This window comes from Amblyomma maculatum, chromosome 10 (assembly GCF_055883805.1).
Source record: "Amblyomma maculatum isolate TAMU_Amacu chromosome 10, ASM5588380v1, whole genome shotgun sequence".
NCBI lineage: Eukaryota > Metazoa > Arthropoda > Arachnida > Ixodida > Ixodidae > Amblyomma > Amblyomma maculatum.
Window position 1 is genome coordinate 133,615,229 of NC_139353.1, and position 144,179 is coordinate 133,759,407.

At 48.9% G+C, this 144,179-nt stretch overlaps 2 protein-coding genes across 2 annotated transcripts; one reads left to right on the forward strand and one right to left on the reverse strand.

Annotated features, from left to right (window-relative positions):
* Positions 1 to 390: 390 nt before the first annotated feature.
* d4 (double PHD fingers d4) lies at positions 391 to 63,258 on the forward strand. The gene is made up of 9 exons (XM_084580480.1): positions 391 to 532; positions 4,483 to 4,781; positions 19,711 to 19,961; positions 28,039 to 28,105; positions 31,760 to 32,013; positions 35,856 to 36,231; positions 37,487 to 37,599; positions 48,702 to 48,783; positions 62,874 to 63,258. The coding sequence occupies exons 1-9, from the start codon at positions 480 to 482 to the stop codon at positions 62,951 to 62,953; spliced, it is 1,575 nt and encodes a 524-aa protein (XP_084436606.1). The 5' UTR covers positions 391 to 479; the 3' UTR covers positions 62,954 to 63,258.
* LOC146177497 (uncharacterized) lies at positions 53,131 to 54,751 on the reverse strand. Its single transcript, XM_084580753.1, has 3 exons — positions 54,721 to 54,751; positions 53,838 to 54,509; positions 53,131 to 53,602 (listed from the first exon to the last, which is right to left on the reverse strand). The coding sequence occupies exons 1-2, from the start codon at positions 54,749 to 54,751 to the stop codon at positions 53,989 to 53,991; spliced, it is 552 nt and encodes a 183-aa protein (XP_084436879.1). The 3' UTR covers positions 53,131 to 53,602; positions 53,838 to 53,988.
* Positions 63,259 to 144,179: the final 80,921 nt, after the last annotated feature.

Below are 144,179 nucleotides of genomic sequence, written 5' to 3' on the forward strand. Positions count from 1 at the left end.
CAACCGGGTCGCAGCAACGCCGGCCTTTCTCTAAAGGGCTACAGATCAAGGATAGATGCAATTTTTTTTGTGTACTGCAAATGCTTTCGAGAGCAAGGATCAAGGATCGGCTAAAATAAGCCAATAGCACCGCTTTTTGCTCATGCTAGCAGGGAAACTCCGCTTCAAAGAGTGACTAGCATGACTAGCTTCAGCTCAAATTCTTCAGGTCTTATGAAGTGCAGCGATCCAGAAGCGGTCAATAATTCGATTATTTTTTTTTTATTACTTCTACGAGTCTTACGCCTTCAGCTGATTTTCTGTGTCTGCTCTGAGCGAGAAAAATATTCTCCTCACCACTGCCTCCACCTGGCTCTCGCGCATGCGCAGTACACAAGATCGTGCGTCGGCTACCGTCAGGTTGGCAGTTCCTCAAAACTAGGGTCCTAGGTCTTCCAACCAACAAAACTGCTGCCTGCCTGCGGATCAAAGACGCTAATATGGCGCTCGGTCCCCTGAAGATAAATCAGGCGGCTTTAAACCGGCTAAAAGCGTGAGTACACAGCATTAATTGTCTTTCATATTCTGTTATGCTTGGCGCGTCTTGCGTGCTCGTCGATGATAGCCGGTTAAAGTGCGTACGCGGTGCCGGGCGCTCGCTGTTGTCACGGCTTGGTTGAATGCTGCAGATCGCCCATTTTGCCTTCGAAGGAGAAGCGCGTCACGTTATTGTCGCTTCATTGTAGTTTTTGGCGTATACGGCTGTGTTCGCGCACACCTCGATGCTACGTAAACACGACAGCTCGGACAGCAGGCGAATATCGAGCATGGCATGTGTTAACCACGACCTCCTCTATGGTCGTGGTGTTAACTGGCCGCCGCGTCGTCTCGTTAAGGAGACGCGTAACGGAGTTGGCAGTAGTACATTTTGTGGAGCAGCGCAAAATAGAGACAAAGGACCAAGGAAGGGACCCGTGACGTCTTTTTGCCTGTGACGTCTTTTTGCTTGGTCCTTTGTCACTTTTGCGTTTGCCCTCAAGTTGCATAGGCTTCCGCGAGCTTCATTTCCAAGTGCAGCGATGCCATGCCCTTGCCACCTCGTGTTTTTCTTCCCTTTCACTCGTCTTCTGGTGCAATAGTTACGGGCAGTCGATGCTCGCGCGATATTATTAAAATTCTGAAAACTGTGCGCACAGTCCTCCCACTCATCATTTTCTTCAAAATGAATAGTAGGTTAACTGGCAAGGGTGCGATAAAGGCTTGAAAAGTGAGCAACAAGCATGTTCATACTACTGCATGAGCTGTGCCTCTAATATTGAACTCAAAAAGTAATTTCCAAACTTGTAGTGTTCAGCCAGGAAGTATTGTTTGTATCTCCTCTCGTGTGGTTGTGTTTACAGCAATGTGACGACAGCATTGAAAAATACTTGGACATTTTTTCCTCCCAAGAGGCAATCTATGTGTCCTTTCAGTGAGCATGTGCTTACCTTGACCCCGTCACCACAAATCGCTCATTCTTACTCACCAGCTAAGGGTCATAGCAGTGCAACAATCCTATAGGACATTGGATTGTAGAGTGGATCAACTTCACAAACTGCATAATCTCTGATGGCAGGTCCCAAGTGGCCATTATTCCTTCATTCGTCACTGCTATACCCAACAGTGCCACGCTTAGAACAGGCTTCACTGTTAGTCATGACTTGTATGCAGTGGGTTATTGTGTGCCCATAGTTAGTGATGCAAACACATCTATGCTTGACTGTTGTCAGTGTGTGAAAGGAGGTACCTGTTTAACTTGGCACATTTGTGAGCATTCTCACTGTCATGAGAGAAACGCATCCACTGCAGGCAGGCTCGCCATCCTTTCCTTGCTATGTGGAAATTTGAAATGGAAATGTGTCATAGAACTGAGGTGAGAAAAGGAGAAAGAGAATTGCGTTGCGGGGGACTTAGTTGCATGCAGAGTTTGCCTTAACAAATACAGCCACAGTGGCTGGTATTGAACCCAGGTCATCCGGTAAGTAGTCAAGTACCTTGACCGCTATGCCACTGTGGCGAGTAGTAATGGATCAAAATCAGGAATGATCAAAATTGTTTAAAATTACGAAGCTAAACAGAATTAGCCGGGCTATAACCTCCTTCAACCAGTGTATAGATGTGAAAGCACTGTGGCGTCAACGGTTTCGCCATGGTTACAATGCGGCAAGAGAAGAGGCTTAGATGGGCACTTTTTTTAACGCAAAATCTTTACTTGGCACATGACGAAATTGGCATGGGTGAGATCTGTCCACGAGATGTGTCCACAAGATTGCACGAGGTATCGGTGGGGTTCTGTCTAACTTTAAAGGAGTATAGATACATACATTTACTGTTCTGGTATTTTTGCTTTAATCGATCCACAGTGGTCCAAAACGGGGCTGCAACCCAGAAAGCCCCAGCACGACTCAATTAATTTATTATCAGTGCATTTATCAGGGCCAGTTTCGGTTTCGATCTCTCCCAGCACCAGCGCGCGATGACGTCAAAGATACGAGAACGCCACACGAGCGCCCTCTACAGGCAAGGTTGATGATAGCGTAAACACGGAATCTGATGATGCATTCGGGTCGCGTTTTTCGTCTGCTTGCGGTCGCACGTGCAAGAAAATATTGTCGTCGAGGAGCACTTCAGCGTAGCATAATTAGTACTGCGACGTTGTTTCGCCCGATAGCGCAGACGTTACCGATATTGCCGAGCATTTTGATTCCGACCTGCTCACCTGCGACTCAAGCGACGAAACAGGAATCAACAGCAGCCACGAAAGCTTGGTGGTTTGACGCGCAGGAAATGCCAACTGGTAGGACATGTTGGACAAAGGAACTGATTCCGTGAAGATGCTGCTTTCTCATTCCGGTTGGCCAAGCTGGCCAAGTCAAGCTGGGGTTAAAAAAAAAAATGTTTTGACATAGAATTATAGAATGGCGCGATCAGCCACCGTAACCCGTAACCTCTCCCGATAGCTTCCGTGCTCACGCCTACTCACACGCTGATTGGTTTCGACACGGCAGGCCTGCGTGCCGCCGTCCAAGCATGTGGCGCCATCTGGCGCAGTCAAGGCAGTCTTGGTGCGTAAAGCTGTGGCCGCCGCGATCGGCTCCCAAGACATAGCGGCCTCATTCACAACCTCCGCTATCGGTAATATAGCTATCGCGGATAGCTCTTCATTCGCTTACATAACTATTTGTACAAAGGACTATCAATCATGATTAAATTGCGAGGATTGTTCAGCCAATACTAAGGTCTTGGTAGAAGTAATTACAGCGATACAAGCAAACTTTTTTCCTACAGCTGCTGTCCAGTGCGACGCTCCTGACGTCTGCTAGCTCTGCTGCTGAAGGCGTCGTGCAAAGCAAGAAAATATTTTACGAGATGGGCTTGCAAGTAAAGCGGCACTAAAGTTCGATGTTTATGCCAGTGTTAGCCCTTTCCGAAGCGCCGTTCGCTGGCGCATCGATGTGAAACCACCTAGGGCTAGAGACATCTAGGATAGGCGTTGAGTGGTGCAGTTCGTTCCCGGCGAGCCATCGAGAGGCACCGTTGCCGAAAGCCCTGCACTTGCAAAGGCATATATGCTGTTAGGGCCCAAGTATAGCAGGCAGTTTCCATATGTACACCGGTGAAGTAATTGTAACATGCATCAACAAAGAAGCCATTGAGTAAAGCGAGTAGAATCGTGGAACTTTCTCAGGGCACGGCCGGAACCGTTGGCAGCGCCGCCGCTTTTAGAGTCCGGCCATGTGTCGTCACTGCTCTTTGCTTTGCCGACTCCACGTCGCAGTTGTTTGATGACGTCATGTTGTTTACCTCTGTACATGTTTTCGTCACAGAGATGTCACTGTCAGTGGGTTTTGAAAAACGGAGTACTTGCCTGGCTTGTTTTTAAAATCAAATTAAAATATCTTCGCGGCAACGTGCGAGGTTGGGATTGCTTGGGGGGCATCTCTGTATAACACGGAAAGCAATCGTATTCCTTCCGACGCTTCAAAAATTGGTGCCTATACTCCTTTAAGAAAAATAGTCATAGTGATGATGATAGTGACAATTGATGATGACAGTGCGATTGTGTTCCGCAGTCTCTTTCCAGAGAGAGAGAGAAATTCTTTCTTTCTCTCTCAAGGAATCAGGGGTATTCCAAGGATTGCAGTAAGGCAACCAAAAGGCTTTCGCTTTGCTGCACGTAAGGTGACTTTAGTACTCCCCGTAACTTTTTTTTTTTTTTTTTTTACTTTTCAACATACATCTCACTATACTTATGTGGAGTGGTAAGTCTTTCTTTGTTGGACTCACCTACTGTCTGTCCCATTGTAGTAATGTAGTCTTGTAAAGGAATACTAGTGCATTTTGGGAGTCATCACCAAATATTAACTTCCACATGAAGCTGCTTGTGTGGCAAGTTCTTGCATTCCGGTGGGTAGCATTCACCACACCGTTTTTGTCCCCCACTGTGTGTGGCATGCTGTGCAGATTCCTGAGTGAGCCAGCATACAAGGATGCGACCGAGAGCTCATCAGTGTGCAACACGCGACTGGTGGTGGAGCGCCGGCTGCGGCTGCCCTTCCTGGATGCCCAGACGGGCGTGGCCCAGAGCGACTGTGCCCTTTGGATGGCACGCTGGCAGCGCATGCCAGGCCACACGGAAGGACAGCTCTACTCCTACCCAGCGCGGCGGTGGCGCAAGCGGCGGCGCCAGTACCTCATGAACGACCGCTACCTGGGCGCCACCCGTCTGCGGGAGCACCAGCCACCTGACTATGGGGATGCAGGTGGGTTAGCAGCCCAGTAGTTGATTTCCACTGGTCCTAGGTATTCGCCGCGAGATCGACCTAGAGGTGGCGCCACCGTCGCTCCGGTAGTGTGGATCGGCAGCCGGCGGCGCTCGCAGAAATGCACATGGCGTAGGTCTGCTTCTGAGTCTACGGCGGGTTTGTTGGCGGTGAAAACGTGTCTTCTGCAGTATTTCTGCAATGTTGCAGAAAAAAATCCAAGGATTTTGCCAATGCAGCAGAAGAAGCGCAGATTTTAGGAAAACAAGGCATGCAACCACAAGTCTTCTAGATTTACTTTGCACGCTTCTTGCGCTGTACCACGCTCACGCGCCTAATACTTGGGCCTGCTTAATGACAGCTTTGTTTTTCTTATCGACTTTTAAACAGTGTGCGCGTGTCTCATGCGAGTGAGACAGGCGAATTTAGTGTCAAGCCCACGCAGATACAAGATTCATGCTCTGACCTGCAGTACTTTAGAATGAATCGAGAAAGCCTGGTTCATTATATCGTGCTTGAGTCAAAGATTAAGCAGGTTAAATGTAGCACTGACAACGTACTGCATGGCGAGTTGCTTTAGACTGAGTGCACATCAACTCTGGCTAGACAACCACACACAAGTATTCCCCAAAAATAAGATCACGCCGACACTTTACAGGAAACCTCGCCGCACAGGAAAGCTGATTGTTCACATGTACAGCACTGAGTGTATTGAATTTGCCGAGCTCACAAAGACGTGGATGCTTTTTGCGGCCACTGTCATAGAATGTGATAGTGTATTACTGCATGCGCCACTAACTGTAAATGGTTTCCTGAAACCGAGGAAAATATAAGGGATTTCTTTTGTGTGTGATGTTGATATATAATGGTAAATTAGAGTGTAATTATTTTGTTTTGCAATGCCAATAAATTTCACCATGTGCGAGAACTTTTACACACTTTACAAAATTTACGATAATCAGCGATTAATTTTCAGTAACTTTAAAGTGCAAGCTACGAATCACTCGCTTCGAAGACATCATCGTAAACTGCGCATGGGCACTGTCATGTTCTGGCAAGCAACTTTAAATGCTGTAGATTTGTTTATCACTAATTGTTGAGCAGTGGCTAAATTGTATGCGAAGTAAAATATTAGGGTTAATTCCAAAACAGGTGCCGGATATAAAACTATTCCGAAAGAAATGGAGGTCATCTTATCATGCGACTATAAAGATGTATTTATTCCCAAACTAAACACTGATAATTAAGCCCGCATGAAGCTGTTTTACTCCCCTTGTCAGAAACGATGAGTTTGCTCGGAAGACAGCACTTAGACGAAAACGAATTATAATGGGCTACCAGTGAAGTACATTGATCTAGGTGTATTTTCTGATATTTAGTGGAACAATTAGGTGCAGGGAAGATGTTCCCAAACATTCGAACATTTCCCTAACGCAAGATGTGCTCACTACCACTGTTACGGATGCTCAGAAGCCTTCAACAGCAAAAAAACAAACAAACAAAAAAGCATATTGGCACGGGGTCGCATGAAAGCGCATCAGCTATGATGGATGATTGCAGATGCTGGTTTCGTTTTTTTTTCTTTTTTTTTTTTTTTCATTATTACCACCACATTCACCACGTGAGATTGTTTAATGTGCAGTCAAATCACACAGCAAAGGAGCGCTTTTCAAAACGGTTGTGATTGAATCCCCCGTTCTCAAAATCATCCGTCGAGCACCCTTACCACTGAGATACCGCGACAGAGGTTTAAAAGCAAAAAAAAAAAAGTACTCGCACAACTTTATCGTGCATACAGAAGGCATAGCAGGCATAGAGTGGCCTGTTCAAACTGCATTCTGCTATGAGGCAGTCTGTGGTGGCAAATGTTTCAGTATCTGCGGTATTCCAAACAGAAACGGGAATATGCGATTTCTGAGTGTTTGCATTAACTTTTGTTGACGGCAGCGCCCTGCATTGCTTTGATATGGCGCTAACGACAGTACCACTTCATTTGAGGCACCGCGTGTCAAAGGATCTCAAGCGCCGAAAACCCGGTGGTGCAGTGGTAAGACGCCCGACTACTGTGCCGGAGTTCCCGGGTTCGAACCCGACCGCGGCGGCGGCGTTTCGATGGAGGCGAAACGAAGTGCCGTCCGTGTGCTGTGCGATGTCAGCACACTTTAAAGATCCCCAGGTGGTCGAAATTACTCCGTAGCCCTCCACTACGGCTCCTCTTTCTCTCTTTCCACTTTCATTCCCACCTCCCTCCCTTCCCTTACGGCGCGGTTCTGGTGTCCACAGAGCAAGTGTGACAGTTACTGCGCCTTTCCCTTCCTGTGAACCAATTTAACTTTATGATGTCCTTATCCAGCATGACACTCGTTACGGACATGTATTTGTTTTCAATGGAGTGTGGGGTAATAGCCTGTTCATATTTCTTTTGCAAGAGGCATATAGGTAAGCAAAACCACACCGGAACCACGAAACAAACAAAATACTCATGTACACGCCGCATGCACGCGCCTAAATCACTGCGGGCTGGCACGGGACGGGAAAACGCATCCACACTGAGTAGGTTTGGCCGCTGAGCCGCAAGGTGGCGACTCTGCTCGATCTCGAGGCCAATAGTTACTATACAGTCGTGCCTCATTAATATGTACATTTTGGTTTCCGACCAACACTGTCCATGAAGCGAGTCATCCATAATAACGAGTCATGAATAAAAACAAAAAGGATTTTATTGAGAAAAGAGAACTGTAATTAACGACTGCTTTTGTACATAACGGTGCACATTGGACTCAAAATTTCACAGAACACTGGCAGTTTTGAGTGCATTATCCTTGTCATTGTTGTCTTCGAAAAATTGTAGTGCAGTCTGAAGTGACTCGCTTACCATGACACCCGTGATGTTGGGCTTTGTGTTGGTCGAACTTTCGAGCACGAACTCCTCACTGGCCGATGAATCAGCGTCTGATTCTCTACTCACCGCCACTTCCAAAATGGCCTCAGATTCTCCTGAGGCGAGGAAACAGCTGAGCTGTCGATACTAGTCCCTCGCAGCTTGGATTGACTGAGATGGCTTGCCGCTTATATTCACAGATTCCTTCGCGCCTGCATTCAGCTCTATTCTTTTGCATTTAACTCCCGCCATGCCAAAAGCCAGACTCAAGTTGAGGGTTACAGGCTCCTGATGCTGTGCACTTTTTTGCCTAGTTAACCTGTCTGCCTTTTCATTCTTCTGATTCTTTCTTTTTTTGCTTTGTACTGTTTCTGTAAGGAAGCAAGGGAGTCAAGTTGGCAAGCTGCTATGCAGAGGGCTATCGAACATCCCATCTTCTTGGCATCGTTTTTATGTGTTCCCATAAAACAAACACTGCAAGCTGAAGTACAGTGTAGAACGACGGATAGCCGACTACGAAGAGCTTAGGCCTTGTCAAGGCCGCATCGTTGACTCAAAGCGAAGTCGACATACGGGGACCACCTAGGGGGTGCATAGTTTGGCAGTTCGGCAGCGCAACAGGGATGAAAACCAGGAGCATGAGAGGGAAGCGCATCCAGGACGGGACACCCGGTCCCGGTTGCAAGTTCGTACGTCGCCTTTCTTTTGTCGCTCTACTTTGTGAGTGTGTCTTAGGTCTCATCGAAAAGCGTTAACGGCTTCATGGAACACACATTGAGCTTTGGGAAAGAAAACTTCAGTTCCCACCGCTACTGAAGGCACTTGTCTTTCTTCCTGTCATTTCTTTCTTACGCTTTTACTGGCCTGTCTGTTCACGTTCAGCAGAATTTATTGCAACCACATGTTGGCGTTTTCCCGACTGCGGCGGCACTTTCGCTGCACCCAGAAATCTGGTTCCCCCTTTCCGGTGTCATTCTTACGCTGACCCTCGGTTTGCTGTGTACGTTCTTCTCCGCTCTTGCGCTCCCCCTCCCTTAGAACGGTGACACGCCCGCTTTGGTTCTTTGCAACCCCACAGGACTCATTCAGGCATCCCGCCGTATCGGCTGTCGCGTAGGTTCACGGGCGGCGCACCCTTCTTTAACTTGCGTTCAGACTCCTCTGCTTTTTTTTCACGCACTGTCCATATTCATCATCATCATCAGCCTGATTATACCCACTGCAGGGCGAAGGCCTCTCCCATATTTCTCCACTTAACCCGGTTCTGTGCTAGCTGCATCCACTTGACCCCTGCGAACTTCTTAATCTCATCCGCCCACCTAACTTTCTGCCTCCCCCTGCTACGCTTTCCTTCCCTTGGAATCCAGTTTGTTACCCTCAGCGACCATCGGTTATCCTCTCTTCGCACTACATGTCCTGCCCATGTCCATTTCTTCTTCTTAATTTCTACTAGAATGTCGGTAACTTGAGTTATTTCTCTGACCCACTCTGCACGCTTTCTATCTCTTAATGTTACCCCTACCATTTTTCGTTCCATAGCCCTCTGGGTTGTCCTCAACTTAAGTAGAACTCTCTTGGTTAGCCTCCACGTTTCAGCCCCATAGGTGAGTACAGGCAAGAGGCAACTGTTGTATACTTTCCTCTTGAGCGATACCGGTAAGCTGCTAGTCATAATCTGCGAGTGCTTGCCAAATGCGCTCCATCCCAATCGTATTCTTCTTGTTATTTCCTTTTCGTGGTCCGGGTCTGCGGTTACTACCTGTCCTAAGTAGACCTATTCGCCTACTACTTCCAGTATTTCGCTACCTAATCTAAACTGCTGTTCCTTCCCGAGGCTGTTGAACATTACCTTAGTCTTCTGCATATTTTCAAGCCTACCTTTCTACTTTTCCTGTCTAGGTCATCAATCATTATTTGCAGTTCATCCCCCGAGTTGCTTAGCAAGGCAATGTCATCAGCAAATCGCAGATTACTGAGATATTCTCCATCTACCCTTATCCCTAACTGCTCCCATTCCAAGTCTCTGAATACTTCCTCTAAACAAGCTGTGAATAGTACTGGGGAGATTGTGTCTCCTTGCCTAACACCTCTCTTTATGGGAATTTTGTTACTTTCTTTATGCAGAACTATGGTTGCTGTGCAGCCGCTATATATATCTTCCAGCACTTTCACGTGTGGCTCGTCTACCCCCTGATTTCGCAATGCCTGCATCACCGCCGAGGTTTCAACTGAGTCAAATGCTTTTTCGTAATCAATGAATGCTATGTATAAGGGCTGGTTATATTCCGAGCATTTTTCTATCACCTGATTGATGGTATGGATATGATCGATAGTAGAGTACCGTTTCCGAAACCCTGCTTGATCCTTTGCTTGATTGCAGTCTAAGGTTGTCCTGATTCTATTAGCGATTACCTTAGTAAATACCTTATACGTAACAGACAGTAAGCTGATTGGTCTGTAATTTTTAAGGTCCTTAGAGTCCCCTTTCTTGTGAATGAGGGTAATGTTTGCATTCTTCCATGGTTCCGGTACCGTCGATGACACCAGGCACTGCGTATACAGGGTGGCCAGGTTTTCTAGCACGATATCCCCCCCGTCCTTCAGCAAATCTGTAGTTATCTGATCCTCTCCAGCTGATTTCCCCCTTTTCATAGTTTCTAGTGCTTTCTTGACCTCGTCCTTCGTCACTGGTGGAACGTCTGACTGTTTTTCCCTACCGCCTATCTCATTACGGTCCTGACTACTTTGGCAACTGTAGAGATCTGTATAGAACTCCTCGGCTACTTTGACTATCTTTTCCATATTAGTGATGACGTTGCCCGCCTTGTCCCTTATCGCATACATCTGGTTTTTGCCTATGCCCAATTTCTTCTTTACCGCTTTAAGGCTTCCCCCGTTCTTTACAGCATGCTCAATTTTCTCCATGTTATACTTCCTAATATCGGCCACCTTGCACTTATTGATTAGCTTCGATATCTCGGCCAATTCGATCTGGTCTGTTGGATTGGAAGCTTTCATACTCTGGCGTTTCTTAATCAAACCTTTCGTCTCCTTAGACAGCTTACCGGTATCCTCTCTAACTATCCTACCGCCTACTTCTACCGCGCACTCAGTAATGATATCTCTGAAATTATTGTTCCTTGCCTCTAGGGTAATGTCGCCATCCTCAGTTAGAGCTGAAAACCTATTCTGTAGCGAGATCCTGAGCTCTTCTGCCCTCCCCCTCACCGCTAATTCGTTGATGGGTTTCTTTCTTACTAATCTGTTGCGTTCCTTCTTCAGATTTAGGCTAATTCGGGACCTCACCATCCTGTGGTCACTGCATCGCACTTTCCCGATTACCTCTACATCTTGCATAATGGTGGGGGTTGAACACATTATGAAGTCGATTTCATTTTTAGTCTCTCCGTTAGGACTTTTCCATGTCCATTTCCGGTTCTTCCGTTTGCTGAAGAAGGTATTCATGATTCGTAAGTTATTGCGCTCTGCAAACTCAACTAGTAACTCCCCCCTGCTATTCCTAGAACCAATGCCATAGTCACCTACTACCTTGTCTCCTGCCTGTTTTTTCCCTACCTTGGCATTGAAATCGCCCATTAGTACAGTATACTGCGTCTTTACTTTTCGCATTGCCGATTCTACATCTTCGTAGAAGCTTTCAACTGCCTGGTCATCATAACTATATGTAGGTGCATAGGCCTGTACAACCTTCAGTTTATACCGCTTATTAAGCCGAATTACGATGCCTGCAACCCTCTCATTAATACTATAGAATTCATCTATATTACCCGCTACAGTCGTGCCCCGTTAATATGACCCCCGTTAATATGGACGACCCGAATTATGGACAGTTTTTCTGGGGACGAAACCTTTTCAATGTATTTATGCCTCGTTAATATGGAAACTCGCTGTCCGGACAATGGACAGGGGAAGAATGCACGCGCCCCACTTGGGCCCATGTATTTTTGTCTCGTTAATATGGACAGTGCTTGAAAAAAAGCAGAGTAGTCCGAACGCAAGTTAAAGAAGGGCGCGCCGCCCGCGAACCTACGCGACAGCCGATACGGCGGGATGCCTGAACGAGTCCTGTGGGGTTGGAAAGAACGGGGGGGGGGGGGGGGGGGGGGAAGGGGGGGCAAGAGCGGAGAGGAGTGTACACAGCAAACCGAGGGCCAGCGTAAGAAAGACCCCGAAAGGGGGAACCAAGAGGCCTCTGGGTGCAGCGAAGTGCCGCCGCAGTCGGGAAAACAGCAACATGTGGTTGCAATAAATTCTGCTGAACGTGCGAGGCCGGTAAAAGCGTAAAAAAGAAATGACAGGAAGAAAGACAAGTGCCTACAGTGGCGGTGGAAACTGAAGTTTTCTTTCCCAAAGCGCAATGTGGGCTCCATGAAGCCGTTAACGCTTTTCGGTGAGAGTTAAGACACGCTCACAAAGTACAGCGACAAAAGAGGCGACGTACGAACACGCAACCAGGACCGGGCGTCCCGTCCTGGACGCGCTTCCCTCTCATGCTCCTGGTTTTCGTCCTTGTTGCGCTGTCGAACGGCCAAACTATGCACACTAGGCGGTCCGTATGTCGGCTCCGCTTTGAGTCAACAATGCGGCCTTGACAAGGTCTGAGCTGAGCTCTTCGTAGTCGGCTAGCCGTCGCTCTAAACTGTACTTCAGCTTGCAGTGTTTGTTTTATGGGAACACATAAAAACGGCGCCAAGAAGATGGGATGTTCGATAGCCCTCTGCATAGCAGCTTGCCAGCTTGACTCCTTCTCTTTGTTACAGAAACAGTACAAGGCAAAAAAAGAAAGAATCAGAAAAACGGAAAGGCAGAAAGGTTAACTAGGCAAAAAAGTGCACAGCATCAGGAGCCTGTAGCCCTGAACTTGAGTCTGGCTTTTGGCATGGCGGGAGTTAAACGCAAAAGAACAGAGCTGAACGTAGTTGCGAAGAAATCTGTGAATACAAGCGGCAAAAGCCATCTCTATCTAGTATCGACAGCTCAGCTGTTTCCTCGCCTCAGGAGAATCTCAAGCAGCTACTTAGCGGCTACTTACCTCAGTGAAGAGCACATTTTGGAAGTGGCGGTGAGTAGAGAATCAGACGCTGATTCATCGCCCAGTGGGGAGTTCGTGCTCGAAAGTTCGACCAACACAAAGCCCAACATCATGGGTGTCATGGTAAGCGAGTCGCTTCAGGCCGCACTACAATTTTTCGAAGACAACAATGACAAGGATAATGCACTCAAATGTGCCGGTGTTCTGTGAAATTTTGAGTCCAGTGCACACCGTTATGTACAAAAGCAGTCGTTAATTACAATTCTCTTTTCTCAATAAAATACTTTTTGTTTTTATTCATGACTCGTTATTATGGATGACTCGCTTTATGGACAGTTTTGGTCGGGAACCAAAGTGTCCATATTAACGAGGCACGACTGTATATACTTATTGACAAGGAGACCTACTCCTAGTTGTCGCCTCTCTGGTAAGCCTCGATAACACAGTACATGCCCATCTTTCAGTACAGTATATGCCTCATTCGGCCTCCTAACCTCACTAAGCCCTATGACATCCCATGTCATGCCCTCTAGTTCCTCTAACAGCACTGCTAAGCTAGCTTCACTAGCTAGGGTTCTAGCATTAAACGTTGCCAGGGTCAGTTTCCAATGGCGGCCTGTCCAGCAGAGCCGGACTTTCTTAGCACCCCCTGCTGCGTCACAGGTCTGACCGCCGCCGTGGTCAGTTGTTCCGCAGCCGCTGGTGACTGAGGGCCGGGGTTTCATGGAGCTTATCATAGGAGGTTGTGGCCAATTACTGCACCAGGGTGGCCAACTCCTGTTCTGGTGAGGGAGTGCGTTGCCGGAGGTGTTCACCGGCATCAGGTCGCACCCCAAACCTGTTTATGCAATTCCATCAACACGCGGATTTTTTTTTTCTTTTATCCGGTGGAGAATTGCGCGGCACCGGGATTTGAACCCCGGTCCTCTTGCATGCGAGGCGGATGTTCTGCCGCTACGCCACCGCTGCACCCTCGTACTGTCCATATTAACGAGACAAAAATACATGGGCTCAAGTGGGGCGCGTGCATTCTTCCCCTGTCCATTGTCCAGACAGGGAGTTGCCATATTAACGAGGCATAAATACATTAAAAAGGTTTCGTCCCCAGAAAAACTGTCCATAATTCGGGTCGTCCATAATAACGGGGGTCAGATTAATAGGGCACGACTGTATATGCTTTGCCAGAGTTGCGCGCTCCTTTTCTTTCGCCGCCAAGTAACCATGTACTGGTATGAAGCCAACTCAATGGGCACTCCAGCTGAATCGTGTAATCTGTCATGGGGACGGCGTGCCATACTGTGCGCAAGCTGTAGCGACGGCGGGTTACATATTTTGATTAGGACAGACAAAGTATAATCACTTCTGAACTGCTTTCTATTCTCACTGCTCGACTCCTGCAAAGATGGCGAATGGCTTCGCTGCACATCTTGGTTGCTTATGTGGCACCTTCGCGCAACTCTAGCAAAGCCTATGTAGTGACTCTAGTGGTGGGAGCTGACGCATTGGGGGTAGTGACTCTCCCTCCCGACCCTCCCAATTTGTCTGGGAAGCTTCTGATGTTTTACCAGACTTTCCAATTGTGCGAACAGTGCTCTGTATCTTCTGATAAGTTTCCTCTGACCATGCAAGAATGGTTTTTACGAAACCGCCACTGTGGAATTGGGAGCTCTATCATACTGATTGCCGCCATCACCATTGGGGGCCGCACCCAAAGTAGCTGTGACTGGTTGCATTTCACGTTGGTGTAGCAGCTGCTTGTGTGTTTGGTTAGAGTTAGCTAGGCTGACTGTGGGGGGTGTTAAGTTAGGATTCTCGTGTGCTTGAAGTCACGGTGCTGTCAAAACGTATTGTCAGAATTTTTTGCAGTCTTATATTTTTCATTTCCATGCTTCGTGTCTTCGAGAATAGGGGAACAGTTTGCGTTTTTGCACATGTCTATGCGATGTCAGCATATCCACGACAACAAAGGAGGTTTGAAACCGAATTCCGCTCATCAGTGCGAAACACTCCGACATCTGTTGGTGAACGGCTGTCAGTCTGAACAATGCTTTGAGCAAGACTACTCCTTCAAATTTCTGAAGCTGGCGAAGTCTGCTAGACTGCTACTGCGAGTTCTGTGGAAAAGGACCCTTTGGACGCTGCAGAAACAAAAAAGACGAAGACACGGACAATGAACTTAACCACTTTATTCTAGAACTGCCGAAACGCTGCATATAATACCCATATGTTCTCTCCCTGCATCATCTTTGTTTTTTGTTTTTTCTTTAGTTTTGTTGTTTCCACTCTTGTTATCACTTCTCGTTGTTGTATGTTTAAAAATCGCAGCCTTTTGGCACCTGTTCTTGGGTATACAGTCGACGACCGATTTTTCTAACTCTCAACGGACTACGAAAATGTCCGAAAAATCGGGCAGTCCGAGAAAACAAATGTGCGCCAAAAAACCTAAATTTATTGCCTATTATTCACTTTGAGGCTGGAAAAAGTCATGAATGCTTTTCTGCACCACGCTCTGCTTTCGTGATAACAGGTCCACCTGAATTTCGCTTGCATCAGCTCAGCTTGCGTCGGCTGCGCTGCTGCAGTCATCGTCGTTGTCGCTCTCAGACTCCACAAGCACTTGGCAAATAATTCCTGCATCTACGAGCTCAGTGCACAGTTCCAACTGGTGATCCACGTCCGTGAACTCTGAAAACGAGACGGCCGATGAAATTTCGACACCAGCAGTGCGAAGGTCCTGAATGAACTGCTCACTGCCGGACAGCTGCTTGACGACGCTCTCCTTGTCCAAGGCAGCCGACTCGTCATTCATCAAAAATCCCACGTGGCGGAAGCAATTGTGCATTGTTGTGGGTGCTACAGACTTCCACGCACCGGTGAGGGTACTAAGTGCTCCAAGCAGATCGAGAGTAGGTTTTCCCACTGCCGAGGCACACCACAACCACCAACCACTGAATCACAACACAGACTCCGTTGAGTGCCTTCTCGCTGCTGCGTTGCACGAAAAAAAAAAGAACGTATAAAATCCGGAAACAGCTTCTTGAAGAACTGAAGTCGATTCAATTAAATGCGAGCCACAGTAGCGACACAACGTAGTTCTCGCATCGACCATGGCTAGGTCTACTCGCTACGCTCGGCAGCGCATGTGAAACGCACGGCAAACACACAGAGGAACAGGCAGTCGAAGCAATCACGCTAAAAGAAAAAGAAAAAAAAGCACTGCGGCGGCGAGCAGCGACATTGTCCCGGAAACAGAAGCTGCTAGGGAAATAATATGGCCTCGATTCAGCATGTTAGCTGAGGAGTGGCACTCAAGGCCTGCACCGGTTTCGAGGCTATCGAAGGAAAAAGTAAACAAACAAGATGGCGACGACACCGCTCAAAATGTGTGACAGTTGGCCGGCTGATGCTTAGAATGTCCAAAAAATCGAATAGTCCTCCTTAGAGTGTCCGAAATTTTGAGCAGCGCAATACATTGACTTTATAAGGTATGTCCTGGGGCCGGGAAGAAGTCCTAATAATCAAGCATGTCCGAAAAATTGGGTGTCCGAAAAATCAGTCGTTGACTGTATATTATACAGTGTTTGGTGGTTCTGGAGTAAAGCTGAAGTTCACTGCCTGTGTCTTTTCTACCTCCGTCCTCTGTCAGTGTGCCTAAGCGCTGTCAACCAGAATACCTGAGTGTATTTTTCCCCTCTTGGTGCGAGTAAAAAATCTCCAGATTTTCAAGTCTCACCAGGTTGGCAGGCATGCTATTAAAGACAGTGAAGAATTTCCATCTCCAGCCAAAGTCTGCCAAATACACGGTGACTGGTCAGCTTAGGAACATGATTGTTACTTTACACTTGGGGAAAGCTTTTCTTACTGAGCTTCGTGGTGAAGCTTGCTTATGCAAAACGCATATTTTTCTGCCACTACTGGTTTGTGTTTGCCTTTCTTTTAACGTTCCTTTACGGGAATGTAAGCACAGCCACCAGCAATCTAAACAGTTATTTTCGTATTTGAGAGAGAAGTTCACATGGGAAAAGGTTAAACACATTATCTTTTTGCGGTATCTTCCTAAGGTGCAGCGAAATAAACATGATTTCATTTCATTTGATGCTATGATGGTGACCCAAAAAGCTGCACAGTGCTTTCACACCCACCAATAGCGTTAAAATAAAACATACTTGCCTTCTGGCTGCATAAGTCGTGAGGTCTGGCTACTCTGTTAAATAGTTTATTGAAGACCTATTGCAAATAATAGCAAAACGATGTTGTGGCCCATAGCGGTGGCTCAGTGACTAAGGCCTTTGACTGCTGAGCACGAAGACGTGGGTTCGATCCTGGCGACAGCCACATTTCGATGAAGGTGAAGCGAAAGGCGTCCGTGTAGTGCGCGATGTCAGTGCAAGATAAAGAACCCCACCTGGTCGAAATTTCAGGAACACAGCGTACCTCTAGCAGATTCCACTTTGAGAAGCTGAACTCCATATACCAAATGAAAACAGAGTTGTTATGCTCAAGCTAGCATTCCTTTGCTGCTGTTTCTTTCTTTGGTGTCTACATCAAGGTTAGTGCAGGATTTAAAAGGATGCATCATGCGTGACATGCAGGGGCAACAGTTTGATGAGCCCTATAGGTTTTTCAGGCATAAAAAGAAACAATTGTAATGCGGCTGTGTTGATAAATTAAGCGCAGCATAACTTGCATGCTGTTAGCTCGGCAACTCAAATGAGTGAACAGCAATAATTTGATGTGACTAGCACACCACCACGCAGGCGACAAAGTAGCTTAATTGTTGAAGTTCGCTATGGCTGGCAGAAAGGAGGAAGAGCACATTGTAAGTGCAGTTATGTAGGAGTCGTACACAAGAGCAATGCTTGCAATTGTTCAAAAACGGTTTTTCGGCTGTAGTGTACAGTGAAAGCTCGTTAATTCGAACCTCGATAATTCGAATTTTCGGATAATTCGAACTACACTACTTTGATCCTGCCAAGCTCTATAGAGATGTGTATAAAAAAGCCTGTTAATTCGAACACGAGTCTGTTTAATTACGGATAATTCGAACTATGTGCCGACACGTCTGGGCGGCTTAGCGCACATCACGCGTCAAAAAAAAAAAGTAAAGAAACACCTCCGTGATCGGAAGGCATAATTAGAGGCTGCACACGTCCATAATGGGTACAGAAGATGGAACCAGGTAAAACTATGGAAAAGTGGGTAAAATTTAAATGGTGCCATGACCGGCGCAGCGGCCGGTGGCGTTGGAGGGAGGGGACGGTGGCCGCGGCGGCGGCTGCCTGCTCTCTCTTCTGTGCTCCCTCCGTAGCTCACAACAAAATACTCGTTATTTCCAACTCTGTTAATTTGGAAATAGAGATAAGTACTGTCGGCGTGGTCCTAGCCAACGCCCATGAAAGGCTATGGTCTCGGACGGGCACTATGGGTGATTTTTTTTTTTTTTTTTTTGACGATAGCATTCATTTTTCCACCCATCAGTTGGCAACGGAAGCATGCGGGCCAGCCGCGATCATGACGCCAGCTTTTAGCACCGTTCGCTTCAAAAGCCGCTTGTTGCTATCGCGCGTTCCGATTATTGGAGAGGCAGTAGACGGCGCCCGCCCCAGTGGCTCATAGCATGATAAAGCAAACGTAAGGAAAAGGAGGCTTGCACAACCGGACAAGCGCTGGCACTTTGCCAAGTTCGCTTCCCCCCCTCCCCTCTGCTGGAGCTAAAGTCAAAAGATGAACACGCTGTTATCACTGCACAGCATTTTGGCGCACTGGCAAGGAATGTTTGTGGACCGTGATGGCGCAAAATGGAAGGACGCACGAAAGAATGATGCTCTTTTTTTTTTTTTAGATCCGTAGGCACAAATCGGGGCTGGGGGGGTTCATTATGCAAGTGAGTTTGTTACGCGACTAAATACGGTACATTTACTGTAATACAAATGGTTCTTGTAGTTTTTTCGAAGCCATTCGATAATTCGAACTTCGGATTATTCAAACTTTTTTCCCGTGCCCGTGAAGTTCGAATTAACAAGCTTTTACTGCTTGTTAATCTGCAATAGCAGCAGTGTGGCCACATGCTAAGACCAAAATAATTAACGTGAATCCCATGAACAGCATGTCGATCTTAATTCTGCATTAACGCAAGCAAACTCTAGAACACAGGCGTGGGGTGAAGATGTCTTTGGCAATATTCCTTAGCGCCCGAAGCTACCTAATCCTGGCTACTGTGCAGGCACGAGCGCGAAGGTACCGCAGTCGTCGAGGAAACGACCGCGTGGTGGCACACCAGTTGGCAGAAAATGGCTGTGCTCGGGAATGGCTAAAAAATCTGGTTTCTAAAAAGCATGGCCAGAGCTCGTTAGTTCCGTGCGACAGTCGTTTCTATTTCACAGTAGAACTGGTGCATAATTTCAAGCCATTTTCTTGCTTTCGTGCGATCTTTTCATTCGTGGAATATATTTTGCATAGAAATTACCTTGACATTCTTTTGCTACTATGCAACACTGAATGCGTGAGCTTTGCTGCTGCAGCATAGGTCAATCACCTGAAGGTACTTGCAACTTTTCTCTAGCGTTTCAACACACAGTTACGCTGCCTAAGCTTTGACTTTTGACATGTACCGGGAGCATAGGAGCAACAGTTCGAATGGTTCTCTTCCAAAGATTAAGACTAGCATGTTTATGAAGATTTCATTGCATAAGCGTGATTGTTTGCACTGCAGAGAACCGCCTCGTTATTACATCGCATCGAGCAAACAGTCAGCATGGCAGTAGTTTGGCAAAACAGCATTGCAGCAGCAATCGTACAAGGCCGCCACAGGCTGCCGCATGTCCGCCCAGCATTCATAATTAAGGCCACCTTGGGCATCAGCATGTTCGTGTGAGGCTCTCCTCTAGTGCAGTACTCTAGGAGCGAGAGTAAGTCCACATCTTGTATTTTCTTCTGCGGTGTGAACTTGTGCCACTTGCAACGGTGCAGAGAATTGCTCTTTCTTCTCTGTCCAGACATGCACCAGATCAGCGTGGTGGAGAACGTGGCAGCTCGACCCGTGGCTGGAGAGGAGGACACTGGCGTGGAGAAGGCCGTTGTAGGAGAGGACTCCAACCAGTCGTGGTACTTAGATGAGACCCAGGAGTCGGCCGCAGCCGCCGCCCTGCTCGAGGTCACGGCTCCCCCAGATTTCCCCGATGACCCCGAGACAGATACGGAGGACTATGACGAGACATACACCAGGAAGAAGAAAAAGAAGCCCAAGGTAGGACACACTTCATACCTGCATGCCGCAGGTCTTGACCTCTCTTTGCCTCTGATAACACTAACATCTTTCTGAAGAGGCTGAAGAGCTCCACTTGTCTTGGCTTCCATCCCTTCTTGCCAGCCGTGCATTATAGAAAGGAGCATGACGGCATACAGCCTCTCGAAAAATTTCTGGGATATATGGATTTGGGGGGAGGGAGTGAAAGAGGCTCAGGCATGCATGGGTTCGGTGGCTTCGAGGTACCCATAAAGTATTGCAATGAACTAAAGGGTTCTGTAGTCCCAATTCGCAAACAGCAGGAACCAATCCTTTTCAGATGTGTGGGGAGTGCAGAACACTGCAATTGCAATTTTGCCTGCATGAAAGTGTACCTTCCTATTCAGCTTTTTATGCTGATTTCAATTGTTTGATCCATTTTTTGATATGTCAAATTATTCAAAATTTTTTTCCTTATCGCTCATTTGCCTATAGAAACAACAGAGAACAAACCACTAATCATAAATTTATTAGTAACTTATGGATGGATAGTATGCAGTACAAGGAATATAACGTAGGAACTATATTTTTCAATCTACGTGAGTCGAACCTGGTTATATCGAACCCGGATATATCGAATTTTGGTTATATCGAACTCACGAAATATCCCATTGAAAATCCCATGTAAAAGTATAGGAAATCCGCGTCATATATCGAACTCAATTTCACCGGTCGTTCGATGTGTTGAACTCCGCACCACGCACTGGAAAGTGTGCCTTTCCCAAAGATGATCGCATCACCCTTGGCCGTTTGCCGCGTGACGTTTTCAAGCCACGCGCGGAAGGAATGAGAGGGGACAGTTCGGTGATGGCTGGTCTGGGCAGCGCCACGCATCTGCAGTTGTCATTTCCCGCGCGCCAACACATGACATTTGCAAGCCATTTGCGTGGGTGTGCCCATTCTTTTGCCGTGCTATCTCTCTCCTTCAGCACGCGCAACGCATGCGCCAAGCCAGCTCAGCCCGTTTTCAGACAGACGTCGGATGCTTTCTCCAGCGTGTGTTGCGAACCCTCTGCGTGCGGCGGCAAGGCGGCGGATGCAGACGTGGCTATGACGCCTGCGGATGTTAAGCAGCAGCAGCTATCTGTTTTTTTTTTCTGTCTGTCTTTCTTTGTTTTTTTTTCGAGAGTCATCCTTTTTTATTGTTGTGCTGTACACGCGGTGCAGCGTAAGATATGGCGGCTGCGGACGTTAAGAAGCGGCAGGGTTCTTTTTTTTTTTTTTATTTTTTTTCGGGGATGTTTATTTTATTTCTTATCGTTTATGCTTGCATGTATGAATCAGCGAAAGCACGCGGTCAGCTGCTGCAATCATGACGCCCGCCCCAAGCGCGGCGTGATAAATCGAACCAGGCTTGTGCAATCAAGCCATCACGGGCACTCTGCCAAGTTCGCTCCCCGCCACCACAGAAGCTATCAAAAGATAAACGCGCCCTGACGTTATCGCTGCGCAGAATCTTGGCACGCTGCCAATGAGCTGTGGATGAGACGACCGAAACGGACTGACGCGCGCCATCGACATGCAAGCGAAAATGCTCGCGATTTCCGCCGCCGCGGCAACACAGAAACCTTGTTTTGAGCTGCCGCGGTGGCTCGAGCAGCGAGAGGGACGCAGTTCCAACAAGTTTGAAAATTTTCGCTCTGTCGCTGCCGCTCGTTGCTGAGATCGCTCAGTCGCTTGCATGTGGGCGAGCTGGCCTTTACGCATTTTTTTTTTTTCAAATTCTCGGGTGCAAAAGTGGAGGGTGGGCTCATTATGCAAGTGGGTTGATTACGCGACAAATACGGTATCGGTTTTTCGGATCGTAAGTGCCGTCACAAGCCGATTTCTGTATATCGAATTATCGATATATCGAACTATTTCGCGATCCCCTTCGAGTTCAATATATCCGGGTTCGACTGTATGTTATTTTACAACCTGTTGAAGTTCAATTTAAGCAGAAGGGGTTGACAGACCATTTTAATTAGACCAGGTGAAAAAAATTGGCTAGCTGAAAATAAGAAATATGTTCCCATCATTATATAGTTTTATCACTTGGAGCATGCTTCAACAAAAGTTATTTTTGTTTATCTGCTCTCTTGTAAACTAGCCAACTGGCAGAAATTTATGTTTTGTGAAAACCAGAAATAATTATCAAAGATGGGATCTACTCGGCTTGTTTGCACCTTATAAAGTGCAGTGAATGACCCTAGGAGTGAATAAATTAGTAGGTGTGCAGGAAATGGGGTCTTGATTTCCAAACTGTCAATTTCAAGAAGTAGCTTTTCTTTTCTCTTTTTGCAAATAGGGCCCCTCAAAAGTCCTGTTTGCCTTTTGTGCACTGAATGAGCCAACATGAAAGCATTAGCAGGAAGCATGCGCAGTGGCGCCGTGCGGAACCAGATCTCAATGGTGGATCACGCTATGATATAACTCTCTAATATATGTCGCGTGCATACTTGTCACAATAGCTCCATGTGCTGTGCGATGTCAGTGCACGACCCCAGGTGGTCGAAATTTCCGGCGTCCTCCACTACGGCATCTCTCATAGCCCGAGTCGCTTTGGGACATTAAACCCCACAAACCAACCAAACCAACCAACTTGTCACAATAGCAACGGAAGTAGAGGTGCGCTCTAAGGGCGTGGGGCGATATGGGAATATAGACACATATGATGTCATCATAACTCAATTTTTCAGCAACCTAGATAGAAGGGGAGAGAGACTCTAAAAGGAAGCTGGAAACCCGCTGGAATGAAACTAGGAATCTGACATAATTTTACCATTGGCATCTCACTACGAGTGAACAGAGAGAAGTACACAATGTTGCATTTACAAAGCAAACTGACTGGCACCATTGTAAATCTTCTCCGTGCATTTGCAGAGTCTAGAAATACATGGTGCTTCCCTCTCGCGGTCTTGCGCCCACCAGGTGTTTTTCTTGGAGTGGTTGCCAACTATACACTTCAGGGGGGACACAGGTCTTTCGGACCAAACAAATCGCGAAAAAATCACTTTTTGGAAAATGTGATTTTCAAAATCAGTAGCTCTTTATCTACCTTTCTGCTAAGTTTTACATTGCTAGGATCAGTATTTTAGTCACATGGCCAACTTATATAATCAGTGTTGCCCGAATTTGGATCGAAAATGGCCGCCGAAACGACCATGTTTCGTGAGGCGTAGCTCCCATTTCGTGCTCGGCACCGGAGCCATCTTGGTCTCAGTCGAAAGAGCCGCCTTTCATCTTCAAAATGCCACCTCTGCTGCATCCATTCGCCCATTGGTCGCATAAAAAATAGCGAAAAAGAAAATGTGGCATTCGCAATCCCATTGGTTCTCAGAGTGCACGTGACGGCAGGGCGTCACCGCATTGGTGGAGCTGGCTTGCGGCATCTGCTCAGCGCGCCTGAGCCGCGGGGAGGCGGTGGAGACGTGATGCCAGTCACGCTTGGTTCCGAACCGGGAGGTGAATTTACGGCAAGGTTTTGGGAAGCGAAAAAAAAATGATTAATCATCTCAAGTGATGCCCTACCCCAGCTGTGTGCACTCAGGGCGACGAAAGTTGTGCACTGAATGATCGAGCATACAAGCCTGCAGTAGGCCTAGCGTGTTCCCCAGCACGGGAAAGTCGCACCCGCCGCGACGCAATAACATCGCAGGCCGCAGATGGCCAGAAAGATATGCTTAAAACAGAAAAAACTTTAACTCGCGGCAGCTCCAGCAACGAAGCGGTAGTCGGATTGTTTTCATGACGATGACAGCAGCGCGGCGGACAGTCCGCTTGGCGAGGCAGAGTTCGCGATCGTCAGATGTAGACAGTTTGCCAAGACTGGCGAAGTGTAAAGCATACGGCTGCGATATTCACATTGAAAAAAGTGATCGTGAATAAGAAATCGCCGTAAAACTTATTCTCCAGTGCGTAAACTGTGGAGACACGTCATCGTCATAGAGCTCGCCGCGTGTTTGCGCTGATCAGATCGCGTTCATAAATGCGCTTGCTTCCTACGCAATGCAGAGCACTGGGAAGCAGCAAACAGCTCCAGATGACTTTTTCTTTTTTTTTTTTCTCAATTGACGTTCCTCACCGCGGTCTTGATGCGAGAACATGGCAAAATGATGTACGTAATAAAAAAAAAGTTGCTGCCTGCATGTGACTCACGCAGTTGAAAAAGAGACAACTGAACGTTCTGCAACTTCAAATCAAAATGAAAGAGGTGATACTTGGACGTTAGAAAGCAGAGACTACATCCCTGAAAGTTTTTCGCTATTTTAAATTGTAAATGTGTGCATTGCACCAGGAAATGCCTGTTAAATAATCCCCCGTTTCTTTTTTTGCTCTTTTCTCAAAACATGCATTGTCGACCACTTGCAGTTCTGTGGCCTCAATATCTCGGCACCCAAAGCACATAGAGCTGAAATTTATTTTGCAATGGGAAGCTGAATGTATGCCGTGTGAAATGTTTGAAGCAGATTTTTGTTTTTGAAAATTAAACTTAATTAATTTGAGTTCATTCCTACTTGGTACACACGCTTAGTATACAGAAATTTATAGGGCTGCAAAATGAGTGCTAATTAAATTAACATATTGGGACACTGCTCCCAACACTTCATCCTTTACTCTTCTGGCTACCTAACCATGCTTTAATTTTAAGTTAACTACCAATTATTTCAGAATTTAGTCCTTAAACAATGGAAGTTGATTGATAATTATCTTGCAGACTGGTTGGGTTATAGGAAAAATGATTGCATATTGAAATCAGCATTAAAAATTCAGTAAGGTTGTGAAATTTTATTACAATTTGCCAAAAAAAGACAAAAATACCTCTAAGACCCATGTCCCCCCTTAAATATGCATGACGCTGTACATGTGCACATGAGACACATAAAGACCTGCACACATGCCTTCTGGTTTGGGACAGCGCATGTTGCCAGGCTAGCTGGTGTTGCATTTTACTGTAAAAAGATTGGCGCGAAACCTTGGAGACAGGAGAAGCAAGCGTGCTTAGTACATTTTCTCTCACAGTGCACTGTCTTGTTCCGGAATTTTCAAAAAGTAACTGGCAAGATCCCCGTGGACCGTGCCAGTGGACCATGGAGTTGCTGAGCTAAGAGGGTGCAAGTTATGCTGTGCTTTATTTATCAACACCGCTGCATTAGGATTTTTTTTTTTTATGCCTGGAAAACCTATAGCACTTATCAAACTGTTGCCCCTACATGTCACGCATGATACATCCTTTTAAATCCTGCACGCATACCTTGTTGTAGATGCCAAAGAAAGAAACAGCAGCAAAGGAATGCTAGCTTGAGCATAACAACTCAGTTTTCATTTGGTATATGGAGTTCAGCTTCTCAAAATGGAATCTGCTAGAGGTACGCTGTGTTCCTGAAATTTCTACCAGGTGGGGTTCTTTATCTTGCACTGACATCGCGCACTACACGGACGCCTTTCGCTTCACCTTCATCGAAATGTGGCTGTCGTCAGGATCGAACCCACGTCTTCGTGCTCAGCAGTCAAAGGCCTTAGCCACTGAGCCACCGCTGTGGGCCACAACATCGTTTTGCTATTATTTGCAATAGGTCTTCAATAAACTATTTAACAGAGTAGCCAGTCCTCGCGACTTATGCAGTCAGAAGCCACCCATTGACTCACTGTACATAGTACCGTAAACAGAGGCCTTCAAGCAGGAAGAAAGGGACTTCTCTTACATACGGACACACTCATGCTTTTAAAATGGACTCGTAGGCAGGGGCAATAAAGCGATTCGTTTCCTATTCTTTTCGCTGCCGTTACAGGGTGCAGTGGCGACTATGCACACCATGCCAGCCCATTAACGGAATCTGTAACTCAACCCTGCAAACTATGCGAACGAAAAAGATAGAAGAAAAAGAAACGTTAAACTCATACTATTCCCAGAGTTGCTGGATTCCACAGAAAGTGCAGTCAGCGCTTGATTTGCAGGTTTTAGCGTGCTGGATGCAAGTTGCAGTTAGTGCACTGCGCCTCAAAGTATGTAGCGACAAAAATGACCAAGCTTCAGGGATAGAGAGAGAGGAGCTTTGCCAGTTGTAAACAAAACATGAAAATATAGCCACATTTTGCGGTTTAGCTGGCACGAGCAGAGAAGCCATAGCCAACATACAGGCCTACTATTTAAGCAGAGCCGTCAAATTGCAGCTGCAGCTTCAAACCAGCTTTGGGAGAAGCAAAATTGTGCTGCACAAATGTGCAAATGTGCTAGTAGCACGGTTTCTTTTGCATTTCATGGGCTTTCTTTGGGCCTGGGAAAAAAAATATACATAAAGCTTCCCTTATTGTAAAATAATGAAACGGGGTCGTTTATAACTTTTCAAATCTTATATATAGCAATTTATATATATATATAGCAACATTTAGCAATTTAGGCAATTAAACTTAATTAACTAAGAACAGCAACACAATGAATTGCCCGTGGTGTACAAAGGCGGGTAGAAGCAATGTGCAACTAGTTTCATCTGCATCTATTTTATTTTTTTAAAAGTTCTTGTGAGCCACGGTTGAACATCACCCTTGTGTGCAAAGAGGAACGTGGATCGAATCCCAGTGCCATGCAAATCTCCAACGGATAGAACAAAATATGCGTGTCGATAGAATTGCAAAAACAGGTTTGAGGTGCGACATGATGCCTGCGAACACTTACGAAAATGCACTTCCTCACCAGAACAGGATTTGGCCGCCCTGATGCAGTAATTGGGCACAATCTCGCATGAATAGTCTTATAAAAACTGTGACCCTCAGTCAAGGAAATAAGTAGTAGGATAAGATTGGGATGGGGGAGCACATTTTCAACATACTTGCACATTATGACTAGCAGCTTACCGGTATCGCTCAAGAGAAAAGTATACAACAGTTGCATCTTACCGGGTACTCACCTATGGGGCTGAAACGTGGAGGCTAATGAAAAGGGTTATACTTAATTTGAGAACAATGCAGAGAGCTATGGAACGGAAAATAGTCGATGTAATGCTAAGAGATTGGAAGCGTGGAGAGTGGGTCAGAGAAATAAGTCAAGTTACTGAATTCTAGTGCAAATCAAGAAGAAATGAGCATGGGCAAAACATGTAGTGAGAGGGGATAACTGATGATCGCTAAAAGTAACCAATTGGATTCCAAGGGAAGGAAAGCATGGAAGAGGGCGGTAGAAAATTAGATTGGCGGATGAGGTTACGTTCGCAGTGGTCAAGTGGATGCAGCTAACACAGGACTGGATTAATTGGATTAAAATGGGAGAGGCCTTTGCTTTGCAGTGGGTACAGAATGTCTGATGATGATGATGGCTCAGTTTAACTGGGGCACCTAGTATGCAGATTTTGAAAAATGCCTGAAAGGGCTAATAGCGTGGCCAACCATAACAGATGCGGTAGTCACATGACTGTAAAGTTGCCAGGGTCTGATGAGTAGCCTAATAGGGTGTTCTCAGAATTCCTTGCCGAGTTTCTGGTGCTTAGCAACGGGCACATGTGGAAGAAATGAGGTTGTTGTGAAGCAGGAGCCAGGGTAGAATTATGACATGGAAATGGAGGCACAGATGGACTCTGAGCTGGCAGGAAACTTGCATTTCCATTCTGTTCCCAATTTTCATGGTTACTCTCCACTTTTCGACCAAAACCAACCAGCAGAAAATTTAGGAGGATGCAGAAGGTGCCTTTAGATATTTTTGAAATTTTGTTTATTTACTTTCTAAATTCATTTTTTACTTATTTTCATGACTAATTCGACTAGTCATTTGCAATGTCATTAGTGCATTATAGCCAATTATGACTGGATTTGGCTGTGACTGACGCAGCTAGTCATTATGCATTATAGCCAAGTAATCATGGCTGGATTTGGTATTTTGTCTTATGGTGGATTTTGTTGGATTTGGCATTGAACAGTAACTTTCTGCGGACGTCACTGATGAGCCAAGAAATGCTTTCGCCTTAAAAACTAGCACCCCCTTTTTAAAGTTTTCGTTTACCGCTGATGTTTCCCTCTTTTCTGCTTAGGCTGTGCGGGGTACTCACTGACTGTTACTTTTATGCAGAATACCGGGCAGAAGAAGCGGACTCGAATAGAGTACACGGATGCGGAGAAGCCATACAGCTGCGAGAGTGAGTGTCACCCTCGTACACGGGTCGTCTACTGGCTGCTGAAACTGCTGTGCATACCTCCCTGTGCTTCATTGCTGAGTTTAGCAGTGGGATGTCAGGGAAATTTGAGTTTATCAGAACGCACTTGGAGACTGGTTTTCTGTTTACAGAACAGCCGCACATTCGAATTTCTGTGCCTCAGGGGCACCAATTAATCACAAATATTATGAAGCACCTTCGCCCTGCAGTGGGTATAATCAGGCTGATGATGATGATGATTATGAAGCACTCTGTTGTGGTTATCAGCGTTTTGGTTTTGTGTCCGAAAGCCCATCATACAGTGAGCTGTGGATACATGTTCATGCTGGAAACATGTTTATTTTTATAGTAAAAGCTTGTTAATCTGAAGTCATTGGGACTGCAAAGAAATGTTATTGATTTAATTAACCGAGTTTTTGAAAGAGTTGAGCAGAAAAATATCGGCCCGAAGCAAAAAAGTTTATTGTGAGAACACACGTGCATATGCGCTGTTTCGTTCCTCCGTTGCACTTTGTTTCATAGTTTTTAGCGGACTAGTATTGCAGTGCATATGTTGCTATGCGACATAAAGCAGTAAATTATAAGCACTCCATGGTGCCAGTAGAAATCAAAGCAAAACTATGGTCCACCCTGCTTTCCACGCTCGCGTTAAGCCGAAATGACTGGCGGCAAATATGCCTTGTCTACCCGGCCTTGTTTAATTTCACAGCACGCGCACTCACCCCAGAGATTATTGCATGAATTTGCTTTCTCACGACCTGTCGCTCATACATGGGAGCAACTGTCAGCGCAGATGAGCCAGGCAAATAGAGCATAATTTGAATTTCGTACAGCACAGTCAGTCTGAGTGTTAAATACCCGTTTTGATGCCTGCGGCCCCGTACACCCTACTAGGAATGGAAACCGTCCTGGGCGCATACTACCTGTCGCTTGTTTAAAGCTGCCTTACGTGCTGCTATTAGGTTGGCCAAATTTCGATGGTCGTTCTTCTGAAGGTCAAGTTTACTCGACTGTACTTAAAAAATAGCCTGCTAAGCCACAGCGTGCTATTAAAATAGGAGCTGCAGGCCAGCGTCGCAGGACAGGCACTGCAGTGGTAGCTGTGCTGGGAGCATCCACGGCTCTGTTGCAATGAAGCAGGTCTTCTCCTCTGCAGGCGTTTGGAAATTGTGCAAGTCAATACCAAAAGCTAGTTTTTGTGCGAGGGCCTGTGGCGTTGTGATTGGTAAAGCGAAAATATGCACGTGATTTCTCATCAAAATTGGGATGCAACCATTCTTAGTGTGGTGTTCAGGTTGGTGTCATACCATTTCGTTTGTCATTCATTTGCTAATTAAATTGGAGGCTAGCCAGAGAAACGATGTTTGTACCTCCAATTATATGCACTCGATGTAAGTGTCCACTGAGAAGAGAGACAGATGTGGACCTTTCCTTCCTTCCAAAAGCAACATCAGTGAAAAATATATAAAAATTTGCAGAACAAAAATGTTGTGTTCAAGGCACTGTCGCTTGGACTGAAGCTTGATGATCCCCCTGAATTTTTTTTTTCTGGTAGTACTGGAGTTGTGGCGCTGTGGCACGTGAAGCGTCGGCATTGCTTTGCGGCGCTGTTTCAATGACTCTGAGGAGACATCGTTTCGTTGGTTTGTGGCAAAATTAGGGTTGGGCATTTTTCAAATCTTTAAACGAGCTGGTTTTAAAACCAGTGCATGCTGCCGGATTGCAGAAATTTTCTAAATATCTGCGATTTCAAAATAACCAAGTTCAAGTTGTCAAATGTTTATGGCAGTTCTTTTTTATCCTTAATAACCCCACTCACAAAACGGTTTTAAAGAGCATGATTTTTGCAAGTGCAGCACCGCTGTCGATTTTAACCGTACACAGTTTGCCTACCATTGGTAGGCAATCTCCACTATAAGAGCAGTATATTCCGCTGCAGGGCAGTGTTGTGCAGCATTGATTGTGTACTTGGGACAAAATATTTTTTTCCAGCCTAGCCTGGTGTATTCTAGACTTGTGCAAAATGCAGTCTTGAACATTATCTGTGGTGGGTTTGCTAGAGGTAATGAGACTTAATTTCCTGATAGAGCTTGCACAAAAGTGATCGAGCAAGCTAAAGGTGGGCTCACTTCTTATGTGATGGCTAAGTGGTGGACATGTGATGTTTGCTAGCATAGATTTGTGGTTGCAAAATAAATATGAACTAGAAAACTGTTTGCAGTTCTGAATATTTTCGCACTCCTAATTAAAATTCAGCTGCAAAACCCGCTTAGTCGCTCTAAATTTTGATGTTGATGTGGCATGGGATAGTCTTTAGTTTTCAGTGTCACATTAGGAGATTGTATGTAGCTGATTGGAATTAACCTTAAATCTATGACCTGCACATGTGTGAGCCAAAACAAGCAGCATTTGCATGGATGACGGTGGTATCTTCTGGTGCCTATTCAAGGAAGTAATGTTTTACCTGTGAAGCGGCGATGAGAGTGTGGGGTTGGGTGAGCAGCTTGTTCCGAGATGGCATTTCCGCTTCTTTAGCTGTGTTGAGCACAGGCAACGCTTGTACAAATTTCTTCGTAGCAGCGGGTGCCTACCAAAATAACATGTCAGTAGTCTCTCCATCAGCCATGTAGTGTCTGGGCCAGTGGCAACAACATCATTGCCAGCATTCGTGCAGTGCTTTGCTTAGTTACTTGATCTCAGGTCTCAACTTAATTCCTCTTTGGAATGTCTTGAAATGGGCTGAAGCCGGCAATAAAGTGCTTCAGGAGCCTCCTTCATTCCAAATTGATCCCGCTAGTCTTCGCATGAAATGGGGTGCCTCTGATTTTGCTTTTAATACATTACCTTCATAGATATTTGCTTGTTCTAAAATGCATGGTTTGTGTAGTGAACAAAGAGTGTGTAGTCGAGGTTGTAATTTGTAGTAATGTTGTACTGAAGACCTTGAGGTTACCTGGTAAGGGCCTTAAAAGTCCTGAAATCCTTGAATTTTTGCCTTTATTGTTGCTATGAAACCTGGATTGTCGTGTGCCATCTCTATGTCAAAGTTTAGCATGAATAAGCGAGCTATTTAACTGAGAGAAGCATTTTCTTCTCTGGCACCAGCGTAGCAGTAGACAGTGTAGGTGACCAGTCTTTAGACAGTGTAAGTGACCAGTCTTGAGCAGCTAATTACCAACCAAACCTAATGGGCTTCAGCGTTTTCACAGCTGAAAGGTTATTTGCATTTTTAAATACCTTATATTTATTGCTGGCATAGCCAGCTGCTTTTCAATATTCTTTCCTCGGGGAGCTATTGAAGCTTTTCAATGGCACAGAGTATGATGGATCAGTGTCCAGCGGCTGGTAAAATTTAGCAGCTGTTAGCCATTTCAGCAGTACGCTATTGTAGGAAGATACGTGCTGGCACATTTTTTGTAGGGCTCAATTTAACTTGTGTTGTATACCATCCTTGTGTTTGTGGATGTTGCATTGTACGCCACCACCAAATATTGGTCGCTCTCTTACTAACAGTATCAGCAAATGGTGTGTAGTTCTGACCGTATTGGTCAAAGGTGGTTGCCACTGAGGCAAAAGGGTTATTGCATTTAGCAGTGCATAGCAGGTGGCATCTATGTGGTCTCTTGGTGTGCCCAGTTTGCGGTGTGCGGTACAAGACACGCCCCGGCCTGTCATACCACTACGCACACAGCCACATTCCTGGCAGCAGCAGCAGCAGTAGTGGCGGTGGCAGTGGTGGCGGCAGCGGTGGTGGAGGCAGTGGCAGTGGCGGTACTGGTGTTGGCAGCAGCGGCGGTGGTGGAGCCAGCGGCGGCGGCACCAGTGCTAGTAACAACGCTGCGGCTCCAAGCACGGCCGACCACCACCCACCCTCGGCCGCAACACACCAGGTGCACCCTCACACGCACATTAGCATAGGGAGCATAGCTGCGCTGTGCAAGTTGAAGTTCTCCTTTGGCGACAGTGCACTTCCCTTTTTAAACAAAAACAAAAGACAAGTGTACAGTAAAACCTCGTTAAGCCGCAGTTGGCCAGAACTTTGAAAAAGTACGTACTAAACAGTATTACGGCTTAACAGGAGTAGCGTAAAATTACCCACTTACCTAGGTTGAAAAAGGTTGAAAGGCAGTGGGTTGAAAAAAAATGCAGCCTTTATTTTGCACTGCAAAAGTCGGTAATCTTATTCTGACGCCGTGGTGCTCTAGCAGTGACAACAGCACCTTCAAATTCATTCAGGCCGTGAGCCAGCTTCTCGGCCAGTCCCTTTTTTTTCAGAGAACAGCCGCATAACGCCCACAGCGAGCGCAGCTTCTGCCACTGTTGGGCCCAGGTCTTCCACACTTTGTGTCGTCGTCGTCATCACTGTCAGTTGGAGCCACTTCCGCCACCACTAAGGCAACGATGGCTTCATCCGACATGTCTGGCGAAGTTTCCACTTCGTTGTCGACGTCCCTGAATTCAGAGAAGGTAATGCCTTCCGAAGAACCTTCCCTCTCAAGTACTTCGGTCAGCAGGCTCTCACATGTTTGGTCCGGGGCGCCGGTGATATCGCTTGCGTCATCTGCGTTACCCACGCACACTTCGCGAAAACCTGCGTGCTTAAAACAGTTCTGCATGGTAGCAGACTCGACCTGCCGCCATGAGTTTTCCAGCATGTGAATCGCACCCAGCAGGTCAATGGCGTACACCTTGCCGAATTCCAGTGCAAGCAGCAGCGCAGTAGGTTCTTCCTGTAGTGCTGCTTGACAGCTCTAATGATGACCTCGTCCAAGGGCTGGGCAATCGCTGTGGTTTTTGGTGGCAAAAACACCAGCTTCAGCGCCTTGAGGCCATCTACCGCAGCGTGCGCCGATGCGTTGTCAAGGATAACAACAGCATTTCTTCCTCTCGCCTCAAAACGGTGGTCAATGAAGCGCACATACTCTTCAAAAAGCTTCCCAGTCATCCATGCCTTGGTGTTATTCCTATAAAGGACTCCTGATGGCAGTGGGGCACCTTTAAAGCACCTTGCCTTGGCTGATTTGCCAATGACGAGAAGTGGCAACTTCTCGCTGCCAGACATATTGCATGCGAATGCAACTGAAATGCGGTCCTTGGCATTCTTGCCGCCAGTGCACGGTTCTCCCTTGAACGCAAGCATCCTATTCGGCAGCAGCTTGAAGAAAAGTGCGGACTCATCAAGGTTAAATATGTCGTCAGGCGCATAGTCTTCCAAAATTTGTCCAAGCTGGCCATTTCTTAAATCTTCTGCGCCTTCAGCGTCAGCCGCGGAGCTTTTTCCAGCTACAGTCTTCATGCTTATTCTGTGCCTTGTTTTGAATCTGGCTAGCCAGCCATTACTGACACGAAGTTGTCATGGTTGAGCTACGAGGCGAAAACCAGGGCTTTCTCAACAAGGAGAGGTCCGCTAAATGGTAGGTTTTTCGACCGAGCTGTTTTCAGCCATCGCACCAACTCCTCCTTCACATCCGAAATTGTTGATCCTCGTACTTGACATCTTTTCGCAGTTGCGGCAGCACTGCCAAGTAGCTTTTCTCATCAGCCGGCCTTTCTCATCATTAGCATCAGCCGGCCAATGTGTGGCAGTTGGCCGGCTGATGCTTGGAATATCCGAAAAATCGAATAGCCCTCCTTAGAGTGTCCGAAATTTTGAGCAGCTTAATACATTGACTTAGGTATGTCCTGTGGCCGGGAAAAAGTCCGAATAATCAAGCATGCCCAAAAATTGGTCGTCGACTGTACTAAGCACCCGATGTTTGTGTCCAAGCTTGGGCATGATGCAGATGGATGGAGAACTCACGATGCACACCGCTCAAAAAACCCTCGTCGTACGTGCGAAAGAAAGTGAACCAAGGCCTAGGCCTGTAAGGGGCACTGAGCAAGAAGGGGTGTTCGCTCCGACTGGTCCAAAATAGGGCCCGCTAGGGGGAGGACGGAGTATGTGGATGACTCCGTGATCGGCTCCAGCGGCACGGAGGCCATGGTTCGTTTATGGCTTGGACTGGTGCGCTCGCCGCAAGATGGCGCTAGTTGTATTATCATGATCGTCGCAGCTGCATTTGGTAAACTTGGCTCCGATTTGTCATTGGCTATGTAGCTTGCTATCGCATCGGTCGCGTTTATGGAGGTCTGTCACAACGCTAGTCAAACAGTCTTTTGTGAGACAGTACTACCGCCGTGAATTGTACGACGAAAAATGAAAATGGTACATGCTAACTATTACGTCCGCGATAAGCTGGTGCTGTTTATGCGGATGCGAAATGCATTAATTTAATAGGCACCGAGTCGGGGACTTGACTTTACTACTTTTAAAACGAAACTACTGTTAAAGCTGGTACTTTTTAACGAGGTTTTACTGTACAAGATTGTAATTTTGCAATTTTGTTTTAACCGGAAAAGTCATTTTATTCTTGGCGAGGGTATTGCAGCTAGTTGGCTATAAAATAGGTGTTACACTGGGTTGGTGAAAAAATAGATGTTAGTGTTGAGGGTATGGTGAGATGGTGTACTGTTGTTGCTTAAGTGGTGCATTAGTGGGTTTGAGATGTCACTTCTACCTCCTGAGATGTCACCCTTAAGGTGTAGAGGCTCTGTGGGGTCACCATGTGTAATTTTCTTGCCTCGTCATCCACAGCCACTTGATTAACACTTGAAACGCATAAGTATTCTAAAAAGGAGGTGTCGTGTTCTAGCTGTTGCACCTCACTTCCATCACTGTCGTCAGTGTGCAGAGCCCACCTTCTGATTTAAGTTAGTGCAATAACCCAGGTCACATGGCGGCATATGTTTTAGGATACCTAGTCGCAGTTTTGCTTGACAGTTCTATATTTATCTTTCGTTACTTCCTTGACTTGTGACACAGGATAGCACTCCCTTCTGCAAGCGCTGCTGCACTACCGTCAGCATCTTGTTAGTATATAGCAACCACTTGTTGTTTGCTACCATAGCTGACAAAAACCGAGGATAAATTCAGTTCTTTTTCAGCACAATTGAGTGCTGTATTATATCGCAAGTAAACAGTAATTAGCATGAGGAAAATATCTTCAAACTAAAATTGAAAACTGTGCTCTGAAATAAATGCTTGAAAAATAAAAAATATCGGCCAAATGTTTTCAAAATGAAGACTAGACTAGTGAGTCCTAACCGCTGCCTATAAGCAGCTTCCTCCAATGTCTGTTGGGGTGGAGGAGGACAAAGATCTCTGTGTTGCAGTGAAAGCGTGACGTGCAGTATGGCTGCCTACAGATGGAAATGGTAACTTGCAAGTAATTCGGCAAACCTGGAAATGTCTGGGAACACCAGTCTCGGTCACAGTCACATTGCCAGTTGGGGCAATTAAAAACTTGCCGCAAGGTCCCAGCTTGTTGTGTGCACAACTCTAAGCTGCAGCCATGGCAAAATCCGTGTCACTTTTGCTAGATCTGGAGGGCAGTTTCACATTTTGAACGGCAGTTGTTTAAGTAGTGTTATTAGGAAGCCAAGGAATTGGGCCCTGTTTCTTCTTCTTGTAGATCCATGGAGCGCTCTGGAGCTACTAGCGTGTGCCTCTAGCTTCTTGTGTCCACATGGAGACTACTCTAGAAGTTGGCAGCAGGGCTTCATAACTTCTACAGTACTGCACGTAATTAGTGATCGTCCTGCATGGTCATATCTTCGATGCTGCTAGCAAGCTTCGCATCGAGCACCAGGGTGATGAATCTTCTCCTGTCACTGCTGGCTTGCTCCCCCACAGGAGGACAGTGGCGGGTCGAGCAGTGCACCGTCAGGAGACGGGCCCTTTGGCGGAGGAGCCCGCGGGGGTAGCGGCGGTCCCTCGGGGGACAGTCCGCTAGCTGGCCTGCGCAAGTTCCAGGACTCATTCCTCTCCTTCCTGAAGACGCCTGGCGCATCAGAGGAGGGCGCTATGGCAGGACCCCCTCACCAGCAGCCGCCCATGGGTGGCCCTGGACCGCAGCAGCAGCAGCACCCGCACCAGCAACGCAGTGCCAGTGGGAAGCCCCTGGCCAATCCCAGTCCATACTGTGACTTCTGCCTGGGTGACAACGGCGAGAACAAGAAGACCCGGCAGCCAGAGGAGCTCGTCTCCTGCTCTGACTGCGGCCGCTCAGGTAATGACTGGGGCAGGGAAAAGCAGGGTCAGATGGTTTTGCATACACACAAAGTGACTGTCCGCAGAATGCGTGACCAAAAAACAGATCCAAACCAAACCAGCACAATTCGCGTAAGCCAAAAGACAAAATACTTAATCCATTCATAATTACTTAGCTGTAATGCCTTAACGACATTGCATAATGACTGGCCACATTAGTCAGTCCAAATGCAAGTCACAGCCAAGAATCCAATCCAGAATTCACATAACAAGCCAATGCCAAATTTAGCCATGATTAGTTGCAATAACAACTTAATGACAAGTCATGCATATGAAGCATGAGGGTGTTTTTGTGCTTCATTTGACCTGAGTATAAATATCGCAGAGCAGTGAGCAATTTCATATCCTTTGTAGTGATATGCGCTACACAGTGAGAATAAAGTTTTCTATCTATGTATACATTTTTTAAAGGTATAAAAAATATTACCCTTTAAGCTGCTTTATATTGGTGGAACTACAATGCTTTTAGAAATTTATATTTTGTATATACTAAAGAACGTCCGTGCCAACTTTCATAGTCATACAGCATTTGCAGCTTAAGGAGCCGCAAAGTACTGCGTTTCATTAGAATTCTGCTGCAGTGTATGCAGCTCCTTAGCCTGGCCTCTGAAAAGCGCCTCGGTGCAAGCTTTCTACACCGACTACAAATAATAATCACGTGGGTGTGTACGCATCATGGACTGCAAACTGTGCAGCTGTGCTGACTTGCCACAAACCATTCGGGCCACACTATAGTGTAGAAGGCAGGATGCAATGGTATCTGGCATTTGATTTTTGATGGCATCATAATGTATAATTTATTGAAGTTGTGCACGCGCTGCTATAGCATCACCCAGGGGACTACCAAAGGGTGTGTGGTGGAATGAAGGGGGCGGGACACACAGCTCATTCTCGCATTGAGATGCCTAGCCTGGGCTCATTTTTTAATATTTTTATTCATTTATTGCATTGTTTATTTGAACACTTTTCACATTCCAGGTGGTTTCAAATTAACATTTTACCTACTGTGCCTCAGGAGCCTTGTAAAGTAGACCTACTGTTTTGTGAGAATTACTTGAACACTCTCGGTGTTTGTCTTTTAGTGCATTGTATTAACCTTTCATACAGTGTATGTTTTTAGCAGCACCTAACTAAAAGCGCTAAAATACACGTGTAGACACGGATTGTCCTCGTGCGGTTCGCCTGTCTGAGTTTGTTTCACACTGTTCATGCAGCGCATCCCTCCTGCCTGCAGTTTACACCGAACATGACGGTGTCAGTGAAGAAGTATCGCTGGCAGTGCATAGAGTGCAAGTCCTGCGGCCTCTGTGGGACCTCGGACAATGACGTAAGTGCACTGCTTGCTCAGATGTGTTTTCGCTTGGGTTGTGTGAATGTCTAGATTTCGAATAGGAATCGAATTTGTATTTGAAAAACTGATATACAGTAAAACCTCGTTAATTCGACCCTCGTTAATTCGGAAAATCGGATAATTCGGACAGCCCATCCGGTCCCGTCAACCGCATTTACTTTTCTTTGGTGCAAAACTCTCGTTAATTGGGACAAATTTGGCCGCCCTTCGGTTAATTCGGACAGGCAGCGGGGCTTGAATGTATGTGTAAAAGGCGGCCATGAGGGCGGCTGACGATGATGATGATAGTGAATGAGGGATAAGCCTGGCCACTATAGCATGGGTGGCGCTGGTGTTCAACCGAAATGTAACAGCACCATACTCATTGCTATAAACATCAAATGGGAAAAGGCACGATGGGATACTTTTTTGTTTTCTGCTGCTGGCCGTACTTCGCCATTTTCCCTTTGTTTTCTTTGCGTGTGCATCATAGAGCGCGCTTTGTCTCAGCTGTTGCGAGCGTGTCGTACGCAAGGTGTGCGCTTTTTTTTTTCGCGAGGTGTGTGAGTCAAGCTGGTGCTGAAGTGTGGACAGCAGTCCCCTGTTTTTATTTTTTCCCGTGGAACAAGCCCGATAGCGCTGCGTTCTTAGGCCCCCGCGATGGCTACCGCGGCCCCAGCAAAGCGGGCGAAGTACTGCAAAGCGAAGGTCTTTGGAGAAAAAGTCGAGATATTGAAATCCGTAAAGGAAGGAATGCCTCGACAAGTCATCATGGCAAAGTTTAACGTGAAGAGGTCCACACTGAGCTCATACATAAAAAATGAAGCTCAGATTTTCGAAGCCTACGACGGACAGAAGTTCAGCGATAAGCGAAAAAGACTCCGGACAGCAGCGCACCCAAAGCTAGAAGAAGCACTACTTCAGTGGATTTCTGACACGCGAAATGCACAGCTGCCCTTGAGTAGACCCCTCATCTGTGCACAAGCAGAAAGGTACGCATTAATGATGGACATTGAAGCCTTCAGTGCATCAGAAGGATGGTTTGACCGATTTAAGAAAAGGCATAATCTAGTCTTTCGTAGTGTCTGCGGCGAAAAAGGCGCTGTGGATGAAAGCGTCGAGAACGATTGGAGGGCTCAGCTTCCGAGGCGCCTTGCTGCCTATGAGCCCTGCAATGTATTTAATGCAGGCGAAACGGCACTTTTTTACAAGGCTCTGCCTGATAAGACAATCACTTTTAAAGGGGACCCGTGTGTCGGCGGCAAGCGGAGTACGGACAGAGTGACAGTTTTGCTTGCTGCGAATATGACCGGCACGGAGCGGCTGCCACTGCTGGTTATTGGGAAATCTCAAAAGCCGCGGTGCTTCAAGAATATAAAGCAGCTGCCGGTAGAATACCGAGCGAACAAAAAGGCTTGGATGACGTCGGAGATATTTCAAGCATGGCTACGACAACTTGACCGCGGCTTTTCAGTCCAAAAATGCAAGGTGCTGCTTGTCGTTGACAACTGCAGTGCACACAGCAATATGTCCGGGCTCGAAAACATTGAGTTACTTTTCCTGCCACCCAACACCACTGCTTCCCTCCAACCGATGGATCAGGGAATTATTCAATACCTGGAGAGCCGGTACAGGAAGCAGGTGCTTCAACGTATGCTCTTATGCACGGAAGCTGGACGCAAGTATGACGTCACACTTCTAAGGGCACTACACATACTGGTGCATGTGTGGAGAGGCACACCACCTGCAGTGATCGCCAACTGCTTCCGACATAGTGGTTTCGGTGATAGCACCGACTCCATCGGTGTGGACGGCCTCGATGCCAATGAAGATGATGAAGACTACGAAAGCATTCTGCCATTGAATGTTCGGCTGAGTGATTACGTCGCTATCGACAGTGACGTTGTCGTTGCTGGCCACCTCTCCGACGGTGAAATCATCGCAGAAGCCTTAGGAAGCGAACAGCCCAGTTCCGAAGACGATGACGATGCATGCGATGAACTGCCGCATCACACTGTGACGGAGGCTGTTGACGCCCTGAGCATTCTGGAGGACATTTGTGCAGGCTCTGCAGACAGCATACGTGCACTGCACCATTTGGCAGAGGTGCGTAAGATAGTAGTTGCGATGCAAGTTTCTCGCACAAAGCAGACATCTATAACAGATTTTTTCAAAAAATAAAGGTATGTTGGTGTGGGACAGTTTGTTGCATTTTTTTTTGCCCCTCTCGATAATTCGACATTCGGTTAATTCGGACATTTTCTCCGGTTCCGCGAAATCCGAATTAACGGGGTTTTACTGTATTGGAATTTTCCGAATACAGTTGAACCCCTCTACAGTTGAATCCCGCCACAACGAATACCGCCACAACGAAATTTCCGCGACAACGAATAATTTTTTATTCCCCGCGAGTATCCTATAAGAATTAATGGCCTAAATTTCTCTGCACAACGAACCATTTTTGCAGAGCGTTTCCGCTTCAACGAAGTTTTCGCGTTCAAAATCGAAACCGAAACTAGTTTTATTGGCGAGAAGTCCAAGTCAAATCCAAAGCCACATTAAGCATGAAATCACGTGATTGCAGTTCCGCCATTTTGGCTTTGTGTCGTGGTCGCGTTGTTCACTCGCTGCCTTTCTCTTCGACAACGACGAGTTTTCATCCGCAGGACACGATGGCAACGCAAGTGAAAAAACGCAAAACTCTTTCCCTTGAGCAAAAAGCTCAAATAATCGCCCAAGCAGAAAGCGGAAGGAAGAAAGCGGCAATTGCTGAAGACTTCGGAATTCCTGCAAGTTCGCTGTCAACGATTCTAGGCAATAAGGACAGCGTGAGAATGGCACTTGCTTCAGGCACATCCTCGAAGCACAAAAAGGTGACGCGGCCCCTCCATGAAGAGTTGGACAAAGCAGTGCATGCGTGGTTTGTGGAAGCACGAGCCAGCAACGTCCCCCTGTCCGGAAGCATCGTCCAGCAGAAAGCCTTGAACTATGCATGCCTACTTGGCATTGATGATTTTAAAGCCAGCATTGGCTGGCTAAACCGTTTCAGGGCCCGCCATAACATCGTTGGAAAAGTGTTGTGCGGCGAGTCAATGTCAGCAGACGTGGACGGAGCAGCTGCTTGGAAGGCGAGTAACATGGCCGGAATTTTAAGCAACTTCGCGCCTGCAGACATTTACAACGCCGACGAGACCGGGCTATTCTACGAGATGTTGCCGGCTAGGACGCTCGACTTCAAGGGGCAGCGCTGTCACGGCGGCAAACACAGCAAAAAACGCATCACAGTGCTGCTTTGCACAAACATGGATGGCTCGGACAAGCGTCCGCCGTTAGTCATAGGCAAAAGTGCCAAGCCGCGCTGTTTTAAGGGAACTCGTAGCCTACCTGTGCAGTACAAGGCGAACAACAAGTCATGGATGACCCGCGCTATTTTCACCGAGTGGATGATGGCATTCGACCGCGACATGAAGCGGCAGGGCCGTAAAGTTTGCTTGCTTTTGGACAATTGTTCAGCGCATCACTCCGACGAAGTCAAGCTCACTAACACGGAGCTGAGGTTTTTCCCTCCCAATTGCACGTCTGTCTTACAGCCTCTCGATCAGGGCGTGATTCTTAGCCTGAAGCGCGCTTACCGCGGGAGGTTAATTCAGCGGCTGCTTTTTAACACTGAAACCGGCCGAGACACGAAGGTGGACTTGTACGTGGCACTGCAGATTATGTCTGCTGCCTGGAGCACACTGGGGCGCTCAGTAATTGTGAACTGTTTCAGGCACGCCGGATTTGCCGAAGGTCGACCCGTACACTCTGCTGGCCTAACACCAGGCGTTACAGACGACGTCGAAGAGGAGTCACCGGCTCCGGGGATCGCGGCCGCCTGGAAAACGCTGGGAGAAATAGGAACCGTGCCGCCTAATCTCGAGCTCGACGAATACATCGGCGCTGACGCTTGTGTTGTTGTTCTCGAAGATGTGAGTGATGAGCAGATCATAAAAGCTGCCCGGAATGATAAGGACTCTTCCGATGAAGAAGACGACGACGTACAGGAAGCGCCGGCTGCGGCAACCGCCGTACAGGTGATGGACGCTTTTGATGTCATCAGGAATTTCGTTGCTGTCCGAGACGACGATGTTGCAATGGGTTTGCTGACCGAGTGCGAAAATCGCGTGACGGCGTTGCTCGCCGTGAAGCGTAAGCAAACCAAGCTTACAGATTTTTGGCATTAAACGCCTTTGCTGCTGCTTGGGCAATTCTTTCTGCGTTTCACGTCAAATTTTTGCGATAACGAAGTTCCGCGAGAACGAATTTTTTTTCGTGCACCGTGAATTTCGTTATAGCGGGATTCAACTTATAACGAAAGCCCTCAAGAACGAAATTCTCGCGACAACGAAAAATTCTGGCGCCCCCGGCGAAGTCCCATAGGGTTCAATGCATTTGTCCCCTCTCAACAGCGAAGGGTTTTTAAAAAGCAGTCCCACATTAACGAAAGTTTGAGGTAGTGATCTGCAACATTTTTTCGGCACATCAGCCAGTCGGGAACATAGAATGGGCGAAACTGCAGCAGCACACTCATCCGACAAGTCGAGTCCGTTCATTTCACCTGCGAACAAGCACCGGCGCAGCCATTTTTGTTTACTTTCGGTTGGTTCGGTAATGATGATGATAGCAAAGCATATTTTTTTTTTTTTTGCCCGCTGAAAGCGGCTTTTTGCTAGCCTGTCTGTTGGCCACTACGCATGTATGTGACGTTTCACGCCACGTGACGACACCGCCGGCCAACCGGGGAAGAGCAAGGAACCTCCTTTTTTTTTCTTTTCGCTAGTGCGCCGACCACGCGACCACGCTATCTCGCCGATCTCGCCATCCGCCTTGTGCCGCTCGCGACTTGCCTGTGTACAGTGTTTTTTGTTGTTTTTTTTTTTTTACTGTCGGAAACATGCCGCCTCCTGTAAAGAAGCGCAAGTTTTTGACGCTGCAGGAAAAGGCTGCAATTATCGCCGAAGCTGAAAAAGGCAGGAAGAAGACTGATATTGCGGAGGAGTTCGGTATCCCGTGCAGCTCGCTTTCTACGATTCTGAAATCAAGGAATGGCATCATGGCGGCACTCCAGAACGGCGCGCGCGCTCAGAACAAGACTTTGGCAGCGCCGGTCTACGAAGACGTGGACAAAGCCGTATTTCAGTGGTTCCTGGACAAGAGAGCGAACGAGGTGCCTTTGTCCGGAAGCCTCCTGCAGCAAAGGGCGATTGACTACGCGTGCATACTGGGGCACGACAACTTTAAGGCGAGTGCCGGATGGCTAAGTCGATTTAAAGCGCGGCACTGCATCGTCGCCAAAGTGCTGTCGGGGGAGTGTGCGAGCGTAGACGCTGAAGCAGCATCTTCCTGGATGGAGAAAAGTTACGAAGGCATAATGGACGAGTACGAGCCCTCCGAAATTTATAATGCGGACGAAGCGGGCTTCTTCTATGAAATGTTGCCTTCAAAAACGCTAGACCTGAAAGGAAAAAAATGCCATGGCGGCAAGCTGAGCAAAAAGCGGGTCACCATTCTTTTATGCTCAAACATGGATGGATCTGACAAGCGTCCCCTCCTCGTGATCGGCCGGAGCAAGGCTCCACGGTGTTTTAAACGTAACCGAAAGCTTCCGGTCCAGTACACTGCAAACCAAAAAGCGTGGATGACGCGCGCAATATTCACAAGCTGGCTGGAAGCCTTTGATACGGACATGCGAAAGCAGGGCAGATCTGTCTGCCTTTTTTTGGACAACTGCAGTGCGCACCACATTGAAGACGTTGCCCTGACGAGCATCCGCTTGATTTTTTTCCCCGCGAACTGCACATCCGTTATCCAGCCTCTTGATCAGGGGGTTATCAAAAGTGTGAAGTCTGCGTACCGAAGAAGGCTCATACAGCGGATGTTGCTAAACATCGAAATGAAGCGACCGACGGAAATTGACCTCTTCATGGCGCTGGAGATGCTTGCCGGCGCGTGGATTGCTACTTCGGCCACGCTTGTCCAGAACTGCTTCAGGCACGCCGGTTTCGCAGCTGGTCAGCACGCCTTGGCAGAACCGGAAGCTGCAAGCGGTGACGATCTGCAGCCACTAACCGAAGCATGGAACGCGCTTCGCAGCGTAGATACAATGGTGCCAGAGGCTGTTGAACCGGAGGACTTTTTGTGTGCGGACGCCGACTTGATCGTGCATGAGGAATTCAGCGACGACGCTATTATTGACAGTGTGCGCAAAGGAAATGAGGCGAGTGACGACGAAGATAGCGAAAACCAAGAACAAGGTAAGCAAGTAAGCTCGCGTGATGTGCTTGATGCATTCGATGTGATCCGGACTTTTCTCGGCGACCACGACGTCGACGACGAAGCTATGCATAGCTTATCAAGCTGCGAAGCCAGAGTCGTCAAGCTCCTGCACAGCAATGTCAAGCAGAGCAAAATAAGCGACTTTTTTAATTAAATCTTGGTTCTGGAAGGTAATGGGAGTGCTTATTTGTCCATTTTCGCGACAGCGAAATTCTTGCGACAACGAAAAGGTTTTCCTTCCCCGGCGGTTTCGTTATTGCGGGGTTCGACTGTAGTCGATAAGTACAGAATAACGAAAGATTTCCGAATTCATCATTGCACTTCACAGCAATGCTTGACCGTGTGGGCTATGCAATGAGGCATTCTCAAAAAAATAAAGGGGGCAGGGCCATTTTGTCAATAGGGACCTTTAAGGGGGGACACGGGTCTTTCAGACCAAAAAATCGTGAAAAAATCACTTTTTCGAAAATGTGATTTGCGAAATCAGTACAGTAAAACCTCGTTTATCTGGATCTCGTTAACTCGGAAATTCGGTTAACTTGGACTCTCGGCGCGGTCCCGGCAAAACTGTGTATAGTTCAATGGTGTGAAATTCTCGTTAGCTTGGAGGCCTTTAGCTGCGCACCGGTTAACTCGGACAACTCCCGAAGGCTATAGCAACTTCCAGCTTTGAGCTGCGCGACACTCGGTGGTTCGGTGGGCGTGACTGCAGGAGAGTTGGAGAAACCGAAACCGAACAAGAGCTGCATCGGGAGCTGGAAAATGACGATAATAGTGAATGAGCGAGCAGTGGCTAGGTGGCGCCAGCCACCACCCGATGCATGGGTTTGGGGCTTTAGGCCGCTGAACCATCCAGCATCTACTGAAAGCTGCAAGGACGACGGGACGGTTTGTTCTGCCGCTGCAACGCCACGTGTGCTACGCTTATTCTACAGTGCCCCTACACTGCTTCATTCTTTGTTTTGTGGGTGCACGTTGCATTCGTCGACTGTGCTTGTGCGTTATGACGTCGCCATCATTCTTCATAGTGATGGTGACCGCCACCCCAGCCAAACGACCACAGCAGCCAGCAAATGATTTAGATAGAAAACTAAAGATATTGAAGGAGCTGAACGAAGGCATTTCTCGGCAAGAGGTAATGAAAAAGTATGGTGTAAAGAGAAGCACGTTAAGTGACTACGTGAAAAACAAAGAAAAAATTTTCGAACCGTTTGACAGTGGCAAATTCACTGGGAAGAGAAAAAGGCTAGGGACGGCTGCGCACCGGAAATTGGAAGAAGCACTGCTATGGTGGATTACAGATATTCGTAACGAACAGCTTCCTTTGAGCGGCTCGCTCATCTGTCAGCAAGCTGACAGGTACACAGAAAATGAACATTGAATCTTTCCAGGCACAGCGGGTTTGTCCGCCCTGATTACTGTGACGTTCCTCCAGGTACCCCAGAGCCCACTGAAAATATGGGCAACGAAGAGGTGGATGACAGGCGCTTTGAATTTCTCCTACCTAGTGGTGTCCAGCTTGCCGACTACGTAGCAATAGACGATGATGCCGCCATTGCTGGCCTGCTGACTGACGACGACATATTATCGGAAGTGCTCGACGGGGACGAAAATCATTCCCATGAAGACGATCGCGACCCATTGTCGCGACATCGCACCATGCAGGAGGTCGCGGAGGCCCTCACTGTACCAGAGGAGTTTTGTGTGGAGTGTCGCGACAGTGAGCGTGCGCACCACCACTTGATGGGGTTGAAGAAAATCGCAAAATCCGGCGACTAGGCAAACAAAAATGACGCAGTTTTTCATGCAATAAAGGTGTGTTCATGCCCCGTACATTTTTCTTGTTGTTTTCATGGTCCATTCGATAATCCGGAATTCGATTAACACGGACATTTTTTCCGGTCTTTTCTTTATCGACCTATCTGCCAAGCTTTTCATCTCTAGGCTCGGTATTTTAGTCACAGTGCCAATTTATATAATCGGTCGCCCAAATTTGGGCCGGAAACGACCCCCGAAACAACCATTTTCCGCGAGGCATAGCTCCCATTTTGTGTGCGGCACCGTAGCAATCTTGGTCTCATTCGAAAGAGCCGCCTTATGTCTTCATATTGCTGCCTCTGCTGTTTACATTCGCCAATTGGTCGCATAAAAAATAGCAAAAAAAAGAAAACGTGGCATTTTCAATTCTATTGGCTTTCGGGGTGCACGTGACGATAGGCATCACTGCATTGGTAGAGCTGGCTGACGGCGTCTGCTCGATGCGCTCGAGCCGCGGGGAGATGGCGGAGACGTAACGCCGGCCGCGCTTGGTTCCGAATCGCGAGGTGCGTGCACGGCAAGAATTTGTGAAAGAAGTGAAAGAAATAGTTGAATAATCATTTCAAGTGATGCTCTGCCCCGGCTGTGCGCACTTAGGCCGATAAAAGTCATACGCCGAACGATCGTGTGTACGAGCCTGAAGTAGGCCTAGCGTGTTCCCCAGCACGGGAGACTGCTACTGCCAGCGGTCACACCCTCCGAGATAACCTCAAAATAGAAAAAGCTTGAACTCGTGCCAACTCCAGCAACGAAGCACTACCACTTCGTTGTTTTCGTGACGATGACGACAGCGCGGCGCACAATCCGCTTGGCGAGGTGGAGTTCACGATCGTCAGATCTAAACAGTTTGCTGAGATTGGCGAAACGTAAAACTTACGGCGGCGATATTGGCATTTGAAAAAGTGAACGAGGATAAGAAATCGCCATCAAACTTATTCTCCAATGCGTAAACTGCTGGACACATTGTCTTCGTAGAGCTCGCCGCGCGTTTGCGCCGATCGGACCTCGTTCATAGTCCTTAGTGAATGCACTTGCTTCCAGTGCAATGCAGAGCACTGGGAAGCAGCAAACAGCTCCAAATTACATTTCTTTTTCGCAATAAACGTTCCTAACCACGGTCTTGATGCGAGGACTTAGCAAAACGACGTATGTAAAAAAAAAAGAAACAACGCTGCCTGCATGTGACTCGCGCAGCCGAAAAAGTGACAATTGATGTGCTGCAACTGCAAATCAAAATGCAAGAGGCGACACTTGGACGTTGGAAAGCAAAGAGACTACATTCCTGGAGGTTTCTGGCCATTTTAAATTGTAAATGTGTGCATTGCACCAGTGAATGTCTGTTAAATAATCCTGTTTCTTTTTTGCTCTTTTCTCAAAACATGCATTGTCGGCCACTTGCAGTTTTGCGTTCCTAATATCTCGGCACCTATTGCAGATAGAGTAAGAATTTTTTTTCAGCATGAAGCCAAATATGGGAAGCACACAGTGTTGCAAGTAGATTTTTAATTTCTTGTTCAAAATTTTTAAAATGGCTTTTTTTTTTTTTGTGACCATTATATGCTATATTTTGAACTTTGTTATTCAATAAAACAAGAAATAATTGCTTAATCAAAAAACTGCTTGCAACATTATGTTCCTCATTCTTTCTAGTGTCCAGCTATGTGTTCATCTGAAGTTTTTTTCAGTGGTCATTTTGTAATTGTTCTTGTAAGAATTAGACTAATTGGTGTAATTATCTCATGAAATAATTGGATCACAAAAGAAATAATTGCAGTTTTGGAATCTGCACAAAAAGCTACACAAACCCACCAAGCTGCATCAATTTTGATTGGTAAATAAGGAAAATAGTTTTAAGAGCAGTGTTCCCCTTTAAAAAGCGGCAAAGTCGTCCATCCTTACATCTATGAATAAACGAAAGCACGCGGTCAGCTGCAATCATGACAACGGCTTTTAGCATTGTTCACTTCAAATGGCATTTGCAACTGTATCACGCTTTCCAGTGATGGCAATGGACTCCGCCCGCCCAAGCACAGCGTGATAATTACGTCTCTCATAGCCTGAGTCGCTTTGGGACGTTAAACCCCACAAACCAACCAAAGCGTGATAATTCTAGCCAGGCTTGTGCAATCAAGCTATCACAGGCACTCCGCCAAGTTCGCTCCCCACCACTGCAGGAGCTAGCATCAAAAGTATAGTAGAAAAATAAACACACCGTGACGTTATGGCTGAGCAGCATCTTGACACGCTGCCAATAAATGAGCTGTGGATGCGACGGACGAAACAGAGTAAGGACGTGCCGCCGATTTTAAATTATTTTTTTTTTTAATTATTTATTATTTAAAATTATTTTAAATTAAATTTTTAAATTATTATTTTTAGGGACAGAAGGAGAAGGTAAGTTCATTATGTGAGTGGGTCGATTACACAACAAATATGGTATCACTTTTCACAATTGCAAGTGACGTCTCAAGCCGATTTCTGTATATCATATTATCAATATATCAAACTATTTCGTGATCCCCTTCAAGTTCGATATATCTAGGTTCGACAGTGTTAGCAGAGCTGTGTCCTTTTCCAGTTGGTTCACATTGCACGGTTGCACATGTGAACATTGCCTGTTCCCAATGGCTAACACCAGGCTGCCTTGTCTTGATGAGGGTAAAATAAAATGCAGCCTTTGCTTAAGAGTTGTGTCGTTCTATCCAATTCCCGAGGAGGTGCATAAGTATGGGATGGGGACTTGTGTTTGCCATTCCTCGTCATAACTGCTATGAGAATGATCGGCTTTTGAAACTTGGGTGTCCTTAGCTCGTACTAATGGGCACTAATGGTACGAGCGGACACTAATGGAACAACTCATGGAGGACTGGTTGTCCATGAGTTGCTGTGCACTGGGGTTTCGAGTGCATGTTCTTGTTTTGGAGGGAGACAGCCATGTAACACCATGCGTCTGTGGCACCATGCAGGACCAACTGCTATTTTGCGATGACTGTGACCGGGGCTACCACATGTATTGCCTCCAGCCGCCCCTGTCGGAACCACCAGAGGGTGAGTGGCATCACATGGTGTTCACCATAGGGGTTTGGGGTTGGGCTGACTGCATCTAGCGGCCGGCCCTGAGGCAGGTAGGAGAGAGTGCACATTTATAGTGTTAGCCTATGTTGTTGAAGAACTGGCCAAAAGTGAAGAAAATGAATGTACACATTAATAGAAATACGGACAAAAAATTTGCTGCAGGGGCGCGATACCTATATTCGGCATATTTTGCATTAATTTGAATGGAGCGCCCATTTCGGCTGCGCAAGGTGGTTAGTTCAAAATCCACCACCTGACACCCACAGGTAAAAATGGGTACAAGCGTCCCCTGGCCTGGCGCTCGGCTCTCAGAGATGCTGGTTTGCCGCGTCCGGTAGCTTGCAGCTCTGGAGGTTGTGTTCTCAAGTTGGTCAACTAGGTGAAACATTTCAGAAATTTCATTGTGGCACTCAACAAAACTGGATAACGCTCTGCGATCCGATAACTTCACTCAGCAGGTACCCAGGGAGGTTCATCGCTGTCATTGCATATGTTCGCAACAGCATTAACCCTTTGAGGGTTTTTGCGGCGGTGGTTTTCTGTCCCCCAAGGCTTTTGTTTCAACGCACCCTAATGACGATGCATGCTCACTGGGAGGTGCTGCCACCTCCTAGGGCTTACAAGGAGCGCTTGAAATTTATGGCGCTGCCTTCTTGCGAAGATAAACAAAATTGATTCCTAGCTGCAGCCTGGTCTGCCACTGCCCTATCTTGGTTTCGGTTGTGATCACGATGAAGGCCCAGAACTTGATTTCTATCTTTGTGGGCACTTCGGTGAAGGGGATAAACAGAACTAATTCCTAGCTGTAGCTTGTGGCCTGGTCTGCAGCAAGCCCCCCCCCTCCCCCCTCTGTGATCGCAATTGAAGAGTGTAAACCTTGATTTTTATCTTTATCTCTGTAGCCCTCCACTACGGCTCCTCTTTCTCTCTTTCCACTTTCACTCCCACCTTCCTTCCTTCCCATATGGCGCGGTTCAGGTATGGGCAGAAACAAGTGTGACAGATACTGCGCCTTTCCCTTCCTGTGAACCAACCAATTGCCGCATAGCACCTCAAATATTTTTAATTAAACGGGCTGGCGCAGGCTGCCGGTTCGAATTATCCGGTCAGATTTATATTAGAAAATACGGATCGCAGAAAACCTTCGATATATGCCGGATTTTGAATTAACAGAGTTTGAATTTTTGTAGTGCGAAGAGAGGATAACCGATGGTCGCTTAGGGTAACAAACTGGATTCCAAGGGTAGGAAAGCGTAGCAGGGAGCGGCTTTTCAAATTTCCTCCCTGAAAAACTTTAGCACAGTCCCAAAATCAGTTTTTAATTTGACCTGCATTTAAAAAATTTAATTGTTTGTAATTAATTCCAGACACAATATCTTGAACAAAGGGAAATTGTGTTGCCGTCAGAAAATAATTGAGGTATGTAATAAAAGAAACCTAATAAAAATCCGATAAGCAGTTCCCGAGATATGGCTGTCCTAAGCAGCCACACTAGGCCAACAAGTGATTCTGAGAAAATGGCCCTAGAAGGTTGAGAGAACACCAACTTTTTTTATTGTCAAGACATCTCAGTGAAATTCTTAGGGCTATTTCATAGCATGGACATTTGAATAACTATCAAGTTTCATAAAGCTGTGTACACTGCCTAAGAATCGAGTAAAACAGCGCTAGGGGAGACGAAGCACTTGAACGACAGACACATGCACTGCCGTGTTTCGTTCACGTGTTTCGTCTCCCCTAGCACTGTTTTACTCGATTCTTAGGCATGTACCAAGCAGCCCATATTTGCCCTCTTCTGTGTACACTGATTCTCAAGTTACAGAAGTATATAATATGGGTCACATGGGTCCAGGCCTGTAAAATTTGCGAAATGTGTTGGCATTGCGAAATTCATTGAGGCAATGTCTGGATAGGTATCACAGAGCAAGACTAGGCGCTTTATTTTATTTCCTTGTTTTCTAAGTTCCACTGTAACAGATGCTAGGGCACTGCAGACGTCGGTGCCGTCGTCATCGGCTCGCCTCACCTTGAGTATGGCCTTCGCTTCTGTGCACTGTTGCATCTCGAGGCATCGTAAGCGACCACGCAAAGTTTAACACGTTGCTTGAAACCGTCAGCAGGAAAGCGATCGGCGAGCTGAGCTACAGCTGAGGTCCTTTGTGACACTTCAGCGGTTGACCACTCACGTCTTCGTGATCTCGCCGCAGTTTCCGCAATTCGTGTGCGCGATAAAATTGCTTAACACTTTCATGTCCACAATCACAAACTCAGTACCGGCATCGCATTCTGCGCTAACGCTGAAGCGAAACTCGCATTGGGTCGAGGGCTTTCCTGACAGAACAATAGAGCGCCGGCTCCGCCATAGTAATACGCGGCGGCGGCGTCAACTCAAAGTGACCGTGATCCGGGTTGCAGTTCACGCTGTAATTTGAACCCGAGGTGTCGTCATCAGGCAGCGTTGATGTTCCCTGCACATCTAAGAAGTCTGGCACGGCTGTAACTCGGGTACCGACGGCATGCTTGTGGTCAGCGTCTTCTGGTTTTTCTTCCACGCCCGCTTCTTACGGCTTCCAAAGGCTCGTTGTGTGCACATTACAATCTATAGTTTTCCGGCATCTTGATCGTAAGGAAAATCTATGCACAGAGCAGGGCATCAAGAAACGAGCACAAACGGAGACGCGCATGAAACGGCGGCGAACACAAAACAGCAAGAAAAAAAGACGCGCCGATCACGCCAGCCAATGGGAGACGCGAAACGGCATGCTTTTTGAAAGCTAATCAAAGACCAGGGCATTTCGCATTTTGAAAGCTGATTTTATCTCATTTCCTGACCGAATTCAGCGTTAATAATTTGAGTGCAGGCGCTTGAAAGAATAAACGTTCCGAAAATGAGTGTCTAAAAGTCGATTTTTCGAACATTTTCGACCATTCTAAAACTCGCGTCTCCCCTTAATTACTCTACGGTTGTTATATTAAAAACATTTTCGGTACTGCAAGTCAACTAATTTTATTTTCCAGCCGATTACGCATTTATCAACAATCTTGAAAATTTTGAACTTAGACGCAGTTTCCATTAATGGCCGTGGGCGCCGCCACTATTATACACCTAGGCGCAGTCGGTTTCGAGGGAGAGCATGCTAAGAGAAGCGCGCTTTCCTTCAAGACCGGCCATGAGACCAATCAAACCTGCTGTTTTGTGATACATGGGGCCTATAGGACATTTCGCAATTGGTAGTGTTAAAGAGCTCTGCTGGTGTGCTTTTAATTTTCAGTAAACTTGCGACGTTTTCACCCGCCATTAACACTAATAATAACAGCCTTTTACTATTGTAAACTGCAGAATATGATTAATAAATAGCTTTTTGTTGAGAAATATTCGTCTCGGCTCATTATCATCATCGGCTACATTTTTGTGCCTATTCACTCGTCAAGGATTTTGATCTGAAATAGTCAAGGAAAACCTGGAAAAGTCGGGGATTTTGAAAAAAGTGGTTTGCTAGACACACTGACATATGTGAAATTCCGACTCTTGCAAAAAAAAGATATTATAATCTGTGAGTTTTTTTACTACATAATTAAACCCTCCCTTCAAGCTGATGTTCTGTAGTGAAAAAAAAAAAAAATTGGTTCATTATGCTAGTACATAGGGTGCAAGAACTTTACTTTCTGAAGGCAGTGCACCTGTGACCCACAGTTCTAATGCGAGACGGACAAGTTCTGTTGCATTCCTTGCATGCCAAGCAATCTACCTTACAGGTTGGACTAACTGCTGCTGCGATCTGTGGCCAAAATCCTCATTTAAGTTTTGAGCGCCATGAAGAGAGACAGAAGTCATGTTTTCTGGTTAGCTCTGGTGCATGTGTAAATATAAATTGGCTTATAGGAAAGATGCACAATATGTCACACTTGTTGCTGTGGACACCTGAACCGTGCCCTAAGAAAAGGTGAGTAAAAGCGGAAAAAGTGAAAGAAGAGTCGTAGTGGAGGACTATGAATAATGACGACCACCCGGTTATCTTTAACATGCACTGATATTGCGAACCGCACGGACACCTCTCCGTTTTGACTCCATCGAAATGTGACCTTTGGTACAAGATGCTTGGATTTTGTGAGACCATGTGACTTGTGCAGTGGCATGGAGCACTTGCCTTGCTTGGAAATTCACATAGTGCCACTGATCTTATGGGGGTTAATTCTCGCAAGAGAATGCGCCACGGGGGGACTAGATGCTACAGTTGCCTTCTAGCCCTGACGTGCCAGCCCTAGCAGACAGAGCTGTGACCCCCAACCCGCGGTGCGAGAAATCGCCACTGCGGCGGGTTCGGGCCAGAGGGGACAAACACCGAGTTGCGTACTCGAACAAGAGTTTATTGCACTGCTCGAGTACACGGCAAGAGAATAGCAATTAAGAACAACCGCCGTGTAGCGAGCGAAAGCCGCGTACGGGGGTGCAATAACAACCACCTAATAGGGAAGCGCGTCAAGTAGGTGAGAGGAAGTGTCTGCTCACCTGACACAGCTTCTCGCTCACATCCCGTTGCGGTGCCTACGGTCAGTGTGCGATTCTCGGTGACGGCGGTGGCCTCCTCGGCGGAAATCATGAACTGCGCGCGTGCGCGCCCATTCGCCGAAGAACCCTGAGCGAGCTGCTGCAGTCGCGCTCCTCGACACGGAACGGGAGAGGAGGTCTCCCGGTTACGCCGGCAGGAAAGAGGGAAGCCCGCGGCAGCGTCGCCGCAGTCCCGGGAGGCGGCGGGGGGTGGCCAGCGTGCCCTCTCCTCCGCCAACCTCTCTGCCAGCGCGCGTAATCACGCGTGTTAATTACGCGCGGGCGTTACAACGGAGGAAGGGGATCGTGAATCCCCACATCCCCCCCTCCTTAAAACCGCCGTACGGCTAAAAGTAGTCACGTTCACCGAGGGATATATCGAGGGGGCCGGCTAAACGCCGTTTAACTTTTAAACACAAAGAGAACCGTTTAAACCCAAAGAAAAGTGCCAATATACAAAAAGTTGCAGACAGCTCACAGCCACGGGTGTCGGAGGGGGAGGCAAGGCCGACGACCACAGGAGACGACCTTGGAGCTGGGGGCACACGTGCAGCGGCCGCAGGTCCCGCTTCTTCACCGTAACTCGGCCAGGCTTGGAAGTGTCGATGGCTGCAGGCCTGCTACTGCATTCATCGTCGGTCAGCCAGGGCAGCCTGCCGGGGAACGGTTAGGAACTGCGTCTTCGCGTTGCGTAGCATGCTGCAGGCCCCCCTCAGCAGGTCGTCCGCTCGCTCCCGGTCGGCCTCTTTTCCCTCCGTCGTTGACGCCGCCGATGGCGAGGGCAGCGGGGCGCCAAGCTGCTCCCGCTGGTGAAGCCACGGCCGCGAGCACCGAACGGCGCCGAGGCGGGCTCTTTGCTGCAGCTTTCGTCGTGCTGGACGCAGGGGCCTGTTCCACGAACTCCGGCTGGCTCGCTCCGTAGCCGACCGGAAACCGTTTGTCTTGGCCCGGTTGACGGTGACAGCAGGCTCTGGTTGCGGGAACGCCACTCCTTGGACGGCCTGCTCCTCGATGCTGCAACGGTCGTCGTGGCCTCCGCCGGCTCCCCTCCTTGCTGGCTGCAATGCTGTCTTTTCCCTAGTTACATTTTTGTTTTTGTTTTTAAATCTACCCCCACTCGATCTTTTCCGAGAGAAAGCGCGTGCTTGCTCTGGAAGCAAAATGCGCTGAATATTAACAGAGCGTCCCATCTATATTCAGTACAAGAAATTACTCCCTGCGCATTGGTCAGAGTTAGTCTGCCGTGGGCGCAAGTCGTAACGAGGCGCGATGCTCGAAATCCCAAGCCTTGCCTCTCGCTGCAGCTGCCTGCTGGTGGGGGAGTGCGTCCTCCTCGGGCCACGCAGCGGGGCTCGGATTACGGTGCGCTTTGTGAAAGTCTAGCTCCGCCATCTTCGCTTGCAGCTCTGTCGCGCGTCGGCGTGTGCCCAACGCAGCAACCGTGGCGTTGTTGCGAACTTATAGAGCAAGTTCTACCCATTCGACAACGTCACCATGCACATCACTAGGCAGCGAAATGACACAACCTGAAGAAAAGTCTTGGGGCCGTTCGCATGCTCAGCGATGCACATGTGCGATATAGCTCGTCTCAGCGTGACCAACCTCGAAGGACTCAGTGTATCCTTCGCGTGGGGAAAGGATTGCGCAAGGTGCTGTAGTACTGACGGCAGGGATCCAACGCGCTCACAGCAATACAAGCTGTGTAGCGCCCGCGCAGGCAGCAATACCAGCGTGCCCTTTGTGCGCCGCGGCCGCGCCGCTCGGCTCCCAGAGCCCGTCGAACACTGGTCGACAAAAATAAAAAGAGAAAAGGATCCTACCGCTTTCTTCAAGCTCCCTTAAGGCTGACTAGGCTCCCCACTGCACTGATGGAATTAAAACGGTCAGCACTTAAACTCAGAGAAGCCGGGTAGGCCGGCCCTTCTCTGAGGCTGCGAGCCATCGCGACGAACTGGCTAACGGGCGCGGCAGAAAGGATAGTAATAACACTTCTCATGCCTTCAACGTGCGCGTGCAAAAGTACATACGTTACAACGTTTCCAGTTCTCCCGTAGAGCATGGTAAGTCAAAACACTACGAGAGAATGCCCATCACACCAGCGTCCGCGCGTCACCCTGCTACAGAGCGGTGGAGTCGTGTGAGATGACATCCTGCCCTCGCAGAAAATTACAAGATCACAGTGGCTAGCGTCAGCTCCTGATCTCTCGCAATAATAACAGTTAAGGTGGTTTTGCTTGCTTGCGGTTGTGCAATCACCACTGCAGTATTAGAAGATACTGAAAAGTCAGTCCTGCTCACTGCCATGGCTAGTCTATGTGTGGCGTCGTACACACACAGACACTCGATTTGTCACACCTCTGGCCCCACGTTGGGCGCCAAGATATGGGGGTTAATTCTCGCAAGAGAATGCGCCACGGGGGGACTAGATGCTACAGTTGCCTTCTAGCCCCGACGTGCCAGCCCTAGCAGACAGAGCTGTGACCCCCAACCCGCGGTGCGAGAAATCGCCACTGCGGCGGGTTCGGGCCAGAGGGGACAAACACCGAGTTGCGTACTCGAACAAGAGTTTATTGCACTGCTCGAGTACACGGCAAGAGAATAGCAATTAAGAACAACCGCCGTGTAGCGAGCGAAAGCCGCGTACGGGGGTGCAATAACAACCACCTAATAGGGAAGCGCGTCAAGTAGGTGAGAGGAAGTGTCTGCTCACCTGACACAGCTTCTCGCTCACATCCCGTTGCGGTGCCTACGGTCAGTGTGCGATTCTCGGTGACGGCGGTGGTCTCCTCGGCAGAAATCATGAACTGCGCGCGTGCGCGCCCATTCGCCGAAGAACCCCGAGCGAGTTGCTGCAGTCGCGCTCCTCGACACGGAACGGGAGAGGAGGTCTCCCGGTTACGCCGGCAGGAAAGAGGGAAGCCCGCGGCAGCGTCGCCGCAGTCCCGGGAGGCGGCGGGGGGTGGCCAGCGTGCCCTCTCCTCCGCGAACCTCTCTGCCAGCGTGCGTAATCACGCGTGTTAATTACGCGCGGGCGTTACAATGGAGGAAGGGGATTGTGAATCCCCACAATCTACACTAAAATGTCTCTTAAGGAAAGCCACATTTCATTCACTTAGGCGAGCATTACCACCGTTTATGGGTGCGCATGTTGCTTGAGATCATGTAGGTACTGAACAACAGTAGTGCATCCTTGTAGCTTGTAAATGTGAGCTAGGCTGGGACTTCAGTGAGTACGTGAACTTCAATTTTATTAGCATGTGCCATACATGGTGCGTAGTAAAGGAGCATAGACACTAATTTTGGTTGTAATTGTCGTCTTGTTAATGATGCATAAGACATCACTATCTAGATGACTATGCGGTTTCCACCTATAAGTGCTAAGTAACTTATGATCGAATTTTATTTAAGAGCGTAAGCTTTACTACCTGGGGTGCAACTTTGGATTTTGCTTTGCTGGGTTCGAATGATCTTTGATCTTAAGTGAATACAGACACTGCACCTTCCTTCTCAGCAACATAAGCAAGAAATTTTTTAAAAATCGTGTAATGGAAAGGCGGTATGATCTTCATTTATGTAAGTGTAGGTGTCCACCGAAAAGTGAGACACATGCTACTCCTTCCCTTCCCTAAAAAGCAGCTTAAACAAAAGATACTAAAAAGTTGCGGAATTAAAAAATGATCTTAAAGGCACCATCACATCTACTCTTAGCATCAAGCTCGAGCATCTCAAACTGTCTAACTATGCTTAACAGGGTCCGTATTCCAAGTGTGCGGCATTATCCAAAGTGTTGTCCGACTACTGTGCCAGAGTACCCGGGTTCAGTCCTGACTGCCGGTGGCTGCGTTTCGACGGAGACGAAGCGGACGGGTGTTCGTGTGCTGTGCGATGTCAGTGCACGTTAAAGATCCCCAGGTGGTCCAAATAACTCCCCAACCCTTTTTACTATACTTCTTTCTATCTACTTTCACTCCCTCCTTCCTCCCTTCCCTGAGGGTGCAGCTCAGGTATTCACAGCAACAAGTGTGACAGATACTATGCCTTTCCCCTCCTGTGAACCAATTGTTTATATTTATTTGTTTATTTATTGAAAGTGTTGCTATCTCCCCAATCTCGAGTCGCCTGATTGGTGGAATCGTTGGAACCGGAAATGGTTGGAAGTGGTAGTGACATCTGGTTAAAAACACCAGCCAGATGACTCGATGTCAGGAAGATAGCAACACTTTCGATAATGGCGCAAGCTCGAAATATGGACCCCGAGTTTTCGTATTTATAACTAGTTCCAAGACATGCTTAAACACCCACCATTTTTCTCAGCAGTTTGTTTTGCTTTTGAACGGCCCAGCGAAAGCTACCGTAAAAACCCGCGTATAATACGAGTTTTTTTTCCAACTTTCAGCGTTCCAAATTTCCGCCTCGTATTATTTGCGGATCCCAACCAAAATGTCAAAGTTTTGCGAGAAGTTTTGGTTTCGTTGTTGCCGCGTGGCTACGGCTTGGCTTTGTTATCGATGTGCGGCTACGGCTTGGCTTCGTTGCCCTAACGTGGCCGCACCCCGCAGTGGCCACGACGTCGAGGTGTCGTCTCTTTGTTGTTGAGTCGTCGAGTGCGCACAGCATCAGCGCATGTGCTCTCGTGCAAACCACGGTTCGCGAAAAAGTGCACGCTTTTTTCTTTAAGTGAACGAGCAGGATGCCAGGGTCTCGGAAACAGTACTCGGCTGCTTTTAAGAGAAAGGTGATTTTAGTTGCTGAAAACATCGGCAACAGTGCGGCCGGGAGGCAGTTTGGCGTCACCGAGGGAAGCATTCGCGGATGGCGACGACAGAAAGAAGCCCTTTTCGCGTGCAAGGGAATGCGAAGAAGCTTTCGCGGGCCAAAGAATGGCGCATTCCCGGAAATTGAACTCGCTCTGACGGAGTTCGTACGAGAACAGCGAGCATCGCATCTAGCTGTGAGCGTAGAGCTTATGCAAGCAAAAGCTAGGGAGCTTGCAAGGGAAAAGGGAATTCCGAGCTCCGCCTTCAAAGCAAGCAAGCACTGGATACATCGCTATATGTGCCGTGCTGGATTCTCGCTACGCCGGCGAACCTCGATTTCACAAAAGCTGCCCGAATCCTTCGAAGAGCTGCTGGTGGCTTTTCAGCGCCACGTGATTTCTTTGCGAAAGACCAAAAACTTTCAGCTGGGGCAAATAGGCAATGCTGACCAGACGCCGGTTTACCTGGACATGCCATCGCCCCTCACCGTCCATGAGAAAGGCTCTAAACAAGTTTGTATCCGGTCTACTGGAAACGAGAAGACGCGGGTTACAGTCATGCTATCGTGCACGGCAGACGGCCGCAAGCTCCCGCCCTATGTCATCTTCAAGCGCAAGACAATGCCGAAAGGTGAGGAGCTGCCGAAGAATGTCATCGTGAGATGCCACGAAAAAGGTTGGATGAACGAGGATCTTGTCCTCGACTGGGTGAAGTCAGTGTGGTGCAAACGGCCCGGTGCACTGTTGTCCTTTCCATCCATCCTCGTGCTGGACGCGTTTCGTTGCCATTTGGCCGACTCGGTGAAAAGGCTGCTAAGCGACTGCCGCACAGAACTTGTTGTGATTCCGGGTGGGATGACCTCACAACTTCAGCCTCTCGACGTTTGTGTCAACAAACCCTTCAAGGACGCAGTCAAGCGATGCTACGCGGAATGGATGCGGTCAGGTGAGCCTGCAGTGACGCCGGCCGGGCGGCTGAAGCGAGCATCGCCAGCCACGCTGTGCAAATGGATTGTGGACGCGTGGGCAAGCATCCCAGAGGAGCTTGTGCGCCGTTCGTTTAAGAAGTGCGGCATCTCAAACGCCCTCGATGGCACAGAAGATGAGTACCTGTGGGATGATTTGTCCGACAAAGAAATTTCCGAGGAAAGCGCTGCTGAAGATGAAAGTGATTGAAGTGTGAGGTCCGATTTCAATAAATGTCTTGTTTTTTCTCTCTCGTATTATATGCGGTAAAAACTTTTTTTTTCCATTTCGCGTCTCCAGAATTTCACCTCGTATTATATTCGGGTTCGTATTATACGCGGGTTTTTACGGTATATCATCAAAGCTGACGAGTTTAAACTATTGCATGATGATGAAAAAACTGCGATTATAATCGCTGCTTCTTGCCTTCTTGTGATTCTTGTTTCGAGACAGGCTGGCTTTAATGTTTTAGTAAATTAATATTGCAAAGGGACAATGCAATTTTCTCACAGTTATTGCGTCACTCACACGACCTAACCTCCACTTTGGCGTCACAGCCACTTCTTGGCTGTTGAAATACAAAGATATAAAGAAAGGGATTTGATTATATATTGTTACGGGGTAGTACAGCTTGTAGCAGAGGGCGGACACCGAAGACAAGGCTTTCAAACAGACGTTTTCTGCAGGCACCAGCCGACGCTGTTGAACGTCGTCTTCTCTCAAAACTCACGAGAGTCTTCTTCTTCTTTCCTTATGTGTATGCACCGCCTAATGTGACACTACCCCGCCGGCTGAAAAGCACCGTCCCGGTGCGTACTAGCGTCCAAACCAGGGTCCATGTAGTACGGCTTTAGGCGTACAACATGGACCGTCTCGGTGCGTGGTGTAGAGGCATGGCGGGCTGGATGCAACGGCGCAATTTCATATGTCACTGGTGTCACTTGTCGTAAAATACGGTAGGGTCCTGTATAACGGGGCAAAAGTTTTTCCGAGAGGCCAACGCGGCGAGCTGGAGTCCAAAGTAGCACGAGAGAGCCGCAAGAATACTCGGTGTTGCGATGACAGGAATCATAGCGACGTTTCTGAGATGCTGAGAGGCTGCGAGTCGGTTGCGAGCAACAACGCGGGCAGCATCAGCTCGGGATATGGCGTCACGAGCATATGCGCTGGCAGTGGTGACAGACGGGAGCAGGCTGTCAAAAGGAAGCAGAGGTTCACGGCCGCATAGAAGATAGAAGGGGGAGTAGCAGGTAGTGTCGTGACGCGACGAATTGTAAGCGAATGTCACAAATGGCAACGTTATGTCCCAGTCACGGTGGTCATCAGAAACGTACATAGACAACATGTTAGTCAGTGTCCGGTTAAGGCGTTCGGTAAGCCTGTTCGTGTGTGGATGGTAGGCAGTCGTGAAAGAATGACGAACGTTGCACAGCCGTAGGATCTCGTCGACTATACGAGCCAGAAAGCAATGGCCACGGTCGGTGAGCAGTTGGCGGGGAGCTCCATGGACGAGTATAACGTCGTTGAGTAGGAAAGCAGCGACATCAGTTGCACAACTGGTTGGTATTGCTCGTGTGACCGCGTAGCGTGTGGTGTAATCAGTGGCCACCGCAATCCATTTGTTCCCCGATGCGGACAGTGGAAAAGGCCCTAGAAGATCCAGACCCACTCGAGAAAATGGGTCTATGGGGATCTCGATTGGCTGCAGAAGTCCAGAGGAACAGTCAATGAGAGCGGAATGGGCTGTTAAAAAGTCTAGGCCTGAAATCACGTCTTGAGGACAAGTAGTAAGGACGGCGAAGAGCACAGGGACGTGGTGGCCGGCGATCCTAACGCGTGCAGTGCACATTCCGATGATGGCAGCAGTGTTTCCATCAGCAACACGAACTGTAGAGGTGTTAGCGGGCGTAAGAACTTTTTTGAGGCGCTGGCGGAACGACGAACTAAGAACTGAAATATGGGCTCCAGTGTCAATGAGAGCGGGCACAGGGACTCGATCTACGAGAACATTGATCAGGTTGCGGCGTGGTTCGATGGTCGAAACACAGTTGGCTGTCCGGGTTGGTAACGCAGCGTCACGTCCGGGCGCTGCATTGCCTAGTTTCCCGAGTAGGTGCCTTGGTACGTTGGGGACAAGCTGCGGCGACGAGTAAGTGATCGGGAATGGTGGGCTTGAGGCGATGGAGAACGGCTAGGACGGTGGTCTTGCTCTATGTTCTCAGTACGAAGATGTGCTGGGGTGACAGAAACGCGTCGTGGTGCATAATAGTTATGGCGGACAGGGCTGTAATAGGGTTGAGAGGGGGGAGCCGGACGGCTGCAGCAATAGCGGGACATATGGCCAGCTCGACAGCAGACGAAGCAAATAGGCCTATCGTCAGATGTGCGCCACTCCGCAGGATTGCGGGTAGGGTAGCGCGGTGTGTAGGACGGGGTTGTGGCAGCAGTAGCAACCACTGGGATTGGTTGTGGTGCAGAGGGTGGTGGGGTAGGATTTGAAACGAGGCCCACATTAGCGAATTCTTGGCGGACAACAGCCTGTATCATAGCTATTGTTGCCTGTGCAGGAGGTGACGTATGTGTAACAGAAGTCAAGGCTTCGATTTCCCTGCGGACGATGGTAGTGAGGTTATTCTGACTTGAAGGCTGCTGTAACGTGGGCAAGTCATCACATGAGGATGTAGTCGCCGTGTTGGGAAGGCGCTAAAACCGATGGACGATGCGGCACTGCTTCGCCTGTTCGAAACGGCGACACACTTGCAGGACTGAGTGCACCGTAGAGCAGTCTTTGCAGAGAAGTATATTGAATGCGTCATCAGCGATACCCTTAAGTATATGGCCCACTTTATCATCTTCGGTCATGGAGGTATTCACCTTTCGACACAGTGCGAGAACGTCCTGTATGTAGGCCAGGTATGACTCTGTTGACGATTGAGCCTGAGTAGCCAGGTCTTTTTTGGCTGCCAGAGCTCACCCAATTGGTTTGCCGAATAAATCCTGCAGTTTTTGTTTGCAGATGTCCCACGTAGGCATCTCCTGTTCGTGATTGGTAAACCCATTCCCGCCAGATAGAAGATTATGTTTGCAAGCATTATGCTAGCATCCCACCGGTTATTCTTGCTGCACGTTTCATATTCATCGAGCCAATCTTCAACATCCTTGTTGTCTTCGCCGTTAAAGATAGGCGGATGACGGATTTTGGTTAAAACCATGGGGCCAGCTGGAGTTTTCGTAGCGGGTGATGCGTCCTGGGATGCCATGCTTACTGTGGTAGTCGGTGGGGTGAGCTCAGTGAGATGACGTCCACTGCGCAAATCCAGGTTTCTGGCGCGAAAGTCCTCCGAAACGGGCACCTGGTATGTTGGCTTTCTTTGATGCTTCCCCCTTCTGAACTTAAGCACTACAGGAGAGAGAATCCTTGGAGGGGTGAGCAACGCTGTTCAATTTTTTATGTCGCAAGCCCCCAGTCTGCCCCCTCGCATGTTAGACAATGTCCGGTTGATCGCCAAGCGTTACACGACGACCAGGCAGTCTTGTTATCCGAGAATGTATTAACCGGGAGAAAAATAGTAACCCTGTGGGAAATTTTTTTTTTTAACTGTCTGCGATTTTGTGTGTATGAAATGAGAAATTGTGTGAACCGGAAACATATCAATAAGGTTCTTTCGTACCTTGCGCTTCATTGCAAAGCATGAAACATGCAGCTGAAAATTGTGTCTATATCTCTTAAGGCCACATTCGCATGCCTGCTCGAGCTGGCACCAACGTGCAGGTGGTATTTGTATGTTTCAGGCCTGTGGAGTTGCCACCTGTGCGTGGAGGAGTACGGGCGAGTGGAACAACGGCCATCAGCAGCAGGAAGTTCGCCATGAGGTCACACCACATAGTGCTTGTGCTTGAGGCCAGTAGGCTGTGTTACGACCAAAGCAGAAATGCAGACAGCCGGGCAACAGCAGTCGTTACCACAGCCCAAGTGGCTGGTTTCATCCAAGCAAGCCTGGTGCCCAATGGTAATTGCACTGGTGCCCAATGGGGGACTAGGGTGCCAGCTGCTGTGGTGCTACAATCGTGGTAGCAGAGACGTTTATTTGCAGGCTAAACTTTCAATGTATGCATCCCCTCCATATGTCATCATTCATGTGGCTTCATGTGTGACAATAAACTTGGCTCACCTATCTCTCTCAGTGGCCACCTAAACATGCCTCCGTGGCTGTCATAATCTTCTCCCACCACTTGAAGAGGCTGCACCAGGATGCCAAGGTAAGAGTTCCTGCCAATTGCAAATGGTGTGTTTGATATGGCTGGAGTTTATAAAGTGCAACTCAATCCTGAATCGCTCTGCATAGCTCATCAGAAGGTGTGTAATCAAACCCGGATATATCAAACTCGAAGGGGATCGCGAAATAGTTCAATATAGCGATAATTCTATGTACAGAAATAGGCTTGATACGCCACTTGCGGTCGTGAAAAATGATACTGTATTTGTCGCGTAATCAACCCACTTACATAATGAAACCACACCCCACTTTTGCCCCCGAGCATTTGAAGAAAAAAAAAAACGTTCAGCGTCAACAGCCACCATAGCGACGCACGTTCGACACGATGACGCGAGTCCCGCATCGCACGTAAGCCGCCGCGCGCAGAGCGTTCAAAACACGCACGCACTGGAGCAACTAGAGGAGGAGGACAAAAAATCTTTATTTAGTCAGCGGGGGGGAGTGACCCTCCCTCAGTCCAGGGTCCCATTGGCCGTGGCTGCAGTAATAGCGCGTCGAGCCACTCATTGCTGGCGCTCCGGGCAGAGGTCCTGCAGGGGTGGTGTAGTGAGCTAGTGATTTGTGGGGTTTTAACGTCCCAAAGCTACTCGGGCTATGCGAGACGCCGTAGTGGACTCCGGAAATTTCGACCACCAGGTGTTCTTTAACGTGCACTGACATCGCACAGCACACGGACGCCTTGCTTCTCGCCTCCACCGAAAAGCGGCTGCCGGGGTCGGGATTCGATCCCGCATCTTTGGGAACAATAGCCGAGCGCCCTAACCATTGCGCCACCCCGGCGGGGGAGTGAGCTTAGAGAAGGGGTAACTTGGCACGCTCACCGCAATGTGGTCAGAGCTGGCTTGTTCGCGCTGCTGCGAACAAAGAGAGAGGAAAGGGAGAGATAACTCGGCAGAAGAATCCCTTTTCCCCTCTCCCGAACATCACAGCTGCATTGGTTCCCTCTCGTTCCATCACGCACATGGCTTGCAAACGACACGTGCTGGTGCGCGTCAGCGATCACCGCTAAAGCCAGATGCCCGTGCCTTTGGAGAAAGGGTGCGGAGCTGCCCTAGACCAGCCGTCGCCGAACTGTGCCCTCGTTGTTGTGGCTGTAGGAAGAAGGAAAATAAAATGCACGGCCCTGCTACTGGCTGTGTAGCTGAGCCACCTCCGCTGCCTCGTGCGAACAGAATAAAAAATCTCTATTTTTTATTCTGTTCGCACAGAGAATAAAAGGAAAAGAAGAGGGAGAGAAAGACGTGCGCCGCAACAACAACCGTCGTCCACCACCGAAGCAGTGGCGGATGCAATGACGGCCTACAATAAATAAAAATTCGGTGGCTGGCTAGGCCCTGCCGCAAGCGACGTTGACCTGTCCCAGCCCCGTAGGGCCTGGAACTGCCACCCTCTTTGTGCCCTCTCATTCCTTCCGCGCGTGGCTTGAAAACGCATGCGGCAAACGGCCGAGGATGATGCGATCGTCTTTGGGGAAGGCGCACCGTCCAATGCGTGGTGCGGAGTTCGATATATCGAACGACCGGTGAAATTGAGTTCGATATATAACGCAGTTTTTCTATATTTTAAATTGGATTTTTTTTGAAGAGTTTGCCACAAGGCATAAGTTGAGAAAGGGGAATTGGATGCAGGAGATAGAAAGTTCAAAGAAGGAGTGAAGTCCAGTTGCGCTTATGTGTTGGCAGTGTAGCGATTGTCCATTTCTCATAATCACAATCGCGATTCCACCGCAGGCCCACCTTCATGATTATCCGTCGCCTAATGTGAGTCGTTGATGGACACGTCCACAACAAGTGATGCACATTGCAGACGTCAGGTGGAGTGTCACAGTGAGGGCACCTGTACTGGTAGATCGTTTTCCCGCCATCGATGTCGAACAGATGGGGCTTTTAATTGGATTTTTAAGGGGATATTCCATGAGCTCGATATAACTAAAATTCGAATTATCCGGGCTCGACTGTATAGACAAGATACACCTGGAGCACATCATTATTACATTTGTCTCCAGCTGCCTCTGCTCTAGTGTTTTTTAAGTAAGGTATAATACAAAATGCATTCAGCACTATGAGCCTGCATGCAATGCTCGGCGGCTTTGTCAATTTTTCCAAACTAGATTTAAAGCTGCGATGACAAAATAGGTAGAACATCCTGTCAGTATCCAGGGCCCGTTAGCACTTGCATATAAGCTACCAAGCAAGTAAGGCCAAAACTTGTGTTATCTTCCCTAACTCAATGCTGCTTCACAGGAAGGGATACTAGAGAGTATGTCGATGCACCTACGGGTCAAAGATGGAAGTTCGTTTCTAAGGCTTGTAACAGGGCTCGTTGCTCATCTTGAACTTCCATATTCCGGGAGTCCTAGCAGCCCTCTCATAGCTAACTTCTTGAGCTGTGTGTTTATGACATCTTGTTCTCACTTTTGAGCACATTTATTGCAGAAATACTTCCTGAAGAGCTACTTTTTTTTAGTACTAACCAATAGAACGGCGCAAGGAGACGATCACAGGAAAAGAAGAGAGATAGAAAGATGCGCTCTTTCCATCCCTCTTCTTTTCCTGTCTTCTTGCGCCGTCCCATTGGTTTATATTTGTTGTACTTTCTGCACTGCCTAATGTGTTGATTGGTTGTTTGGTGCATTGTGCTTTTGCTTTGTTCAATCTCGCATCACAAACGAGTGGTAAGTGTGCGCCCTTTATGAGATTGTTTGGCGATTCAGCCATTTCTATCCTTATCAAGACTGGTAAGGTGATGGTACAGTGAACTAGAATATTCTAGTTCACTAGAAGAGAGTCGAAAAGTTGTTTTGACATGGTGCGTCATCTGTCGGGCAGCGAGGCAAGCGCGCCAACGGCCAGGATGGAGCTTGCCTCGCTGCTCGACAGATGACGCACCATGTCAAAACAGCGTTTCGACTCTCTTCTGCGAAAATTGTGCACGCCACCGAGAGCAGTTTTTCCTCGATTTCGGAAAATCTAGGCAAGTAACGATGTTGAATCACTTATCAGATAACGTAGACGATATTTTGATACTTTGTGAACGTTATTTCAGCTGGAATGGGGTAGTAGATTTTGCAGAGGAATTTTTCAAATCCCAGCCCCCAAATATTCAAAACCATGTAGATCCAATGCTACAGCCCAAAACGATGGTAAACGAGCGAGACTCTTCATTTCATAGTGCTGATATTTTTGAAGATTTTAAACATACTATAGAGTGTTCTGTAAATATCGGAACCATTTTTAAAATTTTCCTTGTATTTTGGCTGGTATTGTTTGAAGCTTGATGTGGGGTCATGTGGGCAAAAATAAGCGACGAAGACTTTGGGAGTTATTCACATTTTTGTCGTATCATAAACGTACGAGTAGAACTGCGTGGTGGTCGCCGGGCTAATTCAGCGCTAACGGTGTCGCTGAGTACGCTGCGACGCAGCGTCGATCGCTACTCTGAACATCGAGTGTCCCGGCGGGTGGTCAGCGTCGGGCGAGGTGGCCGTGGCGTTGTCAACGAGGTTACTGCGCAGATGTTTCCAGGTTCTGTGACCGAAGACCATCATGGCGAAGATGAAGGCCGCGAAAAGGCCAACAAGGAAGACGGCTACGATGACAGGCCATACGGTCCTGCAGGAAATGAGGCTCACTCGTGATTTTGCGCACCAGACTAAAAGACAGCGGTAAGACGCTCTGGCGGGCTAGTTGCTGCATTTGAAGCGAAAGAGTAAAACTGCGCAAAAAGAAGACGGGACGAAAAATACACACAAGCGCCTTGTGTGTGCTTGCGTATTTTTCACTATTTTCAAAATACAGCATTCAGTTGTGTAAAGCACGGCCATAAAATACTGATGCTATTGTAAGGAAATCGGAGTTGGTTGCGTTTGGAACGAATCAGGGTCTACATAGAGTAAATAGAATATATATATATATATATATATATATATATATATATATATATATATATATATATATATATATATATATATATATATATATATATATATATATATATAGTGAAAGGGGGTGTTTACTGTCCTTTAAAAGGGGTAATAGCCCTCTCCAAGTTTCACAGAGAACCACACAAGAGCACAGCCAGTCTAGGCCTCCACAAGCGAGCTCGAGCAGCGCAGCGGCACTTCGTCGTTCTTCTCCTTGTGATCGTGGTATCCTCGCCTGGTTCATCTTCGTCTTCATAATATTTTCGCAGAGTTCACTACAATTTCCCCCGGAGCGAAGAGGAGCCATCCTGGCGACTTAGGGTGAGGGCAAGAGGAGCGGATCGTAGTATGTTTTGAGGCGGCTCACGTGCACAGTTTCGCGGCCGCGATGACGCATGTCTGAAGAGGGAGTGAGTGGCTCCACGATGTAATTCACAGGGGAGGTTTGGCGAACAATGCGGTAGGGGCCGTGGTACTCGGTTCGAAATTTTGATGACAATCCCGGAGGGGTGGCAGGAACCCAGAGCCAAACAAGGGATCCTGTAGGGAAAACGTGTGGCGTCTGATCTTTGTCGTGACGATACTTTTGGCGGCCTTGCGATTCCGATGTTAAACTGCGGGCTAACTGGCGGCATTCTTCCGCATGTTTGGCAACGTCTGAAAGGAGTGTCCACTCGGAGGAGTCAGGACGATATGGTAAAATAGTGTCCATCGTGGACGATGCCTCATGCCCATAAAGCAGGAAGAAAGGGCTAAATCCAGTGGTTGACTGCGTGGCGGTATTGTATGCGTACGTCACGAAAGGAAGAACAGCGTCCCAGTTGGTCTGATCAGCGGCAACGTACATTGTGAGCATATCTCCAAGAGTACGATTGAAGCGCTCAGTCAGCCCGTTAGTTTGAGGGTGGTAGGCTGTTGTGGTCCGATGTATGATGCGACATTCGGCCAGTAGAGCTTCAACGACGTTGGAAAGGAAGACGCGTCCTCGGTCACTCAGCAGCTCTCGCGGCGCGCCGTGGCGAAGAACAAAATGATGTAGTAAGAATAGGGCAACTTCACGGGCAGTAGCGGCGGGTAAAGCGGCGGTCTCGGCATACCGGGTGAGGTGGTCGATGCCGACGATAATCCACCGGTTCCCAGAGACCGTGCAGGGAAGTGGCCCGTAAAGGTCAACGCCAATGCGGTCAAAAGGGCGGGCCGGGCATGGAAGTGGTTGTAAGGGGCCAGAAGCACGAGGCGTTGGTGACTTGCGGCGCTGACAGGCGATGCAGGAGCGGACGTATTTGCGAATATAACCGTACATGCCGCGCCAATAGTAGCGTTGAGAGATTCTTTGAAACGTCTTCACTACACCAGGATGGGCACACTGAGGTTCGGCATGGAAAGAGGCGCAAATTTCTTGTCGTAAATGGCGGGGAATGACGAGAAGCCACCGTCGACCATCAGGCATATAATTGCGGCGGTAGAGAAGACCGTCTCGTAGGGCAAAGTGTGGTGCTTGACGGCGTAAAGTCCGAGAAGGCGCAGCGTTTGGAGAAGCGGACACGATGCCGATAAGAGATGCGAGCCACGGGTCTTTTCGCTGCTCCGCAGGCATATCAGCGAGTGTTAGAGACGAGAGGACGGGATCAGCCGCCGAGGAGCAAATAGGTGCGATGGTTAGGGGAGAACGAGACAGAGCGTCGGCGTCCATGTGTTTACGGCCAGATCGATATATAACGCGGATGTCAAATTCCTGAAGGCGGAGAGCCCATCGTGCGAGGCGGCCGGACGGGTCTTTAAGAGAGGACAGCCAACATAACGCGTGGTGGTCCGTGACGACGTCAAACTGGCGACCATACAGGTAGGGTCGGAATTTGGTTAGTGCCCACACAATGGCCAAACACTCCTTCTCCGTAACTGAGTAGTTGCATTCAGCTTTGGAGAGGACGCGACTCGCGTACGCGACGACGTATTCTTGAAAGCCATTTTTCCGTTGAGCCAATACCGCTCCGAGGCCAACGCCACTCGCATCAGTATGGATCAGTATATATATATATATATATATATATATATATATATATATATATATATATATATATATATATATATATATATATATATATATACTTTTTGTTTTAACCAGCTAGATCTGCGTATCTGATTTAACAAAAGCAACGCAGGAGGAGCAGGCCACTGGCTTGCAACTCCAGCTGTGTTTCAAAAATGACCTGATGTTTACATACCTGGAAAGAGCAGTTCTGAACGTAAGAAAGAGCATTAGCTAAACTGAGCAACGGTCTTAGTGAACGGTCACCGTGAGCCGTCATTGGAGAATGTTGCTCTTCAATGGTTCTAGCGGCATATAGGAGGGTGGTGTGTTCAGGATGCGTCGTAGCAGTCAGCAGACAGAGAAAGCAGGCACGCACAGTTTAATGAGGCCTTTGGAGTAAAGCAACAGTCAGTAAGGAAGCTCACACTGTATATCTATAAGGTTCCAGGAAAAATGAGGAGGTCACTTACAACATGACCGGCAACTTGTGAAACGCGATTGTTCCATCTAAACTCAAGCTACGTTTCATACATCACTTACTACATTTCACTTAACGCACGCACAAACCGCTATGCAAGGATTCAACAGAGAGTAGGATCACAATAATGATAAACACGCCATTCTGGTTGGTCAAGACCAGGCTTATCATTCGTAAACAGCTTGTGAAACGGGGTATAATTGCTTGTTTTCCTTGCCGCGAACGGAATCTCGGCTGAGCTTTCTTTCATGAGTATGCCCGCTTCCAAGCTTCAGAGGCTCTAGGTCAGAAATGCAGAACTGACATGGCGACCTCACACAACTGGCCTCCGGAGAGTTTTTTTATCTCTTTATACATCTCTCCAGGGCACATCGTGCGTCGCGCCGAAACGTGTTCTTATCGCGCACTGTCGCTAGAGTAGCATATGCGTCAAGTGGTCTCCATCACTCCGCATATGTTTCCAAGTGCAACCAAGTGTAACATCAAATAGGCCCAACATAGGATACAATTTAAATGAAAACGGCAGTTGCTAACCATAGGTAGTGGCTCCTGGCGTATTTATTATTTCGCTGAATAGCAAAGAGAATCGGTTTTTGATGTTTGAATACATCAAACAGGCCAGGAGCATTGATTGTGTTACAACCATCATCATTAAAATTAATAATGTATACAACATACATTCGTCAACAACTCAAATACGCCTCATCTCTTTGGGACCCCGGTCAAGCAACACTCATACACTCCGTGGAGGCAGTACAAAATCGCTCATCCCTGTTGATCTCAAATAACTATCAAAGGATAACCAGCGTTACTAATATGAAAGCATACTGACATCTCCCACTCTTATCGGCTCGAAGAAAACTATCCCGCCTCTCACTTTTTCATAAAATATACTACCATAACTCAACATTGCATTCCTTACGGGTTCAACCACCATCCTACATTTTATTTCACCGTAACCACAATCAAATGGTAAACATTTCGCACTCAAACACATTTGCCTATTCTAACTCGTTTCTTACCCACACCCGTAATCATTGGCTTCATCCTCTACTCACACGGATACCGCTGCATATTCCACTTCTGACCCCGATCCCCATCACATCCAGACTGCGACGCCGCCACATCCGACTGCAGACTACGCTTTCAAAGTTGCGAGACGATATAGTGACAAATTGTGCTACGCTTGAGGATTCTCGTTGGAATACCCTATGCAACAATCTTGACACGGCGCTCCATAAAAAATCAACCTGGATTCTTTTCTGAACCCTCCTTGGTGCCTTCCCTGCCCCTGCCCCGACTCTTGCTAAAGCCCTAGCCGCAAAGTCTCCCGATGAGGTTTTCAAAACCCTTGCAGATCTTTATCTCCCACCCCCTTTGTCCCCCTGTTACCCTGAATACACAAGCTGTGCAAGCAATAACCTTAATGCCCCTTTTACACTGCGCGAGCTTGAAGCTGCACTTGTTGCTAACGCCTCTCGGTCGACTCCCGGTGAAGATGGGATCACTTACTGCGCTCTTCGCAATCTTCCCGATAACGCAAAAGAGCACCTTCTCAACCTTTATAACACCGCCTGGGAAGAAGGCTCTCTGCCATCGTCCTGGACTTCCTCACTTATTTCTCTCATTCCTAAACCTGGTAAGTCTCCAGTCCTTTAAAAACTCCGGCCCATTTCTCGGACCTCCTGTGTCGGCTAGACAATGGAAAAAATGGCGCTTATTAGGCTTAATAGGCATTTGGAGGTTTCAAACTCGCTCCCTCATACCCTCATTGGTTTTCGTTCCCGCGTATCTGCACAGGACCTTTTCCTTATACTTCAATATACTTTCTTAGCCTGCGGTAGCTCTCAGCTTCACGCCCTGAATGGTCACAGTCGATGTCCACAAGGCATTCCATTGCGTCTCCCATGACCATATTCTTAACTGCCTTTCCAGCACCGGCTGCGGCTCCCGCATGTATAATTACATTCGAGTTTTTCTTTCTAATCGCGAGGCCCGTTTCCGAGCATTGGAGTTCACTTCTACACCCAACCGTCTCACCCGGGGTACCCCGCAGGGTGCCGTTATTTCATCCACCCTTTCTAATATCGCCATGGCTCCTCTCGCGGTTCAGTTATCTATTCCCGATCTTCAGCACTTTTTTTTACGCCGACGACATCACTCTGTGGTGCTCGCGCGGATCTCCTGGTCACGTTCAAGACACCATTCAGCAGGGATTTGATATCATTTCTTGCTTTCTTGACCATGCAGGCCTGTCTCCCACGCCCGAGAAGTCAGAGCTCCTACTTTTGACTCACTCTGTTTATCAACGAGCTCACAACTCACTGATATCCCTTACCTTGGGCGGCTCAACAATTCCCAAAGTTTCTCAATGCCGCGTTCTTGGCATGCCTCTGCATGCCTCCAAAAATGTCCGGGCTCTCCATGCGGCTGTTGCTACCTGTCAGTCGTCACCCATGTACTTCGCGAGTTGTGAGACTGTCCTCTGGCCTGAGGGAAGCTCACGCCTGTCGACTGGCTCAGATGCTGGCTCTTAACAAATTTCTTTATACCATATTTTTCCTTCACCCAGGGCCAGCTAGACACACTTGCAACAGCTCTTCACGGCCTTTATAAAGCTGCTCTTTGTCTTCCCATAACCACTTCCGCCGATAAGCTTTATGCCACCGGGCTTTTTCATCCTCTTCGCAGTCTCATTTCCCTTAATCATGACCGACAGATAGCTCGCCTCTCCGGCACAGTTCATGGACGCTGGCTTCTAAACCAGGCTAACATTTCCCCCATCCAATCAGTCCCTCTGCCAACGCCTTCCCCTCCAGAGGCCACAAACCTCCGTATACTTAATCTTCCAGCCAATATGTCGCCGGTCCTGCATGCTGGCCGCCGACATGCTGCTGCTTCTCATCATAGTCCGCCCTTCAATACCCTTGGAGTCGCTTACACGGATGCCTCTTATGTGGCTCCTCGCGGGTCCGGAAGCCAGGTTCTCTTTCATCCTCGTCTATCTACCCCTGTCACACACATTAGAGGCCCCTTGCTCCACCCTCCGGATATCATCTCGCTTGAGGTCCTCTCCACCATTCATGCAATTTAAAGTTTCTATTCTCTTCTTCCTGTGCCTCAGTATACTATATATACACCGACTCCCGGGCTACTATCCGTGCCATTCAATCTAAAAGTCTAACACGTCATCTATCCACGGAGCTCGCGGTTGCACTTGTTGCGCTGCAGCCCTGCTCCGTCTTCCTCCGATGGATCCCTGGACACTCGGTTATTGACGGCAATGAGCTGGCGAACCAGCTCGCCCGTGAAACTCGTAACCGGGCACCGTTCATCCCCTGGCCAAGATCCTTGGAGGGCGGGTCGAGACTGTCTCTTCGCGCTATCATCAGTAAATATTACAATGCTGCTCGCTTAGACCGCAAGCTCTACCCCGACCCTAATCCTAATCTTTCCATTCGGCAGGTTCATATCCTTCGGCAAATACAGTTGAACACACCCGTAACCCCTGCACGGCTATATCTCTACAAATTCCGTCGTGATTCATCATGCCCCAACTACCCTTCCCCTTATGCCAAACTTTCACACTGCCTATTTTCATGTCCGGTTGCATTGCAATCGGGATTCTTTCCCACCTCCACCCATACTATCTGGACCTGGCTGGACTGGATTGGTGCTGAGGGTGAAGAAGAACAGCGCCTGCTCCTCCAGCTGGCCATCGATGTATTAGGCGCCTAAGTGTTGCGCCTCAATAAAGCATTACTACTACCACTATCCTGTATGCACCCCTCCCGTCTTTAACATACATCTGTATCCTGAGGGTATTTTAAATAAATAAACGGGGGTTTATTGTCGGAGCGCTGGACAGATGGAGAAGGCAGAGGGCTCAGTTGGTCAATGACTGCGCGTCTGGTACGAGAGTTTTTCCCAACGTCTTCATCCTTTTCTTCCGCTCCTCTTACTGCTACAGTTGCCCCCTGGACAGCCAAACCCCTTTCCCCCCCCCCCAGGGGTGAGGCAGTCAGTCGTTTTCAAGGGAGTGACAACACTCAATCCAGGCGACTTTGGTTCTGGCTGAGCGACGACCACTTGTGGTCATCCACGCTATCCTGTATTTCACATCACTGACGCGGTCGACAACGACAACGACACGCTTCCGGAGAGGCCACCAAAGCTACACTAAATCTCCAGGGGCGTACCTGAACGGCCAGCGCCGATTACAGTAGCGGGAAATGTGACCAGCGACACACTGGTAGCACACGGGAATCCGTCGATCAAAAAGCAGGAGCGTAAGTGGGCTCCTGGCTGGTCACATGCGAAGCCTGAGGGCCGGGTAAGCTGCACACGTAGTGATATCTCATCCCGAACTATTTCGCGGATGGTGCACAGGAAACTTTGAGAGAGAGATTCTTGGACACTGGCCACCGTAGCAACATTTGTCAGCCGTCGAAACTTAGGTGCGATGCAGTGGGTCTTGGCGGTCTCAAATGCCAGGTAGTGTCAAATAACGTCGGAGACCGAACTCAAGTTGTCCTTGGCAATGAGCAATTATATTCTTGAACTTATTATTTGTTCTATTAGTTATTTTTTAGCGGACTACTTTCTGTGAGGGAGAGATTGTACGTGGCAGTTACTCCAGACTTAGGATGTAACCCTTCTTTGTCAGCTTGTAGCCGCTTTCACACTAAAATAGAACTGTCTCAAGCGGTTTGAACCTGAAAATCCTTTTCCAGCATGTTATCCCATGCACAGGTCTCTCGATGCCTGCTCCGCTTTGCTTCGACATGTGGGCGTCAGACCCAATGGCCTCTCCGAATAGTGGCGCCAAGTGTGCACAGCCCGGAACATTGCCAAGCACCAACTCTGATGCAACTGAAAAACAAAGAGATTCTACTGCTTCAAAAGTTACATATTGTATATTCGCAGAAAACAGCGAGCAATCCACCAGTGAACCGTTTTAGAGTGCGGTTCACTTACTGTGACTTTCAAGGATACTTACGATGTGACTCGCAATGTTGTATTGTTAGTAAACCTACGCCAGGTCATGAGGACGTCCTTTTTGGCGGGGCCGAAACCTTGTTCTTTATTTATGATAACGATGGTGATGAAGATGTTTGTGTCAGTCTACATGGTACTGTTTTGTCACGTCACGCTTTACACTACGGAGCATATGGAGTTGCCCGGTTGGCGTACATGATACAGCCACCGCGTGCCTCCATTTTAATCAGCTGCCAGCGTGCTCGCCCCGTCCGGCAAGGCACCTTTTGAGGTCTTGCAAGTCAAGGCGACTTCCCGGGTTATCCAAAAGTAATGTAATGATGGGTGTGTTTGCTACTAAATGCTTGCTTTATTCAGGCTCTTAATTTATTGTTCTCCTTCTGACATCCCATTTGAACACAAGAATTCCGTCCTCAGCCTACCACTCAAATACATCTAGGAAACGACCGGTTAGTCAATGGATACCATGAGGTCTCTGCTATGCGAACTCTGTGAACTCTACAGAAAGAGAGGTCGAAGACAGCAAAAGAAAACGAAGAGTGGGAAAGTAAAAAAAAAAGTAAAATAAAGGAGTATACGCCCCTGGGCTATGATGTGGCAGTGTATACATTTTAATCGTTTACTCTCCCATTTCCGCCTTCATCCTTTACTTGTTTATAACCTAAATTTGATTTCCCGAGTCCGATCAAGGCCATTGATATAGGTAGCCAATAAGGATAGAGAGAACGTATATGAGTGGTGGCGGGGGAAATGAAGTACAGAGGAGAATTTGAAAGGCCCTGTCACCAGTAGAGAAGACAAATTAAATCCTCAGCGCCATGGCTTCCCAATAATTATGATGAGCGAGATCAATAATTATTGTACTCGATCATCGCTATTGGCATTGGATAGGGCTCACGGCGGATGTTATCACTGACCGCAGAGGACAAGAAGTTTATTTCCCCGCGACCTTGGTATCCCACGAGAGTGTCAGTCTGTTCACACAGGAGAGTGGTTACAAACAAAAAAAATGAGGGACTTTAGCGACTAAGGTAGCGAAAGGCGAAAGCCTCAGAAGTCTTATCTTGTCTAGCGTTTGTGCGATCTGAAATCCCACACCTGAACGCGTGCCAAGGAACGCCACGCAACAGGAGCGGTGGTGTACCATCCAAAAGCACACTTGGAGAGTGGGTGATATATATACTGCGCCTTTCCTCCAGAAGTCCCATCTTGTCTAGCGTTCCTGTCATCTGGAACGCGCCTCAACTCTGCTCAAAGGAGCGATGATTGATTGATTTATAGGAAGGGAAAGGCGTGGGAACTGTCTCACTTGTTTTCTGTAGAAATCCCAACCGCGCCGTAAGAGAAGGGAGGAAGGCGGGAGTGAAAGTGGAAAGGGAGAAAGAGGAGTCATAGTGGAGGGCTGTGGAGTAATTTCGACCACCTGGGGATCTCTAACGTGCGCTGCCATAGCGCAACACACGGACGTCTCTTCGTTTCACCTCCATCGAAACGCATCCGCCGAGGTCGGGTTTGAACACGGGTGCGAGCGTCTTACCACTGTACCACCCCGGTGGGGCACAGGAGCGATGGTGTACCATCCACACGCACACTTGTCAGAGAGTATGTGAAATATACTGCGCCTTTCCTCTAGAAATCTTATCTTGTCTAGCATTCCGGTCATCTGAAATCTCACACTTGAACGCGCGCCAAGGAACACCATGGAACAGGAGCGATGGTGTACCATCCAAACGCACACTTGTCGGAGAGTGGGTGACAGATACTGCGCCTTTCCTGCGCTTTTGAGGCGTTCTGATTGGAGGAGGCAGGAGGCGTCCTTGCCATCTGTAATGCCACACGCGCTCTGTGAAAGGTGGCAGTTGCCTAGCCGGGATGGTGCCGTGGTAAGACGCCCAACTACTGTGCCTGAGTACCCGGGTTCGAACCCGACCTCGGCGGCTGCGTTTTGATGGAGGCGAAACGAAGAGGCGTCCGTGTGCTGCGCGATGTCAGCGTTGTTGTTGTTGTTGTGGCTGTAGGAAGAAGGAAAAGAAAATGCGCGGGCCTGCTACTGGCTCTGTAGCTGAGCCACCTCCGCTGCCTCGTGCAGATAGAAGAGAATATAGAGAAGGAAAAGCAAGAGGGAAAGAAAGACGCGCGCCGCAACAGCCGTCGTCCACCACCAGCGGTGGCGTTTGCAATGACGGCCTACAACAGATAAAAATTTGGTGCCAGGCCAGCCCCCGCCGCAAGCAGCGGTGACCCACCTGCACCAGCCCCATCTGGGCAGAGCCTGCGCACGTTAAAGATCCCCAGGTGGTCGAAATTACTCCTTAGCCCTCCACTACGGCTCCTCCTTCACTCTTTCCACTTTCCTCCCACCTGCCTCCCTTCTATTACGACGCGGTTGAGATGTCCACAGAAAACAAGTGAGACAGTTACCGCACCTTTCCCTTCCTATAAATCAATCAGTTTTTAAAGGTGGCAAGTCCTGGTTCGACGGCGCTGGACTGGTATGTCAACGCCGCTTGCGAGGGGGGCTAGCCTGCCACCGAATTTTGCGGCGGCTGTCGCGTGGCGCTCCTTGGCGCACGTTCAAATGTGGATGGCAGATTGCAGAACTCCAGAGAAGATATGTCTGGAGGAAAGGCGCAGTATGTCACACATTCTCCCACAAGTGCGCGTTTGGTTGATACGCCAGCGCTCCTGTCGCGTGGCGTTCCTTGGCGCGCGTTCAAGTGTGGGATTGCAGATGCCAGGAACGCTAGACAAGAAGAGACCTCAGGCTTTCGCCTTTCACTACTTTAGTCGCTAAAGTCCCTCGTAATTTTTTTGTTTTCACCGATACGAAGCCTGTCAGCGGCGCAGCTATTGATCTATGTGCAGCGGGCAACAACGCATACAGGACGGACCTAGAAACTGCCGTCTTCGACGAAGTCACTGCTCGAAGCGCCACGCTGAAGCAAAACGTAGGAAGCGTCAGCTCGAAGGAAGCATTGCCTCCGGCTCACTCCCAGTGTTTAACTAGCCCGTTGCTTAGCGAATATCGTTCCGTTTTTTCGTTTTCATTTCAGCGTGTTGCTGCCGTGGTGGAACGAGTAATTCATTATTAAGGGGCGCAAAATTGTAGTCGCTGTGCCGTCTGAGAGCTTCCTGCTTTTTTCACTGAAATAAAAATGATTTCTTTAGCAATAAACAAAGTACAATATTTACATCTGATCATGTCCTCGTACGTCATTGCATAATTACATCTCGTCTGCTGTTTTATTTTATTTTGATTTAAGGTTCTGGCTACCCTAGAACGGAAAACGGAAGTTGCTCAAGTGACGCCTGAAGTCCTCAAAATGTTCGGAGAAATTATAACAAAGGAGAAAAAAGTGCGCTTAATTATGTACGGCCACCTCAAATATTAGTGAGTCAGCTGGCGACATCTGACCACCTCAGGTGCATTTCTTATTCATGGGTCGCAAAACTCTTATACAGTTTCTTTTCTTTTTTACGTGACGACTTCAGAGAATAAACTTGCAAACGTCATATTCGTTGCTGGAAGTCATAAGGAAGTCATAAGCACAAAACAGTGGAGCAAATGAAGAAAGGTAATGTATACATTTTAAAGATTGTCTGGTAGAGCTTTTGAAAGTGTTTGTTTTTCAGATATGGCATAAGTTCATCACAACGGTCATTATGTACAGATTCTCCATCGGCAGGATTTTACAGTTTTGCTGCTATTGTTAAATGAAAACATATCCATTTTTTTGTATTATGGTCTTAATTAGTCATTGAGCGCGTTGGACAAGTTCGGAAGCAAGAATTTGCTAGCTGTTACATGCTTAGACAATTTCTCTGAATATGTCCATAAAATAATCTTTCTACGTTCTGGAGCTTTCAGTCTAACAAGCTTTAAAACGCTGTTTAACTGCTCAGTGCTGCGCATGAAAATTGTAGAGGTTTAACTATCCTTGAACCAAGTTTTACAAACGTTAACTGTAGGTGAAAACCGATCTGATAGTCCAAAAAAAAAACAGTTTTGCTTGAAAACAAAGGCATTAGAAGCGATGAATTGTATGAGGAAAGTGGTGTAGCCGAACTGTTACGAATTCATTGCTCACTGTAGGCTGGATAAACATGAAATCAGGTGTTGCTTACCCCGCCACACTTCTTCCTTCGTCAGCCGTCTTCATTGGACTCCCCGTGCCTGTTACCTGTAAAGAAAGGAAATAAAGAACCATGTAGTAAAGTGCTGTTCTTTTCAGGAAAGAAATACCAGGACGCAGACGAACTGCACCATATTTATTTAGGCTGCTCTGTGGCGGTGCGTCGTTCGCAGATAGGGGGAGAGAGGTGAGAATGAGTCCACGGAAGTGATATCCCCACCTTCTGGGAGAGGGTTCAAAGTTGCGCTCTGGCACAATGGCTAGAATTTCAGCCGTACTGAAATGTCGCAGACATCTGTGACCTTGGCCTTCGCTATTCTTGACGACGGTGAGAAGTATCGCAAAGGTAGCGCCGCTGGCGAATGAGCGGTATTGCGCAAGAAGGTTTTTGTATACACATGGTGGTGGACTAAGACCCATTTTCTGACTATTTCAGACCAGAGAACCCAAGCACCAGGTCGTGAGGAAGCTTGTTCCCGTTTCTAAGAGATGCTTATCCGGCAGCACTCAGGCACGACCCCCCCCCCCCCCCCTGTGTACTTGCATCATGTAAAGCATTACTGCACGTCCCTCTGACAGCTAGCTAGCTCACAGAACGTGCTCACCTAAAACAGCAAGGTTGTTTTGCGTGCTATGGAGCCTTGTTAACTTGAAGGATAAGCTTATGCTTCGATGGAAGACACTGGAGAAGGAGCAATACATATATACCGAATGCTATAGTTCAAATACGTTCTTTGAAACATTTTGTACGTAGGTTGCATTTATCATTGTGTATTGGATTTAAGGGGACGGAGTTTGTGTTGCATATGTCTCCTCCCATAGCCAGGCTCATGTCTGGCGCGGGCCCGTAAATCCAAGCTTCTGGGTGGCTGGAGCGGGACTACAACACGGGTGAGCAGACACCCGAGAGCCCTCCGCGGAAGCGGAGAGGACTCAGCTGTGACCTGATGAAGAGGGACAGGTCAGCCTGGTGGCATTAATTTGTCATCGAGCAAACTAAGGCAGTTTTCCCGATGATGGGTGGATTGACTTTTGGTTGGTCACTGGGAGGGGCTGCGTCCTCCTGTAACCGAGAGGGGTGCAACCATTGGCGATGAAGCTCTGAGGGATAAGGCTGGGAGCAATTTCGCGCTCCTGTAATCGAGAGAGGCCACGCCGGTGAATGCTCAGACGGCCGACTGGAACCTCGGAGCCTTGTGCACTCTGAGGAAGTCTACCCCGCTAAAGCGGGGTAGATTCTCGGGCTTAGGAACTGCTACGCTGGGGCCCACTGAAAATGACAGCCTTTACCGATGATGTACCCTATTGATAAACGGGACTAGGGATAAGGCTGGGGAGCTCCCAACTCCCTGTAATTCAAGGTGGAAGCCGCTGGAGTTGGAGGTGACCACTCCTCGTAGCGGGAAATAAGAGTCTGTTCCCCGCCGGTGCAGTCCAGGGATGGGCTGTGCCGGCTAAGTCTCTATGTATGGACGCTGCGGGGGAATCCCCGTTGACTAATGTCATCAGGGGTAGGGGCAACCCCGTGTAACCCAGCCCGCGAGGAGGCATGGGGGCGATGTTAGAGACTGTCTTCACTCCACCTCCGGCGTGCCAGGTCCGTCCTGGGAAACACTGAGGCCTTCGGGCGTCTCAGCAGGCTAAGAGAGTGAAGGCGAAGCGAAAGCAGAACTGGTGCTAGCACCCTCTGAGAGTCTGTCAGTAGTACCGCTGTGAGACCAGAGGGGTGGAGGATGAAGCCTCCACTCGCGCTTCCGGTACGTAGGCGGTAGGTCCCAAAGGTTTTGGAATACGGGGCCGGCGTCCAATCCAAGACGCTTAACAAAATTTGGTAGAATCGGGCTCTCGCGTGGAGCGCAGCACGAAGAGAGTTAGCGAAGTCGGGGGCGCGAAGGCGTCTGGCAGGGGTGCACGTCATGGGAGTGCACCACGGGTGTTGCGATCCCGCCTGCCCGAGCACGTGGGTGCGACCCACAACACGACCAACGCGGTGGCAGTAGTTGACAAGTCCGCCACGCGCGCTGGGAGAGCTGCAGGATTCGTTTTCAGCTCGACGATGACCAGACGTAAACTGGGACAAGAGCGGTCCCCGGCGTGGGTGTCCGCCATTTTGTGGGACTTAGCTCTTGGGAAGGGGCTCGGCCTGGGCGATCCCATGTAAGCCTGGGGGATACTTGTTGGCGAGCTAAAACTCTTCTTCCCCTTCACGGATCACTGCCTTGTCGTGGCGGAGGGGCTTGCGAAACTCGATGAAGTCGTGAGCTCTGCTGTGTAGGGCCACCCAAGATAGACAGGTCACGGCAGAGAGTTCTGACAAAATGTGATTCACTGGAGAAGGTAATGGCAACCCACTCCAGTATTTCCTGCCAAGAAAACCCTAGGGCCAGTCACAATACCATTATCGATATGGCGCCGGAAGATGAGCCCCCCAGGTTGGAAGGCGTCCCACATGTTACTGGGGATGAACAAAGGGCGATTCCTAGTAGCTCCAGGACGAATGAAGCGGCTGGGCTAAAGCCAAAAGGACGCTCAGTTGTGGATGTGTCGGGAAGCGACCGGAAAGTCCGATGTTGCAAGGAGATATATCACATAGCAACATGGAATGTAAGATCTATGACGCAAGGTAAACTGGATATCGTCAAGCGAGAAATGGACAGATTGAACATTGATATCTTGGGTATCAGCGAGCTCAAGTGGACCGGAATGGGAGAATTTAACTCCGGCGACCATTATGTCTTTTATTGTGGGCACGAATCCAAGAGAAGGAATGGGGTCGCTCTCATAGTAAACGGAAGAATGGGCAAAGCAGTGCTAGGGTACAACCCCAAAAACGACCGAATGATTTCACTTCGGATCCAAGGTCACCCTTTCAACATAACAGTTATCCAAGTCTATGCACCGACCACTGCTGCTGAAGAAGCTGACGTTGAGAGATTTTATGCGGACCTACAATGCCTTTTAGACCGCACCCCATCATCAGACGTCGTTTTTCTCATAGGAGACTGGAGTGCTAAGGTCGGGAGTGAAGAAATATCCGGAATTACAGGCAAGTTCGGTCTTGGTGAGCCAAATGAAGCTGGGCAGAGGCTAGTAGAGTTCTGTCAAGAAAACAACCTGACCATAGCGAATACTCATTTTCAACAGCACAAGAGGCGCCTGTACACATGGATTTCACCGGACGGTCTGTACAGGAATCAGATCGATTATATTATTTGCCGGCAGAGATGGAGAAGCGCTATACAAGCAGTAAAAACAAGGCCTGGGGCCGATTGTGGCACCGATCATCAGCTTCTTGTTGCCAAAATTAATCTTCGATTGAGGAAAACGCAGAAAACTAGAAGGCCTTTCAGGTATGATCTGGATCAGATTCCATTAGAATATGCTGTGGAAGTGAGGAATCGATTTCAAGAATTAGATCTAGAAGACAAAGAGCCCGAAGAGATGTGGACTGATGTTCGTGATATAATACAAGAAGTTGCTACTAAGGTAGTTCCAAAGCAAAAGAAATGCAAAAAAGCAAACTGGTTATCTGAAGAGGCTTTGCAAATAGCTGAGGAAAGGAGGATGGCAAAAGGTATGGGGGAAAGAGAAAGATACAAGGTTCTCAATGCGGATTTTCAGAAAATAGCAAGGAGAGATAAGAATGCCGTCCTGAACATACAGTGTCAAGCAGTTGAGGACAACAGCCAATTAAGGAACACAAGAGCTCTGTATAAGACAATCAAAGATATCAAAGGAAGCTTCTGTGCTAAGCTGGGTGTGATAAAGGACAAACGAGGCAAGGACCTCACTGAAGCCTCAGAGATAAAGAAGAGGTGGCAGGAATACACAGAAGAACTGTACAAGAAGGACCCGAATGTGCAAACCTAACATAAGACAGTTGTGATTACTGATCTCGAGCCGGGCATCCTGACGAGTGAAGTTGAATGGGCCTTAGCCAGCCTTGCTAAGAACAAAGCTAGCGAAATTGATGGTATTCCAGCTGAGTTGCTTCAAAACCTCAACCACGACGCTGTTAACACACTGCATACATTATGTCAAAAGATCTGGACAACCCTGCAGTGGCCACAGGATTGGAGGAGGTCAGTTTACATCCCCATTCCAAAGAAAGGCAGTACCAAAGATTGTTCCAACTACCGCACGATCGCGCTTATTTCGCATGCTAGCAAGGTGATGTTAAAAATCCTGCAAGGTAGGCTGCAGCAGTATGTGGATCGGGAGCTTCCGGACGTGCAAGCTGGGTTTCGCAAGGGCAGAGGAACTAGAGACCAAATTGCCAACCTTCGCTGGATCATGGAAAAAGCAAGAGAGTTCCAGAAACCCATTTACTTCTGCTTTATTGATTATGCGAAAGCGTTTGACTGCGTAGATCACAGCAGATTGTGGCAAGCTCTCCAAGAGATGGGAGTTCCAATTCACCTCATCTGTCTCCTCAGGAACCTTTATGAAGGGCAAGAGGCCACAGTCAGAACTGGGCATGGTCTTACTGATTGGTTTCCGATTGAGAAAGGGGTGAGGCAAGGCTGCATACTGTCGCCCTGCCTATTTAACCTATATGCAGAGTGCATCATGAGGAAGGCCGGTCTGGACGAGTCTTCAGCTGGAGTGAAGATTGCTGGAAATCGTATCAACAACCTTAGATATGCGGATGATACCACTTTAATGGCAGAAAGTGAAGTGGAACTCAAGAGACTTCTGATGCGCGTACAAGAAGAGAGTGAGATGTTTGGGCTTAAACTGAACATTAAAAAGACGAAGATCATGGCGTCTTGCCCTATCAAATCCTGGAGCATCAATGGACAAGAAGTGGAAGCTGTGACAGATTTTCTGTTCTTGGGCGCCAAGATTACCTCGGAAGGAGACTGCAGCCATGAAATTAGGAGACGCCTGCTTCTGGGAAAGAGAGCAATGGTTAGCCTTGACCGCCTAGTAAAGAGCAGAGACATTAGTCTGCCAACCAAGATCCGTATAACCCGTGCTATGGTCTTTCCAGTTGTGATGTATGGATGCGAGAGTTGGACTGTGAAAAAGGCTGACCGCCGAAGAATTGACGCGTTTGAATTGTGGTGCTGGCGAAGACTCTTAAGAGTTCCTTGGACTTCCAGAAGATCAAATCAGTCGATATTGTCGACCATAAACCCTGACTGCTCATTGGAGGGTCAAATTCTAAAGTTAAAGCTCAGCTACTTTGGTCATCTGATGAGAAGAGAGGAGTCGCTGGAGAAAGATTTGATGTTGGAAAAGGTTGAGGGTCGCCGGAGAAGGGGTAGGCAGCGAACGCGATGGTTAGATGGCATTCTCGAGGCATTGCAGATGAAGCTATGTGATGTTAAGAAGATAGTGAGAGACCGGAAAGCGTGGCGTGACATGGTCCATAGGGTCACGAAGAGTCGGACACGACTGAACGCCTGAACTGAACTGAACTGATTGGATTTAAGACAAGGGCATTATTACCGAAACTACTTTTCACAGTCGTACGAAATTGTATTGCTTGGTGCAGAGAGCAATACGACTGTCTATAGTGCGCACGAGGTGCGTGTTTCACGCTGCAAAGCGGCTGCCACACCCGCGGCGTCTAGTAAAACAGGAGAATATGACATCCCACTAGTGTGTTGTAATATGCTCACGTCCAGCTCGTTTCGAAAGATGTTATCTCGTAATAATGCATGCGAAGTCCGGCCTGCGTCCAGAGCGCGCAGCTCAGGTTTGCATTCTGTGCCTTCATACCTGCTAGTGCGGCCGATAAAATGACGAAGTTTGCTTTTCACTTTTGTGCGTTTTATCGAGTCGCCCCAAGGTTCGCTAATTGGCAGCCACCTGAAATTCAGTTGATTTTGTAAATATGCCGATTTCTTGTTTATTCCCTCTGTTAGAGAGTAGACATTTGAAGCCTTAACCTCATATGAAAGTGTTATCATGGGAAGCTTCAAGGAACTCGGAGGAAGAGGATCTCGGCTGAAACGAAATTTGAAAAGTCAACTCACACAACTGCGAAGTGTCAGTGCTTGGTGCAACTGGCTGTGTTCATAAAGTCAGATTTATATTATATAATACTGTTATAAAACATTAAGGGGACACTTAAGCTCCGCCATTAAGGGTATGACGCGATAGCATTTCTCTCTCTCTCTCTCACACACGTTTTATTTCTTTCTTGAATTTCTATCTTTTATTTATTTTATATTTCGATTATTTGTTTCTCTATTTTATTTAATGTTTTATATTTTTATAAACCAATACTCAGGGTCAGCAACAATAACCTTTCCATTCTGAGCTATGTGACACCTTTGAACACATTCAGTTATTTCAGTTAATCAATTAAACATTCTAAATTTACTTCATTAGCATCACCAAGTACTGGTTTTTCCTTCTGAGCATTTCGTCGTCTTTAGACCCTCAATTTCCATTTTTTCTTTTTTGTTGCTTTATTTCATCAATTGGTCAATTAATTACAAATATTTTATTATCTCATCATCGCCTTTTGCACACCAGTCAATCTTCACTCACTGGAAGCAAACATTACCATGACACATTTTTCTTTTTTCTTTTTACGCAGCCCCCGATTGTTTCCGAGACCCGTTCCAATAACTGCGTCGACGGCATAGGCAGGAAAGTGCTAAGCGCCATTCCGATTTACGTCAAATTACGCACGATTCTTTCATCTCGAAACGAATTGTATCCTCGCTCATTTCACCAACAAGTATCCCACTGGTAGCAGTGGGATGAGCGACGGTGATGCGTAAACCAAGCAAACTCGCGATCGTCTCTCATAGTCATTAACGTAAATAGGAAAGGCACACAGACAAAAAAATCTGTACATTACAAAACTCTAGATACTGTACCTGAATACGGATGAAGCTGCGCGGATCGACGAGGGGCCTATGCATGACTCGTAAAGCAGTTTGTAACCGCTACGCCTCGGCTGTCAAAATACGCTTCTTGGCTTCGCTAACAGACCCCGCCAGGGACAGAGGAGAGGTCCAAGCACAGCACACTAGTTTACAACATAAAAAGCGCGGACAGAATGGCGGGCGCTGACCGACGGACACGAAGCGAACCAAAGCTACCAAACCAAACGGATGGAGCGAACAAAATATGGCTGCCAGCGCCGGATCAGCGTGCCGCTCATGGTTGCCAGACTTACTTTTGTAAACCCTCTATTCACTTCTTGTTTACCTATTTTAGTCTTTGGTACTTTCAAATTGCGCGCCAATCCCTTCCTATGCCTTCTTTCGGGTCTACGTTCGATTTTGGGACGTAACATTCTCTACGCCACATTAATTAACTTCTTGTTTATTCATTTTAGTCTTTGCTACTTTCAAATTGCGCGCCAATTTCTTCCTATGCCCTTTATCGGCTGTACTTCAGGTTGCGTGAAGTCAAATCATTGCAGGACGCTCCCAGCCAACCATCGGCGCCCATCCCTGCCACTCCCGCCACCATCTTCTTTCCCGGCGCACAACGCCCCCATGACCCACCTTTCTTCAGTGGTACCGACGACCACGGCGTTGACGACTGGCTGGCCTCTTTCGAGCGCGTCAGCACTTACAACCGCTGGGACGATTCCATAAAACTGAGCAACGTCCTCTTCTACCTCACGGACGTGGCAAATCTGTGGTTTCGAAACCACGAAGCCGATTTTTCGACGTGGTCTGTCTTCAAGAAGAACTTCGCGGATGTCTTCGGTCGTCCTGCGGCACGCAAACTCAGCGCCGAACAACGCCTCCATGCACGACTTCAACTTCCCAAGGAAACGTTTACCAGCTACATTGATGACGTGGTTGACCTCTGCAAGCGGGTCAATCCGTCCATGCCCGAGCCCGAACGAGTCACGCATGTTCTAAAAGGTCTCACTGATGATGCGTACTATATCATGTCGGCCAGGGACCCTACTTCTGTATCCGACATTATAACCCTGTGCCAGACGTTTGACGAGCTACGAAAGCAACGCGCTTCTACGCGGCGGGCTGCCGCACCTGCCGGCATTGCTGGCTTGGAACTGGCTACGTCGTCTGCGGAACAGTCTCAATTTATGCAGAATATCCAAGACTTCATCCGCGAAGAGGTTGCACGCCAGCTGTCCCTCCTCCATACAGTTCAGCCGACCGTCTGCACTTCGCAATTAGCGCCGGCCAACGCGCCATCCATCTCGCTGGCTATACGCCAAGTTATCGAGGAGAAAGTCGCCGAAGCGCTGCCTTCTAGTGTTTCAATCGCTCCTGTGCAAGCCCCACTCACACTCAAGTAATCGCTGGAACGCGCTGTCCGCTTCCTACATCGTCGTACCAGAACGGCCCTACATTTTATGCTCCACCTCGTTTCATGGCCCCTTAGTCTCAGATCCCTCGACCGCACCGCCGTATTACGAACCCATGGCGAACCGCCGACAATCGCCCAATTGGCTATGCTTGCGGGCTCCCGGGTCACGTCGCTCGCCTTTGCCGTCAGCGCCCGCTTCATCCTGAGAACGCAGTCCGCCAGTACCACTACGATCCCGAGCCGTCCTTGAGCAACGTCTCTTCTGGATCGTCTCCACCTCGGGCTCAGTACTCGACACGCCGTTCGCCTTCGCCTCGCCGACGTTCCATTTCGCCGATGCTCCGGCTACCGGGCCCTACGCAAGGGGAAAACTAAATGCCACAGTTCCGGAGGCAAGAACTGCGCGTTTGCCGAAGTCCTCCGCCTTCTCCCGCCAACGTCATTGAAGTGTCCGTAGAAGGTTTTCCCGTTCTTGAGCTGGTGGATACAGGTGCTGCCGTTTCTGTAATTAGTGATGCCCTTCGCCGCAAAATTCGCTAGGTCACGACGCCGCTTTCTGCCTTTTCGCTTCGTACGGCCAGTTCAGAGCGCATCACCCCTGTGGCAGCGTGCGCGGTACGAGTTTGCATCAAAAACATCACGTATCTCGTCGAGATGGTGGTGCTTTACGCCTGCTCCCACGACATCATCCTCGGATACGACTTTATGTCGACTCACAGTGCTGTGATTGATTGTGCCCGTGCTGAAGTTCAGCTTTCCCCTGTGTGTAATGTTTCCCTGTGTGACCAGCCTGTGCGCCCTGCTAAACTCCTTGTAGCTGCAGACACCGACATTCCTCCCTTTTCTTCTGTTCTCGTTCCCCTTATTTCGACATCTGCCCTCCCTAGTTCTGTTCTCTTTATGCCCAAACTCGCCTCCGCCCACCATAACCGCCTCCTTCTTCCTTTCGCCGTTCTAACGATTTCTGATGGCAGCTGTGTCATCTATGCTTCCAACCCTTTTCCCTGCCCGACGGTTGTTCTTCGCGGGGAGTGCCTCGGCTACATTGAAGAGCAGGACCCTGATCCGAAACTGATGTTTTTCCTCACGTCGCTGCCCTGACGTCTTCTGCTGCTACGAGTGATGAGCTTCCTGTCGACGCCCTTCATCGAGCTATCGCGACCGACCTTCCGACCCCCCAACGGGACCAAATAGTCGCCCTCCTTCAGCGCTTCAGTGCATCTTTTGATGTGTCCCAGCCTTCCTTGGGCCGCGCCTTGACCGTTTCTCATGCAATCGACACTGGTCCTCATGCTCCCCTGCGGCAGCAACCATATCGCGTGTCGCCGCCGCGTCATTCCTGACAATGTCGTGACAATTCAAATGTGGCGCCAAGCCATTCGCTAATGGGACCATTTTTGCCGTTACTTTTTCATTTTTTGCCTCTAAATAATTACCTAAATAACCTATTGGAATTATTAGTTTTTCGTGCACAACATTACATCACCCCCTACCAAGTGACACTACTTATTAACCTCTACGACTTCTTAATTACTGAAAACTGCTGTGATTTTGTGTTTCACATCTAGTTAATTGCCTTATTACCTCATTGGCCTAATTATTATTTCGAACACAACATTACGTCACCCTCTATCGCCACTTCTACCACTTTTCAATTACAACTGCTGCGGACAACGTTTACAATTTTGCCTGTAATTAATTATAACTAATTACATTTTTGGCGTAATTATTTTTTCTGCAATAACAATACGTCAGCCTTTATCGATTGACACCATTCATTACCTCGACCACTTATGAATTATCCGCAACTGCTACGGACAGAAATCTGTGAACATAGCGAAGTACCGCTTTCGCGTTAAAAATCGATCAGTTGTCTGTTGTGGGCGAGGGCACATCGCATAAAAACCGATCCGTCACTGGCTTATTTTCGGCGCTAGCCACTAAAACTAGTAAACAGGGCTAACCTACTGCCGCTGTGTATGCAGGGTTTCGGCACCTCCGCTCTTAGTGATAGCGCAGGCAGGGAGTTTTACTATTAATACGCCATGCGTTAAAGGTTATTGGTCGCTTTATAATAGGGAATTCACAGAGGAACTATACTTTGGAGCTCACGTAGATACTAGTACACAACCCAGTTTGTCTGGAACACTTTTTCTGTCATGAAAAATATGTACTGCCGCAGTGAACCATTTGAAATCTATTTTTTTTTCATGCAGCGAAGTACTGAAATTGCTGTCAAGGCGCAAATTTGGCCCTCATTATCAAATGAAATTGGCGTGAGCGTTGAGAACTCTTAGAGTGCCCTTTTTCAACTCTTCCCTGCAGTGTATTGACACCAGGCAGCATTGTGTTGTCGCCCGTCTCCGTCCTGTGTTGCGGTTTTTACTCGTTTCGTCTCACCATGTGGCCTACGTCTATAGCCTTTTAATAGGCTCCTGAAACGATGCTTGCGATTTGCATTCTCAAATTTGAAAGCGTTACGAAGAGCCCTTAATTTACAAATAATTTTTAAAAAGTGCTCCTGGTGACCGCTCGCATCCGATTGGGGCCACATCATCCTACGCGCTGTCTCCCCGAAATCGTCAGGGCTTGTTGGGTAAGGTCACTCATTGTTCGCTCCCAATTGACTCGGGTGGGACGGGGCGTAGCGACCTGTTTCCTTCATGTTTTTTTCGCAAGTCGGACTGCGTTGAGCTGAGGAGAGAGAGGAGAAACATTTTTCGATCGCCGATGTTTTCGGCGCTAATAAAGCTGGGAATGAAGCTCTGAACGTAGATATGATTGATGGGATACCCATTGCTCATGAGCATTTTCTAGTTTTAATTAGGTACCTTTACGTGCACCCTTTAAATTTATGTTACTGCTGTCAAGTGCAAAGCGATTTTGGAGAGGCTTTTGCATTCGATATTTACTCCCAGGTATTTCACCGTGTCAAGGGCAAATGCGTTTCTTACGGATGGAGTTTCACGTGCGGTCATCATTGGACTGGCGTAGCCTTGAGCATTGTATTCGGCCTCTCCTGGTTCGGGAAGCACGCGTGGGATTTCCGCGGGGACAGAGGCAGGGTCTGGCCGAGGGGGGCCCTCCAATGCTGGAGTCGGGGCGGCACCCGTTGCCTGCCGAAGAGAGTCCGAAGTAGCCGAAGCCCTTCCTGCGCGGCCGCTACTTGTTTTTCGTGACCACTTGGTCTTCTTAGATCTGTGCGACGAGGAAGTTTTGCTGGTTTCTGCGGCGCTGTGTGCAGACAAGAAGGGACCAGAAAACGGGGAAACGCTTTTTAATAAAGATAGTGGAATCCCCTCCCGCATGTTAGCATCGTGATGAACACTCTAGGCAATGCGTGTAACCAAATAAAAAATAGACCCACTATTATTCGCCTTTCACGAGTGTTTAGCAACGAAAGGTTAACGCAATCTGTAGCAAACATTAGACGCGTAATGCGGAGCGTAATGTGGAACATGGCCAACCAGGAGCTGTGGGTGGGTATCCCAATCATAATCTGTTGGAAAATAAAGTTCTTTCAATCAACCTCTTCCTTCTAATGGAGGGAGAGAGAGAAATTGAAGAATGCATGCACGCGTGTGCTCGATTTGCTGCGCACCCAGTTGTTGGCCGCACATGCCAGGGATCATTGTGAGATCGAAGCACACTCACTGGCGTTTGTGCTCGCGTTCTTCGCAAGACTCGCACGTTCGGGCACGTGGTGATTTCGTGATCTGCGTATTCGTGAGACTGCAAACGAGGGCGCTCACATCACCGCCGCTTCCGTCTTCGTCGAACTACAGCGCCGAAACATGGGCATAGCCATAAGATCTTCCTCGCATAAATAATTGTGCATATTCTTGCGTGAAAGAAGCCGAACTGATATACCCCAAGCGTGATAGCAGACGAAAATAGCCGAAAAGGCGAAAGCCAGCTCTTTCAAATCTCGTTCGAAGAGAGGGGTGTTGTGAACCGAATGAACACTCGGAGTCGATCGGGTCTTGTGGAAACCCCTCCGCGAACAGGACTTGTATGAGCAGACGGGGCATTTTGGTCGCATGTTGCTGCGCGTAGTTTGTTGATCATGCGATGACGGACTGCCTTCAGCTTAAAGGCTTGTATCATTTGAGCGGTAGTATTTAAGAAGGAATCCACCCTCCACGGCAACATGTCGGATAACACGAGAAGCTGTCGGGATTGCGAGAATTATCCACCGTACAGTTTTTTTTTTCACGGGTATGTCGGTCTTTACCAAGGCACATTTATCGAAGCACTTTAAAAATGTTTCCCTTCAAAACAATGCAGCATACTTTGTCGCACTTTTTCTTTAAAACATTGGTTAACTTTTAACCATCTGCCGTATTTATTGATGCTCTCACAACCGGAAACCTAGTTTGGAAAGCTTTCCTTGAATGTGCTCTTATGAGCCGTGCTCCCGACGTGCATTCCCTACGTTTCATGGTTTTTTAAAAAATACTCCACCTCTGTAGTGAGTTTTGTATTTTCACAAAGTGCTCTACAATGTCCACACATACTCAGCACAGAATGACGGCATATTAGGCGCACTGTAAAATCAGGAAACAGCTTTGAAATCTTTTCGTTCCTTCCATCCTCAGTCGACCCAGATTTATAACACCAGCCTGACCGCACTTTCTTGCGTCACAGATAGGTGTAGCGCAAAGCGCGTTAGAAATAGCAAAATGAAAGAAACGAACATGCAACAGCATAATCAGCAGCAGTAAGAGAAATCCTTTCGCATTACTGTGGCTAAGTAGACTTAAATGCACCCCTGGAATGTTTTGTTTGTCATGGCAACGCTACTCACTTTTCGCACTCTGGAGACACGTCGCCCGAGAGGCTCTGGTGCTTCTTGGAAGCCTTCTTGTGATGCTTTCTGTGTCCGCTCTTCGAGGTCATCGGAGTGGCGCCGCCTTCGGCGACTGAGTCAGCCGAGGTGACGCCGTCTAAAATCTTTCCCACAGGTTCCATAGCCAGAGAGCTCCCGCGAGTAGGTCGATCAAAAAGTTAAGAACAAAATGCGGAATGCGTTTGGGTTCTGCGCCCGACGAAGGAATATGGCACCTCAGTCTGACTGTTTACTGACACTTCTTTTTCTTTCTCTCTTCGGAATAAAACACAGAGGACGATATTTTAGTTGGAGCAGCCAGGGAGCGGAGTTTTAAAAACAATCGAGTTAAAATGATGAGATTTAATATATACCGAAATGTTATGTTATTTCAAAACTCATCCAAAATACTCTTAGGTATTTACAGTGTTAATAAGTCAGAAGGGAATCCCCGTCATTAGCAAAGATTTCTTTTTGTTTTCTGCGTGTAGATACCGACGCCTCTTTGCTGCTGAGAAATTCCAGTTGAATGCTACAAAGCAGAAAATCGGCCAATGGTAATGTGAACCTGGCCTAGTCCAGTTCGCATGAACGGAAGGAAAAGGGGGGACAGTGGATAGATGACAAGGATGTTATAATGCAGTGAATTGCTTGGGGATACCTGTTCAGTCTAGTGAACTAGAAATTCTAGTTACCGTTAAGTAGAAATGTCCACTCACGCTAGCTGGCGGTCATCTGTCACGTAGATTAGAGACGTGGCATGCGTAATTCACGTAGACATATATGTAACTAGTACGCCCTCGAGGATCCGCCCTGTGTAGTACAAATGATGTCTCCCAACACCTTACTGGTTATGCATTGCAAGAGGTGATGTTATGATCGTGGTACCAACCGAGACTGGCGCGGCTCCTCCAGCGGTCGACGGCAGGGGTAGAGCAGGTGCCGGCGAGTGCCGGACGTGAAGCTTCTCTCGCTGACGCCTCGTGACAAGCCCCAGTGGTGTGCCGAATGGCAGCAGCGCACTGAAAGCAGTCCTCGGCGCCATACAAGTCTGAAGACTTTCTAGACAGAGGGTGCCTCTGCCCGGCGGCCCCTCTTCTCTCCACGCTTCGCGACAAATTTGAAGCGGGAGACCAGCGAGCTCGCCATTAGGCCTCTTGGGCCGCTGCCAGCTGCTCCCGCAAGATTGGACAATTCAAGTGACATCGGTTTCCTGGTTTATGAGAAGGAGCTCTGCCGCTCGTAGAGAGACCTTTTTGGGCGTCTGTCGAGTGCAGTACTGCTCGCCAGGAGGAGACGCGGTGAAATCTTGCTGGCCGTCACTGTGCGAAGACGGTTGCGTGTAGCCATAGGTTTCGGCCCCCGTAGCGATGTTTTGTTTTGTACTATGTCTAAGTAATGTTTAAAGGCACCTTTTGATGATCTCATCTCATGGATTTGGAGACTTGACACCAGGACCCGGACACGAATTGCGACAGCAGGCATATGTGAATTGTGAGTTTACCCTCTGCTCTGCCCATATTTCGACAGCCCTGACCTCTTTCCTGCATCCCTGGAGTTCGCTCTCTGAAGCTGATTTATGTCCAAGCGTTTAATGGTTGTACTCTGATAAATGAAACATAAGATATCCCTCTTCCCTCCTCCCAGAAATATAATAGGTGTCAGTGTTAGGCGAAGCATAGTAGAAGTAAAATCTTTATTAGAAAGGACGAGTTTGGGCCAATGATTCCGCTGGGCCTCCGCTCAGCCCCACTACACTCAAACGCTCTTGTTCCTATGGTTCATGAAGGCGGCAGCCCAGTCTATGGCGATATTCTGCCGGACCGAGTCCTCAGAGTGCAGCAGGGTTTCCCGGTGGTTAGGTGCTCCAGACCAGTGAGGGGGATCGCCTGGCATTGGAACATGATGTGGGCAAGGGTGGCATTGGTTGGTTGCAAGGGGTGCAGGAAGGATCAGTGAGGATTTGGTGGTAGCGAAACGTAGTATAAGGGGACGGGAGGGTGCGCTTCTAGGGTCGTCGTCAGAGCATCTGGTGGTAGCGATCTACAGATTGCTGAAGGGGGGGGGGGGTAGAGGAGTCGCTCGCCTCGATAGGCTTCGTTAGCTCACTCCGGAGTGCATGCGATCCCGTGTGATCACCGGATTGGAAGTCGCCGGCACCCGGTTTACAGGACCTCGTGCGAACGCATTGGCGGCCTCGTAAACAGCTCAATCGGTAGAAAATATGTTTACTGGAAAGGAAAGGTGCAGTAGCGGTCCTTCATTTTCTATGGACACCTGAACCGCACATTAAGGGAAGGGAGGAAGGGGAGAGTGAAATCGGAAAGAGCTGCTGTAGTGGAAGGCGGCGGAGTAATTTCGACTACCTACGTGGAGGTGAAACGAAGAGGCGTCCGAACTTTTTCTGTTGTAGGCCGTCATTGCACCCACCACTGCTTCGGTGGTGGACGACGGCTGTTGTTGCAGCGCGCGTCTTTCCCTCTTTTCGTTGTTGTTGTGGCTGAGGAAGAAGGAAATGAAAAATTTGGAGGACGCTTAAGCTTCGCCTTCAAGAGTGGAACGCGATAGCGTTATTGCACCTCGTCGAGTTGGTTGGTTCAGAGGAAGGGAAAGGCGCCGTATCTGTCACACTTGTTTCTGTGGACACCTGAACCGCGCCGTAAGGGAATTAATGAATGAATGCGGCGCTGCTCCGACACGTGGCGCGCCACTCACCCCTGACGTTTCGCCGTGCACCCTCACGTGTTGTAGAATCAAGTGTCTTTCCTTTTTTAGATCACTATCTTCGCTCACCAGCTTCTCCCCTTCGGGCCGCGCGGGTACCCGTACAAGGATGCCCCAACACTATAGTGAACTAGTATTTTAGTTCACTATACCCTACACCCTTGCGTTTAATAAGTTTTCTCGACGAGGTTGGAGACGAAACGAAGTGGCGTCCGTGTGCTGTGCGATGTCAGCGCACGTTAAAGATCCCCAGGTGGTCGAAATTACTCCGTAGCCCTCCACGAAGGCTCCTCCTCTCTTTCCACTTTGACTCCCACCTCTCTCCCTTCCCTTACGGCGCGGTTGCACTCTGCCTTCTGAGTGGACTTACCGAGACATCATCATCGTCATCATCAGCAGCCTGACTATACCCACTGCAGGGCGAAGGCCTCTCCGATATTTCTTCACTTAACCCGGTTCTGTGCTAGCTGCATCCACTTAAACCCCGCGAACTTCTTAACCTCATCCGCCCACCTAACGTTCTGCCGCCCCCTGCTACGCTTTCCTTCTCTTGGAATCCAGTTTGTTACCCTAAGCGGCCATCGGTTATCCTCTCTTCGCACTACATGTCCTGTCCATGCCCATTTCTTCTTCTTAATCTCCACTATAATGTCAGTAACTTGAGTTATTTCTCTGACCAACTCTGCCCGCTTCCTATCTCTTAATGTTACCCCTACCATTTTTCGTTCCATAGCCGAGACAGGAGGTGAGAGAAATAGGGAGCGAGTTTGGATGCCTATGGGTTTGTCGGGCTTGGGGATGAAGGTTACCTTAGCGTGGGTCCCCTCAGAAGGCAGGGCACGAAGGCACTCTGCATTCTGAGTGGAGCCACGCTAAGGTAACCTTCATCCTCAAGCCCGACAAACCCATAGGAATCCAAAATCGCTCCATATTTTTCTCACCTCTTATCTCGGTAAGCTCTTTGACCACCTCATTTTATATCGCCTGCAGAGCAGGACTGAGAGCAACCACCATCTGACACCTATGCGCCGTAAAGGAAGGCTATAAGATGGGAGTGAAAGCAAAAAGAGTGAAAGAGGTGTAGTAGTGGGGGTCTCCGGAGTAATTTCGACCCCCTGGAGACCTGCACTGACATCACACAGCACACGGACGCCGCTTCGTTTCATATCCATCAAAATCTAGAGCTATTTAGGTGGTTTACAGGAAAGAAAAGGCCCAATATCTGCTCTCGCGTAAGATTTAGTTGAAAAAAAAAATCTATACATAGCTTAGCTCTGCTATGCCTGGATATACGTAGCGAAAAGCAGTGAATACCTCTGGATAAGAAGTAGCTAGTTTCTCCAGTCTTCTGCTCCGTTCATCCGCAGCTAAACTCTCCTTGGCTGCCATGTCGAGCGCGTCAAGTTCACTGGCGTTCCATAATTCCTTTACAGGAAAGGAAAGGCACAGCATCTGTCACCCGGAAGGCAGGATGCGCCGCCCGGTGGCGTTGGAGCGCACTCATTCCCGCTTGGTTTTCATAGCTGACGGCAGATAGGTGATGCCACATCGTTGACATAGGGAGCCTACAGGCTGCGCCGCGACGACTTTTGCTGATTGCTTTATAGGAAAGGAAAGGGGCGGTAACTGTCTCACTTGCTTTCTGTGGACACCTTAACCGCGCCGTAAGGGAAGGGAGGAATGTGGGAGTGAAAGTGAAAAGAGAGAAATATTTATTGATTGATTTATAGGAAGGGAAAGGCGCGGTAACTGTCACTTGTTTCCTGTGGACACCGCAACCGCGCCGTAAGGGAAGGGAGGAAGGTCGGAGTTAAAGTGGAAAGAGAGAAATAGGAGCCGTAGTGGAGGGCTACGGAGTAATTTCAACCACCTGGGGATCTTTACCATGCGCTTACATCGCACAGCACACGGACGCCTCTTCGTTTAGCCTCCATCGAAACTCAGCCGCCGAGGTCGGGTTCGAACCTGGGTACTCCGCCACAGTAGTCGGGCGTCTTACCACTGTACCACCCCGGCGGGGCTCTCTCTAAGGATGGCACTACTCTAAGGGTAATGCCATCCTTAGAGAGAGAGAACAACTTTGTTTACACATTCGATGACGCCGGCGTCAATTACACTTTGCTAGAAATTTTCCCCAGGAAAAAAGGAGATAATCCTAAACTTGTACAGCTCAAAGATGCGGGCTCAGGAATACCGCGTTTACTAGAGAAAGTAGTGAAGCTCGCTGCCAGGGCGCAGTTAGTGGTGCTAGGTGATTTTAGCGCACGTCACATGGCATGGGGATACAACAAAACCGCGCCCAAAGGCACCAGAATCTGGTAAGCAGCCCAAGATTTTGGCTTCTGCATTTTAATGATCCACAGGAAGTCACCAGAATAGGCAACAGCATAAGTGCAGACACTTCTGATCTAACACTAAGAAAAAAAAACTCGGGACGTTCTCGGAACAACACGCAAAACTCGCTAGACAGTGACCACTACATCATTTCCGTCAAGTTCAACACAATGCCACATAAACGCCTAACCGCAAAAACCACAATTACGGAGTGGGACAAATTTAGACAACTGAGGGAACAAACTGCCCCCTCGAACATACGGACCTGAAAGAGTGGATCAGTGCATTTATTAATGACGTTCACAGCAGCACAGCCGAAACACAATCCGCAGGGAAGGACAACACAACCACGGATAGTGATGGTGATGGTGGAAAGCATTTATTACAAAAGGAGAGGTTGCTTGGAGAGCCACCCCTAGTGGGCTGCTCCCTTTACAATAGTAGATGGAGTCCCTTATTCCGGGACTTCATTGGTCTGGGCCGCTACACAAGCTCGCTGAACCAGCGCTTGTTGTGCTGCTAGATCCAGGCAACCGAGCATGCCCGCCTCCCCGTCCTCTCGGGTAGGGGAAGGGGTTATGGGTAAAAGAGAAGGATTTAGCTGGCATGTCCAGACCATGTGAAAGGTGTCCGCCACCTCTCCACAGAAAGGGCAGAGTCCAGAAACGGAAGGGTCGAAATCTTTGAGGACGGCCGGGCACAGTAGAGTGTTAGTAAAAAGTCTAAGAAGTATTATTTCGCCCGCTTTCCCTAGCGCCTTGAGAGGAGCCGGGTACTGACGGTGCGAGTACCGGTAATAGGACAGATTTCTTGAAAAGTTAAGAGAGTATAAGTGTCCTGGTCCAGATCGGCAGGGTCTACGCCGGGGTCTGGTTAGTGAGTGCGCGGGCGGCCGAGTTGGCGGCCTCATTCCCTGGTAAGCTCTGGCGGCCTGGAGTCCAAATGAGAAATAGGGTCTGGGGATCCTGATCCCAAGCTGCTCTCCGAAGTATTCTTTGTGTTGTAGGCGTTATCCAGCCCAGCTCATAATTCCGACAGGCCCCTCGCGAGTCGGATAGGATGAATTTAGATTGAGGGTGGGAGGCAGCCAAGGCGATTGCTACCTCCTCCGCGTTGGTTGCGCTAGGAGCCTTAAAAGTTAGGCCATCCACCGGTATTTCCTCGCGAACGACTGCAGCCGTGTACCATCCTCCCCTGGAATGGTGCGGGCCTGCAACATCCACATAAAAAACATTGTGTTTAGAGCCATAATGGCGATGCAGGGCATTTGCCCACGCCTGAAGCCGTCCATTGTGGTCTTCTCATGTCCATTTTGGTAGGAAGGGGTGGAACACGGAGGGCGCCTCTCCGTAGCTCTGGCACTCGTACCCTTTCCTCAATGTGATGGTTTTGTTGTATATGTAGCCGCTACAAAATGCGACGACCGAACACGGTCTGGGCAAGACGCGTGTAGTGATTAGTGAGGTGCGCCTCGCGTAGCTCCCGATAGGTGTTCACCACCCCCAATGCAAGGAGCCTCGCATTGGAGGTAGAGATCGGGAGGTCGAGCGCCGTCTTGGTCATCTTGCGGAGAGTGACCTCCAGGATGTCTTTACCATGCTTGCGCAAGTGCAGGTCACAAAAGCATTGGCGAGTCGCATTGCATCCCTGCTTCTGAGGCCCCCACGCTTGTTGGAAACGCGGCGGACCATGCGGCCCACTTGGTCGCCAACCTTGCGAAGCTTGGCTAGTGTTTTGTCAGCTCGACGATTTTGGTGAATAAAGAGTCCGAGGACTCTAATCTCTGTGGCTTCGGGTATGGGTCCACTAGCCAGAGAGAGAAGTATTGGTGTCTTGCATCTCGGCGAGGAGCGTAGATGCACGAATTCGGATTTTTGAGGAGAGCACTGGAGACCACAGTACGTAGCATAGCGATCCACTATGCCCGCCGCTGGTTGCAGGCAGTCCTCCACTTGACCAATGTTGCCCTCTGTAGCCCAAATAGTGATGTCGTTGGCATAAAGCGCATGCTGTATACCTTGAACCTCAACTAGCTGGGCAGGGAGCTGAAGCATTCCCAAATTAAAGGGTAGTGGGGACAGCACTGCGCATTGTGGCGTGCCCCGCGTACCCATAGTATAAGGACCGTGCTCATTGTCCTGAATGCGGATAAAGGCTTCACGGTCCGTTAAGAACAGCTTCACGTAATTAAACGTGTTGTGTCCGCATTGCGTCTAGCTTAGGTGAGCGAGGATGACACGGTGTTTCACGTTGTCGAAAGCACCCTTCAAATCTAAGGCGAGAACCACCTTGTCATTGTAAGGGTGCTCGACAGGCGTGAGCACCTCGTGGCTGAGTTGAAGCAGAATGTCCTGTGCTGACTTCTGAGGTCGGAATCCGAAAACCGTGTCTGCGAAAGTATTTCGGGCCTCCAGATATTCAGAGAGGTGATCTCGAACCATGGCCTCCATGAGCTCGGCTGCGTAAGACGTTAGGGAGATAGGTCGGAGGTGATCGGTATTGATCCGCTTACCCGGCTTAGGGATGAAGGTGACAAGCGCTGTTTTCTGTTCTAGGGAAAGGGGTGTTTCTTCTTTCCAGATTGCGTTCATATTGTCACGACTGAAGTCAGAGGGAGCCGTGAAAGTACACGTAGCCGAGGACCCGAGAATAAGGCCGGCTTGTAGTTCCGAACACAGAGTCCAGAACCAGAGCGCCGCTCGTGCCAACCACCGCTTCGTCGTCGTCGGCACTAAACACGGTTGTCGCGCGGCGCTAGGCACGTGGCATTATTCCGCCCCCCCCCCCCCCCCGTGAAAGAAAACATCGTCCCGATGACAAGGTGAGAGGAGAAAAAAAAATTAGGCGTGAGGTGAACTGTACAATAACGCAAGGTTTCGCTTGCTGGGAACGCTCAGTCACGCGAAAAGTACGGCTTTAAGCGCACAACATGCACAATTTCAGGCCGCTGGCGTCGAACACTGACGGTCACAGTTCCATCTGGAATGACTTCGTAATTAACGTTGTTTAAGCGGCGCAAGACTTTATAGGGTCCGAAATAGTGGTGGAGTAGTTTCTCGCTCAAGCCTTTGTGACGCACGAGGGTCCACACCCACACTTGGTCCCCTGGTTCGTAGTGGGCCTCCCTGTGCCGAAGGTTATAGTGTCGAGCGTCGGTGGCATGCTGCTCCTTGATGTGCAAGCGGGCCAGCTGACGGGCTTGCTCGGCCTGTTCTGCGAAATGGGCGGCGTCGGGTTCGACCGCTTCTTCCCCGCACGGGAGCATCGCGTCCATCATCGTGCGGGCCTCTCTGCCATATACGAGACGGAACGGCGTAAACGTCGTGGTTTCCTGCGGCGCCGTATTGTAGGCGAAGGTGACATACGGCAGGATCTCGTCCCACATTTTATGCTCAACGTCGATGTACATTGAGATCATGTCCGCTAAAGTTTTGTTTAGTCGTTCCGTTAATCCATTTGTCTGAGGGTGATACACTGTTGTGCGATGCTCGGTATGGCTGAGAGTTAAGGTGTCCCGCAGTAGCCGAGCTGTAAACGCCTTTCCTCGGTCAGTAATGATGGTCGACGGTGCACCATGTCTGAGCACAATGTCGTTCATAAAGAATCGAGCAACTTCACCGGCAGTACCTCGGGCAAGGGCCTTCGTTTCAGGGTAGCGTGTTAAGTAGTCTGTGGCGACTACGATCCAGTTGTGTCCGTTCGAGGATAAAGGAAATGGGCCTAAAAGGTCCATGCCCACTTGCTCGAAGGGTGTGAGGGGTGGTTCAATAGATTGTAACATACCGGATGGCTTGAGCGTGGGGTTTTTTCGCCGCTGGCATTGTGGACAAGTCTGTAGGTAACGTCTAACGCTCGGAGAAAGATGTGGCCAGTAGTAGTTCTGCCGGACTCGGTTTAGGGTGCGTGTAAAGCCAAGATGCTCTGAAGTTGGTTCGTCGTGACAGGCCAGGAGGATTTCGTGCCTTAGATCAGCCGGTATGACTAGCAGGTATGTTTTCGCACTCGACGTAGAATTCTTCTTCTAAAGCACCCCATTGCGGAGGCAATACGACGACAACCCCCGAGCAAGGTACCGGGGTATTGTAGGATGCCCACCTTCAAGATGGTAAATAATCAGTCGCAGCTCGCCGTCGGCACGCTGTTTGGAGGCGAGATCGGACGTAGTGACTGCTCCGAGGAAGCTATCGTCGTCGGTGGCATCTGACGAAGGAGGGCCAACGGGCGTGCGGGACAGACTATCAGCATCGGTGTGCTTCCGACCAGACTTATAAATAACATCGAAATCGAACTCCTGTAGGCGCAATGCCCAACGTGCTAAGCGGCCACAAGGATCCTTTAAGTTTTTCAGCCAACACAACGAGTGATGGTCAGTGATGACGCGAAACGGTCGGCCATAAAGGTACGGGCGGAACTTGGCAGCGGCCCGTACTACCACCAAACATTCTTTTTCAGTGGTGGAATAGTTACACTCAGCACGGGAAAGTTCACGGCTGGCGTAGGCAATTACTTTCTCGACCCCGTCTTGGTGCTGAACTAGAACGGCACCAAGGCCGACGTTGCTCGCATCCGTGTGTAATTCTGTGTCGGCATCATCGTCGAAATGTGCCAGGATCGGGGGTGACTGGAGCCGGCGTCGTAACTCGTCGAAAGCCATCTGCTGCTCGGCGCCTCCGGAAAATGATGCGTCATCTCGAGTCAGGAGAGTCAGAGGGCTGGCCATCTGTGCAAAGTTTTTGATAAAGCAACGATAATAGGAGCACAGCCCCAAAAACCGTCGGACTGCTTTTTTGTGGGCGGGGACAGGAAAGGCAGCAACGGCAGCAAGTTTCTCAGGGTCAGCTCGGATGCCATCAGCACTCACGATGTGCCCAAGAAACTTCAATTCGGTAAACCCGAAGTGGCACTTTGAGGCTTGAGAGAAAGGATGGCAGACTGGACAGCTTCGAGAACAGTTCTCAGGTGGCGCAGGTGTCCCGTGAACGTCGGTGAAAAAATTATTACGTCGTCGAGATAAACAAGGCATGTCTGCCACTTAAGACCTGTGAGCACAGTGTCCATCATCCGCTGGAAGGTGGCAGGAGCACAGCAGAGCCCGAATGGGAGGACGCGGAATTTATAGAGCCCATCTGGTGTTACGAAGGCAGTTTTTTCATGGTCCCTTTCATCAACTTCAATTTGCCAATAACCACTCCTGAGATCAATCAAGGAGAAGTACTTGGCTCGGCGAAGTCGGTCGAGAGAGTCATCAATCCGTGGCAGCGGATAGACGTCCTTCTTTGTCATACTGTTAAGTTTCCGATAGTCAACGCAGAAACGAAGTGTTCCGTCTTTCTTTTTAACGAGGACTACAGGCGAAGACCATGGGCTGCTTGAAGGTTGAATGACGCCATCGGTGAGCATCTCCTTGACTTGCTGTTGGATAGCGTCTCTCTACCAAGGAGACACACGATAGAGCTGCTGATGGTTGGGTCGAGTGCCTTCATGCGTGATAATCCGGTGTTTAATGACTGACGTTTGCTGCACTTTAGATGAAGACGTGAAGCACACACGAAACTCCAGCAATAGATCTTGGAGTTGCCTCTTTTCAACGGAGGAAAGGCTAGAATTGATGTCGACAGCGTGTACGGCATGATCCAGTTCAGTGCTAGGCGTAGCTTCCTCTGAAGCAAAACATTCGGCGACTTCGTGCAGAGGGTCGACGTAAGCAATGACAGTGCCACGGAACAGATGTCGATGTTCATTGGAGAAATTGGTGACAAGTACCTCCGTCTCTCTTCCACGAAGGAAACAAAGACCTCTTGCCACAGAAACTCCCAAGGCGAGTGAGAGGGAGACATTAGGCTCAACAACCCGAAGGCCGTGATGTGGCTCGTCACAAGTGACTCTGGCCAGGATGCTGGCGCGTGGTGGCACTGTGAGGCTATCATCGGCGACTTGCAGCGTGGAGTGGGGCCCGCGGTACTCATGCTTTTCAGTGGCCAGTTTGGCGGAAAACGTCACCAAGCGGTTCGGTAGATCTATAGTGGCACCGTGCTCACGAAGGAAGTCGATGCCAAGAATAACATCACGAGAGCATTCGCGTATAACAAGAAAAGTCGCAACAAATGTGCAGCCTCGCACCGTAACCCGGGCTGTACACATACCCAGTGGTGCAACCACATGTCCACTACCGTACGTATGTCTGGTCCGTTCCATGGCGTCATCACCTTTTTCAGTGTCCTCGTAAGCCGCCCGCTAAGGATAGAATAATCGGCTCCCGTATCAACTAAAGCGCTGACCTCCTTCGTGTCGACGATAATAGGGATGTACAGGGAGACCCGGCCAAGACCAGGGTCTGTCGACATCGGTTCGGAGTGAAGTGAGCGGTGTGGTGGTTTAAGCTGGACGGCGGTTGGATGGTCGGCGTCGGGACAATTCAATGTCGACGGCAGGTCGGAGTGAAGCAAGCGGTGCGGCAACGGAAGCTGGGCGGCAGTTGTGTGGTCTGCGTCTGGGCGATTTAATGACACGGCGGTGATAACTGGTCGGCGATGCGGACGACGTCGGGGCGATCTGGCCTGTGCGGTGAAAACTGGACAGGAATTCGGCGTTCGACGTCGGGGCGAATCGAGCGGTGTAGTTGTGGAAGCTTTACGGCGAATCGGTGTGCGACGGCCTCGCCCCCAAAGGTCGCCGGAGCTAGTTTTCCCGATGAGGGCTCGAGGAACCAAGGCGTCCAGCGGTATACCGTGACCCAGAGGGTGAAGAGCGACGAGGCGAAGGCGAGCGCGACTCGCGACGAGGAGTATGCGGCAGACTGGCGGGTGACGTACGCTGGCGGGTGACGTACTCGGTGATGTCCTGAGGCCGCAGACCAGGCCATGGACGAGGGCTGTCGGGGGAAAATCCCCTAAGGCCCATCTGACGATAAGGGCACTGCCGGTAGAGGTGACCTGCCTCGCCACAGTGGTAGCAGAGAGGGCGGTTATCTGGAGCGCGCCAGAGATCAGTCTTCCGGGGCACCTGGCGCCGATCTGCCCAAAGGGGCAGCGGTGCCGCAGCGTGCACAGCGACCTGAGGTTGCGTGTAAGGCGAAGGGGTAGGTAGCAGGGCTGGGCGGCGTGTGACATCAGCATAAGTCATCCGCTCGGTGGGGCCCGGAGGTGGTGATGGAGCGACTGTACTTGTTGGTGGCGTGAGTGCGTTCTGAACCTCCTCACGGATGATGCTGGTCAGAGAAGCTGCGCAAGGAGTAAATTATCCATGAAGTTGCTGGAGCTCCTCGCGAACCACGGTGCGAATGAGGTCGCGAAGGGAGCTCATATCTGCCCCGGGATTGTAGTCGGTTCGGCCAGACGGCGGTAGTGTGGAGATGGAATTCAGCGGCCGCCCGTAGTGGCTGCATTGCTGCTGTAGCAGTTTCTCCATGGTCACAGCTTCAGCCAGAAACGCCGCGACGGTGGTGGGCGGGTTCCGCACGAGGCCGGAAAAAAGCTGTTCTTTGACGCCGTGCATCAGGTGCCGAACCTTCTTCTCCTCACTCATGGACGGGTCGGCGCGATGGCAAAGGCGCATGACGTCTTCAACGTTCATTGCGACCCCCTCGTTCTGACGCTGAACTCGAGAGGTCAGGGCACGCTCGGCATTCTCTCGGCGGTCACTGTTGGCGTACGCACCGAGGAGCTGACTTCGGAAGGCCGGCCACGTAGAGAATGTGGCCTCGCGGTTCTCGAACCATGTCCGAACAGCGTCTTCAAGGCTGAAGTAGACGTTCCGCATTTTCGCAGCGTCGTCCCAGCCGTTAAACGTCGCGACCCTTTCATAGTCAGCTAGCCAGTCCTCGGCGTCTTCAAACTGCTCACCGTGAAATGGTTTAGGGGTACGTGGGGTCTGAAGGATGAGACAGGACGAAGGGGTGGAAGGGACAGTCATGGTACGGGCGGGCGGTGTCGTTGCCACAGCCAGAGTCTCATCGTCAAGAGGGAAGGCCTCGGGGGACAAGCCTCGAAGCCGTCAGCTGGTACGATGAACAGAAGTGGTCACGAGAGGCGGCCGCGTAGGATCGTCCGCAGGAGAAGGGATCATCGATGGAACCTCCACCAGTGTCACGACTGAAGTCAGAGGGAGCCGTGAAAGTACACGTAGCCGAGGACCCGAGAATAAGGTCGGCTTCTAGTTCCGAACACAGAGTCACAGAGTCCAGCACCAGAGCGCCGCTCGTGCCAACCACCGCTTCGTCGTCGTCGGCACCAAACACGGCTGTCGCGCGGCGCTAGGCACGTGGCAATATATTTTAGCAGGGATTCATCCGCCGGATCAGGAAGGTTGGCCAAAAGTTTTAGCGTAACCTTGTCCCTGCCGGGAGCGGTACCCGGTTTCATTTTAGCAAGAGCTGCCCGCAGATCATGGAGCTGGAACGGACGATCCATATCCGGGTTATCTCTGCTTGTATAGAAATATTCCTGTCCACGGGTGTCGTGGACTTGACACAGATACTGATCCCGTAGAGTCTGTGCAAGCTAGTCCGTATTGCCCTTGAAATAATGAATTACACATTGCAGATGTTTCTGTGTTTTCGTGCGGGTTTGAGTGGGATCTCTGAGCCTTCAAGTATTGCGACTAGACATTTGTCTAGCAGCACAGTTACAGCGATCCACCCAGTTAGAGTCGGTGAGCAGGGCAGCATACGCAGCCGCCTTTTGGGTGAGATCGCGAATCCTCAAGCGGAGTTTCTTGTTATGTTTCTGACGACGCCATCTCTTAGTGAGGCTGCGCCGCGGGCTTCCCAAAGATGAAGGAGATGGTCGAAGGAGATGGTTTTAAAAGCACGGCAGTTCCATTGCATGAGGGAAAAAGCCTAATGTTTTGGGGGGCTGCGGGATGGCTTAGTTCCTTCCACCTTGTTGAATTTGGAGTTGAGCTGAGTTAGACTGCGCAGCTACGTCTCCCATCCCCTGAGGAGCTGGGAGGGGCTCCGCAGAATCTTCGGCGATTTCATCCAGGTCAATTTTGCGCATAAATTTTGACGGGCGCTTAACTTCCTGCGGTGACTTAAGCCTGTGGCCGAGGCGCAAATTATTCTCGTTTTGCCATGTTTTGATGTTACTGATGATTGCAATGGTCAGCTTCTGAGTGATGTCTTCCAGGATCTTACCGACGTTGGAAAGCTGGCCTACCAACTCAGCTAGAATGTTTTCTACAGCTGTTATGCGGCTGTCCATTGCCTTTTCCTGAGGGCCCTCACACATAAGCTCGGGTTCCGCAGGGAGCACAACTGTGTCCGCCTGCGATGACGGCGGGGAAGGTGGGGCTGCGTGTGCAGAGCGTAAAATTTTGTTTTCTGCAACTAGCTGAGCTACCTGCGCACGAAGCGCTGCCATTTCGCGGTGCATCTCTACGATTTCGGGGGAGAGAGAAGGGGGCGAGAGTCGGGAGAGAAGGCGACCCCAGCCCAGCTGCCTACCTTGTTCGATGACTTCTTGTAAGCTGCAGGCGTTGATGACCCACTGCCTCCGAGCTACAGAAAGTCCTCAGCCTAGATAACAGGACCGCCCTGGTCCTGTGAAATCTTTTTTGGTGACGACTTCGATGACGGCTTTTTGGAGGATGGAGGTAGCTTCTGATTGGCCGTCGCGCCATCAGCCTTGCCGCCGGGATCACCTCCAAACACTTTGCCCTGCGACTGGAGATGTCGTGTTGCTGGGGGCCCTTTGGGGCTCCGGGCTTGCTGAAGTCTTCGAAATTTTCCTTTGCAGGCCTGCGAGCCCGTGAGATGGGCTTCCCAGCAGACCATACAGGCCGGCTTGCACTCGTGGGGCGCCATGCCATCGGCAACCGCCCCCCCGTTTTGACCTCAATGGCCGCCGCGTTCTTCTACCGGGCGAGGGCAGATGGCCACCCGGTGTCCGATGGTTCCACACAGGTAACAAGCAGGGATTGTGCGCTTGTACGCCCGCAGCGGCGTGACCGCTCAGTTGTAGAGGACAAGCGTGGCACCTTCCGGCCCACGAAGGTGACCAGCGCAATTGACGAGTTTCCGAGCTTGCGGACGAAAGCTATTTCTCCGTCGGGCCAGGTGAGTTTGTTGCGAAGAGTAGCCGAGGTCGCCTGCTCGTGGACGGTGATGACACCCCGACACACCTCCCCGTTGAGGTTTGCGTGGCCAACGAGAGGAAGTGGGCCCTCACTTCAGTTCAGGATGAATTCCCGGGCCAGCTTGTTGGCCGTGGCGACGTCTTCGGTGGCGCAGAGAAAAATGTTCTGGTCCCAGAGGGTGATGGTGGGGGCCTTGACCACCTCGGCATCAACATAGGAGGTAAGGGATAGGCCTAGGTCACCGGCTTGAAAACGTGATGGAGGTCAGTGGTGGCCACCGGCTTCACCACCATAATGATGTCTTCCTTCTCGAAGCAAGGCATCGTGCTTGGACGCCACGATTACTTCTGGGCCAGCGGAGCCCGTGACGCCGCGTCTGTGCCGGCGGCGGCGGAAGTTGTCTTCGTGCGTTGGCCACGCTTGCCCAGCGCGACCAATGTGAAAAGGCTGTCGTCCGAGACAACGTCCGACGATTCCGCAGCGTCTTGAGCAGCAATAGGGGAAGTTTGTACGATCCGTCTACCTTGTCTTTGAAGCATGGACCACAGATGCGCGGCTACCGCACATGTGGGAGACTCACGCTTGCTTGCTTCGCCTTTCGAAAAAGCAGCGTTTCAATAGAATGCTGCGACGGCGCATTGTACAACTCGAGAGGCAGATCGAGGCACATGCCAACGACCCGCAGAAACAGTGGGGCAAATCTGCGACGGAATAAACGGACAGCTCGGTAGTAAAAAAACCTGGCTCTTGCTCGACCCAACGCAAACAAAATCTGCAGCGCGGGATCACCTCGCACAAATTATAAAAAAGTATGAAGGTACGGATGCGGAGCTGCTAAATGCACTATGCCAAATGTACCTAACACTACACCTAGCACTGGCCCACTCCCTATGTATAGAGGACTCCCCAACGAACAGTTAGTTGGACGAGGGCTTTACGGAAGCGGAGATGTACGAGATAGGACAATACGGGACGACCGCGGAGGCGGGACCGAATGGCGTCTCAAGCAAAATCCTCAGGAACCTAGACATCGGCTCAGTTTCGGCCTGAGCACCTACTAGAGGAAAGGAGAGGTACTACAGCAATGGAAACATGCCAAAGTTACATTCATACCGAAACCAGGGAAGAAGTTTAACATAGAAAACCTAAGACGCATTTCGTTAACCTAGTGCCTCGGCAAACTAATGGAACACATCGTTCTCAACAGGCTGCAGGGTTATGTAGAGGACAACGACCTCATCCCCTCAACCATGATAGGATACAGATCCAACATCTCCATGCAGGATGTCATGATCCAGCTGTCGAGGGATGTTCTGGATCGCAGGTACTGTCATGGAACGAGGGCAATACTGGGGCTTGATCTCTGTAAAGCCTTCGATAACATTTCGCACGAGGCTATATTAGAAAACCTCTTGCTTTTGAACTTAGAGAAAGAGTCTTCAGGTACGTCTGGTCCTTCCTTTCGAACAGGACGGCCGAGCTCACTCTCGGCGCGATCAAATCAGACCCCATATCTCTGGACGGAAGGGGGACGTCACAAGGATCTGTGATGTCGCCGTTTTTCTTCAATATTGCACTGGCAACACTGCCCCCACATGCGCCGCCATCGAAGGCTACAGCCTACGTTATACGCGGTCGACATTACCCTGTGTATGAACAGGAGTAGTGATGCCCAAATAGAAAGCGTGCTTCAAAAGCAGTCAATACCATCCTGACTTACGCTCTAAGGGCGGGTTTTCAATGTTCACACTCTAAGTCCGAACTCCTTGTAGTTCGAGAAGGCCCAAATCGAAAGAACAGACATCCGCTTCCCGAAATCAAGGTAGAGCTCAAAGTACTGCTAATCAAACATGTACACACCATCAGAAACCTAGGCATGTTCACTCAGAGTAACCACAGAAATTTAGCAACATTAGACAAACTGACCACGACAGTCACCCAAACAGCCAGACTAATCAAGCGAATAGCCAACAAGAGGAGGGGTATGAAAGAACGAGCCACCTGTTGACTCGTTCAGGCTTTCGTTACCACTACACTAGTCTACACCCTGCCCTATCTGCACCTTTGCCAAGACGAAAAGCAAAAGGTGGAGTGTCGTATCCACCAAGCTTACAAGAAAGCACGACGACTAACGAGAAACACCTCAACTCTTGAAACGCGCCAACACACTTGAAGAACTCAAGGAAGCGTATTTAATATCGCAGTACTCCAGACTGGCGCGCACCAAAGCCGGGAGGCTTGTCTTGCTGAGGCTAGGCATTCATGCTGAACTCATGGCGGACGATCCCAGACAAATACGCACCGCAATCAGGAAGGAGCTTGTTATCAAGCCCCTCCCTAACAATATGCACCCCATTCACCACGAAGGCAGGCGACTAGCCCGCACACGTCCACTACCCACCAAATACAAAGGAAACCATTCGGTTGCTTACGTAGATGCGGCCGAATGTGAAAGACGGACCGTGGTTTTGCGATTTGTGCGGTGACTGGGGCCCGTGAGTCCGCGCCTTCCAAAATTTTAGCTTCAGCTACTTACGCACCAGAATTTCCGAGGCTGCAGAGGAAGCAGCCATCGGGGCGCTGGCCGTCGCTTCTACCGAAGCAGATGTTATATTCAGTGACTCCAAAACAGCCGTACGGAATTTCGGGACGGACCGCCTGTCGGCTGCCGCCAGGAATATCCTTAAAAGCCACTGTTCATTCCGTGGTAGAACGGTAGAACTGGTATGTGTTCCGGCTCGCTCGGGCAATTCCGGGAACGAGAAGGCTCACGAATATGCCCGAGGTTTCATCAGCCGGGTGATGAGTCCCTCGTTTCCCGCGAGCGTGAGGGAGGGCTTGCTCTCGTTCTATGATATAACTCGCCATTTTAGCCTGGGACGGTGCATCTTTCCTCCCCTACATTTCATTAAGCAAGACCCAGGAGATACTCTGGTGCCAGCTACAAACCCTCTCCTTCCCCTGCTCCAAAGTATATTCAATATATTCAAAGAGCAGGCTGACCCTAAATGCAAAGTGGGTGGCGTCGACACCATTTTAGACCACATTACATGGGGGTGAAAGTGCTGGAAGATATATATTTATTTATTTATTTATTTCCAATACCTCAAAAACCCCAGGAGTACGGGGTTTTACATGAGCGGTAGGCTTGACAGTATTGTCGAGATTAACAAAAAAAAGTTTTCAATGGCGGTTCAGAAATGGCTTGGGTTAGAGTGGCTGCACAGCAATCATAGTTCTGCATAAAGAAAGTAACAAAATTCCCATAAAGAAAGGTGTTACGCAAAGAGACACAATCTCCCCAGTACTATTCACAGCTTGCTTAGAGGAAGTATTCAGAGACTTGGAATGGGAGAAGTTAGTTATAAGGGTGGATGGAGAATACCTCAGTAATCTGCGATTTGCTGATGATATTGCCTTGCTAAGCAACTCGGGGAATGAACTGCAAATAATGATTTATAACCTAGACGGGAAAAGTAGAAAGGTAGGCTTGAAAATCAGTACTCAGAACACTAAGGTACTGCTCAACAGCCTCAGGAAGGAATAACAGTTTACATTAGGTAGCGAAGTACTGGAGGTAGTAGGCGAATATGTCTACTTACGACAGGTAGTAACCGCTGATCGGAACCATGAAAAGGAAATAACAAGAAGAATAAGATTGGGATGGAGCGCATTTGGCAAGCACTCGCAGAATATGACTAGAAACTTGCCGGTATCGCTCAAGAGGAAACTATCCGAGTAGAACGAAAGGAAGAAGATTGTTTGCACGGTATGAAAAAAAAACAACTGAACAAGGGTAACTGGGGTACGCCTCAGTTCGCAGATGAGCCAACGTTTCGACAAGTAGACTTGTCTCCATCTGGGCATAGAAGCATACAACAGTTTCATCCTACCCGTACTCGCCTATGGGGCTGAAACTTGGAGGCTAACCGAGAGAGTTTACTTAGGTTGAGGACTACCCAGAGGGCTATGGAATGAGAAATGGTTTGGGTAACACTAAGAGATAGAAAGCGTGCAGAGTGGGTCAGAGAAATAACTCAAGTTACCGACATTTTAGTAAAAATTAAGAAAAAGAAATGGACATGGGCAGGACATGTAGTGCGAAGAGAGGATAACCGATGGTCGCTGAGGGTAACAAACTGGATTCCAAGGGAAGGAAAGCGCTGCAGGGGGCGGTAGAAAGTTAGGTGGGCGGATGAGATTAAGAAGTTCGCAGGGGTCAAGTGGATGCACCTAGCACAGAACCGGGTTAAGTGGCGAAATATGGGAGAGGCTTTCGCCCTGCAGTGGGTATAGTCAGGCTGATGATGATGATGATGATGATGACATGGGGGGTGCGCGGCCTAGCCGCCACCCGCCGATTTGCTGCCAGTTCCATCTCTGTAGGAGTGCGAGGTCGTGCTGCGCTGCTCGGACACGGCTATCCAGGCTCGGGTCACTGAGTGGGCCGAAGAGATCGCGGAAAAGACGCAACTGGCGGCCATATGGCGCGGTCAACAATCAAACGGAATCGTCACCTCTTAAAGCCGATGAAAATAAATTTTTTTCCATCCATCCATCCATGACCCAGATGTCGTGGATTAGGACAGGTGGGTCCTGTGTGGGCCCCAGGTGGGAGCGACATCCTGGGCCCACGAAATAAGTTGAAGTTGAGTGGTCTTGTCTGGCTTGGTAAGGAGTTGGTGCCAGCTTTCCGCAGAGGGAGCTGGCAGGAGGGCCCTTGGGGGCGGGTTAATTTCGCATCCCCAGAGGATGTGCGCCTGAGCGGTGGGTTCTCCGTTGTTGCAATTTGGACATGCGGGGTCGTCTTCCCCGTTAGTAATTAGTGATAGCCTGGAGTGACTAAGAATTGAGTGCGTTTCTAATCTGTGGAGCAGGCTGGCTTTTGCTCAGTCGAGGTCGGAGTGGGGAGGCGGGAAAGGGCGTCGCGTCTATTTGTGAAGATTAGTAATTTCGGCGAAAGTCTGGGGGGCTTCAGAGAGTGCGTCTCGATACCTGAGATCGACCACCCGGATTGTTAATCCTCGGACAAGTTGATTGGCCCCATCGTTTCCAGAGTTGCCCGCGTGGGCGGGTACCCAGTCTAGGTTAATTTTGTGGTCGGGAGTGAAGCTGCGCAGGATGCGTGCAACAGGAAGGCAGATGTAGCCTGCCGAGAAGTTTAGAATTATTCTTTTTGAGTCACTGAGGACTATACGCGTATACGCGGGTCAGCGATGGCCAGCGCTATCGCTGTTTCGTCCGCTCCGGTGGGGGAGGAGGCGCGCACTGTGGCGGCGGAGATAAGGAGATTGCGGTGTGGTAGCACAGGCTACATAGGTTGTTGCACCTTGCCTTGCCGCGTCCACGTATGTTGCGGGTTCGTCGGTATGGTAGGTGTGATTGAGGGCTCTGGCTTTGTGCTGCCGGCGCGCGTCGTGTCGGTCAGGGAGCTTGGTTTTTGGTAGCGGTTTGACAACAAGGCGGCTGTGTATACCTGTCGGGAGGGGGCTGTGGGATGGAGATCGCCTATTGGATTGACGTTTAACCGGTCAAGGATGAGACGGCCGTGATTTGTCCTGGAGAGGCGATGAATTTGGGCTGTCATGTGTGCCTCTATAAGTTCGAAAAAAGTGTTGTAAATGACCAGTTGGAGGAGGTGTCGTGTGTTAGCGCATTGTGGCACCTCTAGGGAAGCCTTGTACACCGAGCGGATGATGCCGTTAACTGCCTCCTCATCTTTTCGGCGAAGGTGATAGTTGGAATATCCTGCTAACAAGGAATGCCAGTGTTAACCGGTAAGGTCATCTTCCATCATGCCTCTACGACGTGTGGATATGCGGCGGATAAGACCGATTATTTGGTGAGCTGTGGTGCGGAGACTTGTATTGCTTCCGAGTTCTGTGTATTGTTCTGTATTAGCCTGCCCAGGAGACGAATGGTTTGGACGAAAGGTACAGGGTATGTGCCGACGTGGAGCGTGATGCACTCAAGCGCTGCGGGAGCGGGTCGACGCACTCTCCTGTCGCGGATGACAGGATGCCGCCGCCCATTAAAGACCAGTGTTGTCAGATGAGCTAGCGCGCCATTTTGGTCCCCGACTTAACCGGCGCGGCTGGGCGCTTCGCATGAGAGAGCGTTGGCGCTTATACATTCGTACTATCTGCATGAAATATTTGCGCACTGCGGTAAATATTAAGTGATGCATTTTATACAGCTCATTCGGTAGAAAAACCATCGGCATAGTAGAAATCGTAGTAGCAGTAGTTGTAGAAGTCTAAACCATGTGCTGGAAATAACCGGGGGCCGGATAAAAAAGCTTATAATGGTACTTTGTGGTTGTGGTGATTGATGATTGATTGATATATGATAGGCGATGACGAGTTGATAAATTGTAATTAAGTTCTAAATAAAAAATGAAAAAAGGATTTCAAAGGTTTCAAGATGCTCAGAGTGTAAAGCCAAAGCTTTACGGTGAATATGAAAATTTAGGCTGCGAAATTGATCAATTACTCAATTGCAGTAATTCAAAAAATGAAAAAATGGGAAAAAGGGGGCTGAAAGGTATAAAAAGGCTCAAAATGAAAGCCAATGCTTGATGATGCTAAATACGGAAATTTAGAGCACATAATTGATGAAATAAATAATTGAAATAACAAAACATGAGACATCAAAAAAAGGGCTCAAAAGGTGTGAAAATGCGCATAATAAAAACCAGTGCTTGATGAGGCTAATTAAGTAAGTTTAGACTTTGTAATTGAACAAATAAGCAATTGAACTAATTGGAAAATGAAAACTTGGAAAAGGGGGCTCAAAGATGTGGGAGCGCTCTGAAAGAAAAGGCACTGCTTAGTGAGGCTAATATAAGAAAAATAATTAATTATATTTATCTAATTTATATACTTTCATTAAGGATTGGCATATTCTCAAAATGAAAATTAGTAAATGGGATTTAAAAAGTGTCAAAATGCACAGAATAAAAATCGGATGCTTGTTGATGCTGATTAATAATGTATATTGTGTAACTGATCAAATAATTGAAATACTTTGAAAAATAATAACTTGGAGAAAGGAGGCTCAAATGAGAAATTGCTCAGAATGGAGAGCCAATGTTTGCTGATGCTAATTCATCAGCATCATCATCAGCCTGACTATATCCACTTCAGGGCGAAGGCCTCTCCCATATTTCTCCAATTAACCCGGTTCTGTGCTAGCTACATCCACTTCACCCCTGCGAACTTCTTAACCTTATCCGCCCACCTAATTTTCGGCCGCCCCTGCTACGCTTTCCTTCCCTTGGAATCCAGTTTGTTACCCTAAGCTACCATCGGTTATCCTCTCTTCGCACTACGTGTCCTGCCCATGCCCATTTCTTCTTCTTGATTTCCACTAGAATTTAAGTAACTTGAGTTATTTCTCTGACCCAATCTGCACGCTTTCTATCTCTTAATGGTACTCCTACCATTTTTGTTCCATAGCCCTCTGCGTTGTCCTCAACTTAAGTAGAACCCTCTTGGTTAGCCTCCACGTTTCAGCCCCGTAGGTGAGTACACGCAAGATGCAACTGTTGTATACTTTCCTCTTGAGCGATACCAGTAAGCTGCCAGTCATAATCTGCGAGTGCTGGCCAAATGCGCTCCATCCCAATCTTATTCTTCTTGTTATTTCCTTTTCATGGTCCGGATCTGCGGTTACTACCTGTCCTAAGTAGACATATTCGCCTACTACTTCCAGTGCTTCCCTACGTAACGCGAACTGCTGTTCCTTCCCGAGGCTGTTGAAGATTACCTTACTCGTCTGCATATTGATTTTCAAACCTACCTTTCTACTTTTCCTGTCTGGGTCATCAATCATAATTTGCAGTTCATTCCCCGAGTTACTTAGGAAGGCAATGTCATGCTATGTATTGATGTAGAAAAAATAAAAACGAAAAATGCACACAACGATTTTTATTAGTTACAATTCACTGTCTGGGCGGTTATAGACAAAGGCCGCCAATGAGCATGCTGCAATCATACTTGATATAAGAATCAGTTGGGCGGACGCAGCGTAGGTTGAAGTTAAAAACAACAACGCAAACTCTAACAGCGCCACTACTGGCCAAATCACACAGCAGCTGGCAGGAACGGACTACCATCCCCTACTACAAGGAACACGACTCTGTTGGAAACCACGCGCCGGCTTACCCAGGAGCTAGCCGACGTCAAGAAAGAACGAAAAGCACGGCGATCTAAGCCAACCATTGGCCCAGCTCAGTCACCCGAGACACTTACACCCTCCGTTATCCCAGAGAACACCGAGACGCCATCACATCAAGGTACACAATCGATGGACATATCACAAGATGAGCCCGAAGGGTAGAAAACTACTGACCTAACCCCCAAGAAACGAGCGCGCACCTCATCACGACATCATAAGGACCTAACTCAATTGGAAACTCAGCTCGAAACCAAAATTGAAGCGCGCACCAACACCTACGCCGACACGGCTGCCATCACCGACCAACGCCTGGCGCAGCTGGAGGAACTAATCACCACGTCCTACGGAACCATACAGGAGCGCTTCGACTTCATTGAACAAACCCTCAAGCCCATAGTATGTAGCCCCATCTTTACTGCGCAATTCGCAAGCCACCCATAATCCAAAAACAGACGCAAGCCTCAACTCCATCACAACCATGTCCCAGCTCTAAGCCACAATAGGATCGCTACCAGGCCTTACGGTCTGGCATTGGAACTGCCACAGTTACAACAACAAGAGAGCAGTGCTGCAGCAACACATCACCACGGTAACCAAGAAACCTGACATCATTCTGCTGCAAGAAACGGTGACGGCGAACCCAACCCTCGCTGGGTATCGCGCTCACGTTAGCCCAGCGGAGGGACGAGGCGTCTGCACATTCGTCCACAAAGGGCTCACGTTCGTTGAACATCAGCTCAGACAAGGGTGGAATACACCTTCACCGAAATCATTCCAAGCAAACAACGGAAAGACAGCCTGTTCATAGCTAACATATACAGTAACCCCAAGCACCAAGCACAGAAATTCAAGACCCTGCTACACACAGCCAGCACGCAAGCCAAAGGCAACACATTGCTGATTGGAGGAGACTTCAACGCCTCCCATCGAATGTGGGGTTACGTGAAAGACACGGCAAAGGGCCGGGACCTACTACAGGATACCCTGGACCACGACTGTACCCTGATCACGGATCCCTAGTCATCCTACCCGAATGGGCAATTCCGTAGCACGAGACACCACACCAGACCTTACATTCATCAAGAACGACCACACCGGCAAAGTAACATGGCACAACACCGGCGTTGACCTGGGCAGTGACCACTACATCCTCGAAATTACGATTCCCAATCAATTCCGGGACAACACCATTACACACAAATGGACGGACTGGGACGGTTTCCGTAAGGGACGACCAACCACACCGCAAGACATCACAGACATTGAAACCTGGTCGGCAGAGCTCCGCGATGCAGTGCACTCGGCCACCGAGACCATTGAAACGGACGAGGACATCATAGCTATGGACAGTCGTCTGGCCCATCTCATCGAGGCCAAACGTTCGATACAGGCGCGCGTGAAGCGGAAATGGCTGAATCGCAAATTGAGAAAGAAAGTGGCCGACTTAAATAGGGCCATTCAGCATCACTGCAAGGTGCTGTGCCGTCAGCAGTGGAACGAAGTCTGCAACCGAGCTGACGGGCAACTACATCGTGGTTGCATATGAAACTTATTTCGGCACCTCCTAAACGAAACTAAGACCAAGTCACACCAGCGCGATCGCCTGGCCTGCCTCATACACACCGCCACACAACAAGAAAAAGACGTCGCTATCAAGGCCCTGGAAGCCAAGTATCTGCCACACACGCCAACGGAAACCCACCCGCCATACGGGGGGCTGCCTAACGTGTGGCTCTACCGAGACATTACCATGTCGGAGGTACGGGTAGCGCTGCACGAGCTCAACACCCGCTCAGCAGCCGGCCCCGATCTTATTACCAACAAGATGCTACGCAACCTCGACTATGCATCGATCGAGGCCCTAACCCGCTACTACAACGAATGCTGGCGTTCGGGCAAGCTCCCCCGACAGAGGAAAACGGCAAGAACAATCCTAATCCCGAAACCGGGCAAGCCATTGGACATCGGCAACTTGCGTCCGATCTCGCTCACGTCCTGCGTGGGCAAGGTGCTAGAGCACGTGCTTGCCAACCGGTGGTAGGAGTACCTGGAAAAGGAAGACATATCCGGATACGATGATCGGCTTCAGGCGCGGACCCAGCACACAAGACGTCATGCTACAACTCAAACAAGAAATAATCGACAACACGACACAAGGCAGCAAAGTAATTCTGCGACTTGATTTACAAAGCGCATTCGACAAAATCAAACACTCAGCCATATTAGCACAACTATCGAGACTCAACATGGGGTAGCGAGCTACAATTACATCCAAGACTTCTTGACCAACCGCACGGTGGAACTGCACGCCGGAGACCTTAAGTTCCCCGAACACAAGCTCGGAAGCACGGGTACCCCGCAAGGCTAAGTCATCTCGCCATTGCTCTTCAACTTTGTCATGATCGGGGTAGCGAGGGCAGTAGAAGGGACAGGCGTCCGGCATACGATCTACGCCGACGACATTACCCTGTGGGCGGCAGGCGGCACCGACGCCAGCATTGAGCAGCAGCTCCAAGAGGCTGTTACTGCCATCCAGCAACACCTTAACGGCACAGGCCTAGTGTGCTCGCCCGCCAAATCCGAGCTGTTCGTCCTCAAATCATTACAACGGGGACGGAAACGCGCTCCCCCTCGGGAGTGCGATCACATAAAGGTCGTGGCTGTATCGGGGCAGCGCATCCCCGAAGTTCCCAAGATCAGGGTCATGGGCCTGCTACTAAATAAGAACGGCCGCAACGACGAGACCATCAAGAAGATTACCACCAAAGCAATGGACGCTATTCGGCTCATACACCGAGTCTCGACAAGACGGGCAGGCATGCGTGAAGACAGTCTTCTGCGCCTCGTCCAGTCGTTCGTGATCAGTCACATCGCTTACGTTGCGGCCTACTTCAACTGGCAGGCCACTGACCGGACAAAGATAAACACGCTGATCAGACGGCTTTACAAGACGGCGCTGGGATTAACGGGAACCACGAGTACGGCTCGGCTCCTGCAACTCGGCGTCCATAACACCTTAGAAGAAATAGCCGAGGCGCAGCTCACTGCGCAAATGGAGCGCCTCTCTACCACCAAGACAGGCCGCAGTATACTGACGTCCCTGGGTTACAATCCCCGAGCTCCCAGTCGGCAATCGTGCGAGATCAGCGATGAGGCGTGAGCCCACATCCACGTGGACCCCATCCCGAAAAACATACACCTCGAGTACAACCAAGAACGGCGGCAGGCGCTGGCCAAAGCCCTCGTCGAGCAACACACCCAGGACCCGCACGCCCGGTTCGTGGACGCTGCGGAATACAAGCGAGAAGGATTAGTGGCAGTAGCCGTTGCGGCGGCTACCGGCATCAAAACAATGGCAGCTAGCGTGCGGTGCACGGACGCCACAGACGCCGAGGAGGTTGCCATCGCTCCAGCGATCTCGGAGGCCGTGTCGCACCGTGCTCAGCGACTCGAGGAGCGCTGTGCGCAACTTTGCCAAGGGGTGAGTGTGCGCGCCGGCGGCCGCCATCATAAGTAAGCTCCAGCTTCAAGACCGCGGCAACACTATCCGCATCAAGTGGTTCCCGGCGCACGCGGGAGATTGTGCATCCTCACCGAATCACAACGAGGCGGCCCATTCGGTGACGCGAGCGATTACCTTCCCGCCCCCGAGAGGGACCGTTCCGAATGGTGGTTCGAAACAAAAGACCGAATGACCAGTTACGAGGAAGGGACTAAACTTTACCGCCTAGCTCGACGGACAATGCCGCCGCCTCACCCGGCACTAAGTCGGGAGGAGGCGGTCATCCTAAGGCAAATGCAAACCGGGTCACTCCTAGCCCCGGCAGTGCTACACGTCCTCTACCCAGACATCTACACGAGTGATATGTGCAGTGTTTGGCAAGTGAGTCCGGCGGACCAATGGCACATCATGTGGGACTGTGCCAGGTTCCCGACCGAAGCTGCACCCAGGACATACCCGCCGGAACTTCAAAGTGCTGTGCATAATACAGACAAGGACATGCAACAATAGGCCGTGCAGCAGCCCCGGGGTGCGCTCGAAAAGCACAAGCCTCACAACCCACCACGAACGAGCCAAATTAGGTAGTGCAGAGTAGGGCTTAACCCCGGGTAGACGCTTGGCCAGCGTCACGACGCTTTAACCCGTCGTTTGCCGGCTCCCTAATAAAGCTATGCATACATACCCCGTGATATTTCTTGGTGTAGCCAAAAGTACAAATGTTAATCACAAATAACTAATTAACGGCTAATAACTAAGACCTGAAATTAATGCACTTGAATATACCACGTAAAAGCTATCCTGTGATATATGACTTGACGTAACTTAAAATTTAAGCATTAATCACAAGTAGTTAACAGCTCTTAATCAAAGCCGGTAATTAATTTACTGCAACCATACTCGCTATATGCTGTCCAATGACATATAAGTTCATGCTATAGCCTGAAGCTCAATATTTATTCAAAGTTAAATAAATAACATCACTTGACAAAGACCGGCAATTAGTGCATTGCGATCGTGTCACATATAAGCTATCCTATGGTATATCGTCGGGGTGGTGGTGAACGGCGCAGATAATCCGCGATGTCGCGGGGTTGCTCGCCGAACTCCGGGCGGGGAGCAATCCGCTGGAAACCGCGCAGACCAAGCTCTCGGTAAGGGCAGCGACGGTAGACGTGGCCTGCTTCTCCGCAGTGGAAGCATAGCGGGCGTTGGCCGGTTGTCCTCCACGCCTCGGCCTTGCTCATTCATTGCTGCTGCGGACGAAGATAGTACACAGGGATGCGGGGTTGTGCAGGAAAGTACTGACGGCGAACAGGCGGCGGTGGTGGCTTCTGCGGCGGCGGGCGACTAGCAACGGACGCGTACGTCTCCACGGGCTGAGTAGGTGAAGAAGCAAAGGAGCACTGTGGATAAAGGGCACGTTGTACTTCTTCACGGACAGCATCCGTGAGTGCGCAGGATGCCGTACCATCAGCAGGCGGAAGTAGCTGCCGTATTTCCTCGCGTAAAACTTCTCGGATGATCTCACGTAGGTTTGCGTTGTCGAGGGAACCAACAGGAAAGCGAGCAGCTGAAAGGTTCGAAACGCTGGGACCTCCAGTAAGGCGATGGTAATGGTCCGCTCTCGTAACCAAGGCTCGCTCAATGTTCGTCGCCTCATTTAAAAATTGGGCCACTGTAGTCGGCGGATCCCGAATAAGCCCGCCGAAAATGTCACTCCTGACGCCCCGCATGAGTGCACGCACCTATTTTTCCTCGGTGGCACGGGGGTCGGCTCGGGAGCTAAGTCGTAGGACGTCTTGAACAAAACTTGTTAGTTTCGTCGGGTCGTTGTACTCTCGTTTGAAGAAGGTCTTCTGCTCGCTGTCGCCGATACTGATTGGCGAACGTCCGTCGCAGCACTTCCTTACAGGTGTCCCAGGATGTAAGGGAGGCCTCGTGGTTTTCGAACCAGTGCCGAACCTTACTGTCCAGGCAGAAATACAAGTTCTGAAGACAGTTTTCGGCATTCCAGCCGTTGTGGCGGGCCACACGTTCGTACTGTTCCAGCCAATCCTCCACAACTTCGGAGGCATCGCCATGGAACGTGGCAGCCGCTCGAGGAGCCATCGGTAGGTACACCACGGACGGTGCGTGAAGCGAGTCTGTCTGTTGACATTGGGTCGTGGTACTCCGGGTTATTGTAAGTCGTGAAGAGCCGGAGTTCGGCAACAGACCAAATTCAGGAGCAAGCCCATGAAGTCGCTGGCTGGCACGTATCTCGGCCTCCTCGTCGAAGGGGCGGTGGCTGAAACTTGGGCGGGAGTTGAGGGGCTGTGCTGCATTTACCCCGCGTCTCCATCAGAATGTCCCAGGTTCTATCGTTACCCGGACGGCAGTCCAAAAGGACAGGGTCAAAGGACGGGGTTGGGGAGCTGAGGCACAGGAGGCAGAGAGCAAGCGCTTGACCAGGCAAAAGCAGAACCAGAACCACGCGCACTCCGCACGAACTTCTTCCCTCTCCAGAACTGACACGGTTAGAGCGGGTTACAATATTACTTGACATTATAGCCTTAAGTTCAAGCGTTAATCATAATTATCTAAATAACTGCAATTAACAAAGGCCAGCAATTAGGTATTGCAATCTTGGTGGATATAGGCTATCCTGTGATATATGACTTGATGTAGCCTAAATTTCAAGTTTTAATCACAATTATCTAATTAATGGTGATTAACTAACATTAACTAAAATCACCGTTAACTAGTTAATAGTTATTTACTAAACAGGCAATTCGTGTAGTGCAAACGTGCTCTGTATATGCTACCCAATGATATATGACTTGATGCTATAGTCTTAAGGTAGACATTTAATCATAGTTAATTAAATAATGACAATTAGCAAATACCGGCAATCAGTGTATCGCAATCGTGCTAGATATAAGCTATCCTCTGATATATGATTTGTCGTTGTAGCCTAAGGTTCTAGGGATAAGAATTATCTAATTAACGGTGATTAACTAAAATACTAAAGGAGAGTTCAAATATTATTCACAATTATCTAGTTAACCGTTCTTAACTAAACCGGCAATTAGTGTGGTGCAAACATGCACTGTATAAGCTATCCAATCATATATGACTTGATGCTACAGTCAGAAGTTGAATGTTTAATCACAGTTAATAATTGGCAAGTTTTAACAATTGCAAATAGTCAAGTGCAGTTATGGTCGACGAAAGTGTCCAACGATATATTACTTGATATTGCAGCGCAAAGTTCATTTTTATTCACAATTAAATAATTAACTATTTCACCTAAAATAGATTTATTGCTATTATACTCGACATAAGCTTTCAATTTATATAGCAGTCGTGGTATTGTAGTTAGAATAAAAGACAACTATACAGTGGCCGTGGACACTTTATCTATACATAAGTACACAATGCTCATCAACCATGTAATGATACACATTGAAACAATGCGTCGGCGAATGATATTTTCTACTAAGGAATGTCATTTTGGTTTAATTACCAAGCTGTGATCCCCACAAAAATCCACGTAATGTTCCTTATCAGTTAATTCGGGTAATTTTTCCTCTTAGTTCACCCTGGTTCTACATATACAAAGTATACAAAGCGTGCCACTGCTGAGTTGGGCACCAAAATGGCGGTCCACCAAGCTTGACAGCCATTTTTGGCCAAAATAAGCAACCCTGACAGAAGATGTTAGCACACTAAGCCGGGCGCCGGGGCGAAACATGTAGGCTCCCTACGTTGACTCCCTTATTCAGTGATGTGAGTGAGTGAGAAGACTTTATTTACACCGACATTGAACTTAGTCTTTGGCACTTTGAAATGGTGCGCCAATCACAGTATCTGTCACGCGCGGAATCCCGCTATCATCTTCACGATAAACAAGCGGAATTATGAGCAGCGCTTAACGACCCGCGGCTTAGAACGGGATAAAGACGAAGACGCTTTTCCAAGCGGTTGGGTTTCTCGATGTTCACACAGAGGCTTCAGTCGGCCTCTGGCCGAGGTACTGCTTAGGCTAATGCCACTAGTAATGAATGCAGGATTGTTTTACCCCGTCTTCCAACTGTAAGCAGTGACTCCGTTTTCTTGCATGCGGGCCTGACGCCCGCACCGGGCACAAGAATTTAGAGAATCCCTTCGCAATATTGTGAACCTCAAGGAAATTAGTTCAACTGGCCAAATTCAAATATTTAATGTATGGATGGTCACCTGTAAATCGCACAATCAAAAGAGAAATTGGTGACTTGCGGTGATCTCGTTAAGGACCGTCGTTGTGTCTTCCTGGATCCAGAACCAAAAGTGGTGAAGCTGAAGCTTCTGTGGCATCCCGAATGCTTGGAAGACGCCTTCATGCGTGAGGCACTACAGGCCTTCGGGAAGGTGACTTCGATTTCGATGGAAACTGGAAAGTGGCGGAAATGAAAGATTTGAGAACGCTGAACCGGGATGCTGTGTCTCTCGCTGAAGGATTCGGCGTTGGCGACGTCCGACATGTGCTGACTAGTTGTGGTATACAGAACCTTGCTTTAATACCATGCAGGCCACCACTATGCCTACGATGCAACCGTGTTGGCCACATTTGTAGGCATTACCGTACGCCGCGTTGTGATGACTGCCGACGATTTGGTCACACCGCAGAAGAGTGCGTCGTTACCTATGCGGACAAGCCGCGGCATCGTGCGCGGCCACCCGACGACGCTCTACAAGAGCATATTATGAACGCCACAGAAGTGCTTGACCCGGCTGATGTCATTTCAGCCGCTACTGTGGTCATGGCTTCTCACAGGTTGTTCCTCAAGGTGACTACAAGGAGAGCGAGGAGAAAGTGGAAGAATATGGGACGCTGCCTGTGAGACGCCAAATCCGGCACATAATAGGGGAGCCTGCCACCTGTTCTAATCCTGCCAAAGATGCCGCCCCGGTTGCTCCAGCCTCTGAGGTGAATGCCGATGAAGAGCTTGCAGATCAGGCCACTCTACCTGCAACTGAGGCCGTCCCTCCTGTTGAAGAGCATCTTCATAAGCGCCGGGAACATTGCGCATCTGACTCAAGTGAAGATGGTGATCCGGTAAGCGTGAAGCATCGCCGCCGCCGGCGCACGTCGAAACACAAGGGGAAGTGCCAACGTTCGCGTTCCTGCAGTCGTGGTGGAGGTCCGGAGGTGACGTCGACGTCTCCGGAGAGACAAAGCATCCTAGTTAGCACTTGAGTGGTCAACATGGCGACCCCTGATGAGCTAGTGTTTGTAAAGATAATGTGCGAGTGCGTATGTCTCATCAGAAGCAGGCGCAACTCCGCCGACGTTTCAGCAGCAGGTGACTTGATTTTGTCGCCGTCCAGGAAACGAACATTGAGAGTGAGCACGATACCGACAGGGCACTAGGACCCTTGTTATCTGATGACAATGTTATTGTGACGCATGCTGTTGGTTTTTCGGCGGGTTGCTTCTTGTTTTTGCGAAAGGCTCTCTCTTATTTTGCGTTATCTTACTATACCGACTCTGAAGGGCGGCTAATAAGCTGTGATTTTTTGCTCCACAGGAAGCCATGGAGACATATCAATATTTATGCGTCCGATAGTGCAGCTAAGCGTGTTGATATGCTTGAAGGCATGTCTAACCTCTTAGATTGGGATAAGAATGTTGTGCTAATGGGAGACTTTAATTGTGTAAGTTACCTGAATGATTGTGCTGGGCCTAGTGCACACAGACAGAAGTGGTGAAGTGTTGTCGCGTGATAGGACTCATAGAATAGGACTCAAGACTCATTGATACAGGGGCCTCATGTCATGCAACTACACTATTCATGCATATCCAGTGGAGGTTCCACGCACGCCTAGACATGATTTATGTTTCTTCCACGCTGGTTTCCCGTGATTTGTTGTGTTAAACTGTACCGGCTCCTTTTTCAGATCATTGTATGGTGGTTGCTTGGCTCAAGATAACTTACTGTTCAAAATTTAGGCCGAAATGGGAGCTTTGGAAGCTAAATTCTTCACTTGTAAATCACCAGTAGTTTGCCTTTCGGATACGCTCACAACTACAAGTGTGTTTGACAGGTGCCATGCCAATATTTGCTGCTATGGAGCGGTTTAAACAGGAGGTGCGAGCGACATCTATTCAAATTGGGGCTGTTAGGTCCTTTTACAAGAAATATCAAGAGAGGACATTGCATAAGAGTTTTTATAACCTCTATCAATTGGAATGTGAGGGACCTGGAGTATATTTGGACGAAATTGCTAGGGTAAAGTGTGACCTACAAAAACAGGACGCTGAAAGATACAGGGGTGCCCGAGTTCGATCTCGTACGAATCGTGCTTTGCACTTTGAAACCCCTATGCGACAAGCTCTACTTGATGAGCACCGTCATGCTACTGCCAAGCTCATACCGGGAATGATGTCCAATGGCACCCTAGTAACGAACACGTGTGAGATCATCTCTGTGTTTGGGAGCTATTACACGACACTGCTCAGTCACGCTTCTGCTACTTCTAATTCGGACTTACTAGCTAACTTCACAGCTCTTATAACGCGTTTATCAGATGAAGACTGTGCTTTTATCAATGATCCTTTCACGTCGGAAGAAAGAGAAGATGCAATTGACCAGTTACCGCTCTCTGAAAACCTGACCCTGGTGGCATATCACGCGAGTTTTACAAAAATTTTAAACCTTTGCTGAGCCCTGTCTTGCTGCAGATTTTCGCTTTAAGTTTCGATCCTTCCTCGGTCCTTTACTAGAAATCACACAGTCTTACTTCCGAAGAGTACGGATAAAGAAAAATATATCTCAGTGGACGGCTACCTGCCAATTACGTTGGCAAATGTGGACTACAAAAGTTTTGCGAAAGTACTATCAAATCGTTTACAATATGCGATGACGGTTCTCATTGGTTCTCATCAGACGTGTGGCTTGAGGGGACGCTCCATACAAAATAACATACATGTTGCACGTATAATTCTCGAATCTTGCTCTGGCTGTTATGAGCAGCTTGCTCTATTCCAGATTGACCTTGCGAAGTCATTTGATCGTGTCCGGCATTTGTTTCTGTTTTCTCTGCTCGAGCGTGCAAATGTTGGATCAGTGGTACTCAAAAGGGGAGCGACTTTGCTACGACTACTGTTCCACTCGCTTGATTGTTAATGGGCACCTCTCAGAGCCTATGCCAATTCGATCATCCGTGAAGCAAGGCTGCCCTATGTCACCGCCTTTTACCTAGAGCAACTTTGTTTGAGTGTACTGCAAAACCACGATATCCGTGCTTATGTCGCCTTCAGTAATGAAGTCAAAGCGCTTGCATACGCCGATGATTTGTCGTTTTTCTGCACAGACAAACCCAGCATTGACAAAATTATAACCACCATTAAGCAGTTTGGCATTGTATCTGGCGCTGAAAGGAATAGGTCTAAAATTTCGGTCTATGCTTCGGTTTGTGGAGAGCAATGCCGACTCATTGTGGTGGAATTTAATGGTCTCGTGTTCCCCCTAAATACCTTGGAGTTCCCCTTCATGCATTCAAGTTTAGTGGGCGTTACTGAAAAGAGCGGGTCACGGCGCTCCAAAGCTATGCTCAGACTTTTGTTTCGCACCGCCTATCAGTTTTTGGCCGAGCACAGCCTTGTAGCACGTTTCTGGCTACAAATATCTATTATGTTTTACAGACACTTCATTGCGCGTGGAATTACATCCAAAGTTTTCATCGAACTTTCGCGATGTTCATATGGTCGTCCACTTTAGGGCCTATGTGTCGCGATAACTTATTCTGGCATGTTTCTGCTGGCGCACTAGGAGTGACACATTGACACATCTCTATGTCTGACGGTTAGTGGCTCGTTTCTTTTTTTTTTTCCGTGATAGCTACCTTCTATTTACCATACCATTTCTGCAAACTAACCTTGTGAACCTTCTTCCAAACTTAGTGGTCTTTTTCAAATTTACCGATCGGCCCTTATTATTTGGTTTTATGGAAGAAGTTCACAATTCCGTGCGTTTTCTGTCAGTTTGCTTCTCTTATGAGTACTTATTCTCTATTTCACGGAAAAAGTTATATACAAATAATTGATATCTATGTTGTTCCCGCCTCCCTTATATCGTTCACTCTATTCTAATTGTGTGGGGCATGATGTGTTAAAAAAGGTGCGCACAATGCCGATCTCGCCTTCTACTAAAACGTTTTTCTTTAAACTTAATGCTGAAGTTTTGCATGTTAGTGTGGCTTCACAAAAAAAAAAAAAACATGTTTTTGTTCTTTCTGTTATTTGTCGGCAAGGTGATACACCTGAAACCATCAAACACTGTTTTATTGCCTGGAAAGGTGCAATATTGTTTTGGGACGTTTTGCAAAGAACATTGAAGAAAGACTTTATTTTGAATTCCCACAGTGTATGTTACTTGATGCCCACCCAACATGACCACGAACTCTTTGACATGATTTTCCTCCTTGGACTGCACAGCCTGTGGAAAACGCGTATGTTGAATCAGAATGCTGAGCCTCTCGTCTCCGCCGCTGCTCATTTCGGCCAGATGGTGCACCAGCTTAGAGACACTTACGGATCTAGTGACTATCAACCGGACTGGCTGCGATTGTTAATATGTTGTCTTTCCTTGCTACCGTTTTAGTGATATGTTGTGCTAAGTCGTATTCTAGTTGGGTGTTGTTGTGTGGTATGTTTCAATTGGACTTTTCGCCTACAGACTGATTACTTTGGAAATAATGTTTATAGCGCTATGCTGAACTTAAAGGCATGTAATAAATACCATGCTGAACAAAAAAAATCCGCGAGGCTTAGCACAGCGGTAAAGCGCTCGGCTGGGGATCGAAGGGGTGGAGGTTCGATGACCGGATGGATACTAATGTTTTTTTTATGAAGAGGAGCCGCACACCTCCTAAACGCTTAAACGTTGCAAGGTAACGCCGGCAGAGCTTGGTGAGGAGGCTGCGCGTGAGCTTCGTAGTGAAGCTTTTTGCTTCAAACATTGTGCAGAACAGCGCTAATAAACGACATGGACGAAGGAACACAACAAGACGAGCGCTGACTTTCAACTGAGAAGTTTACTGCATGCCTGCATCCATATAAATGAACACGTTCACACAATAAAAGAAACAAGAACAAATAAACAATACACCAGAAAACGGAAGATATGCAAGTTGAACATGTATCATCCAGAATTTCAGACCGCATCATTTTCTCGTGTTCCTAAATCTTGCTTCACGCTCCGATAACACTATAGACGGGCTGCTGATAAAAGTTTCCTTTATTCTGTTGATTTATTTTGCTTCTAAAATTTCCCGAACTGTCTGGTCATTATGTCTACTGATTATTGTTTATTCCTTTAGGAAGGGCTGGCAAGCGTCGCCTTTACAGTCCCTGCAGTGTATACCCGTAGTTTCTTTTGCCGTACCAAAACATTATTATCACAACAATGTTTCTGGTTCGTGTTGGGGAGCAGACAGCACCTGACCCAGTTTTTCGACCAGCTGGTTCCAGGTGAAGTTGACGAGGTCAGAATCGATCCATAGAAGAATGTTCTGACCATGGATGTCAAATCCCAGGCTACAGTGGACAAGCTGAAAGGAATTGGTGTGCTTGGCAATATGCCGGTCCGTTCCTTTCTTGAGAATAGGAAAAAGACTACTGCAGGTGTAATCACCGACGTTCACCCCGAGATAAATGAAAGCGATCTCTGCAAGCTTATCAAATCTACGGTGCGCATTGTGGATGTTCATCGTTTAGGCTGCTCAAAGTGCGTTAAATTAGTCTTTGAAACTGAATCCCTCCAATTTCACGTTAATGTGGGCTATGTGAGACACCCAGTTCAGATGTATGTTCCAAGACCTGTTCAGTGCCACAAATGCAACAAGATCGGACATGTGACTACCGTTTGTCAAAACGAGGTATGCTGCCGTCGATGCGGCGTTACGCATCCCCATGACACATGCCAGACGGAGACTGTCAAGTGTGCGAACTGCTCGGATGCCCATGAAGCGAAAGCTAAGGACTGTCTTAAAATTCGGAACGAAAGACGTATACTAAAGAAGTGGGTGTGAGATAACTCGACTCACCAAGAAGCGGCTGCGTCTATTCGTCGTTGCAAGCACGGTTCCCGAAGCCGATACAAGGAATCAGAAGGCAAGCCTAGCCTGGATAAGTCAACTTTACAGTTAACATCAGCTCAGGTGCCACAACAGATTGAGCCTAATCCCGTCAAGAATACTCTTGCTGTAATGTCACAGGCAATGCCACAGATCAAGGATGAGAGAGAAGCTGTTGTATTACCTGCCGCCTCTGATGTTGAGTGGCCTGCTCTACCATCAAAGGCCATCGCCAGGCCTCATCCCAGTTTGGGTGCCACGCGTGCTGAAAACCGACAACCCCTGCAGGTGAAAGAAATGCTGAAACATCTGGTTTGTTCAATGCGGGTGCTACTCTCTAGCATCAACACGTAAACAGCAAAGTTTGCTGTTCAGTTTTTGGACGCATTTGAGCCGCGCTTGGCGGTACTGCAATAATTCACAATGGCGCAACAAACTAACGCCACCTCTGTGACGATGCACTTTCGCCGCAGTGGAGGGATGAAATGGAATATGCCCGAGCTCTTCGTGGTCGGCTAAGTGACTTCCGACAGCGGGTACAGAAGTACCACTTTCCTGTGATTGTGATCTGTGAGCCAAACATGCCGGCTGCTTTCAGCCTTTCTGGATATGTTCTGCTATGGTCTCGAGAAGCAGACGAAACAAGCAAAGTGCGAGTGTGTGTACGCCAAGACATTGCGCACGCCCGCCATACCATGCGAAAGCGTTCCCATGTAGTATATGATGTAAACATCATAGACTACATGCAAACTGCCTTGGATTCATTTGACGGGGAAGATGATATCAACACTTTGTGGGAGAGGTTTAAGAATGAAGTCATGAATTACATACAAAAATTCAGGACGCCATTTTGTTTTCCTAAAATACTGTGAGGCGAAAGCCTTTTCCGTGAATTGTTGGGCGCCTCTTTGATTGAAGACTAAGCATCATTTATTTCAAGAGAGCATTAGAAACTATGAAAAGGGGGAAATCAGCTGGAGAGGATCAGATAACTACAGATTTGTTGAAGGACGAGGGGGGGGGGATATCGTGCTAGAAAAACTAGCCACCCTGTATACGCAGTGCCTGGTGTCATCGACAGTACTGGAACCATGGAAGATGCAAACATTATCCTCATTCATAAGAAAGGGACGCTAAGGACCTTAAAAATTACCACCAATCAGCTTACTGTCTGTTACGTATAAGGTATTTACTAAGGTAATCGCTACTAGAATCAGGGCAACCTTAGGCTGCAATCAAACAAAGGATCAGGCAGGTTTTCGGAAACGGTATTCTGCTATCGATCATCTGCATACCATCAACCAGGTGACAGAAAAATGCTCGGAATATAGCCAGCTCTTAACATAGCATTCATTGATTACGAAAAAGCAATTGATTCTGTAGAAACCTCGGCGGCGATGCAGGCATTGCGAAATCAGGCGGTAGATCAGCCGTACGTGGAAGTCCTGGAAGATATATATATATATATACTGACTGCGCAGCAGTCATAGTTCTGCATAAAGAAAGTAACAAAATTCGTATAAAGAAAGCTGTTAGGCAGGGAGCCACGATCTCCCCAGTACCATTCACAGCTTGCTTAGAGGAAGTATTCAGAGACTTGGAATGGGAGCGGTTAGGGATAAGAGTAGATGGAGAATACCTCAGCAATGGCGATTTGCTGATGACATTGCTCTGCTAAGTAACTTAGCAGATGATCTGCAAAGAATGATTGGTGACTTAGGCAGGAAAAGTAGAAAGGTAGGCTTGAAAATCAATATGCAGAAGACTAAGGTAATATTCAACAGAATCGGGAAAGAATAGCAGTTTACGTTAAGTAGCGAAGCACTGGAAGCAGTGGGCGAATATGTCTACTCAGGACAAGTAGTAACTGCAGATCCGGACCACGTAAAGGGAATAAGAAGAATAAGATTGGGATGGAGCGCCTTTGGCAAGCACTCGCAGATTATGACTAGGAGTTTACCGGTATCGCTCAAGAGGAAAGCATACAACATTTGCATCTTACGTGTACTCACCTATGGGTCTGAAACGTGGAGGCTTACCAAGAGGGTTCTACTTAAGTTGAGGACAACGCAGAGGGCTATAGAAAGAAACATGGTAGGGATAACGTGAAGAGACAGGAAGCGTGCAGAGTGGGTCAGAGAAATAACTCAAATTACTGACATTCTAGTGGAAATCAAGATGAAATGGGCACGGGCAGGAGATGTAGTGTAAAAAGAAGATAACCGATGGTCGCTTAGGGTAGCAAACTGGATTCCAAGGGAAGGAAAGCGTAGCAGGGGGCGGTAGAAAATTAGGTGGGCGGATGAGGTTAAGAAGTTCGCAGGAGTCAAATGGATGCAGCTAGCACAGAATCCGGTCAATTGGACAACTATGGAAGAGGCCTTCGCCCTGCAGTGGGTATAGTCAGGCTGATGATGAAAATGATTTCAAGGTAGAACATGCTACACCGCTGATGACGTCATCATTATTTCATAGTACGACATACGTGGATATACCTCTGATGATGTTAGTATTTATTTCAAGGTACGACATAATACACCACTGATGATGTCATCATTGATTTCAAGGCGCGTCATACTACACCGTTAATGACGCATTATTTATTTCAAAGCGCATCATACTACACTACTGGTTATGTCATCAATAATTTAGACGTACTACGCCACTTTTGACGGCATAATTTATTTCAAGGTACAACCTATCACACCACTGATGACATCATCATGATATCAAGGCACTACATACTACACCACTCATGGCATGACCATATATTTCACTGTACCACAGATTTTTGATCATAAAAGTTGGGAAACTCCGCTTCAAAAGTGACCGGATTTAGTACGTATTTTACGGGTGTCTGTAAACTGTCGTGTCATCTAGAAACGGTCAATAGAAGCCTTATGTCTTCCTCATGAATAAAGGTTGATGAATGAATTAATGAATCATTGATTTTTGGAAATCCTTTTTTCTTTCTTATTTTCCATCTTAATTACCTGTAGTGCTTAACAGCAATACAGGTCCAAGACGTTTTGCTACTGTAACCCTTATGATGATGAAAAAGTTTACTGAAAGCCACAATGGCTTAGATTAAAGGAAGGCTGATTGGGTTCCTAGTTCGGGACACCGTTAGTAAAAGCCGCTGCCCGTGCTCTTTCAACAAGGACTCGTCGTTCCTTGAGGTCCGAGCTAGACAGAGTCGCCTCTCAGCCTTCCCACGTTGGCTGATTTATTATGTAAATACTGGTATTTTGTTGACAAGCCATACCATATGGTATAAGTTTGCCTTTCGGCCCCAAAATTTGCACTGCGCCGAAAAGGACTCGGTCTTAATGGCGTGAAGGGTTGCTGGATTATTAAATGACATAGTTTGTAACCTTCGAAGATGAGACTCCTCCGATTTACTAAGACCCTTAGCGGGCTTCGGGAATGTCTGCCTTTCAAGGCGCAAATGCTGTAATATCTCTGAATGTGTTGTTAACGGAGAGGGGGAGCCTAAATCAGCAAGGGAGGACGTATAAGGATTACGGGGAAGAAGAGCTCGGGCCAAAGCGTATGCGTGCTCGTTTCCTTCAACTCCCTGGTGACCTGGTACTCATATTAGTTCCTTTCGTGCAGCTGAAGTCCTACATTAATTCCGAATTTCGCAACCTAGCGGCGTGATTCTGCTACGCATATAGTTTCTATAAGCTGTCTGGGAATCTGTATTTCGATGCGGAGTGCGTTGCGGCTAGGGCTATAGCCACTTCCTCCACAGCCTGCATATCCCCGTTACAAACTGAATGCCCGTCCACGACCTGCATTTGGTGCACCACTGATATTGCTGATATCCCCGCTGCAGAACCCGTAGCGTAAGGCTCATTTTCTTGAATAAGGTTCGTTCATCTGCTTGCTTCTCGCCACTCGTCTAGCAAGACTGATACTCCGTATGCATGTTTTTGGGGAGCGGATGCATAATGAAATTGCTCTTCCACTCTTGAGGTATACCTTGTCTCCCAGCCACTTGTGGAAAGCAAATGTTAAAATTTTCTAAGACTCTGCGACCAGTCTTGGTTGTGGCTAATCGCATTATCTAGGTTGTAAGATGGGCGCTAATCATGCTGGAGGTCATGCATTTATCAAAAATCTGAAAGTTTGGAATTTAAACACAGTTTCCTTTAATGGCCGCGGGCGCTGCCACTATTTGTAAATACCTGAGTTTGGACCAATCGAAAACCGCCGTTTTTTAATACATGGGCCCTATTGGAAGTTTCGCAACTGGTAATATTAAAGAACTCTGAAGGTACGACATACTACACCACTGAGGACGTCGTTATTACTTTCAAAGCACGACATATTAGACAACTGATGAGGTTAGCTTTTCAAGGTTCGACATATACTACACCACCGATGGCGTTATCATTTATTTCAAGATACGACATACTACACCACTGATGATGTCATGAAACTAAAGATTTACGGATGCACTGATCGTTGCAGCGAGCATGAGCCAATAAAGGCTTTCGCCTTGAAAGTTTGTTCCATAACATAATAAAACAACCAGGAAACGTAACGATTAGGTAAATCGTTAAATAATACACTCAAAGAGAATTTATTGGGTACATGCATAAATACATACAAAAACACACATTACTCACAGACCAAAGTACTATACAAAACACTATGGGTACATATACATAACAAACTCAAAAACATGATTCCCCAGAGAGGGGAAAACAATAGAAGAGGGGGGGGGTTCTAACAAATAACGACAGGCACCTCAAGTCTGCTCCTCCGTACAACGTAGAAGCACGTGTGCCAGAGCCGCAGAAACCGCGGCTCGCCGTCCGTTACTTCCAGATGACTTCTAGATGACAGATACTTCCAGATGACTAGGCACAGCCTTTGCAAGGCTGGGTACATTGCGCGACGGGAGTGCGGCGTGCATCAGCGAGACACCTGCGATGCCACAACAGAAACAGAACCACAGTGAACACAAGGTGTTCAAAACGATTTATGCGAGCCGCCACATTGTTCTCGCCACTACACATTCGAAAAAAAAAAAAAACATGCGAGAGGCTCTCGGAAGCACCGCAGTTGGCACACTGGTCGTTGGGTACAATACCCCATCTGGTAAGCCGCTGTCTCGTGGGGAGACGCCCCAGCGCTAAGGCAGTCAAAATCTCGCACTTCATTTGGCAGCCGACAGACTGCCCACGCTCGCCATTTGGGGACAGCGGTCTCTCGGTGCTAGTTCGCTGATGCGTATGGCTGGTAGGTCGCCTACATTATCATCTGACAGGTCTGCATCGAGAGGCGACTTTGTCTCGGCAACCTCGCGGTTAAAAGGCAGATGTCTGTGCGGCTGTGGACAGAGGTATTATTCGGGTGTAAGCACATGACGCGCCGTGCTCATCCAGTACAGGATGAGCGAGCGACAAGGGTAATTAGCCTCTCCTTAAAGCTAGTACTCGAGCCACTGTCGGGATGCACGGCAGGCCAAGGCTTCCACTTTTCATCGGAAGGTGTAGGATGTGACGGGCTACTAGCGCTGTCCTGCTATGCCAAACAAAAGTCCCTATAATGGACGCGAGTCTGTTCGCCACACGGCGAGGGATATTCGCGATACGCGCCACATAAAGGGTGAAAGCTCACGCACTTGACGACACTGACTTTAGCATTGAGCATGAGGTTGAAACGCTAAACGCTAAAAATAATCGAGCTGCAAAGAGAAGTGCATTGACCTCCATTCACATAAAACATACATATGGTGCAAAATACACTGTATTTACATTTTAAACCAGCAGCAGGTTTCGCCTGCGCATCTATGCTACTTGCATGAAACCAGGATATAACAAAGAAATGCAACATACATTTTGACACAGGAAACAAATTCTCAAGGACCATCTCACTGCCCTAGTGGGGCATGTATTGGACAGAACAGAGGTTAAATTCCTCACAATGGTCCAAGGGTGAATAAGGGGAGGCGGCAGCGGAGGGTGCCTAGAATCGAACAATTGGCATCCGCAGCCTGCCCCCCCCCCCCCCCCCCTTACAGCGAAATACCTTGTGTGCCAGCGCCGCAGAAACCGCGCCTCTCCGTCTGCTTCTAACTGGCTTTACAAGTAAGTCGAAAGCAGAGGCGCAGGTTCTGCAGCGCCGGGTACATTGCTCTCATGGGCGGTCTTCGTGCTTCGGCGAGGCAGGCCGTTTCCACAAAACAAAGATTGCACACAAGAAAACCAATCGTCCAAAGAGGCTTCGCGGTTCCCGAACTCCAGGTTCGGCGGGAACACACAGTGATCTATACATCAAGCGCCACATTGTTCGAAGAACACATGGCGCACAGTCTCTGTAACCCAGCAGTTGACGCACAGGCTATTGGGCACGAGTGCACATGACTCCAGTCGCTCTCTTGCTGGGAGGTGGTGGTGGTGGTGAAAACATTTATTATAACACATATAGGTATATACACTAGGTGGGTGCCTAGACAGGCACTCCATTGGCGTTTGCCGCAGCCCGTGCGCGCTGCCTTAAGACCTTTTGGGCCTCTAGGGTGCAGCAGCCGGACAGGGTCGCCTCCCAGTTCTCTCGGGTGGGGTTGGGGATAGGGGGCAAAGATGGGTTTTTCTGGCAGGCCCACACCATGTGGTAGGTGTCAGACACCTCCCCACAGTGCGAGCACAGCCCGTCGAATTGCGGATCAAAATGTTTTAGAGTAGCCGGGCACAACATTGTATTGGTGAGCAGGCGCAGGAGCACCCGCTCGTTAGCCTTCCCCAGCCCTTTGCACGGGGTGGGAAGAGTTTGGTGCGTAGATCTGTAATATTCACATATTTCTTTAAATTTGTAAACTGGGCTGAAATCAAAATCCTGGTCCGCGTCGGGTCCCGCGGGAAATGCCCGGAGAGACAGCGCGCGAGCGGCGGTGTCGGCTGCCTCATTCTCTTGGAGACCTTGGTGACCTGGAGCCCAAACGAGAGATCGGTACGCGGGATCCGAATCTCGACTGCAATTTTGGTATATGCGGTAAACTAGAGAAGCAGTCCACCCTTGCTGGACGTTCCGACAGGCCCCTCGCGAGCCGGTTATGATGTATTTGGAGGAGGAGTCAGAGGCTGCGAGGGCGATGGCAACCTCTTCTGCGTGTGTTGGTGACTGGGCCTTGAACGTAATGCCATCTACTTGTGGATGACCGCGGGTGTGTACCAACCCATAGGGTTTGGGCCGGAGACATCCACATAGAAAACTCCTGGTTTGCTTCCATAATGGCTGTCCAAGGCTTCCGCCCGCGCCATGCGCCGACCATTGTGGTCCTCTTTGGACATGTTGGCGGGGAGAGGCCGCGCATGGAGGACGCGTCTCCATTTTTCGGGAATGCGACATCTCTCCTCTGTGAGTTGGGTGTGTTGGATGTGAAGTCGGGCAAGAAGACGGCGACCCGACTCTGTCTTTGTTAGACGCGTGTACTGATTGGTGAGGTGGGCCTCCCGAAGCTCCTTGAAAGTATTCACCACACCCAGCGCCATGAGACGGCTGGTAGAGGTGGAGGTCGGGAAGTCCAGTGCTCGTTTCACGATTTTACAGAGGATAACTTCGAGAGTATCCTCCTCCTGTTTCCGCAGGTGGAGGTAGGGAGTCGAATACAAGATTCGACTGGTCACGAATGCGTTCGCCAGCCGCAAGGCGTCCTTGCATCGTAAGCCACTGCGCTTGTTGGAAACCCGGCGGACCATGCGGCCCACCTGGTCCGCCACCTGCCGGAGCTTGGCGAGTATAGATCCCTTGCAAAAATACGTCACCTACCCGTGATTTTCGGCTTCGGTTTCGATTCGAAAAGCACTCTGGGAAGATTTCCGCCATGTTGGGGGCAGCCTCTCATTTCTCTTGTTAGCTCTGCGCGCGCCGGTTGCTGATTGCCGAGTCGAGTACTCCGCCCGCTGTTAGCGCTAAGCCGCTGCTGCTGGGAAGAAGATACTTTGTGAATGTGTCCATCACCATGAGCGACATCGTTTATCCAGTGTGTGCGTGGGAAAAAAAACCTCGCTGACTTGCCGCCGCTTCGCCGTGCGCATATTGATGCGTATGTGTCTAGGTTGACGGCGACGACAAAATGTCAACGAAGGGCCTACAAGCTTCTCACCGAGAGCTACGTCTTCTGTGTTGGCAAACTATTCGAGCACAACGTAAGTAACCTGTCTTTTGTTTTGGCGCGTTAACGGCTGTTAAAACCGAACAGATGAGGGGACCTAAAACATGTGCCGTGTTTCTGTACCAGTTGCAATGTATGACTCTGTTTTGTTTGCCTTTTTTTCCCTACGTGTTTGTTTGAATGGCAGAAAAAAAAAGTACATGCAAGATTGAATACGATTAGGCTGGCGGTGTTGCTGACTTGTTTTGCCTGCGTCGTATGCGTTTCTTTCCCATTCTCTGGGTTTTCAAGCTGCGCGTAAAGGTCGTAAGTGTGTGATGTTCGGCATGATTTGGAGGCCACCAAGGAGTTGCGCCTACTTAAGTCGACCAGCGAAACGCTGCGACTCTCGAAAGCCAACCGCGGCTCTGGAAAGCTTCGAGTTCTTTTCTGCGAAAAGCTCGACGAACCGCGGAGTCGCTGGGGGCGTGGTTAAGTTACGCCAACGAGGAATACTAACGTTGTGTAGCCCCGCCGTGAAGGGCAGTTATCGAGAGCATGCCCCCGTAGAGTACTGACCCGGTAATGCTTGCCCATAAAGCGATCGAGTGTCGCTGGGGGTAGAAAATATAACGACGTTCTGAAACAGGTACGACTGACTTTTGCCGATACATCCGTTCAAACGTGGCCGAATGGGCACGAGAACCGGGCGCACGAGCGGCACCTCTAGTGAAACAGCTGCGATGTCACTTGATTTGTTTTCCGACACTCCGCCGCAGCGCTATCGGCTCACTATGCTTGCTAAATTAGGCGCTCTACGACGTCCTGATGATCGTTCTATATAACGTATGACGAGCGTAAGCTCCGTGCAGCAGGTAGTGCATTAAAACGAGTGTAAGAGGCAACATGACGAAACGCGAAGCAGCTAGTACTGCGAGCTGCGCAGTCGTCCCTTAGTTCTCACCGTTCTGTTGCTGAGTTTTTATTTTTTGAGACTCTTCTCAGATGAGGCTGTTTTAGTCACACAACAAATGTTGATGCAGGTACTATTCTCTTTGTTTCAGAAACAACATGGTATTCGTGAGGGCCAGCTGCCACAGGAGCCAGAGAAAAACAGAGCCACCCTATACTGTTTCTGCAGCCTTGTCACTGCAAGGTGACGTGCTTGGTGGGCAGGTGTTCGAAATTATTAAGAGCCCCCTCCCCCACCCCCCCCCCTACTACAGCATCCTTCGTAGCCTGGGTCGCTTTGGGACGTTAAAACCCAGTACCATAAATGAAATCACGCGCTTGAGCACATGCGGCGATGGTGTGGCAAAAGCGTCTTGCTGCAATCTCCGGGCAGCCTCAGCAATATTTCCTGCAGTTACCGCATTTCGATTCGATTGAGACGTAAACAAGTGTGCTATGTGATGCGAGTCCATAGACATTTCTTTTTCTTTCTTTTATGGGGTTTAACGTCCCAAAGCGACTCAGGCTATGAGGGACGCCCGAGACAGAAGGATGCTTTAACAAAACACCATCGCATCGAGAGGTCACGCGCGCGATTTCATCGGTGTGTATACTCGGCTGCGCACGAACGCAGGGTCGTTCAGTCGGCGTTTCCATCGTCACCGCAATGGTGTGCTACGTTTAAAATGCAAATTAATGTTTCTGTGAAGTACCGCACGGCTGCTTCCTAATACGTTCCTGCACAGCCAGTTGACAATGTGCGTCAGCCGTTTAGTTTCGGTATCTTTGTTGCTTTCGCGAATCAGGTGCATTTGTTTCATTTTCGGGGCACACAAATCCAGAAACATTCGTTGCAGTAGATCAGAAAACAAAGCGACGTGAGTCGACATCGTTATCCGCGACGAAGCACAATATCCGGAAACTGACATCGGTTGACAGCGGCAGGAAAAACGCAGACGTAGTACGTACCTTTTCGCCATTTTCGTCGTGATATCCACGCTGGTGACATTGCGGAACACAGCAGGAGTTGACCATTCTGATATGCATTGAAAGCCAGCGGATTCCAGCGATTTCGACAGCCAAGCACGGCGTTTCGTTGTCTATCCATGCGGTCACCGAAACGCACCTTCCCCCGGATTCCGGCTTGCCCTCAACATGGCGGCGGCGCGCTTTAGTGCCAGTGGCCGCCATAAGGGGCGTATTTTTGCAAGGGGTCAATTGTGTCGCATCGTCTCTGGTTGTGTATAAAGAGCCCAAGAACTCTGATTTCCTTAGATTCTTGAATGGGACCGCTTTGCAAGGTGAGATTGATTTGAGTCGAGCATGAGCGCGAGGAGCGCAGATGCACGAATTCAGATTTATGCGGTGAGCATTGGAGACCACAGCCGCGGGCATAGCGGTCCACTATGCTAGCAGCCGTTTGCAGGCTCGTCTCCATGTCCCCCAGACGCCCTTGCGTGGCCCAGAGGGTGATGTCGGCGTACAGCGCGTGCTGCACCCCTTCGACCGCACCCAACAGAGCAGGTAAGCGCATCATTGCAACGTTGAATAGCAGAGGGCCGAGGGCAACAGAGGGCCCTCGTGCCGAGCAAAAAAGGTCCGTGTTCTTGATCCTGTATTCGGATATAAGACAGTCTGTCTGTGAGAAATTGTTTGATGTAGTTGAAAGTGTTCGTGCCACAGTGCGTTTGACTCAAGTGTGTGAGTATGACCTCGTGTGTTACATTGTCGAATGCCCTTTGAGATCCAGGGCGAGGACGATTTTGTCGTTTCTTGCGCATGTGATGGAGTTCAGTATTTCGCGGTCGAGTTGAAGCAGGACATCCTGTGCGGATCTGTGTGGGCGAAATTCGAGCATGGTGTCCGCGAAAGTGTTGTGTTGTTCAAGGTACTCAGACAGCCGATCCCACACCATCGTCTCCATCAATTTGCCCACGCACGAGGTGAGAGAGATGAGTCAGAGGTTGTCCGTATCGACTGGTTTCCCAGCTTTGGGAATAAAGGTGACGAGAGCCGTCTTCCATTCAGTGGGAAGGGGGGTTTCCCCTGTCCAGATTGCATTGATATAGTCAAGAAGGCACTGGTGCGCCGTGTCAGGGAGGTTCGCCAGAAGTTTAACGGTGACCTTGTCCCTGCCTGGCGCAGTGCCCTTCTTCATTTTGGCCAGACTGGCCCGCAGATTGTGGAGCCGGAATGGGTTATCCAACTCCGAGTTTTCCCTGCCTGTATAGGAATAGACCGATCCGCGGGGGTCCTGAATTGTGCACAGGTCGCGATCGCGTAGCGCCACTGCCAGCTGCATTGGGTTTCCTTGGAATGAGTGCATGGCCTTGTGTAGCTGTTTTTGCGTTTCCGTGCGTGTCTGTGTTGAATTGATGAGGGCTCGGAAGAGCCGCCACGTCTTGCGGCTCGACATTTGCCTTGCCGTCGTGTTGCAATGGTCCACCCAGTTAGAGTCAGCGAGTTGGGCCGCGTACTCTGCTGCCTGCCTGGTGAGATCCGCAATGCGACCTTTCAGCTTCTTCTTGTGTTTCTGACGCTTCCAGCGGCGCGTTAGGCCACGGCGTGCTTCCCAGAGATGCAAAAGGTGATTGTCCACGTCCGTAACTACCTCTGAGCTGTATTTGTTTCTCATGGCAGTGAAGGTGCGCCATGACTGACTGGGACCAGGTCGTGTAGCCCTGCTCTGTGATGTCCGTGTTAGTTCCTGTTGGGAAATTTTGGCGAAAGGTAGTCCAATCGGGGACGCCCCAGCGCCTTCGCCACTCGAAGTCCCTAGCGCTCGGGGGTGCTCTGCCTGACTCCAGTTCCCTCCACCTTCTTGCCCTCGTGAGCTGCTGGTCATCTGGTCTGAGTTGCGCGCAGGCAACCAGCTCGCTGATTCGAGAGGCGGGGGTCCCACAAATTGAGCATCAGGGACTAATATTTCGGAACAACGTACTGTATTACGACCCACCATGCTAGCGACAAATCGTGGATGCCATTACAGGCAATGCACTATTAATGACCAACCCTTTACGAATTTATTTGCATCCTGCGGGCAAAGCCACCACACGATTTTCGGTCTCATCCAATTTTGGCGTTTATTTTCGCACTGCGCGTAAAAATGTTTTTTCCTTTATCTCTGTTAGTAGGCTGGTGAGAAAAATTGAAAGAGAGAGAGAGAGCAGAACTTTTTATTTATTCCAGCGGATTAAGAGGCTCCGGCCCTCCGTCGTTTGGGATGGATGGCGGGTGCCCCGCCTCAGACGCAGGCCGGCAGACGTTGTTGGCCGGCGGCGTCTTGAAAGTCCATTTGCTAGCCGTAAGTATAAAATTGGCAGTGGCTTAGCTCAGCTAGGCCAAGATATACGTGGCAGTTTCCCTGGCAGAGTCTCACTTGCTTTCTGTGGACACCTCTACCGCGCCGTAAAGTGAAGAGAGGAAGGTGGGAGTGAAAGTGAAAAGAGAGAAAGAGGAGCCGTAGTGGAGAGCTACGGAGTAATTTCGACCATCTGGGGATCTTTAACGTGCGCCGATATCACACAGCACACGGACGCCTCTTCGTTTCGCCTCCATCGAAACGCAGCCGCCGAGGTCGGGTTCAAAAGAGACAGCTTTATTGTAGCGAAAGGTATATTGGCAATGAACGAGGAGTTTCGCGTGGCGGGAGGTACACAGCCGTTGCCCAACCGCCGCAGCTGGCGCGCTCGCTCCGCCATCTGGCAATCAACGAGCAACCAGAAGAGCGGTGCCTAGGAACCAACCACGCCGGACGCTCTGCATATCGGCTCCGTCGACAGCTGTGTTGTTTTAATGCCACACGTTCTAAAGCGGCCTAGAGGTATCTGACAAGCTACATAAGTGCTAGATGATCTCCTACAAACCGCTCAAGACGAGCCTAAAACGGTATTTCGCTATTTGTGAACCGGCTCAGTGCAGCGCCGATGAGCCGCCACATTAAGCCTAACAACAGTAATTCCCAGTGCACCACTCGGCACAGCCGGCTATAACATGCAGATGACAGTAGAAGGACGACTCATCACGTAACAAGAAACTCATTCTAAGAAATTGCTTACAGCTCTCCACGACTCGTACAAGACCCGAGCTGCTAAGAGAGCAGAAGCCCGACAAGTCCGTCGGCACACAGCTCCATAGCGTGACTGGAGACGCTCACCCTAGCACTCGGAATGCGCCGACAAATGCATCTACGCCGACGCGCGGCTTGGCTCTAACTCTTTCACCGCCGGCAACAAAAGCAGCGCACATCGCAGCTTAACGCAGCAAATAACTCCCGTAATTTCCTCCAGAAGCACTTCTTGTGATTTTCCGTCCTCGCGGTGAGCTTCAATTAGATCGGATGCCAGGCATCAAACTACGAAACGCTATCTAGGAGCAGCTAAAGACTCTGCTACCCTCAGACGCCTTCCTCCGGGTCCGCCCTACCAATCACACATCCACAGTGGCCACCTCGCAGACCGAACTTGCCCTGCGTCTCTCTCAGATCACCTCCCTCAATATTGTAACGGGTATTGCGCCGACGTCCAGGCAATACCCTGAGCCTAGAAGACTGTCGAAGTCCAAGGGCGGTCCGAGCAGCGGTCTGAGCGCGGTTCCAGGCAACTAACTTCGTCGTCTACGCCAACCAGCCACCACTTCATCGTCTACGCCAACTAGCCACTGATTGTCTCCGCTTCGTCGTCGACTATAGCTTGTCTCACTGCCCCCCTCCTCGGTAGCATCGACTCGATGCGACGCGATGCTACTAGGAAGAAGTTAGCGAAAGGGTGCACAAAAGTGTCGCAAGGACCCAGCGGCGTTTACGAAAAGTTCAGTCATGCACGATCATGATAGGGCCTCAGCCGAACCACGTGCACGACTTCAGGACGCTGTGGCCTTCGGGATGGAGCTGAAGCTGGGGGAACAACGGCGTAGGTGACGTCACTGATACGCGAACAATCTCGTAAGGGCCGAAGTGTCGGCGTAGTAACTTTTCAGATAGGCTGCGATGAAGACCAGGTGTCCAAACCCAGACGAAGTCGCCCGGCTCGTAAGTGACGATTCTTCGGCTGAGGTTATACCGAGCAACGTCGTTCGCCTGTTGCCGGTGGATTCTGAGGCGTGCTAGTTGCCGCGCTTCCTCAGCACGCTGAACAAAGATGTCAGCGTCAAGTTCGGCGTCAGAGCCGCAAGAATTACCAACTGGCATCACGGCATCCAACAGCGTGCTCACTTGGCGACCGAAGACAAGTTGGAACAGGGTCAGTCGCGTCGTCTCTTGAGTGGTGATATTGTACGCGAAAGTTATATAGGGCAAAATCGCATCCCAGGTGCAAAGTTCTGCGTCCACATATATAGAAATCATGTCGGTGAGGGTGCGATTGAGGCGCTCCACCAGCTCGTTGGTCTGAGGGTGATACGCCGTCGCACGTCGATGGCTAGTGTGAGTCAGAGTCATGACCAACCGGATTAGGCGAGCCGTAAAAGCTGTTCCACGGTCAGTGATTACCACGGCAGGAGCGCCATGACGTAGGACAATGTTATGAACGAAAAATTGAGCAACTTCGGCTGCAGTACCTTTAACAAGGGACGCGGTCTCTGCGTACCGTATTAGGTAGTCTGTCGCGACGACTACCCAATGGTTGCCCGACGAGGACATCGGAAAAGGACCGAGAACATCCATGCCCACTTGATGGATAGGGGTCTGCGGCAGAGCAATAGGCTGAAGAAATCCAGCGGGTTTCAATGGCGGAGACTTCCGACGTTGGCAGTCACGACATGAGCGTACATAGGCCCGCACCGATGGGAGTAACCTGGGCCAATAATACTTTTGACGAATTCGTGCAAGTGTACGGCTCACTCCCAGGTGGCCGGCGGTGGGTTCATCATGACAGGCACTCAATATACCTCGGCGCAACTCGGAGGGCACAACAAGGAGAAACGTATGTTCACTGTTACCAAAATTTCGCTTGTAGAGCACGTTACCACGCAGAGTGAACGTTTGAAGCCTACGATGAAAAACACGGGGAATACGGGCGTCGACGCCCTGCAGATAGTCGACGAGTGACGCTAACTCTGGGTCCATTCTCTGCAGCTGAGCCATTTGGGTTGTACTAATAGCCCCCAGAAAGGGAAAATCATCGGCCGCTTCTTCTGCACATATGGCGATGGGCGAGCGCGACAGACAGTCAGCATCCTGATGCTTCCGTCCTGATTTGTATACGACT

What these genes read in the sequence shown, in the direction of transcription:
- d4 (XM_084580480.1), top strand. Translation starts at nt 480, where the DNA reads ATGGCGCTCGGTCCCCTGAAGATAAATCAGGCGGCTTTAAACCGGCTA. An exon ending in GCTTTAAACCGGCTAAAAGC is followed by an intron (nt 533 to 4,482) that starts GTGAGTACACAG and finishes CATGCTGTGCAG; the next exon opens with ATTCCTGAGTGAGCCAGCAT. An exon ending in GAAGCCATACAGCTGCGAGA is followed by an intron (nt 28,106 to 31,759) that starts GTGAGTGTCACC and finishes TGGTGTGCCCAG; the next exon opens with TTTGCGGTGTGCGGTACAAG.
- LOC146177497 (XM_084580753.1), bottom strand. Translation starts at nt 54,751, where the DNA reads ATGGCGGAGCTAGACTTTCACAAAGCGCACC. An exon ending in AGACTTTCACAAAGCGCACC is followed by an intron (nt 54,510 to 54,720) that starts GTAATCCGAGCC and finishes TTTTGCTTCCAG; the next exon opens with AGCAAGCACGCGCTTTCTCT.